Genomic DNA, 141,623 nt, shown 5'->3' on the forward strand with positions numbered 1-141,623 from the left:
CTGGGGAGTCTCAGCTCCGCAACAGCACACAACTTCCCTTTCCAGGGTTGCTGTTTTATAGCAGTTGAGTTCCAGCTTATCGGGACTTGTTGAACTGGCTGAGGCTGCGCAGTCCATTGTTGAGAGGGGGGTCGTTGTTCCTCTGCTGGTGATCACGCGTTGTGCTCATTGTGCTTGTGTTCAGGTGGGGGTAGTGAAGCGGCAAACAGGATGTCTGGTTTCACTCAAGAATGTTTACCCAATACCCCCTCCTGCTATCTGCTTGCTTAATCCTCTGCTTTACCAAGGCCATTAAATTGTACAACCTTATCTCCTCAGCAGATTCTCCAAATTCCTCAAAGACAATGAACAAACCCCCACTAATTTATCACGTGCAGCACCCCTCACCAAGGGCTCCAGCTATCCACCTGCATGAGCAGGGTGACCTCCTCACTTGTGCAATGGACACCACTGTGTTTCTCCACTGATACAAATGCTGATGTGACATGGGGTGAGGATGCCCTGCAGACTTCAGCAAGTGCCAGTATAAGAGCTCCCAGGAGTCATTTAGGTCACCTGATGAGGATAAGACAACCAAAAATATGTGTTGTACGTAAGAGGGAGACAGCTGTGACTGGAGAGACACAGCTGATGACAAGAGAGGCTGGGCAGCCATGGCCAGAAACATCAATGACATCCTATTAACTCCAGTATGCTCCAGAGCAGGATGATGCTCCCAGGACAGAAACATGCTTAGCCCTCCACAGTGCTCCTGTCTTGGCCTCCATCCCACCCAACAGCAGGGACTGGGGAGGGACACAAGCAAGGAGGGCCACAAGAAGTCCCTGCCCTCCCCTCTACCACTGCCAGCTCCCAGGGGATGCTCCACACTGTTGCAACCGGAGGCACATGGAGTCAGAAGCAGCATTTATCCATGGTGCAAGGGGGAGTGCATGGAGCAGTCATGCTGGCTGTCATGGGTAAGAGTCCTTAAATCCTGTCTTCAGAGGGATTAACCAGCCATGGTGGTTTCCTCACAAGCGAATGAAGTCAGGTGGAGCAAAGACAACTGGTTAGATATGGCAGGTACTTCATTTTAGGGGTATCGCAGAGCTTCTTCTTCTGAAGCACCACAGGACACCCTCAATACAATGACAACGCTGGAAGAGCACACTGACATGTGGAGAGGAACATACACCTGCGGTCTTCAAGAGAGTTTTGTGCAGATCTCCCCAAGCCCCAGACATGATGCCTTGAAGCCCCTCCTACTTCCATATGATGACCCTCAACAAGAAAAGCAACAGAAATCTTTTCTCTCCAGAGTGCTGCATGGCTGTCCAGGAGCCCACAGTGGAGCAGGTGGATGTGGCCTGGAGGAGGATGTGATCCATGGAGAGCCCCTGCAGAAGCAGGACCCAGGCTGGAGCTGCAGCCCGTGGAGAGGAGCCCACACAGGAGCAGGGGGTCTGAGGGGAGCTGCTGCCCATGGGGGACTCATGCTGAAGCAGTTTGCTCCTGACAGAGGGACCCATATTGGAGCAGTGTGGAGGAATCATTAAGTGAGGTAGGACATGTGGATGTTGAGCAGTTGGGAGACAATGGGCTGGTGAAGCACCTTACTCAACTCACATGAGCCTTGGCACGTATGCAGCTGGCTGAGAGCCAATCAGGCTCAAGGACACGATGCCCTTGGGCGATCGGGGAAAGTCCCTAAGGCGGGACAGGTAGCCAAAAGAAGGAGGACCAGACTGAAAAGCCCGGGAAGTGTTAACCAATCCTGAGCTTAGTTTCTGCAATATGTATGAGTTGATTATGTTCAAACTACATAAAAGGCGACTGAGCTATCCATTAAAGTTGAAGTTCACTGTTCACTCATATTGAGCGTCTGGGTCTTCCTTCCGTCGGCAACAGAGCAGTTACTGAAGAGCTGCTGACTGTGGGAAGACCACGCAGGATCAGTTTGGAAAGGACAGCATCCCATGGGAGGGATCCCATATTGGAGCAAGGGAAGAGTCACTGTGAAGGAGCAGCAAAGTTGAAGCATTAGGGACTGACCACATCCCCCATTCCCCTGTGCTGCTTAGGGAGGAGGATGTATAAGAAGGTGGATGGAGGGGAGGGTGTTTTCGTGTTGGTTTTTGTTTGGTTGGTTGGTTTGTTTTGTAATTTTGTTTTGTTTTGTTTTAGTTTCCCACTGCTCTAGCTTGTTAGAAATACGTAATAAGTTACATTAATCTCCCTATGTTGAGTCTGTTTTGCCTGTGACAATTGTTGAGTGATCTCCCTATCCTTATCTCAGCCCTTGAGCCCTTTCCATTGCATTTTCTCCTTCTTTTCCTTTAAGGAGGGGGAGTGAGAAAGTGGTTGTGGTGGAGCTCAGCTGCCCAGCTGGGTAAAACTGCCACACCTGGAAGGTTGTCAAGGATGTTCTTTTCTGTGTGCTTGCTGTCACTGAAGTAACTAAGGAAAGCTCAAAGGTTGTCACTGGAGGTGTTGAGAAGACTCTCATCTGAAGCCCAGTCTGGTACCTTAGTTGATGGTCACCAAGTGGTTCTGGGGATTTCCATGCCAGCTAGCAGTCATACTGCCTCATTGGGAACACTTCAGGTGACAGCTGCCTGTCCTCCACCCTGGAGATCTTTGCAGGTGGATGTTGAAAGATCATTTGACAGAACCACAGGTGTGACAGCCACAGCCAGGATTTGGTCCCAAAGCATCAGCCTAAAAAGGAGCCTCTGGCAGGTACAAAAAACACTAATGGAAAAGTTCCAACATATAGAAAAACCCTCTGCTGAGGACAGACAGAGGTGCCCTGGTGTGCCAGAGAATGGAGGGCCACTTTGCCCCTGAGTAAGGAAGCCCTGGGAACTCCAGCTGGGCCTGCAGCAGGGTAACAGAGGGAACGAAGGAGTTGAGATGTCTAAGCACATGCCTTTTTTGGACCCAAACTCTCCAGAGCACAGCCCCACATCACTCTGTAGGTTAGTGCCATGTAAGATATTTGTTCCCTTTATGTTCCTTGTGGGGCTTCTTCTAGAAATAAGACTTGTGAAATTATACTGCATCCGCCTGTTTGTCCTATCCCAGACAATATGGGGGCTCATTTGCCATTTCAGCCACATTTAACAGAAGGCTCAAGACCTCAGAAGTGCTTGGTTTGGTGAAAACAAGCAGCACATGGGGAAGTGAGACCATTCTTGTGCTCCCAGTGTAGGAGGTGCTGCAGCATGAATTCACCCCATCACAGACATTACAGAATCCACATCCCAGAGAAACTGCCTTGAAATCTAGCAGTAGGAAAGGCTCTGGTAGGAGCTTGCCCCTTCTCAGACACTAAAAACAGCACTGCAGAGTGCCCAACTGGAAGAAGCCCTTACAGGAAGTACCTAGCCAGCACAGTGACTGTTCACATCTGCTAAAACATCTGCTGCAGCTCCTCTTGCCAACATGGAGCAACCAGATCATTGACAGCTGAGTAGAACACCATGGAACTCTGGATTCTGCCATAAGGGGGAAGTTTATAGCTTGAGAAATTGTGTGCAGAGGCTCTTCTCATACCCCAGAGGAGGAAAACCATGGCCATGTGTCACCCTGCAGGGCACTATGGCTTACATTGGTGCTTTATGCAAGCCTGAGGTTCCCATTGAGCCCATGTCCCACAACAATGCATAAACCTCCCACAAGCACACTGCACAGCTGCATTGGGCTACACATACCTATGTGAGCAGCTGCCTCCAGGACCTTGTCCTTGAACATCCTGGAGGGCTGACAAAATCACTGCCTGTTAGCCTGAGCAGAGGTAGGCATGTTTTCCCTTGGCACAACACCCAGGCTGCATGATCTGCTGCACGCTGCACAGAGGTGGGAGAGGGCTCCAGCGGGTAGTGGCATGCACAGGGAGACCCCAACCTCTCCTCTTCTGCCTGCAAAGTGCAATGCTCACCGATTGCTCTGTGCTGTGAGCCACTCATGGCAGAAATAAAATCTCAGTCACCACAGAGTCACAACATGGCTGAGGCTGGAATGGACCTCCAGATCCATCCAATCCAATTCATACTCAATCTGAGCCACCAGAGCAGTTTGCCCATGATCACATCCAGGTGGCTTTTAAAGATCTTCAATGAGGGAGACTCCACAAGCTGTCTGGGCAACTGGATCCAGTGCTCCATCACCTGAACAGTAAAGAAGCGCTTCCCAGTGTTCAGACAGAATCTTGTTTAGATGGCACTATCACCCCACTCACTGCTGCTCACAAGCAAGTCCACATTTTTTGGCTTATGCAAATCACCCTTAGCCCCAAAAAGACTGCACCCTCCTGTGAAACACAACAGCCAAGTGGAGCCTCACTCCAGATGGGGCTTTAGGGCACTTATTGCAGGGTGAATTTGGAGCAATGGACACCTGCCAGAACAGCAGACTGCTCAGGTTAAGAAAAGACAACAGTGAAAGTACAATTTTTGGTGGACAGAGCACATCAACAGCACTTTCACCAGGCTGCACTGCACAGCAGCCAAGCTCATCTTCCAGCTTGTGCTCACTCCTGCCTGCAGTGTGGAGCTGCGGGTCCTAGCAGCAGCCCAGTCACCAAGTGCCACTAGCAGATTTGATTGACCCCAAAGCACCTGTTACAGTCTCTCCCAAGGCAGTGGTGTCCAGAGTCATGACCTGCACAAGCGTAGTACTGGTAAATGCAACAGTGACTGACAGACACAGCCTTGTGCGCCTGGACTCGGCTCCATGGGATCCAGCCCCTCAGCTCTCCTGCAGCAGTAACACCACTGTGGCAGTTCAGCCACATTGCTCCTCAGCTAGCAGCCTTGTCAAGGTCACCATGCTGCTAAACCTGACCTCCAAAGCATCTTATCAGGAGATCAGTGCAGTAACATCACTTTGCCCAATCCACACTTTCTGTTCTGGCAAGCCTGTACTTGAACTGATGTTCGCACAGTTCATGTACACGCCCTTACAGGAAGTACCTAGTCAACACAGTGACTGTTCACATCTGCCAAAACATCTGCTGCAGCTCCTCTTGCCAACATGGAACATGTTGCCTTCTTGCCAGCATGGAACATGTATTGCCTTCTGTACCCTACACTCACCAGCATATCGCACAGCTCTATTTGCTGTGCTTCCTAAGGACCTGGTTTCCTTGCATTTCCAGTCCTGCAGTGCTCAACTTTGGCTCAAAGCAGCAGCTAGCACAGCCTTGGAAGCGTACACTCAGAGCTCCGCAGGGACACAAGCAGCAAGAAACAAGATCAAACTTCTCCTCTGCCAACCACCAGGCCAAAAAAAAAAAAAAAAAAAGATCAGGTCAGCTGAAATAAAAGGGCCTGCAGAATCAGGAAAGGTATATTAGCAAAGAGCATGCTCTCTTCTAGAGCATAAGGATTCACAGGCTGCATCTGACATGCAGGTCCCTGTCCAGCTCCTAGCTGGGGCAAGCAGGATCTGCCAGAGCAGCAACCTCTGCAGCAGCATCTCTCAGCCAGACACCTCAGTCTTCTGCATCACATCATCCGCTGCATGACTGCCGCCATCACTCACCCTGAGTGGACACACACCCTGCATGCTAACAGATCTGCCTCACAGCATTTTCCAAGGCTACATCACTTCTTCAATCCAGACCCCACCAGAAAGCACAGCCATACACCCTCCACACTTCCACTGTTCCTTCCCTCTGCCTTGTGCCTTGTGCTGGCACAAACCTCTATGTAGACTGTGTTTTGAACCAGACCTGAAGATTGATCCCTCAGAAGATTAATTCAATGGGAGGAATGAGAAAATATTTTTCAGCTGGCTCAGCTCCCTAGTCCTGCTTATTACCCAGGTGCACAAACCTGTGTATGGAACCCAGCAAGCATCAGAATATGAACAGGATGCCCCTTCTCCAGATCAAACCTGAACAAACACAAGGTCAGGTAACCTCAGCCTTGCTGCAACTATGGGACCTGCTTCCCACCTCTGCTGTAAGAATATTGTATCCCCCTTTTTGAATCCTTGACCACCTCCTCCAGTATTTTTTCCACTTGCGCCACAAGCTGAAGCATAGGGACCTTTTCCAAAATAAAGACTGCACTTTTCGTTCCACAGGATGCTTCAGGATGCTGGCTGAAAGCAGGGGAAAGGATGCAGTATTCAAATACACTATATCCTCAATCTCAGCAAGACTAATCCAAGCTTGTGTTCCCTGCTCTCAGCAGCAAGCAGACACAAAATTGCAGACTGGTTGAAGCACCTCAGGTCCATGTGATCCAAGCTCCTTCTCACACAGGGCTGTTTGCCCAAGACCATGTCTAGATGGGTTTTGAATATATCCAAGGATGGAAGAAGCTCCACAACATCTCTGGGCAACCTGTGACAGTATTCTGTCACCCACACATAAGTGTCTCCTGATCTTCAGATGGAACCTTTTATGTTCCCACTGGTGTCTGCTGCCTCTTGGCACTGGGCACCACTGAAAAGAGCCTGCCTCTTGTCCTGGCTTTGGTTGGGATAGAGTTAATTTTCTTCATAGAGGCTTGTATGATGCTGTGTTTTGGATTTTCAATGAAAACAGTGCTGATAACACAATGTATTCAGTTGTTGCTGAGCAGTGCTTTCACAGTCAAAGACTCTTCTATTTCTTGTGCTGCCCTGCCGGTGAGGAGGCTAGGAATGCACAAGGGTTGGGAGGGGACACAGCCAGCACAGTTGGCCCAAACTGGCCAATGCAATATTCCATACCATATGGTTTCATGATCAGCAATAAAAGCTGAGGTAAAAGAGGATGGGGAGACGGTGTGTTCAAGGCAATGGCATTTGCCTTCCCAAGAAACCGTTAACTTGATGAGCTCTTCTTTCTAGGAATTGGCTGAACACCTGCCTGACAATGGAAAGCAGCAAATGAATTCCTTGTTTTGCTTTGCTTGCACATGTGACTTTTGCTTTACCTAGTAAACTGTCTTTATCTCAACCCATGAGTTCTCGCACTTTTACCTTGCTGATTCTCTCCCCTATCCCACGTGGGGAGAGCGAGCAAGTGGCTGTGTGGTGCTGAGCTGCCTGGTGGGACTAAACCACCGTACCTCCCTTCAGGTATTTGTACACATAAATAAGATTCCCGCTGAGACTTCTCTTCCTCAGGCTGAGCAGTCAGAGGAACATGGAGAAGGCAAGTCAGGCAGAGCTAACAAGAACCACTGCAGTTTGACAATTCAAGGAGGCTACACTAACATTTGGCCATGTTGGTGAGACATTGTCAGCTCTCCATCTCAGTCATGCCTCACTAGGGCATGCGCCGTGCACCCAACAGCTCTGCTGTTTCCCCACAAAGCCCCTGGGCTAAGCAGCAATGCAGGCATGCTGAGCATCTGAAAGTATTTGATCATAAAAGCATTCTCGTTTTTTTTTTTAATAAAGGAAGACAGACATCCTACTTCCTCCAAAGAGGGAATCTGAAGTTGTGCAATTACTATGTGTAGAAATGTTTATATCTGACTATATGCTCAGACCCTCTTCCTATTTTCAACTGGTTTGAACATCCTACTTCAGTACAGGTTTGAACATCTCACTTCAGTACTGACAGCTAGGACCAAAGGACCTTTACACCATCCATTCTTTAGCTGACAACAGAAATCAATCCACAGAAAGACAATGCAGTACCACAGATTAATGGCGAAAGACATGCTGCTCAGCTCGGACAGGACAAGTATCTAATCTCTCCACTTTCACGGAACAGGAACTTAGAAATAATTAATCTGCAGCAGACAGAGGAAGGATTTACATAATTTTAAATGAATAGACAAAATAAAAATAGAGGCTTCTAAAAATACAGAACTGCGGTGCTTGGGTCAAGAGGTCTTTTCACATCTCCCCTGCAGTTTTATCCCACTGTTTGTCTTCTGAGGACAACGACCTCACCAAGGGATACCTGAAGGGGATTCTCCAGCTGGACCTGGTAATCTGAAAGTAACACTACAGAGAGACTTTCCTTTTCATTTTATTATTTTTGACTGAGTTCAGTATTATTGACAGGAGAGAGATAAAAACAGATTATTTCTTTCTCCTTTCAGATCTTGGAAATCCTTTGGCTCTTTATACATCCACAAGCAAGTATTTTCATTTCTGAACCCATTATTCTATTAGAACAGTAGACTATACTACACAAAAGGCATTAGGGAAAAAAAAAATAAAAATACCCTAGGAGTCTTTGCCCTCATCACCTCACAATTTTCCCAAACTCTTCATAAAGCTCAGCAAAGAGAATAAATACTTTCTTCTTCCTTTCCCTGGATGACACACCTCACAGACATTTATTGTTGCCTGATGCTGCAAAGCTCTTTGGGACAGAATTTAGCTAAGCAGTAGTCTTAAAAATAAATCTTAATCCTGCTGTACAGCACAGCCTCCACCCTGAACCCACAAAGAACCTGCTCAAAGGACCATTTCCAGCCATTCCTCTCCCCTGCAAAAGCAAACAATTTCCTGCTAATGTATTTAGCTTTCTTTGTAACAGTACACATTTTAAATTAAGACAAACATGAAGAATGCCCAGTGGTCTACGAAATGAAAAAGACTCCATGTCAAATTCTTCTCCTTTCTGAAGAGGTGGGAAGAAAGTTGTTTGAACCACATCTTTTGCAGAAATCCAAATTCTCTGGACCATTGTTCCCAACAGGTTTAAAGACAATAGCCCAATGAAATCAGAGATTTCAAAATATTAAAATGAAAGTTTACTAAAAGCACAAACCCTGGAATGCAGGAAATTAATCAGAAAATAAAGTAATTGAAATATTGCTCAGAACGCCCCTCAGTATCATATTTTAATTCTATTAAATTCATAAAGCATAATACAGTTTAAGTTGCAATACACTGCAACCCACTTTTTCAATCAAATGTCCAGTCTGTCAAAGGTAAATTGAACTTGTGCAGGTTTTGGAGAAGTGGCCAGGATCTCTTCATGCTTGCTCAGGCAGGAACTCAAGTATGAACTCAGCAGTAGAAAAGCCCCTTTCTCATCTGTTCACTCACCACCTGAGGTTCTTTTAACATGCCAAGACAGGCTTCATTTAACTTGAGCTTTGTCTTGTGACCACCTGAACCAGACCAATCTTGTATATTGTGGTTGCCAATATGTGGCTGCAGATGCTAACGCTAGACATGAAAAATCTACCAGTTTTGTAGTTTCCCACCTGTGACCACATCCTTTGGATCTTCTTCTCATAACAGCTCATTTGGTCTTCAGTAAACTTCTATAAAATAAAGCTCTTTAAAATAAGCTCTTCTATAAAATAAACTTCCACAACATTCACGGACATCTTGTAAAGTGTTTGCCACTTCTTAAATAAGCTGACAAAATCCAGTAGCCTCCATCACTAGATGTTTCTTCATACACTCTTCCTATTGGTCCTTTGGGGTAAAACTAAGCCCTTATTTATTTACTGGCATGTTCATACAGCACTCAACATAATAAGATTGAGCTAGATCACAGGTACTGCTGGGTTTACTTACAGATATACTAACAGGTCCAGCCCTACCCACTTTGCAACACAACTTTATCCATTACACATATCTCCAAGGGCATGCTGGTCTGATCAAAATCCTCTTGGACCTCTATCTGGAACCAAAAACCTACAGAAATCACCCATTAAATGACTTTAATGGCTGTTTTGAGAGCTCCTCCTGAGTTGTTGTCAGAACAGGGTACACTCTCCCTCCCCTCACCACAGAGCCACCACTGTATCACCACCACAGTGACATTCTCTGATCCTGTCACACACTTACCGGCTTCTGCCAGGAGTGAGGGGTATCATTCACACCTCTTCCCATCTGCTACTCCTTCACTCACCACTCCCCATCTGACTGGTAGACGTGAGCCAAAGCCTACCATGGTTCCTGGCCCTTGCCCTGAGTGCCTCCTGCACTGTTACAACTTTTTTTTTTTCCCCTCCAAGCACTATACAGCCCAGTTGCCATGTGCTCTGTGTGAAGGCAGGGCTGAGCCCAAGGATGAGCCCTGCCCATCTCCTCCTTCTCATGCAAAGGCATCAAAGAGCAGGCATTAGGTGTTATTATTCTTCCTGCAAATGGAAGCACTGATCCAACACCACAATGTGAATGCTACAAAGGTAGGAAGAGCAGAAGACAGTGGAGAGGCTGGTTTGTGTTATAAATTGCCCCCTTAATTAATTTTCAGAGCGCATTGTATTAATCATAGAAAGGAATTTATTGAGTAAGCCAACAGCAAGCAAAACAGCTTTGGGCGGCCGGGGAGTCTCAGCTCCGCCAACCGTGCACACCCCACCCCCGCCAGGGTCCCTTTTTATATCTTGGTAATTCCGGGATTACACAGCACATCCTGGTATATTCTGTGACTGCACGCACTGTTGCTACGGGGTCGTCTCTCTCCTCTGGTGGTCGTGAAGATGAAGGCCATAGTCTTCCTTGGCGTTGTGGTTCAACTTCTTTTTTTACTTGGTCATGTTGGCCCAGCATGAGACAGGAAGGCAGGATGTTGATACACTAGTTTAGCAATTTATCAGGAGATGGTTACATGAGCTTTGCAACAGTGTCCTTGAACAAAAGAGGCAACTGAGATACAGAAGGAGAGAAGGGGAGGAGGTTCTCTTTTTTGTTACATTAAGCAAAAGAATTTTCATAGTGTCTAGCCAAGTATTATACAGCTCCTTACTTCAGCAGGGAGCTTTCGCAACTCCCGCTCCTCAAAAAGAACTCCTTGTTTTTATAATACAAAAGACAATGAACAAACATTTATGGTTGTTATATATGGAGTGGTAATTCGTGTTGAGAAAATGGTTGATATTAATAAAGAAGGGGGAGATCTGGGAATGTGACCATGGGGGTTGGAAAGCACCATGGTTGAGATAACATTAGACTCTTAACGACGAGGCCATCAGGAATATAAAAGAGTTTAGAGGGAACAAAGAAGGGTGATTCAGGAGACTCCATGCAGTCTCTGGTTTCTTGTTCCCCAGCTGGTTCTCTTGTTCTCCAGCCATTAAGCCATGGATGTTTCTGGGTGTTTGCTGTTGTTGTTACATTCAAAGTTGTTTGACCAATGAAAAGTTGTTTTGAAAAGAACTGCTGTGGAGAGAAGGGTATAAGAGGGGAGCCTGCCCTCAAGATAAAAAAGGCAACACAATGAAGTTACATCAATAAAGAAGCAGGAAAAAGAAGTGAAGAGAAACAGGCTGGCAGAATGGAGACCAGGACAGGAGCAGGCATATTGATTGCCTCATGAAGACAGGTTTGGCCAGACTCAGCAAACTGCTCAGAGAAGCTCGCACAGAAAATCGCTGGAAACAGGCACACTGGAGCTGGAGAGAAGCTCGAGCTGAGAGAAGCGGACCCGTGCACACAACTGCCTCTCGCTGGTAAGCAGTTGCACATTATGGGGACTCACATGTCCTTAGGAACAAAGAGTGTCCTGGTAACCTTACAGCTCATTCTCCTTATTAACAATTGGACAGTTTATGAGCCTGAAATATGGGACCAAACTGAGGTCAAGGTGTGGGACTCTGCAACTAAAAATGACAAGGTTGCAGTGGGATTGCTCGGCACCTGGCGAGCAGTCTCTGAGGCCTTGAAGAGCCATGTGGAGCCACAATCACAAACATGTGGTTTGCCAGGTAGTGAGGGAGCTGCAGGCTCCTGTACTGATCTGACTGCTACGCCACGGGCCCCTCTGCTGCTACAGCCATCGAAGGCTTTTGCTGTTACACCCCCTGTTGACCTGAATGTGCCTTTTGACCCAGGACCATTGGCCTTGAAAAGGAGATGGATCTGCTTTTCTTCAATCTGGGAGGAACGGGATACAGAAGGCCTGAAGACCGAGTTGCTTGACAACTTAAAGCAAGACATATTGTTCAAAGGGAATGGAAAATGGAGACTGTTAAGCCATGGAACTTAAAGGATTGTTTGTTACCTGTCCTGATTGTACATATGTATAGGCGTACTCGGGTTTAGTATGTAAAGCAATGTTCTGTATATTTAGAATGTTTGATGTTTGTGTGTGCATGTTGGTGGAGCATAGACTACCCGCACACCCAGCGCTGTTTACTTGCCTTTTATACCTTTTATAAGTATTTGTTTTATAAATATTACAAAATTCAGATTGAGTTGAGACCTCATTTATAACAGGATCTGATTTTAGTGTGGTCCTATGTGGAAGTGGGACTTGAACTAAATGATTCTTGTGGGTCCTTTCCAAAAGCAAGATACTCTGCAATTCTAGTATGTAGAAGTGGGAGACCTTCAGTGAGCAAGCCGAGTAACATTCCCTCCCTCCCTCCCTCCCTCCCTCCCTCCCTCCCTCCCTCTCTTCCCTATATATTTTTCCAAGTCTAAAGGTTTCTCGGGTCTTACCTCATTTGATGGTTGCTTTCCCATGGGATCAAATTTGCACTGTCCCCCAATGACAAAGAGGAAGTCACTGATGATGGCTACACAGTGATTGTACAACGGCACACGGAGGTCCCCAACCTTGTACCATGTGCTGCAGCTCTTGTCGGCAGCCCACATCTCTCTGCAAATGCAGTTGTCAATGGTTCTGCCACCAGCCATAAGCACCGTGGTGGAACTGGAGCGGAGGCTTGTGCATTGGGTCTGCAGGAGTGGCTGAGCATATAGCAGGGATTGGTAAGTCAGAGCCTCCTGAAGGTGTCTGTGGCAGCCTGAATCTAGCTTCATAAAAGGTATTTCCTGAACAAATTCCTGCAGATCCTGTAAAGGAATGAGAGGGAATCTTATGCGCCTTAAAATGTCTGCTGCATCTTCCAGCCGTGTGCGGTCATGCTGCAGCCAGTTCACAGCAGCTCTGAACAGTTCCAGCTCACTGCACCCCTCTGTGTTGGTCCTGTCTAAGATTTCACAAAGGGTTTGTGTGTGCATGTTGGTGGAGTGTAGACTCCCTGCACACCCAGCACTGTTTACTTGCCTTTTATACCTTTTAGAAATATTTGTTTTATAAATATTACAAAATTCAGATTGAGTTGAGACCTCATTTATAACATGGTGTATTACAGTTTGGAGACTCCGCACCCCCTGCGCAACAGCATTCCCCAGATCTGCAGGGGTGGAGTGGTGGCCTAGCACCAGCACAGAGCCGTGCTGAATTTCACCTTCCTCATCCTCATTGCACAAGCTGGGCTTCCAACACTGAAGCAGGAGGCCCAGAGAGCAGCTGGCACAGACAGCCTGCCTGCTGCCCACGATGCCCCACATGCTCCCAGCAAGGAGCTTGCTGCACAGTCAATGGCAGGCACAGCAATCCCACCAGCTGCTCTCATCACCAAGCATCACCACGAACGCCTTACCACCCCTGCCCTAGCACACTGTCACTGCGCCCTGCCGATGCTCAGCTCCATCCTGCCGCCAGCTGCACGGGGCCCAGCGGGCTCGGGGTCCGCGCTGCCTGCATAAGCCCCCAGCAGGGCCCAGCTGCGCGCAAAAGCAGCAGCTGACGCAACGCCCCCATACACGGCGGTGCCTCGGTAGATATGGCGCCCGTGTGGTCACGTGAGGGGGCGTTATCACGGGACACCGCGGGCCGCGGGGTTCTTTGCCCAGCGCCGGCGGTCGGGTCGGTGCTCGCGGAGCGGAGGCGCGAGCGGGAGGTTGCCATGGGAACGCACCCACCGCTGCTGCTGCTCTTCTGCCTCTTCCCGCTGCTGCTGCCGGCCCACAGCGCGCCCGGTGGGTGCCCGAGGCGGGCCCTTGCTCCTATTCCTTGCGCCCCGTGCTGTGCTGCGAGCCCGCCCGGCTCCGTCCCCTCCGGGCGAGAGCCCCCAGTCGGCCCGGGCCTCACCGGCTGGGCACTCTGGGCTCCCCCGCCCCAGACGGATACGGACAGGCCGGCACCCTCCCGCCAGCCGGGCTGGGCCGGGCCGGGTCTGGCCACGCCGCGCCGCGGTGGCGGCCAGGGGGTGGCGGCCGTCGTCGGTCAGCCCTGCACTGATGGTCCTTTCCTCCAGCTGCCCGGCCAGTGGGGCCTGGCCTGGAGGAGCGGTTCTTCCAGCAGGTGCGGGACCACTTCAGCTTCGAGACCTGTAGCAACGGGACCTTCCCGCAGCGGTACCTGGTCTCAGGTGGGTCCTGGGCCCCGGGGGTGCACTGCGGCCTGTGGCAGCAATCGAGCTTTCCAAAGGCTTGCCACTCGTGCACAGGGACAGAGCCTCTCAGAGAGCTGTGCTGATCTGCCAGGAGTAGGCCTGATCCGAGCACCAGCCCATAACGACCCACTTTGCTTAGCCTCTCCTCTCGTCCCCTTCAGTTCCTCATTCTGGTAATGAGATGTGTGGTGCAGATGTGGAGATTGGCCTCTTAGCAATGTGAGCAGGTAAGAAAAAATGGCAGTGGTAGGTTTGAACTGGGCTTGCCCTGTGCATGTGTATTTTCAGTTAGACACAGTATCTTCTTACAAGTGCAACTTCAGTGCATCAGGAAAAACAGTGACCCAAATGTTGCAGTCAGTACTGGTGATTCTTACACCTGAAGACAACTCCAAGAAAGATGTCTCCTGGGCCTGTGTTTCACATTATTCACAACCCAACAGCTTTAGATAGCTTAAGGCATGCTGAACAAAGAGTACAAGGAGCCTGCAGTGTCTGTCTTTCTAGCTAAATAATGAGTTATCTTCTGAGTGACAAGAAGTGCGAGAGAGGAGGCTTTTCCAAGCAATGTGCTTTCATTTTCATCATAATTTCAATAACTAGTGTCAGATGTTTTTGAGTACTGTGTGCTTGGAGTTATCAGGGAGATTTGCAGTGAGACAGCAAGTGTGGCGCTGCAATTAGCATCAGCCCAGAGTGCTACCTACCTCTGGGTAGCGCTGCCCAGTCCTAGCACTCACACACTGTCATCTGAGGCCTACAGGCCTGTGCCTGGAGCCTGTTAGACACATTATTGCCTTCTCATTATCTGTTACTCTGCAGCTTGTTCATCACTGTCATCTTGTTATATGTATTATACCAAGCATGAGCTCAGGGATCACTTTGGCACAAAGATCAGAAATTAGTGAATTTTGATGGCATACCCAGGACTGAAATTTCACAAATAAAATGACCGCTTTTCAGCAGAACTTAGGGATCACCTGGTCTAAAGCATTGCAAAAGTTGATTTTTAAGGTGTTATGTTTTATCTGCATGACTTGCCAGGGCAAAGTCTGTAAATTTAGAGCTAAATTTATCTGTGAGAAACAAAACATGTTGAGTAGTTTCTTTTCCCTCTTTCTGCTTCTTGTGCAATACAAGTCTTTGGATTATCAGTGAGAAATTCAAGGAGACTATTTCACAACCAGGCATCTGACTGTCTTGAGGTTAGCTGGCAGTTGCCCCAGGATTTAAGTCTGTAAATAGATATGTTTAAGCAACCTGTCTGTGTTTTTGGCTCTTGTGCACAGCTGTTTGCTACAGAAGCCATGAAGCATATGAGAAGAAATGCCAGAGTAAATAGAGCACTTCAGTTTCCTACCTGATACCCAAAACAGATGCAACACAAAAAGAATCAGCCTTTTTGTTAACAAAGATGAAGAATTTCACTAATGACGTATTTCAGGCCTGTTTCCAAGCCAATACTTGCTCTGGCAGGTCTGCATTGAGAATATTTGTTAACAGTAACAGCCTTGCCTGACATGCTGCAGTTGCATCCATAGCATGACCTCTGTTGGAGGTTCCCTTTAGGTGATAAATGTAATGCTTAACTGACAGTCTGAAGTCTTGTTGAAGAAAGCTATTTATTCTCCCCCCCACCCCCCTTGACTCCTGTACAATTTAAGAGTAAGCTAAAATCAAACGTTTGACAAAGTCAGCACTAAAGCAGCCATGTGTTACACAAGCAAGTATTGGCATCATCAGTCAGCTTCTCCTGGTAGTCTCAATTTGCCATCAGTTATAGACAGATCAGAAGATAAAACAAATGTTATTTACAGCTTGTCTCTGGGTTGTACATCACAATAAAAGCAGTAGAAAGAGGCAGGCAATTCCTCAATGTTCATTTTGTAGGAAAAGTGATCTGTACAAGTGTTTTGGGACAATTTGGGTTGAAATGGGTATATAAATGGGAAATCACTCTTTTGGGGGCAGCTGTTTGCAAATTCCTTGTAGATCTGAGATTTTCAGGAGTTTTAGGCAGAAGTAAAAGTTCCAGGCCATATAGTGATCTCATGGAAGCTCTTACTGAACCCTGCTCAAATGACAGATTTCTGTAGCCTGGCCTTTCTATCATCTATATTCCCCAACACAGGTCTCAGGGATCAGCCTGTTCAAATAGTTCTTCCTCATTAAGCTCCTGTCCAAAGTCACCAAAACCAGACATTTCATGCTCTGACAGTTTTGTTTGTTTTTGTTTTATGTCTTCTGTCAATTACCTCACTCAGTAAAGTTCTGGAACAAAGGATTTGGACCAGTCTTTCTCTATACTGGCAATGAAGGTGATATCTGGACTTTTGCTCAGAACTCCGACTTCATATTTGAATTAGCAGAGGAACAGGAAGCACTTGTGATATTTGCTGAGCATGTGAGTATTTTAGTCATTATGCATATTATAGAGTTGTGTTAGTATTACCAAATTCATCTTTCTCCAGGTCCAGAAAAATAATATCTCTTGCCACAAAGCAGAGGTAGACCTGCTGCAGGCTTTCTTGTCATAGTAGTAGCTCTTCATTATTTAACCACAGCCTCTGATATTTTTTTTATTATGCCTACCACCAATCCAGGATAGAGACTACTGTTTCAGTAAAACTTATCCTATGGCATATTTGATTTAGATCAGTGCTGTTGTAAATAGTTTATACTGATCTTGAACTCCACACTGGACTGGAGAGTTCTTTTGTTAAGGTAATGTTTTCCTTTCTAGCCTCTGAAGTCCCAAACCATCCTGTTCCTAGGTACACCACCCTAACAAATCTATTATTCTCCAACCTATGCATGAAGAGATTATACACTGTTCCCTTTTCTAGTTGGGGATTTCATGAGAGAGACATGTCAAGGCTCTACTTGGCACCCACTGAAGTAGCTTGTCCTGAACTTTCCCATCCTTTATGGGACATATCCTGAAGGTCTCTATTTATCTGATATAAGCAGATTCTGGAGAATCTGAGCATTTGCTCAGTTAAGAACAAGTTAAGGGGATGGTGTGTGCTCTGTTATCACTTCCCATTTGTGCACACTTGTCCCATTCCTATCATGAAGAACAGGGAAGGCCCAGGCTTTGACACCAACATTTTTGCAGCATATCTCCTTGCTTTCAGAGGTACTATGGCAAGTCTCTTCCATTTGGACATGAGTCAATACAGCTGAAGAGGACTGGTCTGCTTACTGTGGAACAAGCCCTTGCTGACTACGCAGTGCTAATTACTGAGCTTAAGCAACAGTATGGTGCTGCAGACTGCCCTGTCATTGCTTTTGGAGGCAGGTAAAGGTTGTGTGTGGTTCTTCCCTTCTCTGCATCCTTTCCTAGACACAGTTGTGGTGTTCTTATAGTTCCATTTAGCTCTCCAGCAAGCTTTAGAGGCAGAGCTCTAAGCTATTCTATAGACAGCATACGTGCCTGAGCTCCTTGAGAGCTTATCTCCAGGACCCAGGCAGCTCTCCCATTAAGAATTAGTCTTGACTTGTGGTTGCCTTTGGGAATGTTTGTTTTGGAGACTGGATGTATCTAGACATCTTTAATGTACAAGTCAGCCAGAACTGCGGAAGATAAGTTCCTCCTGCAGTATCACATGATTTTACATGAAAAATGCTGAAAATCAATAATTGGTAAAATATTCTTTCTTGAGGCCCTCCAGCTTTTTATTAAACACAGCCTCCTTATCAGTATCTAGCCATTTTCATTGTAGGATCTTTTATAATTCTGCTCTGTAATCTGCTGCTTGTTTAGTCCTGGCTTCCAACAGACATCCTTCCTCAAAATGCTTGCTCAGCTGCAGTTCAGAGCTGTGTTGATATCATGTCCCTGTCTCTTGAATGGCTTCCTACAGTCATACAGAGAGGTGCTTCTCTTTAAAAGGTTTCCAATGAGTACAGGGCTTCTCAGACATTGCAGTGAGCTAAAAAGCATTTGATCAGGTGATTATCATTACACTGCAGCTCACTGTAGTGCTGACTGGATTGTTGATCACAGTGGTGTTTGTACCATGTCTACCAGGACAGTAGCTAGTGTAAAAAGGGCCAGGACAGTCCTGGGGTGGGGAGGTGGGATTCAGTGAGACCTGCTAGCCATTAGACTACAGCTGTTTGTTTGTAAATCGGAGTTAAACATGCAGCAGCTCTAAACAGCACTAAACCTATCTGAAGAATACTGAAATATAGCAGTATTGGAGCAACATGTTTCTTGGGGGGGGGGGGGGGGGGAGGGAAGAGGGGGCAAGGGGGAGGGGGGAACAACAACCTTAAGTTGCTTACAGTTTTGCCAAGCTATCCAGTAGAACTGAATTTTCTTGTGTCAATTTCTTTTTTCTGTTTCCAAGACCAGAGTTAGAGAAAAGTATATGGCTTTACATGTGGGTGATGTGGGACCTGAATACTTCTGAGCTGTGAGTGAAGAGGCTGGAGTCAGACAAGGTGTAGTTATCTCTGTGTTAGGGTTGTCATTTATCAGCCCCAGGAATGACCTCAGAGTAACTCAAAAAAATTTGCATCTGAATAACTTTTGTGGCATTGGGTTTATCTAGCAATCCCAGATATATCTGCAGAACTGTGGCCCTGTCACTGAAGCTGTCAAGGCAGCTTTGAGTTTTGATGTGGTATTTGTTAATGTCTCCCATTCCCTAGGCCTTTGCTGATAATTCATGAAGCTGTCATTTGGGTTGCCCAAGATGACTGCGTCCCACTTCCCAGCAGTAGAGGGAGCTGAATATTCTGTAGTGTCCAGGGACACCCTTTGCTTGTTAGCTCTTTAGACAGTCTTTATAATCCTATATGCAAAATGTTGTCTCCTTCACCCATTAGGTAATGACAGCTTGACTTGAGCCCCAGTTGGTTCTGCACTGAAATCATCAAGACATGGTCAGGATGGGGCAGAGTTAGATAAAGGCAGCATTTTTATTTGTCTGCAGAATCCAATTGGGCTAGTGTATTCCCATAAGAGTTGACTTCAGGGTCTGGGGAAAAGTCAGTAGAACGTGCTGTGTACAGCTCATTAACTATAACTCGGTATTTTTACATAAGGATGACACCTAGATTTGCATAAACATTTTGTTGTTTTGAGTTCAGTGAGCTTGTGCCTGCTGGCCTGAACTTTCAAGTTAGTATGTTATAATCTGTCTGTTAAAGGAAATAACTCTTCTCTGTCCTGTGCCAGCTATGGAGGAATGCTGAGCGCTTACATGAGGATGAAGTACCCGAACATTGTAGCTGGAGCATTAGCTGCTAGTGCTCCTCTGTTGTCTGTGGCTGGGCTTGGAGACCCCACTCAGTTCTTCAGAGATGTAACAGCAGTAAGTAGTAGCTCTTTGCAAGAACATTTTTCTTCTTTCTTTAAGAAGGCAGGATTTTTTTTCTTTTCCATGTCTTTAAACAGACAGCTATTTTTGCAGCATCATTGCTAGACAGATCTGCAAGGAAAAGCAGCAGCTGCAAATAGTCTTGAGTGTTGCTGTGGCTGGGGCAGCTCAGGGCTCAAAGATGCTGCTCTTGTAAGCAACACAAAACAGTTCCATGATGTTTAGTACCACTAAGAATTCACTTTTCCATTTCTAGTGAGTTGTACAAATTACAGGCTGAAAGTTTTCTTTTATACCTGGCTGAAAAAAAATGGATAATTAATTGTTCAAATCCTCTTTCAAAATGTTTTTGCATTGATATTTATGATTCACTGTAGATCCTTAGTCTCAAAATGGTTGTATTTCAATGAAGAACTTGAATATTTCACTAAATAAAAACGTGCATGGTGTCCTGGATTCACTGAAAACCAAAATTTAAATGTGGCTTTCACATCCTAAGAACATCAGAATAAATGAAAGTATCTGTGGGAGTATTGTTGAGAACTGACTTGCATTTAGTTTACATGGAAAGAAATGTACTAGCTGGTAGTACTGAAAGCTTGTGATGGTGGCTGTTTTGCCTCTTTAGTATGATTTTTTAGATCTGGGTGACACATGTGGCTTTGTGTGAACTACCTGTGTATGATGTGGTCCTTTTGCTCTTGTTACATGTATATAAAACCTTATTTTAATGCAGAGACTTACAGCGCAGACAGTATTACTGGTAAGCATAAAGAAGACTGTTGTGAAAATAAACTCAATAGCATTTGAAACTTTAAGTATATAAGTGAACAAAAGACATCTTGTCTTAAAATTATACATTTTGAATATATGGTATCACTCAATAGTCTAACATGCTCAATAGTGGGAATTCTTCTCTGGATGAAGTGAATTCCTTCTCAGAACCCCTGTTCAGATGATAGCTCTGACTTGTTTCAGTTGTGAATGTGCTGTGAGTCATTACACACCCCTGAAAACAGGGCTTTGACCTTTTCATGTGAGGGAAAAAAAAAAAAAAAAGAAAAAAAAAAACTAACTCAGATACTAAGCAAGCACTTTGAGTTGTTTTCAAAGTAATTCCTTCCACCTTCAGCATGTCTGCATAACAGCAACCCTGTGCATCTGAAGGCTGAACTCAGCTGCCCTGCTCAGTAAACAAATGTCTCTGAGAGCTGTTAATACTAATCAAGGCACAAACCTTCTGTGAATCATTGTGGGAGCTCTCTCTTCAGCTTTCTGCTTCTGAGTCAGAGTATGTTCTCTCAAAGCAGCTTTCTCTATTACTTTTAATGAGCATTTCTGGCACATTTCATGAGCCTACAGCTCACAGGGGAAGTGAGCAAAGGTCAGAAAGTTTATTCTGTGTATGGTATTTGCATAAGACTAGGTTTATATGTACACCAACTGCCATCCCTGCAGCCAGACAGAAAGCCCTAGTGTGAAGAATACATGCACAGCAACACACATGCTTCCTGTAAGTTTACTGCTGCAGGGGCTGGCCAAGCTATCAACTTCAGATTGGTTTAGACTTCTGAATTAGGTATAATTCAAAAAAGTAAAGCTGGCAGCCTGAAAGCTTTGATTGCCAAGTTGGAACAGCTTTTCTTGGAATGTCTGTAATGCCTCCTGCCTCTGCAACAGCTCAGCTGACTTGTTTCTATGTCCATAACGGTCTACTGGGGAAAAGCGAAAGCGGCAGTGGTTCCTTATGTGTCAGGCAGCACACTGCAGCAGTTCGGCATTAGCCTCTCAGGGACCTCAGTGGTCACTGCAGCCAGAACAGACTTACTCTTCCATCCCAGACTGACTAATCTGCATGCTACAGTCTAGAGCCATTAGTTGACAATAAGCACACACAGAAGGAGATTTAAACCATGGAAAATCCCAAAGTGATTTCTTGAACTTTCAGACAAAAAGGCACAGAGAGGAGTCAAAGGAATATCCCATATCTGTTTCTAGTTGAGGCTGCGTCTTTGTAAGAAAAACGCTTAGCTAGTGGTTCTCACATGATGAAGAGACCTTAAAAGAGCCCTACTACTTACTATTACAAAGTACTGGTTGTGGGCAGATCTCAAACTGCCTTACAAGCTGACAGAAGAGAAACAGTTTAGGTTGCTAGAGCCTTCAGTGGCAGAAACAACTTGTTCCAATAGCATAACCAGCCACAGCTCTTCAAGCATACTTTACAGTGCTTTTTCAAGAGGATCAGTAGTGCTTTTCCTGAGAAAAGAAGACTTGGCCTTCTTGGTCATCTGGTAGGTCACTGGCAGGCTTAAGAAGAAAAGCAGGTCTTGGTTTCGCAATCCAGTGCACAGCCCTGTGTGGCTCCTTCTTACAGACAAAGTACAGTAGGAGGCCTCTACTATATGTTTTAAAAATAAAAAACAGCTCTTGGCCCTAATAGTCTGGTACCTGTTCCCATGTCCTGGTCAAGGCACATGTCTACTCTCATTGTTTCATGTTCAGTCTAATGGCTCCACAAAGTGCTAAGTGTTTTGTCGAAAGGCTAGTCCCAGTAGTGACCTGGTGAAACAATTACTGCTTGGTCTGAGCTGTGCAGGCTGTTAGTTTGTGGTGGCACATTCTGATTGTCTGGAGCTTAAAGCAGAAGCACAACCGTCATTGCTTCTGGAGATGCAGATGCGATTCTGGCCATAGTGGGCAAGTAACTTCTGTCATCTCCTGGTACTTCTGGCAGCTTCCCTGTGCAGCATAATTTCTTCTCGGAACCCCTGTTCAGATGATAGCTCTGAGTTTGTTTCAGTTGTGAATGTGCTGTGAGTTGTGAATGTGCTCTGCATATATCTCCTCTGTACAACTGTAATCCTGTTGTTTTCTGTCCTTTCAGGACTTCCAGAAGTCTGGACCAGACTGTGTCACAGCTGTACGCAAAGCCTTCCATCAGATTAAGAATCTGTGCCTGAGTGGAGGTAAGAACAAATGGCCCCACAGACTGTTTCCCAGGGGTAGGTAGACTCTGGGATGGGGGCAAAAAGTTGACTCTGTCAGGTTTTTGGTTAGGCCTTAACTGGGTTCCAGCTAAATCAATGCAAATGTCTGCCTGACCTTCCTGCTTGCATGATTGATTTTTGATTTCACAAACAGTTTCAATCAGTATTATAATTAGTAATGGACACTAAAATGCAAATATCTATATGGAGGATTGCACTGTGTTAATTAAACAGTCTTTTCTGCAGGAAAAAAAAAAAAGAGTGTTCAAAAACACCTTGTATTTGATGCTGGTAATATCTGTGATATCTGTGCTTGGATATCTGTTCTCCTGCACAAGAGCCTGATTGATGAGACCGTCCTGCTTGGCTCTGAAGGGCACAGCAGGTGGGAGGCAGCAGAGCCTGAGGGAGCAAGGGGGACGTTGCCACACAGGGTGCTGGGGAGGACAGCCTTGTACTTACTGCTCTTTTCACTGCATCAGCCTCAACTGTTCTGTCTCAGAGGGTGCTGCTTCCACCGATGTTCCCCAGGACGGTTTCTGTGTCTCATGAGGGGGAGATGCAGGCTTCAAGCCAGTGAAGCCACACAGGAAGGCTTTGCCTGAACATCTGTGTTTGTGTAAATTTAGATGTAACATATCCTTCCTGCTGGAAACCTCAACTATGTGTTACATATCTCATTATCCTTGAGTGAAACAAGATGCTGCAGCCTGGTATTGGTTTACTCTGTTAAAGTTCATGCCTTTCATTTGCTTTTATTCTGTAGCTTATGATGAAATCAGCAGCAAAATGGCTACATGCAATAAGATTTCTAACAAGGAGGATGTTTACCAGCTTTTTGGTTTTGCTAGAAATGCCTTCACCATGATGGCCATGATGGACTACCCTTACAAAACTGATTTCATGGGTCACCTCCCTGCTAATCCAGTGAAGGTGAGTACCAGGACACAGGTGAGAATTACACTTTCTGAAGGGAGGGACATACACCTCGATGACCTGAGTACAGGGCTGCACAGCATGGGGTGCAGTCAGGTACACATCACCGGGTGGTGGTGACAGGGAGAGGTAGTGGTGGGTTATAGCACTTCCACTGTGATGATAAATCTACATGTTTTAAGCCCCTCTGAGATGGTGGCTGTTGTGTTTGAAATGCATTGCTATTAGGAGTGTCAGGGAGGGCTTGCTGGAGCCATACCTGCCATTCTCTGTGTTTACTTTAGACAAAATGGCCTGTGCAAGCTTGTTGACTTCAGTTTTTGATTGCTAAAATATACAGCATTTCAAAAAATGTAGTTTTGTGGTAGCCTGCCTTTAAACACTTTCATAGACATATTTTTCTTGGTGGGTAGGTTGGAGTTCTAAAAATCGGGTTCCTTTTTAAAGTATCATCTGGCAAAATGCTACACCTCAGAGTACAATGAGGAGAAATGCCTGCTGCTATGGAGACTAGAAAACCCAAAAACTTTTAAGAGTAGGAGATGGCCAAGTGTGGGAAAAGAGCCTGGTTCTCAGAGGGTTACAAACACTTCTTAGACAGCAACTGGGGCCTGAAAAAGGTCCCAGATCACCTGTCGCTATTGCAGCTCTTGACTTCTGCTTTGCTGTCAGCCTTGTGCTTCTGTTCTCTGCTGCACTCCTGTACACCAGGCTTATGGAACTGTACATCCTTCTGGCCTTGTGGCTAAGACAGCAGCTGACATTTGTGGTGTAAATCCTACCTGGAGCAAAATGCACACTGTGCAAGAGGTGCTACAGGCCATGTATTACAGGGATCCAGGAGTTGCTGTCTCTGGCTCCACTGGCCATCCAGCTCCCTTCTAGGTTCTGTTTAATGATCTGTAAAATGGAAATATTATTCTAACCTCCTTTGAGAAGGGCATTAAAATATTCTGATTGCAGGAGGAAGAACTGTTCCTTGTAAGTGTCCTCCACATAGCTGTGGATGCTTACCTTGGAAAAGAAACAGGCTGTCTTAGTTCTTTCTCACTGTTTGTATGTATTTTGTTGCTAGAGAGAGGAAAAAACACCAAAAAGATGTTGCAATCAAATATGCAAGTGATACTTTAGACAAATCTTCCTGTTTATCCCTTCTGTGGCATAGACTGTTACCTGTCATGCCTGCAATTTGCCTGTAATGTGTCTCATCCAGGTTGGCTGTGAACAAATTCTTGCCCAGACAGACCCAATTCAAGGCCTGGCAGCTCTTGTTGGTGAGTTAATCTTATCAGATTGGTCTTTCATTTAAAATCCTATTTTCTAGAAGCACCTGTGTGGTGGTTTTACCCCCAGTACAACCTGTAAGTAGAGCTGTCTTATCATTATGTGGTTTATGTATTGTGGGAGCTGGTACAACTCTGATTTTCCAGTGGGATGGTTTGTGCTGTATTGGTTTCATCCATTGGAATGCATGATGGCAGGTTCATTCTCTCACCTTTTCAAACTTATCCTTGTAAAATTTTTCAGCCATTGTGGCCCTTGCTGCAAAAATATTGCATGCTGTTGACTTTCGATGAAATGTGACTTCTAAGGTACTTGGTTCTTTTCTAAATGTTTACCCATACTCTGGCTCAAGCAGTCACAGATTCAGTGCATGTTCACTGAAGGAAGTTCTCTGGTCTGCTAGTTGAGGACAAGGTTGCCATCATAATGCCCTACAATCTTAACTGAGTGGCAAGACAATTGTGAATGCATGGTATATGCTTATCTCTGTGAGTACATAAATTGTCAGCCAGCAATATAAAGTGTCAATTCTAAATCACAGCTGAAAATGTTTGGCTAGAGAACTAGAAGTGTTGCTAAAGCACTAACCTCTTGGCAAACACTGTCAGATCAGCTCGACCTATTCACATCCTACTTCTCTTCAGAGGAAGAGTGGGACTTTTTTTTCTTTGTGATGAACAAGCTGGGAGTACATTTCTCCCTCCTGCTGGTGAGGGAGCACTTTGTGCCTCTCCCTGGCTCACCAGTTGCATTCACTTGGGACAACTTAATCATGCAAGAGGCATGATCAACCAGAGCTTTAGGCAGGGAACCGGCTTTCTTCCATACCTGCCCCTCTATGTCATACATGAAAACACTGTCTTCTTTTTGCATGTCGTGTAGTGACCCACCTCCTGTGAGGTAGAGCATAGACTCACAGGCTGTGATACTGAATTGGCAGCCGCTGAATGGGGATAGTGTCAGCGTTGTCCACTGATCATTTACAGGACAATAGTACTCTGTTGCATCAACGTGAATCCATTCCTCCACCTGCAAAGAACCAGACCAACACTGATCCATCATATTACACCTCAAGCAGGTATCAATGTCACATCAGGCTTGTTTGGCTCATGGTAGAGGAAATCTTGACATGTGTTTGAATATAGCGGAGCTCAAGGTGCCACATCTTCAGTCTTAATTTAGAAATCAAAGCATTAAAAGAAGCTGAATAAAATAAAATAATGCCATTCAAGAACTGCTTTAAAATATGCTTGTTCTTGGAAAATGGGAGGAATGAGCCACAGGAACATACTGGAATTGGTTTAGCCTAAGTCCTTCCTGGTCTACGTAGACTTAACACATTATGGAGGACCTCATGGGAAGAGAGCTACAGTGCACTGAATTCTAGATGATAACTGAGTTTGTGTCATCTGGAGGAATTTGATGTCAGATCTGATGTGCAGTTTCTCTTTACAGATTTCTATCACTTCCTCAGTAAGCAATTAAGTACTCAAAGGCACATTCATTCCTTTGAAAGAAACAGCACTGGCCATGCCAAAATTGGGCATGGGATCCTGGATCTTTGCTTTCAAATAGGAATTGCTGAATGATCTTTGAATGATTTGAATGATCCATTCCAGGATATGAACTTACGTCTCCTAAAATCTAGGCTGGTGTCTTCACTGCAATTCATTCCTCTTCTATTTGCCAGTGTTTCATACCCTCTCAGCACAAACAAGGAAAATCAACATATTTGGGGCAGGTACATGAGCAATTTTACCCTTAGGTTTTCCTGCATTAGGCTGCAGCTACACTGTATGTTTTCTCTATGTAAAATAGAGCTTTAAACAGCCTTTGTACCCTGGCAAACAGGATATGACAAGGCAGCTTTTAGTGGGCATGATTTTGGGCAGGTATGCTTGCATAAGCTTACTGGCCTAACTTGCAGCTACACAAGTTCACTAAGAGAACAAAAATAATAAAGTTGTTGGTCATCTGGATAAAATAATGTAGTCAGGGCCTAGCAGTACAGAGACTCCATTTTGGAAGAGAATTGGTGTTACAAGAACAAATGAACTTACTCCTTTTAGTGTCCTTCCTCCAATGCAAAAGATTCTGTCTTTTACTGTAGCCATCCCATGATCACAGCGGGTAAAGGTCATGGCAGAGTTGCTAGTCCAACGTTGGAGGTGGGGGAGGTAGCTGTAAGTGTCTCGTAAGGTTTTACCTGCTGAGAAGCCTCCTAGAAGAAGAGCAGAAATCTTGAAAATCCATCTGTCAGTCTCAGAATCGTAGAATAGCTTGGGTTGGAAGGGACCTTAAAGATCATATAGCTTCAAACCCCTGCCATGGGCAGGGATGCATCCCACTAGATCAGGTTGGATAAGGCTCTATGCAATCTGGTCTTGAACACCTCCAGGGATGGGGCATCCACAACCTCTCTGGGCAACCTGTTACAGTGCCTCACTACCCAAACATCCAGAAAACATTCTGCAAACATCAGCAGAGCTGACATGGTATGAAATTTAAAACGTGAGCTTCTTAGATATTATTTTTAAAAAATAGTTCCAACTGTTTCTACAGATAGTTATTCACAAATGAGTTTTGTATCAGCTCTTGGGGTATTTCCGGTGCAACCAGGAAGCAAAAACGGCTTTAGTTACAGAATCTGCTTCCAGCACACAGAGTCACCAAATAGTTTTTTAAAAGAAAAACACTTGAAGTTCTTTGAACTACTGACAAAGATTCAAAGTTCAGAGCCAATCTGCCATTGCTATCATCAACTTTCTCTTTTAGGCACTCATTTGTGTATTTCAGGGCTGACATAAAAAGCTCCTTACAGGTCAAAAGTGCTGCTATTGGAAGGGTAAATACTTTTAACTTTCTGCCTGTTGAATTCCAACCTGCAGAGAGGCTTTGCAAAAAATGAAGGTGATACTTCTGGCTGGGCATATGCCCAGCTTCCTGGGGCTTTGATGCTTTCTCTGTATGCATTGTGCTGTAACCCCATTAGGCTGCTGAGCTCCACACAGCCACTTATTACTCAACAACAGTGCGCTGGGGTGAGAATCAGAAAGGTAAAAGTTAGAAAAACTTGTGGGTTGAGATAAAGATAGTATACTAGGTAAAGCAAAAGCTGTGCATGCAAGCAAAGCAAAATATGGTTTTTTTTTGCTATTTCCCATCAGCAAGCAGATGTTCAGTAATTTCCAGGAAAGCAATACCATCACATATAACGGTTTCTTGAGAAGACAAATGCCACAACTCCCCATGTCCCCCCTTCCTCCTTCCCCATCCCCCCAGTTTTATTGTTGAGCATGACATTCTATGGTATGGAATATAATATTGCTTTGGCCATTTTAGGCCAACTGTACTGGCTATGTCCCCTCCCAGCTCTCATGCAGCCTCCTCACTGGCAGGGCAGCACAAGAAATAGAAAAGTCTTGACTCTGTAAACACTGCTCAGCAACAACTGAATACATTGGTGTGCTATCACTGCTATTTTCATCAAAAACTCAAAACACAGCACCTTCTCTTTTCTATGAAGAAAATTAGCTTTGGTTAAATTAACTTTTGTCCCAGCCAAAACCAGGACAACATAGGCACTTTGTCTGCATGGAACTTATTTTTACATCTTTTATTAAAGTAACACTTAATTTCTGAGTTTGCTTGGGCAGGGTAAATCAAATTTGCAGTTACACCACTGATTTTAGAGGGAAATTAATGTTATAGACAGGTCAGGTCTTTTACATAAGGGGTACTTCTGGAATAGTGTTATCCAGCCTAGATCACTACAGCATGTTTGAAGCTCTGTGAAGCTAGGAGGCAATTTTGTCCTTGCTGTCCAGTAGGAATCAAGACAAACAGCAGTTAAATGAGCTTTCTGTGGTACCATGGGTCAACTGAGCCAAAGCAGGGACTTGTACCCGAGCCTCAGCTTTTCCTCTGGCTGAACCAGTATCCTTCCTTTTTGGTCATCTGCACAGCCAGTACAAGAAGTGTTCTGCTGTCAGTGGAGTGTGTGTTGCTTTAAGACAGCCTCTGTACTGCCTTTTCTGCTCTCCAGACCTTAGGTGTACAAATAGTTGCAGGTAAGTGCAGGTCTTTGCAAATGTACAGTTAAAAATTAATGTGGACTAGATCAGCACAGGGATCCCAGCTGGCAATAAGGGGGTTAAGAAGCATGGATCCTATAGCAATGATAGGCAGACCCCAGGACTTTTAACTGCAGATCAATAAAACAAACACCACAGTGCTTTTCCAAGGACAAACTAAAGACTATCTTTCAAGTCTGAATTAGTAGCTGTAGAACCTAAAGATCCTCCAGCAGTTCCGTGAAATGTTTAAATCCATGGTGCTTTCTTGTTAAACATACATACTGCACCATCTACCAAAGATCCTTGTAAAGACCAAGGGGTCTCTTAGAGGATAAGAGCTGTACAGGTCCTGCAGGTAAGAAGGTAAGAACCTGCACTGTACCTATTTTTATATGGACTAACAGTATAGTGCAGGGGAGTTAGTCCCACATCTTCCCTTCAGATTAATACCAGAGTATAATCCCATCCCTAGCACTAGGGCCCTCATTTACCTTTCAGACAGCAAAGCTTTGGGATTTTAGCCAGGACTGCAAGGTCAGAACCAAGTAGGAGTGTGGTTTGCAAGTAGATGATGTCATGTTTAATGTCATGGAAAAAAAATGGCTCCTGCAATTCAAGACACAGTGAGGTTGTGCTGACACAGCAGGAAAAGCTGTGGGTGTTGGTGTAGGTACAGGCTTGGACTACGATGTTCAGATGCCACTAAAAAATCAATGAAAGTATATGGGAATATGCTGATTTTGATTAGCTTTGTCACCTGAAATATAGAGGACTCCCTTGTGTACTGTGCCTGCATGATCAGCAATAGGCACGGGGAAAGGAGCTGCAAACTCCCACTTGTTGTCAGCGGGCTGGTATGATTCCACAGTGCGGGTGAGGGTCCCCAGCAGTGTCCCACCACCCACAGAAAAGATATGATCAGACAGTACATCCGCATGGAAGCGTGTCCGCTGCTCCAGCATGCTGGCAACCTGGAGCCAGGAAGTGTTGCGTGGATCAAATCGGAAAACCTAGAAATATACCAAACAGGAGATGGTTAGCAGAAAGCAGGTGCCTGGCTTTGCATCTCATGTGGCTTCAAGAACTGATAAACATTTTCTCTGGGCTGAGGCATGGTTTACATTCAGAGCTGGACACCTGAAACAGCAGTACCTTGCTGATGGAGCTGGCATCCCTGCGGAGGGCCAGGTGCTGATCTCTGCTCTCTGGAAACAGCTACAGGACCCAAGGGAACAGCATAGAGCTGCAACAGGGGAGGGTCAGGCTGGGTGTTAGGAAAAGGTTCTTCGCCAAGAGGTGTTTGGGCACTGGAACAGCCTGCCCAAGAAACTGTTTACAGCACCAAAGCTACCAAGAATTCAGGAAGCATTTGGACAATGTTTTCAGATATAGGGTCTGTTATGTATGGAGTGGTAATTCGTGTCAAGAAAATGGTTGATATTAATAAAGAAGGGGGAGATTTGGGAATGTGGCCATGGGGGTTGGAAAACCCTGTGGTTGAGATAACATTAGACTCTTAACGACGAGGCCATCAGGAATATAAAAGAGTTTAGAGGGAACAAAGAAGGGTGATTCAGGAGACTCCATGCAGTCTCTGGTTTCTTGTTCTCCAGCTGGTTCTCTTGTTCTCCAGCCATTAAGCCATGGATGTTTCTGGGTGTTTGCTGTTGTTGTTACATTCAAAGTTGTTTGACCAATGAAAAGTTGTTTTGAAAAGAACTGCTGTGGAGAGAAGGGTATAAGAGGGGAGCCTGCCCTCAAGATAAAAAAGGCAACACGATGAAGTTACATCAGTAAAGAAGCAGGAAAAAGAAGTGAAGAGGAACAGGCTGGCAGAATGGAGACCAGGACAGGAGCAGGCATATTGATTGCCTCATGAAGACAGGTTTGGCCAGACTCAGCAAACTGCTCAGAGAAGCTCGCACAGAAAGTCACTGGAAACAGGCACACTGGAGCTGGAGAGAAGCTCGAGCTGAGAGAAGCGGACCCGTGCACACAACTGCCTCTCGCTGGTAAGCAGTTGCACATTATGGGGAATCACATGACCTTAGGAACAAAGACTGTCCTGGTAACCTTACAGCTCATTCTCCTTATTAACAATTGGACAGTTTATGAGCCTGAAATATGGGACCAAACTGAGGTCAAGGTGTGGGACTCTGCAACTAAAAATGACAAGGTTGCAGTGGGATTGCTCGGCACCTGGCGAGCAGTCTCTGAGGCCTTGAAGAGCCATGTGGAGCCACAATCACAAACATGTGGTTTGCCAGGTAGTGAGGGAGCTGCAGGCTCCTGTACTGATCTGACTGCTACGCCACGGGCCCCTCTGCTGCTACAGCCATCGAAGGCTTTTGCTGTTACACCCCCTGCTGACCTGAATGTGCCTTTTGACCCAGGCCCAGTGGCCTTGAAAAGGAGATGGATCTGCTTTTCTTCAATCTGGGAGGAACGGGATACAGAAGGCCTGAAGACCGAGTTGCTTGACAACTTAAAGCAAGACATATTGTTCAAAGGGAATGGAAAATGGAGACTTGTTAGTAATCAAGAAAAGGAATGGAAAATGGGAGACTGTTAAGCCATGGAACTTAAAGGATTGTTTGTTACCTATCCTGATTGTACGTATGTATAGGCATACTCGGGTTAGTATGTAAAGCAATGTTCTGTATATTTAGAATGTTTGATGTTTGTGTGTGCATGTTGGTGGAGCATGGACTACCCGCACACCCAGCGCTGTTTACTTGCCTTTTATACCTTTTATAGCTTTTATACCTTTTATAAGTATTTGTTTTATAAATATTACAAAATTCAGATTGAGTTGAGACCTCATTTATATCAGGGTCTGATTTTAGTGTGGTCCTATGTGGAAGTGGGACTTGAACTGAATGATTCTTGTGGGTCCTTTCCAAAAGCAAGATACTCTGCAATTCTAGTATGTAGAAGTGGGAGACCTTCAGTGAGCAAGCCGAGTAACATTCCCTCCCTCCCTCCCTCCCTCTCTTCCCTATATATTTTTCCAAGTCTAAAGGTTTCTCGGGTCTTACCTCATTTGATGGTTGCTTTCCCATGGGATCAAATTTGCACTGTCCCCCAATGACAAAGAGGAAGTCACTGATGATGGCTACACAGTGATTGTACAACGGCACACGGAGGTCCCCAACCTTGTACCATGTGCTGCAGCTCTTGTCGGCAGCCCACATCTCTCTGCAAATGCAGTTGTCAATGGTTCTGCCACCAGCAATAAGCAGCGTGGTGGAACTGGAGCGGAGGCTTGTGCATTGGGTCTGCAGGAGTGGCTGAGCATATAGCAGGGATTGGTAAGTCAGAGCCTCCTGAAGGTGTCTGTGGCAGCCTGAATCTAGCTTCATAAAAGGTATTTCCTGAACAAATTCCTGCAGATCCTGTAAAGGAATGAGAGGGAATCTTATGCGCCTTAAAATGTCTGCTGCATCTTCCAGCCGTGTGCGGTCATGCTGCAGCCAGTTCACAGCAGCTCTGAACAGTTCCAGCTCACTGCACCCCTCTGTGTTGGTCCTGTCTAAGATTTCACAAAGGGTTCCTCTGTCAAGATCTTTCAAGCACTGAGGATCAGCCAGTATCTGTTTGTAATTCTGCCCCACATAGCACGTGGCTTTCTGTCTCAACTCTGCCAGACCAAGTTTTTTAGCAATGTTAAGAACATCCATGCAGTTCTCACAGTTCAAACAGCCCTCCAGAAATTTGAAGCATAGCTTGATGACTTCACGAACAAGAAGGGTTTCTGCTGCTTTGAACGTCTCCTCAATATTCTGTAACGAAAGATCTAATTTGTTGGAGTAAATGAAGTTGAGAACATTCCTCAGCCCTGCAGCACTGATGGCTTTCAGATGGATGTTATGATCCAAGCTTCCCACTCTTGTCAAGTTTCCAACAAATAGGATCTTGCAGTAATTACTTGCTGACGCTAAAATGATCTTGTGTGCTGGAAAGCAAACCCCTTCTGCCTCCAGTGTTACATCACACAGTGCTTTCTGGGCATGAAGGCTGCTGATCCCTTCTAGGAGTCTCACCAGATAAGTGTCAGACACAAGCCTCTCCATGTTGGTCTGCAAGCTGAACAACTTCGTTGTGAACAGCATAGTCCCAGGACTCGTCGTTGTATGCTCAGTACATCTCCTGTGCAGTCATCTGCAGATGAACCAGGGGTTTCATGCTTTGAGGGAGCTAAGGCTGTGCTGCTTGCTCCACCAACCCATTCAAAATGCAGACACAGCAGCAACTTCTCTCCTCATCATACTTTTTCAGGTTGCGTCTGCAGGAGCTGAGTGCTGTATTCCTCACAGAGCTAAGTGGGGTTGTTTGCCAGCAGAGCTGTTGGTGCTAGTTATCACAGAAGCAGTGTTTGTGGGTTTTGCCTGTGGGCTATGACACTGGCGTTACTGCATTCCTCCTCCTGCTATCTGGTAACTACCCATCTGCACAAAAGCAACTCATTCCTTTGTAGCTCCCCAGCTATGCTTCACTGGACCCTGTGGTCAGGTGCTTTCATCAGGGCAAGCCTGCACATGCCATCATTCCCTTTTTGAACAACAGTCAAACAAAATCTTGTGACATGCACCCCCTTGGCCTTCTTGCTTAATTAGATGCATTCACACAACAGATACTTTGTGGGAGGGGGAGGAGGATGGTGTCAGCAGATACGTCCAGTTCAGTTTGAAGCCTGTTGTGCTGGGGACTAATTTTCTCTATACAGCCTGCTCTTGGGTGCATTAGGGATTGGAGGCTGGGGCCCTCCCAAAGACTAGTGAGCTGCTCACTCAGCTTTTGGCATGAGCAGATCTAGCAGGAAACTTTTGGGAGCCTCTTCCTAACTGTGGATGCAGCAGAAGCAAGGTGTTACATATGGTGTGGTAATCCGTGTCAAGAAAATGGTTGATATTAATAAAGAAGGGGGAGATTTGGGAATGTGGCCATGGGGGTTGGAAAACCCCGTGGTTGAGATAACATTAGACTCTTAACGACGAGGCCATCAGGAATATAAAAGAGTTTAGAGGGAACAAAGAAGGGTGATTCAGGAGACTCCATGCAGTCTCTGGTTTCTTGTTCCCCAGCTGGTTCTCTTGTTCTCCAGCCATTAAGCCATGGATGTTTCTGGGTGTTTGCTGTTGTTGTTACATTCAAAGTTGTTTGACCAATGAAAAGTTGTTTTGAAAAGAACTGCTGTGGAGAGAAGGGTATAAGAGGGGAGCCTGCCCTCAAGATAAAAAAGGCAACACGATGAAGTTACATCAGTAAAGAAGCAGGAAAAAGAAGTGAAGAGGAACAGGCTGGCAGAATGGAGACCAGGACAGGAGCAGGCATATTGATTGCCTCATGAAGACAGGTTTGGCCAGACTCAGCAAACTGCTCAGAGAAGCTCGCACAGAAAGTCACTGGAAACAGGCACACTGGAGCTGGAGAGAAGCTCGAGCTGAGAGAAGCGGACCCGTGCACACAACTGCCTCTCGCTGGTAAGCAGTTGCACATTATGGGGAATCACATGTCCTTAGGAACAAAGACTGTCCTGGTAACCTTACAGCTCATTCTCCTTATTAACAATTGGACAGTTTATGAGCCTGAAATATGGGACCAAACTGAGGTCAAGGTGTGGGACTCTGCAACTAAAAATGACAAGGTTGCAGTGGGATTGCTCGGCACCTGGCGAGCAGTCTCTGAGGCCTTGAAGAGCCATGTGGAGCCACAATCACAAACATGTGGTTTGCCAGGTAGTGAGGGAGCTGCAGGCTCCTGTACTGATCTGACTGCTACGCCACGGGCCCCTCTGCTGCTACAGCCATCGAAGGCTTTTGCTGTTACACCCCCTGCTGACCTGAATGTGCCTTTTGACCCAGGCCCAGTGGCCTTGAAAAGGAGATGGATCTGCTTTTCTTCAATCTGGGAGGAACGGGATACAGAAGGCCTGAAGACCGAGTTGCTTGACAACTTAAAGCAAGACATATTGTTCAAAGGGAATGGAAAATGGAGACTTGTTAGTAATCAAGAAAAGGAATGGAAAATGGAGACTGTTAAGCCATGGAACTTAAAGGATTGTTTGTTACCTGTCCTGATTGTACATATGTATAGGCGTACTCGGGTTTAGTATGTAAAGCAATGTTCTGTATATTTAGAATGTTTGATGTTTGTGTGTGCATGTTGGTGGAGCGTAGACTCCCCGCACACCCAGCGCTGTTTACTTGCCTTTTATACCTTTTATAGCTTTTATACCTTTTATAAGTATTTGTTTTATAAATATTACAAAATTCAGATTGAGTTGAGACCTCATTTATAACAAAGGGATAGAACATAGATGGTAGCGAGACCTTATGAACACTTTGGCATAAAGTTGTGATCATAACCCAAAGCTGATACATATGCTGCTAGGGCTTTTCCTTCCTTACCTGCTCACTTACCAGGGGTATTTACCCTTTCCTTGGTCTTGGATGCACGACTTTCACAAAGGCTGTGGCTGAGAGGGCAGAGAGTTAATGGTAAGTTGGCTTTGTGTTGTGTTTCCACCTGGCAGGGGTATTTTACAACTCCTCTGGCTCAGTACAGTGTTATGACATATACCAACTGTACCGGCCCTGTGCTGATCCCACAGGCTGTGGCACTGGCATGGATGCTGAGGCCTGGGACTATCAGGTAAGGTGTTAGAGACACCAGCAAGCTTCAACAGCTGCCCCATTTATTCCTCCCCACCCTCCCCCCACCCTCCACCTCTACCTCCAATGGCAGTTCTTTTACCTCTTTCAGGTCTGTACAGAGATCAACTTAACGTTTGACAGCAACAACGTAACTGACATGTTCCCCAAGATGCCCTTCACAGAAGCCATGAGAGAACAGTACTGTCAGAGCAAATGGAGCGTGAAGCCAAGAGCACAGTGGCTGCAGACAAACTTCTGGGGAGGAGGTGTGTTGTGTTGGGTGCTCATCACGTAGCTCATATTTGCTCCCTGCATTCCTTTAGCCTGGCTGAGCCCTGCAGGGACAGGCACAGCTAACAAGTGCCTAACAAGCAGAAAAACACAGCCACCAGGCCCAGCATAAGGGCTTGAGCAGACTTTTCTCTCTCTGAAATGGAAGTGGGAAGTTCTGTTGTCCTGTGTTTTCTGTTACTGTTTTTATTTGCTGTAGAAGCCAAACGCCTGTGGGTAAATGGGCAGAAAGGAAGCCTGTCAAATGTCATCTTTGAATTTCAGACTTGAAAAGTGCAAGCAACATCATTTTTTCAAATGGAGACTTGGACCCATGGGCTGGAGGTGGGGTAAGCAGGTTAACTCCCATCTACCAAGCACAGACAGCAGCCTTCCCAGGTGATGCACTGCCCACCTCACCCTTTCAAATCAGTGCTGGCAATACAACTTTAGCCTATCTGAATTTCTGCAAGTGGCTGTTTTATGCTGAACCATTCAGGAGTCGCCGGATGTTAATGACAGACATGTTTGAGTAGTGAGTAGCCAAACAGCCAGGAACATTGCAGCAGTAGCAGTGGCTTCCTGCGTAGAGCAGCCACGTCAGAAATCCAGCACCTTGTGGGTCTACCCCACCCCTGGAAGTGTTCAAGGCCAGGTTGGATCCGTTTTTGGGCAGCCTGGGCTGGTGGGAGGTGTCCCTGGGGCATAGAACTGTATGGTCTCTTTCAACCCAAACCATTCTATGATTCTATGAACCTTAACCTGTTGCAATTCTATTTCAAGACAGTCTCAGCACTGCATGTGCCTTGAATTTTCCTTTCTCAGCATGTTTTGTTAGATCAGACAGTTGCTGTAATCATCAATCTAAACCTGGGAACATTTCAGTTTAGAGTCAACAAAAATTCAGAGTGGTGATAGAACTCTACTTTTAAAAGACTCAAAACAGGATTTTGAGTTAATTGAACTCTTGATTATACTGCAGGTGGTCCCTTGTTTTAGGCTGGCTTGGCAGTCCCAGCTACAAAAGGAACAGCGTCCTTAGGGTGGATGAGCCTTGTATTTCAAACTGCCTTCTCTAAATTAGGCTGGGTTTTCATATTATGGGAAACCTCCAATTTACCTGAGTCAGAGGGTTTGACTCAAGAGGAGTTAGTCATGCACACAGTACCAGCTATACCAACAATCTCTTCCCATGCATTTCATCACTCCTACCCACATCAGTTTTCAGAACTGATGTCCAGTTCTGCTTGGTTACTCAGTGAGAGTTTGTCTCTGTTCCTTTCATTCCAGATAAATAGCAGCCTAAGTCCTTCACTAATTGTAATAAGCATTAAAGGAGGTGCTCATCACCTGGATCTCCGGTAAGTATGAAGTAACTGACAGGTCACTTTCCTTTGGATGCCAAGATCCTACTGCCATGGGTGTTTGGTCTTAGCTAGCCACAGTCCACAGAACAAGGAGATACTTTATTTAAATAAAACTGGATACCAGACTGTTAAGGCATAATTTTGGAGTCATTTTCTAACCTAATGCAAGTGGTCTTATAGCCTTCACGGAAGACAGGTTATGCAGGACTCATCCCTAAACTCACGTACTTTCTTGGAACATGTTCTGCTTGCCATGAGTGTTTGATGGCCTGTGGCAATCAGTCATATGAAGCAGTCCAGTGTCTCCAGGCATTAACCATCAGCCTTCAGTCCTCCAGCAGAGGGCAACAGCCAATGACGCAAGGGAGAACTCTGTGCTTGTCTAGCCTCCCCTGAGCTTGTTGGGCATTATGTTTACTTGTTTTCTGGGGTTTAAATATGAAGTACAAACCATGAGACTAAAGAGATGATCTCGTGTCCATTAGTTCCCTGGCTGTGCTTTCCCTATGCAAGAGACAAAGATACGGCTTAGCCAAAATGTAGTGCTCTCCCCTAACTAGCTCATACTGCTCTGCTTTCTCTAGAGGACACAATCCAGCTGACCCTCCATCTGTCATAGAGGCACGCAAGTTAGAAGCGAGCATCATCAGTGACTGGGTGAAATCTGCAAGAATTAAAAGAGGATGGGAGAAGCGCTCTGGAGCTTCAGCAAGTGGGTAGCTGTGATAAGACACACATGGAGGTGGCAAGGCTGACACTACTTGCTACCAGGCTGCAAAAAGACCACAGCCTGCTGAGTTGTTCTTTTTGAGAAAGTATTATCTCCTCCACCATGCTGATGAAAATTCACCTTCCTGAAGTGTCCCACCTGCACCTAATAAAGGATCAAAAGAAAAACAAAAGGATAAATCACTGACTGAAGCCAAAACCATGTTAATGGAGTTTCATGTTCACCTACTAATGAGAAGTTATTGTAAATGATGGAAAGAATAAAAGCTTGCCTCAAGGCCCAGGAGTCATCACTATCCTGAACAGTATGGTGGGCAGGATGAAGGTAAATTATTAGAGAACATAAAAATTGGATGACTAGAGGAAAAGCAGAGGTACAGTCATTAAATCGAATCATAGAATGATTTAGGCTGGAAAAGACCTAAGGTTAATTTCAACCTTTAACCTAGTACTAGTCGACCGCTAAACCATGCTACTAAGCTCTACATCTACACGTTTCTTAGATACCTCCAGGGACGGTGACTCAACTAACTTTACTGGGCAGCCTGTTCCAATGCTGCACAATCCTTTCAGTGAATAATTTTTTCCTAATATCCAACATAAACCTCCCCTGGTGCAACTTGAGGCTATTTCCTCTTGTCCTATCACTTGTTGCTTTGGAGAAGAGACCAACCCCCCCACCTCCACTGAGGTAGCTGTAGAGAGTGGTAAGGTCTCCCCTGAGCCTTCTTTTCTCCATGTTAAACAACCCCAGCTCCCTCAGCTGCTTCTCATAAGACTTGTTCTTTAGGCCCTTCACCAGCTTCATTGCCCTTCTTTGGACACGCTCCAGCACCTCAATGTCCTTCTTGTAGTGAGGGGCCCAAAACTGAACACAGTACTCAAGGTGTGGCCTCACCAGAGCCAAGTACAGAGGAAAAATCACTTCCCTAGTCCTGCTGGCCACACTACTTCTGCTACAAGCCAGGATGCTGTTGGACTTCTTGGCCATATGAGTACACGGCTGGCTCATATTTAACTGGCTATTAGCCAATACCCCCAGGTCCCTCTTCCCTCAGCCTGTAGCATTGCATGGGGTTGTTGTACCCACCAGGACCTGACACTTGGCCTAGTTGACCTTCACACAGTTGGCCTTGGCCCATCAGTCCAGCCTATCCAGATCCCTCTGCAGAGCCTTCCTGCCCTCAAGTAGGTCAACACTCACAGCCCAGTTTAGTGTCAATTGCAAACTTCCTGAGGGTGAACTCAAACCCCTCATCCAGATCATTGATAAAGATATTGAAGAGAACTGACTTCAATACGGAGCCATGGGAGATACCACTTGTGACGGCCTCCAACTGGATTTAACTCCACTCATCCCAACTCCTTGGGCCCAGGCATACAGCTGATTTTTAACCCAATGAAGCATATATCTGTCCAGCAAGCTTCTCAAAGAGAAGCCCTGGTTCTCCTGTAAATGCTGTGTGATGTCACTCAGTCTGCTCCATGAAGTTCCCCAGGTCAGACTGACAGGCCTATAGGCTGGAAGGAGGATCTGGGAAACTTTCTTATAGATGGGTGTCACATATGCTAGCTGACAGTTGACTGGGATATCCTGATAAACAGGACAGCTGACACATGATGGAAAGCTGACACATGAAAGACAAATGCTCAGTTACCCTCAGGTAGACCACATCTGGCTCCATAAACTTGTGCACATCTAAGTGGTCTAACCATTTCCTTGTGGATTATAAGGGCCTAGGAGCAGAAGAAAGCTCTCATCTATAAATTCAGGCAGCTGAGTACCCAGAGAACAAAAGGTCTTGCTGCTAAAGACCAAGCGCTCCAGTCTTTTCCCCATTTATTGTCACTATGTTTCCCCACAAAACCAAGAAATGATTGAGATTCTTCTCAGTCCTCCTTTTCTTGTTTATGTATTTATAAAACTTTTTTTTTTTCCTCTTTAACAGCAATAGCCAGTTTGACCTCAAATTAGGCTTTAGCCCTTCTAATTTTTTCCCTATGCAGCCTCATGACATCTTTGTATCATACATGCACGGGTTCTTAAGAGATTCCACTAGTGATCAGCTACACAAAGACTTGGTCAGCCTCATGCAGTGCTGTGGGTGCTTTTTTGTTTGTTTGTTTTGTACTGCTGTTACTCAGGAGCTGAGTACTAGTGACCAGGAAATGCACTTACACTTGAGACATCTTCAGGTCTTTTTAAAATAAATTACAAGTTTATTAAAGTGTATGACAATTTCATGGCTTGGTAGTATAAGCAAAGAAGATAAAAAAGAATAGTTTTGATCTTTCAAGGTAAACTCATCTTTGCACATTAACAAGTAGATTTTCCACCTACTAGAATTACTATATACCAATAAATATCAGCATAATTGCAAAAATATTACATCTTAGTTATCAGTTGGATGCCTCAGTTGATGAGGTGGTAGAGAAGTCTCACAGGACACCAAAGGCTTGCATTACTTACACAAAGTCATGGCATTGCTTTAACTTACATGACATTGCTCAAACACAAGACTTTTAAGTATTTGCACTGCCAGGTCCTCCCTGCCATCACAGTACATTGGTTCCCAGAGCTACAATATCAATCACTGATGTTATTTCACAATATTCAGGTGCTGATAAAAGGATTTGGTTTTGTTTGCATATGACTAACTTACCTCTTTCCTGTTCTTAAGCTCAGAAGGCCAAAGCTTCTGCCCCCTACTAAGTAATGCAGGGAAGAACAGGAACAGATGGAAGTCCATTTATCAAATTGTTCAGATATTTACAAATGAAGAACACCATTAGGAAGACACAAACTCCAGGCCCCAAATAAAGAGGCCTTAAGACTACTAATGGAACTATATCCTCAATAATGCTTTTTTTTTTTCCCTTCCCATTTGTGCTGTAGGAAAACCTGCATCCCCCTGCTAAGAGCCGTCAGCATCCCTTTTGCCCTTTTGCTCATTACTAGTCATGCTTTTTTTTTTTTTTTCCCTGAAACTATGGGTCATACAAATCTGCCTTAGTGAGCTACAACCTCGTATTCATCTTCCATGCACAGAGACACCCTCCCGTTCCCCAACTTTTCTGAACTGAGATTTGCTGTACCCTAGCAATTATTCATTAGTAGCACCACATAAAAAAGGCATAGTGGTGGATGTCTGTGCAAAGAGAGAGGATTGCATCTTGCTTCTATTACCTAAAGCATCGTTAGCTCCCAGCAAGCAGGCACCCTAAACCAAACCATCAGTATATTAAAGCAAACAAGTTCAGTGTACACCTTTTGGAAAGTAATCTGCAATTTACCACCTTTGGACACCAGCTTTTTTGGTGCCTTTGAGCGATCAGCTGCCCACGGCATCTTATGAGCTTCAAATTCTTTAATCATAGAATCATAGAATATCCTGAGTTGGAAGGGACCCTTAAGGATCATCAAGTCCAACTCTTGACACCGCACAGGTCTACCCAAAAGTTCAGACCACGTGACTAAGTGCACAGTCCAATCTCTTCTTAAATTCAGACAGGCACGGTGCAGTGACCACTTCCCTGGGGAGCCTGTTCCAGTTTGCAACCACCCTCTCTGTGAAGAACCTCTTCCTGATGTCAAGCCTAAATTTCCCACGCCTCAGCTTAACCCCGTTCCCGCGGGTCCTGTCACTGGTGTTAATGGAGAAAAGGTCTCCTGCCTCTCGACACCCCCTTATGAGGAAGTTGTAGACTTCCTCTTACAATGAACTATGGCTGATCCTTTATTTTCCTCTTGCAGATAGTACCTGCCCCAGAGGAATCCACATAGTGTGAAGGACATACATCAAGTGTTTGATTTATATGGATGGATGAATACTAAAATCTAAAGTACTTCCGCAAAGGGATAAACTAGATACACATGGGCTTCCATGCAGACTATAGATGAGCAGTACTAAAAATAATTACTAAAATAAGCTTCAAACTGTGGTTGAAGACCAAAGGTAGTACCACAAACATATATAACATTTTGAAGCCTTGGGCAAGGAAGGATGGGATATAAGAAAAAACTGGCGATGTGGTGCTCTGTGAACTGACAGGGAAAACCCACAGCAGCAGACACCATTCATAGACATTGTGGGACGGGTGCTTGTGGCTGAATTTCTGGGAACACAAAAGGAAAATGGAGTACAAGCAGACAGTACATGACCTGAAACACTGTCAATAAATGCTGGTTTAAGACCTGTATCAGTGATGTCATTGAGAAAAGGCTTATTTTATTTTATCACCACATAACAGCATAAGGAAGGTATGACCAAGTTGGGAACATTGCACAAAGCAGTAAGAACAGTGTCTCTGGCCCCAAGCCTTTAAGTCAGAGTTCGGAAACTGATCATGCAAATGAGCAGGTTTTCTGGGAAGCTGGCAAGCACAAAACATGAATATCCAAAGGCTTCATTTTTATTGGAAGCAGAGGCCTCCAGACTTTGACATTAAGTTCCAACAATACTTGCAGACAAATAAACAAAAACACGCACACAAAAAAATCCTTTCCAATCTGAAGTTGGGGAAAAAAAAAGTCTTAGAGCAGGAGAAATGCAAAGAACTCACAAAACTGTTTACATGTTAGTTGCAAAAAAAATGTCCTATCTGCATTCCTTATCACTGCACTATCACACAGGTATAGAATAGGAAAGCGAGCTGATTCTTTGTCTAGTATTTGGAGGAGTAAATACAGCTTTATTTGAGCTTGAAATTTAATGCTGAAAATCTTAAATGTTCACCATGGAAGGGCCCCTGTAAGCTTACACCACGGACCTTGCAAAACTCTCAGTTTCCCAGTCTGGCAGCAAGAATTCAGTTATCAAAAAGGTTGAACAAAGATTAGATGCTAAACGTGCTCTGCATCCATCTATTGATTTTTCTTTGAGCAAACAGATTAAATCCCAGAGTGGGAGGTTTCCAACCGCTACATTTGTGCAGTATTCTATGGGTGTGACCATACCCATTTGTTTCTCAGTGAAAGCATAAATGAACAGTAGAGCTGGGTACAACTGTTTTTGTTTGTTTGTTTGTTTTTTTGCTTTAGTTAAATTAGACAAGGCACTCAAGCTCTTGGAGAGAAACCAAGGCAGCTCTTTGTGCAAAACGACACAATCACTGGCTTGAAGAGATTACGTTTCCACAACATTTGACTTAAGTGTCAGAAGCACACTAGGATGCTGAAACACCAAAATGAATTACAGACCCCATACTTAAGGCTGTGGTTCAAAGAACCGCAAGAGTACACCCCCACATGCCCCTAGGAAAAAAAAAAAAAAGTACACAATTTCTGTTGGTTTTGGCAGGAAGGGAAAATATATAGTAGAAGTGAGATGGACAAAGCTCATAGTCTGATCTGACACAACATATTATATTAAGTAAAAATAAATAAGCAATTAAAATGACATTTGCAAAAGAACAGGAAGAAGCAGATGAGCTTTTGTCATATTATTCAGGTTTGTGCCATTTCACATATGATAAAGGAGTCAAACAAGCATTTGCTTTCTATACTAAACAGAGCTGAGCAATCTTAACTTCAGACATGAAGGATGTGTACAGTAAAGTCACACTTCACAAAGACAATTCAGTTTCTGAGGAAGAATTAAGTAGAGAAGAAATCAGTTGTACCAACAAGCTCAGCTAGAAGAAAAAAAATGTGTTTGGGAAAGTGCATGTTTATTCTTCTCTCCTTCCTTTTGCTCATTCTGCAATGTATTAGTATTACTCTCATGTTAAACATGACACAATAGGAAATTTTAACACAGACTCCCACAGTCTCATTTGTAGAGTCAACTACATTAAGATCAGCATAAGACTTCAACAACAGATTTTTGGTGAACACCTAGATACATTCCACATCTTCAGACTTCTCTTCATTCCCTCAACAGGGCTTGTCCTATAGGTGAAACACCACAGTTTGGAATTTTTACGATCCATGGCAAAATCAGCAATTATGGGATCAATACTAGCTGCAATTGAAGGCACGAGGCCCAAGCAACATAAGTTAGAACAAGAGGTTGTGTACTCACACTGAATTAATCTTCTTTTTTATTTTGTTTTATTTTATCTCATTTTAATCCTCCATTTTTTAGCCAAAGCTGAGATCCAAAGTAACACAAACCTGCTTCACAAACTAAAAGACTGAAGGTGTTTCCTTCTCCATTTCAACAGCAGTTTCCTTCTTCTCTGTTACATCAAAGAAAATCTTAGTATCAAATAGATTGTGCAAGCTAAGGCTACTGGATTACATTGCACACATGAGAAACTTACTTCCAAGGTTACTGATGGCTTTTGAACTGGAGGGACATTATAATTCTGCACAAAATTCTCTTGTCTAGAAAAATCACAGGGTCTTTTCGATGACAGGAAAAGGTGCAATTTATAAGATTCCTTCATCTCCGTAAGTCATCATTAGTAAATGGAATGATAAATATTCTTTAAAGGGACTTCAGTAGTGGTCCGTATAGTAAGTTCAGACTCAAGTAAACAGAATTAATCAGCATAAAACAAATACCTTACTTTAAAAGTCAACGGTTACAAATGCTGTAAAATACACATATGCCTAAGCCACTGGAAAATTAACCATTACAATCAGATTTAGACTAGTTCTGTTTTGCAACCCTAGATTTATAGGATACTGTATCTCACTTCCACTACCATACACCTGCATACTTCCCACTGCTCCCATTAACTAATTAAAAAGAGGAAAAGACATTTTGGTGAGAGCAACCTCTTTAAAATTACAAACAAATTTCTGTAATCTGTGAATATGGAACTGTGCAAGTAGATACAAAGCCAAAGGCAGAAAACTAAAGAAAGCTGGTTTCCGAGTTCATGGTTTAAAACCTATTTGCACATATAAAAACAAAAGATGCCAAGGCTCCTATAAGATTCTATACAAAGCAAACCTGAGTCTGCTTTCTTTTCAAAGAACTGAAAAATCTTCAGTGATTCTATTGCAACCACGAATTCTCATAATACATCTAGACTGTCTGCTTTTAATACTTCTGATGAAAACATGTCTGCCAAGGAACCCCTAACAACAATAAAAAAATGACAACTTCTCTACAGTCTAAACAATGACAAATAACCTGAATTTTGCTGTATAGTTGTAAGCATGTTGAGTCAACAAACACCTTAAAATGCAAGATGTGGACAGGAAGAGATGGAAGGAGGTTGACTTGGAATTATATCTAATGTGCTCACAAGCTTTCCCAGTGCCCAACCTCACAAAGCAGCTTTCAGTCAGAATACCTGAGGTCTAACTGATACAATTAATATATATAATGCATGTGTAGTTTCACTTGTTTCACATTGCCTCCTGCATTCCTGCAGATAAGTTTAAAAAAACTGCAAAATGTCTACAAAATTATACACCACTTTGAGCCAAATCAGCAGCAAATTCTGTTCCATCATTCATTTCAACCACAGCTTGAACAGATTGTTCAAAGTGCTCTATAAAACTAAGACACTGTACAACAGTTGCTCTGCTGCCACTTCCTTCTCATGTGATGCAGCACAGATTGGTAGTTTGGAATGAGATCAAGAGTATCAGTAACAATACTGACAGCTTTAACTTCTACCTGGGAAATTATGGTTCATCGTTTATTCTACTTAACATCTGAAACACCATATACTCTTATGAAGGAATGGCGCCATAACCACGTGTTTCAGTACATCCAGAACAAACCTGAAGGCTTATTCCTTCTCTCCAGAGACATCCCTGTGCTTTAAGACATCTTGCTGCATTCCTGATATTTAATTAGCATTTATTAAGACTGACATAAGTGAGTTCTGGTTCACCAGAGCCCCGTGAACATCATGGTCCATACTATAATTATTCTCTAAGCCTCATAATCATCAGTACCAGGAAAAGCAGCTTAATATTGCACAGATTGTCCATCACAGAACCAAAGCACAGGGATTAGATATAAGACTGACATGACTTCTCCAAACCAGAGATGCTTTCTCAAAGGTTTTGTTCAAGCCTAAAAAAGGTGCAATACAGCATCTCTCCTCAAACCCTGAAATTTAAAGTGACTTGAAGATAAAAACAACACCACTGGAATGTCTACTGACACCCTATCTATGCCGGCACCCAGATTGGGAGTGGATGAGCTTCTGTGTTAAATACAAATTTGTCAAGGTTGATTAAGTCTACGTCATCTGAAAACAGCAGAAACATGTACTTGAGTGTTTCCCCAAGGAAGAAGCTCTCCATTTTATCTCGTGGCTCTGGATTACTGGGATTCTGAACGTTGTTAATGGAAGTATAACCACCTGTAGGAACCTGTGCAAAAAGAAAAAAAAGCAGAAACTTTGTATATTTCTATAACCTAAAATATTTTATTTTAACCTTGACATGCACCTCCTCCTGAAGAAAATTGCTAATATCTATTAGTACTTGCTTTTCATTTGCACATAAAAATTCAGTTATGAAAAAAATCTCAGTGCAATTCAAAACAAACTGCTAGAATAAAATGAAGCAAAATGTTCATTTATGCTTAATTTGAAGAAGTATCACAAAGAGCATACCAACGAAGTTTCTGGACAAATGCACAGGAACTAAATAGTGTAATGTTTGCATTACAGGTGGTCAGAGTACCATACCTATCCTGTTAAGAACAGATCATTGAAATTTAATGACCATTGGCATCTAGACCACACTTTTACAGCATATCAAAGCAGCATCTCCATGAGCACTGCTGTAAGAATAAATAAAAAAAGCCCTTTATTAAAGCATTATTGCACTTCCACAGCAATTTTTGTCTGGCCACTTTAATCAAAGTATTGTTTCAACCCATCCAGGTACTTCTCGGTTTCTGAATTCTAAAGATCACAGTATAGATCCTAATAGCTTCCAAGATAGCATACAAGTACTTTGGTAGTCTACATAGACCTTCTTCATTTTACTTTTAATCAATGTAATATAAGTAATCTTGCTGAATATACTAAGTATCTGGTGCATCTCAGACTGTAAGGCACTGCATGAACCGACAGGCACTGCATGAACCGACATTTTACTGTGTTCTAATGAGTATCCTTGCAGTTTTTTGATGGCTTCTGAGAAACAAAGTTTCAGAAGTTCTCATCAGAGGGAGAGTGAATAAAGTCCTGAAAGAACCAGGTCGTTATCAGCTGACCTTACCCGTGTGTATTTATTGAAGTTCTGCAAGATTTCCCAGCCCCAGTCTTGGTATTTCTTATCTCCGGTGAATCTGTACATATAAAAAAGGCTTTCCACAGTTTCTGGCCGCAGTAAGTTATGCCTGTCTGCAGGCTGCAAGAGAAAAATAAAAAAGCAAATAATTCAGACTAATACATATGCAGAGAGAAAAATAGCAATTCCTATTTACATCTACCCTAAAAAGGTTACTATGTATAATTCAGCTTCTATAATAAATACATTGCAGGGTTAATTATATCCAAGGACTAGGGTACACCTGGAAAACAATGCAGCGCAGAACAAGCTGCTTCACAAGAACAGAGTACATCACCAATGTCCAGACAGGAGCTTTAACAGCATACTAGAGATACAGAAGAGACATCAAAGTACTGTTGAGGCCTGCTAACTGTTCACCTTGATTTCCACATCTTTGTGGCCCTTTTGTGCATGAAGATTGAAGTGCACAATCTCTGGACTCAGGCCTGTCTCTACTTGCTCATACATTTGGTAACACGTTTCTATCAGGGCTTCGGCCAGTTTCATATGATCAGCAGTCAATCCATTGTGAGCTCCCAGTGCCAAAGTACCAGGCAAAAAACAAACCAAGTGATCCTGTAAGACAAGACAACTGTTGCTAAGAAAAAAGTTACAAAAATCAAGTGAAGCAGGATTAATATTACACACACAGACACATTTGTGTTCAAATTGTTTGTGTTTTGTTTTCTTGACATTTCAGGTACAAAGTACTTGAAGGTAAAATTTAACTATCTAGTGTAATGCAACACAAAACAGAATGCATTATTACAGTAACGTCACAAATTTGAAAAGACCACGTGTTTTTATGTCAGGTATCTGAAAGAAGGGTGGCAGGTCTGGGCAAATTAGGGGGAAGAGGGTGTTCTGTTTTACCAGAACTGTACATTTAATACCAACTGGGGGAGGGGGAATTTATCATCTGAAGGTTTCTCAATAAAGACAACTAAATAAGGGACAAACTGATCATCTGAGCTTAAAATTAAACTTCTAATAGAACACAAGCACTGCTATAAAGTTCATTAGAAAAATACTTTGAGACAGCATTTAAAAGAGATCCTAGTGGATTTTGAAAGCTTAGTACTTCACAAAAATAACAGCTAACAAACTATGACGTCCATCAAAACAGCAAGTTAAAGGAAAGTGATACTGCCTAAAAATACTATTATTTAAAATATTTACATAATGATTTAAATAATTATTAAGTAATTATGTTTTAAATTGTATTTTTACAGAATAGTATTTAAAATAAACATGTAACATATGAAATGAACTTCCCAAGTGCCAGTATTTTAAAATGAAACCTGAAGTAGGACCACAGAGAAAGATGAGTAAGCCACAGAAAACAAAGCTTAGGGGAAGGGGGATAGGGCAGCTGAAGCAGATTTTCATTACTCTGAAATAACCACCTTAGCATGCTGTAAGACAGACGACATTCACAGAGACAAAACCACTGTAGTTACATCCACTGTTACAAGTGGAAAACACTGACAATATATATTATCTATATTTCTGCCTGAAAGCTTGCCCCTTTCTTGCAACTTTATTTGGAGTAATAAAAAGCTTTTACCCCTAACTTCTACAGAGCATCAGAGATGTAAGAGTACCATTCTTCTAGAGCACAGGAAACTGCTGACTCACATTCCTACCACTACCTCTCCTAGACTTCCCCTCTTGCCTATAGCAAATTGAATGTCACAGATACTAAGCACTGCAAACAAAACATATTTGGCTCTTGTATTTCACAGAGGAGAGGCACCTGAGGATGACTTGTACGCAGAGTATTCTGTATTGGTTTTCCAACATGCAAAAGCAGCAGAGAAAGAACTACAGGGATATTTCTGTCATCTTCCAGAAGTGTCTCGCATGTCCAGAGAATACGTCTTGGCTCAGACGGCGATCACTACAGGTCAGATTTTCTCTGACAAGCTGCAGGCAACTCATGAGACGCATAACAGCTATCAAAGCGTTTTGTTTGTTTGTTTTTTATTGGTTTGTTCATTTTGTGGGGATGGGCAGAGGAGAAAGAGAACACAGCAGGCTTGCATTTGCCTGTACATATGTGGATATTTTTTGGTGGTAGTTGTTTTGCTGTTGTTTTCTTTAATTGTCATTTTAAATGCAGGTGTATTCTTACCATCTTGGCACTGAAATGGCCATGAGCAAGCTCTCCTACAAAGGTAAGCTTCTTGGGTTGTGATCTCTGAAGAAGATGCTTTTTCACACCTTCTATGGCTCTCATATAGTCTTCCAACAGTCTGTGAATTAAAACCATTCCAAGTTGGCTCACATACTCACATAAGTTTAACCACACCTGATATTGGACACTTATTAGTTACTGCTACCATGTAACCATACACGTTTGCTTTTCAAGTAACCCCTAAGTTTAAAGTATTAAGGTAAAAGATATCATGAACCCTGTTTCCAGACAACCACCACATTTCATTTCAGGAATCCTTAAGAGCACAGTAATTCATACCACAGTTAATCCAGGCTAGTACGGACATGTCTAGCTCAACCCCCTCCTCTAAATTAGATTCAATTATATCAGGTTACTTGGGGACTTTCCAATTAATTTCTGAGTATCTCTGAAGATGGAGAAACAACGAGCTTGCACAATCTGTTCTAATATTTCACTACCCTCTTTATGAAACTTTTTCACAATATTTAATTGCTTTTCTTACATGAAAGTACTCAAAACAAGGGAAATTCCATTTTGAGGCTCACAAAATGCTATCATTCATAGACCTAAAGACAATGGTTCTCAGTTTACAATGAGGTATGGCTTGGAAAAAGCCATGATGCAAACTTTCTTTGTAGATTTGCTCCAAAATGCCTCACCAGGGCATATGGTCTCTCTGTGTGCATTAAACCCTGTGGATTAAACCCTTGACATGAACAAGTCCAACATAATTAGCTTGTAAGGACAAAAACTGGTTAGATTTTTCTTTTTTGTCTTGTTTGGGAGGAATTCCTTTTCAATATTTCTAATTGTTCTACTCCTTACAAACATTCTCTTCACTTATCCAGAGCAGGTAGGAGAAACACGAGACATAAAGCAACACTTATGCAAGCTTCAGTATTTCCTTCTTTCTATGAGGTTACACCATGAAGATCAAATCTGCCACCTCAACCAACCATTTAATAGGATTTGTCTCCAGTCTCTAGTGCTCCTCTTATCTGATGTGCTAACAAAGAAAAATTTTCTGAGGAGAAGTTTTTAGTTTAGGCCTAATTCTCATGCTGCTTTTACATCAATTTACCATAGGTCCTCTTGGCTCGCTTTTAAAAACAGGTATTTTTAGCTGACTGTTGCACATACAGATTATTTTTCTTTAGGCAGTCATATACAGCAGAAATTTTTACAGCTTGTACCATTTTCACACCAATATGAGAAGTGGAAAGAACTTACTCATTTTCTTTTTTCCCACCCTGAATCCATTGCTTGAGCAAATACTCATAGTAGCTGTCAGCTCTGGCTCCCAGAGTATAGACACCCAAATGAGTGAACTGCCCGCTATTGGTGTTTATGAACATAGGCACCAGTCCATCATTTTTCCCTGAGAGCGTGTGAACATGTTTCATCACCTCATCTACAGCTTTCTGGAAGAAAGAAAATAAAAACCAAATTCCACGTACGAGACTGTAGTTAGTAGCTTCAGGCTGAAAACAAATCTTTATTCTTCTTCAAACTAGTATCAGGGACATCAAGTTCCATTCATGCAATATACTAAATACAGGATTTCAAACTTTCTGACTTTCATAACCTCATGTTATGGGCAAATATGATTACCTTGCAATAATCATAACTATCTCCTTCCCAAATACAGGGCGATAGTCAGCTATATTCCCAAGTGCTATAAGCCCATTCAAAAACCAGTACTGCAAAAAAACAATACTGGGGCATGAGACTACAATCTGACTTAGTCATATTTGCACAGTAGAAGTGCAGCTAAAATAACAACTACGTGAACCCGCTATAGCTAAAAATTCTTTAAAACAACAGAATTAGGTTACCAAATAAAAAGAAGAGTGGAAATTATTATTTTAGTTTCAATTAACTTTTTTTTTTTTTATACTGTGACTCAGAATCTAATTTAATAATTCTAATTCCTTGGAGGGCAACAACAGGGTTTTGTTCTTTGCACTTACATAATGGCACCAAGAAACGACACACAGAATTCTAAATATTAAGCAAGGCACAGCTTCACAGACCTTGTTTAGCTTAGTATATTTTTTCAAACTTAATAATGTGGTGTTAAACAAAAACATCAATACTAAGAACTGTGTGTTTTTTTTGTTTTGTTTTATAAAAAATGAAAACTGAAGATTATTCATCTCCACTACTACCTTCTGATATTTAAGAAAATAAGTCAAATGATTTATTTTTCTTATTCTTCCTTCATCTAGAGTTTCAAAACTCGTTTAATATCACCGAGAGACTACAGAGTCAGATGTGGTATCGTATATAGGCAGCAAAAAGGAACAACATCAACAGGTTCTTCCATACCTGGAATTTCTCATCTCCAGTCAGACGAGAAAGCTCCCTAAACTCCAGCTGAATACTGGTCACCTCTGCCACAGTGCTGTCAGATGTCCAGCGAGGTGGATGTGCAGTGCCCCGGCCAATGTTGACATCAGAATAGGGTATCTTGGAGGGGGTCTTGAATGCTGGCATAAGCCTATTCCCAATGTCTTTCTAAAGAAAAGCCAAGAGCACAGGACACACGCAAAATAAAAACAGGACACAAAAATATATACAGACACCCAACCCTTTATATTTTCTTTCAGCAACCAGACAGAGAACAGTACCTTAGTTTTAGATTCTGAAAGAAAGCAAAGAATTAAAAATGGTCATGGATTTACTCCTAACAACAACTACAGAGTTTCTACCTTGTTCCTAGTACTGTATGCCTCATTTGAGTCTGCAGTCCCTATACAACGTGATTTAATCCTGAAGTAAATGACTGAGATGCTGATTTAAGGAGGTGGTTGAAGCTGTTAAGATGCCTATACAGAAAAGGCAACAAAATACAACTATTACTCTTTTCCAGTCATTTACCCTTTTTTTTTTTTTTCCCCATAAACTTTCTTATTATGGTCAGCTCTTTATTAACAGAGGAACAGGCACATCTGTAAGCATACTTGACAAAACACATTAGGGCTCTGAGGTGATCCAGGGTGAAAATAGAAGTGAAGGCTCAAAAGACTAATAGTAAATCCCTCTCCCACCATTTTAAATATGAAACAGTTGCAAAATGGCAACATTCAACTTTGTGATGAATCCTCCCTCAACTTTGTCCAATATGAGGTATACAGTCCAGTTTCATTACTAAGACTCTAATCACTCACAGCTTTTTCCAGGAAGAGGCTATCTCCAGAGAGATGGTAGGTGCTCAGCAAGCCACCAAGAATACGAATTGTGCTCTCAAAGAGGTTCACATCCACATTTTTATCAAAGACTAAGTCGTTTGCTACCCATATTCTTGCTTCTTCAAACTCTGAAAGGTAAAAAGTGTAGTTCACTTATGGATTTCTGGCATGTTCCAAAAACTGTACTAGAGAAATCAGCATTCCATATACCCATGACAATTACTTATGTATCTGTCTACCAAGATCATAATTTTTGGTTGAAAACTGTAGCAAAGAGAACACAATAGGTGAAAATTGATTTTTTTTTTGGGGGGGGGATTCAGTTCTTGAATGTCTTGTATTTGGGGTAAATAGTCTTCTCAGTCTACTCAAGAAGAACCACAGAAAAATCTGCGCTGTCTGTTGTTACCATTATCTAGTAGTAAAATAATAAAAAAAAAAAAGTCAGGTACTCTTTTTCACAGAAGCATTAGCATTTATCAGCTTATAAGAAAAATCAGCAACCTCAAACATAACTTTCATTTAGACTGCACTTTATTCAAAAGAAATCCCAAGAGCTTTCTAAGGCAATCACCAAAGAATTGCTATAAAATATAAAGTAGTCTTCAACAAGAATCCATTTCAACACATCTGAACTACTAATATTTTAAAAGCTCTGTGCAGTTTACAATTTTTTTTTTTTTTAATGGAAAAAGCAGCACACTGTCAACTTGACAAAATTTCAAGACAACCTGCTCAAGTCTAGAGCTGCAGACACAAGATACGGAGTTTTTGTTTGATTTAGTATTTTATACAAACCTCAAACTTAGAAAAGAGAGAACCAAAGGTTTCACTGTTCTTTGTATCCTTTCTAGCAACTCTGTTCTTCCTATCTTGACACTAAGAATGGCATAATTTGTAAAAGTTTACAAAGGAAGCTATCTAACAGTGTTCAATTCATAAAGTTCCAGAAAAAAAAAAAAAAAAAGAAAATCTAGAGAACAACAAAAACACTCTTACACACTTAAATACTGATTAAGCAAGTTTTCTTCAACAGAACTGCAGATTTTTGACTTAGTATTTAAAATCTATTTGAATCTGTTTGAAAGTCTTCTAAAAACAAAGTCACTTTCAGAATATATGAAAAACATACAGACAGTAGAGAAGTTCACAAAGGTGGTATTGAATACTCCCCTCCTCTATCCACTGATTCCTTACATAAGCTTCTGAAATCCAGCTATGAAATATTGATATTAGGTATGATAAAACACAAACTAGATCTCCGGCCAACTACATGAGGCCGATGGATAGAAAGCCCGCCGTGGCTGTATAATGGCACAAAGATGTCACTAGTATTTTAGTACAGAAACCAAATCAAGTGGCTTATTAATCCATTCCTCAGTTTCTAGCACATATATCCAGTTATACCTAATAGTGTAATATTATTTTCTGGCTCAAAATTCTAATCCAAGAGCAATGGTCTCTTTTCAAACTTTTTTTTAATATTTATTTTTAGACGTTGTGCATGTGCACACACACCCTCACAGGAAAACTAAACTTATCAGCCACATGTAATAAATGTTCCCTTAAAGAATGCTGCCCATATTGCCTGAATAGAAAATAAGCAATTTCAAGGTAAAAAAAAAAAATGGAGAAAAAATAAATTACCTTCTTTTAAGCCTAGAATCCACATAGTATCCAAGGCATCAATTAAGGTAAGCCCAAGTCCAAACCACTCACTGTAAGACTTGGACAAAGGCTTCAGTTCATCATGGCCCCAAGCAAAATCCTTGTATCCTTTCCATGCATGGCGGAATGCTTCTATCACAGCCATCTGACGTTCATTTATGGGCACTGAAAAAGGAAGACAGCACCTTGCTCAAGACTTCTGCAGGGAACTACCAAACTCCATATACTGCATATACATGCATCCCTATACTGAACACCATTTTGCTGAATCCTACCCAGAATAAAGTTTCTTCTAAAACTACTTAAATTATGTAAGTAGAAAAAACTCAGGTTATTCTTTTCAGCACAGTCTTTCCTCTGTGGAATAACCAGTCAGTGTCTCTGGTCAGCAATTTACTCATGGAAACAAAGATCACTCCCTCACAATGTCATTTCACCAAATACGTTAAAATGTTCACACACAGAGCTGTGAGATGAGTATCACTAAAGCTCACACACACAGAGCTGTGAGATGAGTATCACTAAAGCTCAAAGACCTGAAAGTCAGGAAATACCAGAATTAAGACTTTAAATCAACTGTAATTCAGCTGCTGTGTATGTATGCTTACTAGGTACAGACCTCAGCTTTTTACCACATAACATTTTTCTTTATCTTCCCTATCTTATTTGTTCCCTTTAGCTAAATTTAAAGTTAGTTCTACAAAATAGTTTTTCTAGAACTTTTCATTCTAGAACTCTTCTGTTTTAGAAGGAAGAAAATTGTCATTTCTGACTTACGCAAATCCATGTCCTTTTCTATGGTTCAACTGAAGGTTTTGCTTACAATTTGCCACAAAAAAAATGAACTCATGGTACATATCCAACAAGAAAATTTTAAAGCCCATTAATTAATATTTTGGAGACCTATACACAAACAGAATTCTACAGGGGGAATATCAAGCAGTAAAACTAACCCCGTTTATACTTAGCTAGCACAAGCCAAGTACATCACATTGTATTATGCCACATTTATCATATTGGAACTTCCTTACATGAAACCACAAAGCATAACAACAGGTTCTTTACTCCACAAGGAGTCCAACAACTACAAAAACAAATTTCTACTGCTTCCTGATGAGCCTTAAAAAAGAGTCCAACTTAAATTAGGGAGGAAGTCACTTTCCTTGGATTTGCAGAACAAAAGAAAACACTGCCGAAAAAGGAAACTCACTTTGAAGCCCTCTCTCTTCAAACGTCCGTTTTCTGGAGAACAGACAGGAATGTCTGGCTCTTCCCATAGAATAGATTACAAAAAATTGACACTAAAATTTATTTTCAATACCATTTTAACGGATTAAGGAAAGCAAGGCTGGGCAAGAAGATCTGAATGGAATGTGTGCCCTCTTTAAACAAAGGGAAAAAATATATCGTGCAAATATTTCAGTACATTCTTCTGATTTTTCTTGTATGGCCGAGACAAAATCAATGTGGGAGAGCAGCACCCGAGATTCAAAAGATAAGGGGTGAAACTGAGGACATCCTCACAGTGTCACAATGTGACAAGATTATCTCCTGGTAAAGGAACAGAGAAGTCCATAATCAGAAGCCTCTCTAGCTTAGAAAGAACTTGCTTCAGGCTTTCAGAGGATATAATGCTATTGCAAAAATATAGAGTCTGAAGGAATAGGCACATAAGATTGCTTATAAGTAAATGAGCCCTTGGTAGTTATGGTTCCAATAACGTACAGAAGAAAACATGCCTCTTAGGTGCTACATAGAACACATTTTAGAATACATTTTCCAGAAGGACACGTGCATTTTATAACAGGACAGAGGTAGCACTGAGCTACCAGGAATAGTATGTATAACACACATTCTGCAACCTACTCACATTGAATCTGACCATTAAAGATAGTCACAGCAAACTGTTTCCTACCATGGCACTGGACACATTAATTAAGTTATACACATGCATCAGAGTATTGTTTATTCAATACTGAAAACTGAGGCTGCAGATCAAACAAAATTTTGAAGACTAACAAGCATGTACATTGTCATGGTGAAATAAGCAAACTGAAAGGTTTGGATGTCCTAGGTAAATCATCTTTCCTACGCATTTTTTGTTCTTATTCCTTTCTCCTGTCAGAATTTTGTTTCCTTCATTTAAAGGAAATAAACATGTGCTGGGAGTGAACAGAAATTAGTTGTGCTATTTACCTGGTTCCTTCTGGCCTTCGGCTTCCAAAGATGAAGGTTTTTCTGATTCCTTTATTTTACTAGATGGAGGCTCAGTGCTTTGGTCGGGTTCTATCACTGCTCCTCTCCAGCTGCAAACACAGAGGATTGAAATTAATACTTAATTTGATCACAGTAAGTTCTGCAACTGAATGAGACTTATTTCCGATTTTTCACTATATTTTGATAAAATGATTGATTTTGTATCAAGGGTCAAAATAACCATGTTGTCCACTAGATAATTGTTTTGTTCAAAGGAAAGGTATTTGTGCCAGAGAATTTTTTCTCAATTAAGATATGCATCTTAGAACAGGCTCCTGGAATTTCATTAAGTATCTTGACAACAGAATTTAATAAAGAACTTTTTAAAAAGTACTAAGATATCTGAGATTGCTACATTGAAGCATTTTGTTACTTACTGGTTCTGAAATAGTCACAGAAGTCACTAACACTAAATCAGTACCACACAAATGATGATCAGTAAGAACTCATGAATAAACACAGTGGACTAGCTATTTAAAATTGCTTTAATTCCAAGAGATTTCCCAAGCATCCACAACCAACACAGAAGCATAAATCAATCAAAAGAGGTTTTCATTATCGTTACAAATTTCCTGAAGGTAAAGTCTTTCAGAATGAGCTTCACATCAAGCCAGGTTCATATCAACATCAATTGATCTATCTCAACCATGCTGTTTACTGTGTAGATATGTTAACTTTGAGGTCTCTGTGTATCTTGAGTTCATGATATTACATGGGCAGACAGCGATAGGGCAAGGATAAACGAGGGGAGATTTAGATTAGATGTGAGGAGGAAATTCTTTACTTGGAGGGTGGTAAGGCACTGGAACAGGTGGCCCAGAGAAGTTGTGAATGCCCTGCCCCTGGAAGCATTCAAGGCCAGGTTGGAGGGACTTTAGAAAAGCTGGCCAACTGGCTGTACCTGGCAAGGGCTTGGTAGTAGGGGGGCTGCTGGGGCGGCCTCTGTGAGGAGAGGCCAGCAGCTGCCCCATGTCAGATCAGAGCCAGCTCCAGAAGGAATCTGCTGCTGGCTAGTGCTGAGACAATGTGAGACACTGGTTGCACCTCTAGGAGAGCAGATATAAGAAATGGGGAGGAAAAAAAACAAAAACACAACACTGTGCAAGAGCAGCCGGCAGAGAGGAGTGAGAGAAAGCCCTGCAGACACCATGGGCAGTGCAGAAGGAGGGCAGGAGATGCTCCAGGCAACAGAGCAAAAGTTCCCCGGTGGCCCATGGAGAGGCCCCTGAATCCACCTGCCATGGATGGCAGTTGGATCTGGGGAGAGCTGCTGCCAGGTGACCCACATTGGAGCAGTTGGCTCCTGACAGATGGACTCTGTGGTACAGACCCACATTGCTGTGGGAAGCCCACACAGGATCAGTTTGGGAAGGAAGGCATCCCATGGGAGGGACCCCACATTGGAGCAGGGGCAAAGAATGATCATGAAGGCGCAGCAGAGAAGAGGCATTAGGGACTGACTGCAGCCCCTGTTCCCCTGTGCCACTCGGGGGGGAAGAACATAGAAGAGGGTGGATGAGGGAAAGGTGGTTATAGTTTGGTTTTAGTTTCTCACTGTTCTAGTCTGCTAGAGATAAATTACATTAATCTCCCTATACTTAGTACGTTTGACCCGTGCCAATAATTGCTGAGTGATCTCCCTGTCCTTATGTCAACTCTTGAGCCCTTTCCATTGCATTTTCTCCCGTTTTCCTTTGAGAAGGGCAATTGAAAATGCATCCGTGGTGCAGTTCAGCTGTCCACCTGGTCTGGTGAGAGGTGTCCCTGCCCATGGAGGGGACTTGGAATTAGTGATCTCTAGGGTCCTTTCCAACACAAACCATTCTATGATGACTCTCCTTACAGAACTGAGCTTATTACGACCTTTAAAAAGTTTATTGTTTACAGTCACTGTACTTTCTGACTCTTCAATCATTTCATTTCTTACTTTCATTCTTTAAATTTCTCTCAAGTCTGAGTGATTTCATCACTCACATTTTCCTGTTACTACTGGTTTAATCCTACAATGGCATTAGTGGAAACACAGGAATAAAACAGTTTAAGTCATTCTGAGAGATTTTGGATAATATCAACAGCCGAAATACTGATGCTATGATCAGCTGAGTTGTGCCAGTGTTGAAAAGGACACAAACACGGGAGGAGGGGGGTGGCGTGCAGAGGGGAGGGAATGTAGTGTTCCCATATCTTAAGCACCTCTGCTGAACTTCTAGTAGTCTTTTCATTTTCAAAGTTATATTTCTTCAACTATTCCCAAACCAAAAGATTTTAGTCAGTGCTATCTAGGATAATAACCTAATAAATTATATTTACAGGAGCATAAATCCTCTAGTAAAGACATTTTTGCATCTGCATAAGGGTTCTTTGAACTGTATGATTGATGTTTTATAAGAAAGGATTAAACATATTTTACATAGTTATATGCTATATACATGTCTACAGCTTCTGCCAGTTCAACTTGGGCTTAACTTTGTTTACTGGCATTATATCCCTAATCAACACCATGACACTGGTACAATTTTCCTTATCTAGCCCAGAACAAAGATGCTTGTGACTGTATTATTATATTGATACCGTCACACTAACATTTACTACAAAACAAATGGAAGAAATTCACAGATACTGATAATTCTCCAGTGCATTAACTGTCTAAATACATTAGAAATGCACTACAGTCTAGCAGGGCACCAAACCTTCTGCAATTCTTAGAAGCAAATAGTAAAAACAAAAGCTGGACATTCACCCAAATTAAACAAATCAATCCAACAATATCTATCGCTGTCAGACCAAACTTAAGAACAAACATAGGTAAAGATAGAAATCAACCTCAGACATAGACAACAAAAAGCCCTTGCAATTTTCACTCCAACATCCAATGGATCCTTAGAGAAGGGGCAGGGGGGAGGTGTGAGAGAAGAAAAAAAAAAAGGAGTTATAATTTGCTGGAAACACTTCTACCTGATAACAGATTTCTCTGTTTTCTCTTCTTTATCAGCCTGGACCAGCTCTTCTACAATCTTGCTGGTTGCATGTCGCGTCTTCAGCCTCACATCCCTCCGCGGTGGTTTGATCTGAAGATTGGAAGGACTACGCCGAATGTGAGGCAATTTCGGCTGCTTCTGAAGAAATAAAGAATGCTCAGTACATTGTACAGATGGTAAAATTTAAACCATAAATCAAAATTATTAATTTTGATATAATGCCAACAGGCAAATTCTGATTTGACTGGAAGGTATGCTGAAGACACCATCTTTTTATTGGTGCTGGATTATTATTATTATTGTTATTATTATTATTATTATTATTATTATTATTATTATTATTATTATTATTATTATTATTATTATTTATTATTAATTTGTTAATTTAAAAGTTTTGGTTAAATTATCCAAATTTTAAGTTGTAGGGTTTTGTTCTGTTTTTTTTTGTTTGTTTGTTTGTTTTTTAGCTGATGAAGAAAAAGTACACTGAACACTTAAAGTTAAAGCCAGGTAATATCTTACCATGTCCAAAGCCCTTCCTGAGATGACAGCATTCCACCCACAGCAGGTTTTTGTTGTAAGTTATAACACCTTTTTCCACAAAATTTATTGGAACTAATCATTATTTGCATCTTCCACAAACTCTTTGGCACATTTACAAAACTCATTTCTTCTCATAATACCTGAGGTGAAAGTTCTGGGTAGTCCCCAGCGTTGGCATCTGCTTTCTGTGGCGCTGGCAGAACAGCTGGATTCACCAGCTTTAATCCAGGTATTTCTGGTTCTGTTCTCTGCTCATCCAATGATTTGTTTGTTAAACCTAAACATACAAAGCTGTTGCTCAGCACAGAGAATGAACATGTCCAGCTAGAAATTTGTAAGTCTGCTGCATTCACACACTAGATGCACCCCCAAAAAGCGTTTCCATTCATCACTGATAAACCTGCACTAATTGTTGGATACCAAGTGTTATTTGGTATTAACCAACTCCTTAATATCAAAGGAGGCTGATGAAAGGCACATACTTTTTTAATTGCTATTATTTTAGCTTCACAACACAGGCAGCAGGATCAAATCAATGGTAAACATGTAAATGGTAAATGTATTGTAGAAAACCTTAGAACTTCAAATCTTATGGACAATCAAAACCAAAAGAGTATCACCTTATCCTACTGCTTAGGTTTGTGTTACTAACAGCCTCTATGTTTTTTCATAACAGATATGTAGATATCTCTAAACCTTGACAAACTAAACCAAAACATTGCTCCAGTCAAGATAACAAAGAGATACAAAAAGTACTTCAGACTAAACATATCCATTGAAACATGTCGCATAAAATCGTTTAACAATTGTGCTTTAAGAGATGCAGTAAGTCAGTCAATAAAAAATGAGTTATAAAAACTACAACAATCTCTTAAAGATAACACCACATGCAGGTAATTTAGAGCCATACAATACACATACTTTTCCATGGTTCCCCCATGCTGGTAAATGAAATGACTCCACAGACTGCCAAGAAGGCAAACAGGAAGAGAATTATACTCCGCTGCAGTCGAGACAGCTGCTTCCATTTCTTTGAGAGAGAAAGGAAGAATATTTAGCACAACATTAAGAGCCCATTCCACTAAAAAAAAAAAAAAAAAAAAAAAAAAAAAAAAAAAAAAATCAGCTCATTCAGAGCAAGTAATGCAAAACTGACTGTTTAATTTTACCCTGTTTCCAACTGCAAAAATGATGACAGAGAAAAAAAGAAATATAACATGCTAGCATATGGCACAGCAGGCTCAGAGAAATATTAGAGCCACTTGCTGCAAGAACCCTGAAGAATGCCATATGTTGAGAATCCCAGAGAGCATCATCTGCAGCACAGTGACTTTCATCACAGCCTTGGCTGGCTGACCTGTGCATCTGCCCAGATGTCACTTTGGAAACAAGCCAAAAGTCTCTTCCCTTCTTGCTGGAGAGCTACTACAAAACAGATAGCCAAAATAAGAAACAGGGAAAAAAAAGTGGCAGGAAAACTAAAACACTACTGCAGCAAAGAAGAAAGGCTTAAAATAAGCTAAGGACCAGTCGCTGACAGGAAAGTGAGGCATACTGCCCCTAGAAAAATCATCTGTAGAACTGTCATGTAGAACGGGGTCTGTCACCAGGAAAAAAAGTAACCAAACTATAGCAACATATAAAAAAGTAAACAACAGTTTAATAAGCAAAACAAAAACACATTTTCAAGATTAGTTTTAGGCAAAAACGTGTTTATAAAATTGAAGTACTTACAACAAAATTACTAAATCAGACCTGAAATGACATGTTAGTCTAACAGAGAAGTTTTCCCCATTTAGAGAGAGCAGTTAAACATCAATTGTTAAATTACCATTCTGTTGCTTTTAAAACAGTCATAGCAAAATGCACTAAAGCAGGAATTTGCTTCTAATTACTGGCTTTGGCACACAGAGAGGGAGCTTCATTGCTGATGCCATGCTTGGGAACACCCTACAGCTTCCTACGAACTTCTCTACACCCCACAGTACTTCCTGGAGTTCTCATCCTCTTAGTAAGCCAGAGGCTGCAAATATTTCAAGGAAGAAAATGTCAAAGCATTCACATTGCCAAGCTCCAAGATAGACGTTTCCTGTTTCTCTACTGTTGACAGTACAGTAACCCTGTGCATCCTTCTATAAGCATGCTGCAACATGCTGGTCCTGCTCCTTCACCTTCATCTCTACCTGCACTGTCAACCACATCACAGTCATCCAATTGCAAAAGGATTCTTGAAATCCAGCAGCCCTTTATGTCCTCAGGACAGGATGAGAAAAGAGGCACTGACTGTGTGTTCTTGGGGTGGACAGGAGTGAGGCACAAGAATACATGAGGGCATTCAGCATTTTCCTTTTTCTTGCTGGCAAAGAAAATAGATAAAAGGAAAGATGAAATATCTTGTGCTCTGTCCCTGCATTTCCTTAACCGTAAATAAGAGAAGACCTGTAGTCCTGTGTCCCTAAACAAGTTCTTCATAAGCTTCCTCCAACAATCTGTAGAGTCTTCTAAATTTGGCTTAACTTCACTCCCTATCTGCAACCACAGTCACCTCATCCCACTGCCTCACATTTTCCCAGGTTACCTCTCCAGCAGAAGACGCTCACCCCTACTAAATCTGCCTGCCCACTCCCTGTCCCAGTCAGACAATAAGGTCACTTCCACACAGCTCTGCCAGGAATGTCTCTTCTCACACTCAGCCTTCCCACAAAAGCGGAACCGTTCAACTGAGAAGCTGCAACAGCGAACAGCGCTGACCCTTCGAGCCGTAAAACAGGGTGCAAAGGCACCCAAACCAAATCTCATCTCCCTCTTCCAATCCTGATTAGAGTCTGGGGGGAGGCGTCTCTGCCCGTGCCAGGGGTTGGAACTGGGTGGGCTCGGAGATCCCTCCCAACGCGAACCATCCTGCGACTCCGTGGTGCAGCCCAGCGCTCCCGATCCCGTCAGGGCACCCTCGCTGCCCGGACTTTCCGCGCAGGCAGAGGCCCGAGCCCCCCCAGCCGGGGGCACCCCGCGGGCAGAGCCCGCGTCCCGCCCGGCCGCCCTCACCCGCCAGCAGGAGCGCCGCCTCCAGGCCTTGCTGTTGTTGTAGCCTCCGACCCCCACCGCCTCCTCCGGGCTGAGGGTGACAGAGATGAAGTCCCGCCTGGGCGGCGAGGCGGCGACAGCCGAGTACATGGCCGCAGCCGCCTCAGGGGCCGCAGCCGCCTCAGGGGCCGCAGCCCAGCCGCCCGCCGCCCCGCGCGCGGCCCGCCATTACCCTGCAGCCTCCTCGCACCGAGAGGGGACAGAGCGGCCGCTTCCGGATGCCGCTCTAGGCCCACAGCACTTCCGGAGCTCTATGGCGGCCCTAGCAACAGCGCCGCCGTGCCCTAGCAACCGCGGCCCGGGCCGCCGGGCCCCGTCAGCGCCCCTGGGCGGGGCCAGGCCCTGCCGCCGCTGAGCGCCCCGCGGAGGGCGTCAGGAGCCGGCGCGGGCGGCTGGGCGCTGGGAGGCCGGGGCAGCTGCCCGTGGCTCTTCGCAAGAGTCAGGTCGGCCCCCGCAGCGCTCCCCTCGCACCGCGCCGGCCCCTCAGGGGGAGACACGCACTGGGTGCCAGGCCGCACGGAGCGGGCTTGTTCTGAAGTAGAAAAAACTGGAGCAGGAGCAGCAGTGACACAGAATCCAGCGAGCACGCCAAGGGGGGGAAGGTTATATTCTGCTGTCCACTGTCACAGTGACATCTGTTTTGTGCAATGTCCCCAGCCATCCTGACATGGCCAGTTCTTGGACACGGCCAGTTCTTGGACATGGCAAGTTCTTTTGGGCAGAGTCAGTGGAGTTTTAGGGCTGCAAGAATTTCTTTCCTTCCTTTCCCTTGTTAGCCCTCATTTTCTAGGTGCACACCACATAGTCAGACTGCATCTTCAGCTGTCTGGTCAGGGAGTGAGATGCAGAGATGCTGAGAGCCCCCACGTTTCCTCCACAGTGTGGGATTAGCACAAAGATAAGTCACATGATACCATGATTGGCATGAAAGAAACATAAATGGAAATGTATATGTGGGAGGTAATCAGGAAAAAAAAAAAATAATTGAAAGAATGTATTCCCACTAGTCAAGTTCAGGAAGGTGCATCTCCCATCCAGCCTGGAAAACTGTGCTCTGTTAAGGGTGCAGCACAAACCACACAGGACTGTATCCTGGCTGGAGGACATCAGCAAGGCAGCAAAGCTGCACACCACCCTTGCTCCTCCAGCCAGCCCACCAGGCAAAGCAAACTCCAAGCCCCTGTTGACTCACAGAAGATAGAGAAGAGCTGTCTAAAGCATCCCTCATCCTCTGCATCACACCCGGTGCTGGGTGGATAATCATCATAATGCTGGCCTGACAGCACACAGGTGTGAACATGCATGAACAAAATTGTGAGAGAATGAGTGTGAGTAAGGAAAAGTAAATGTAAGTTTTGTAAATAAATCCTTTCAGAAGATTTGGCACTGAATTTTGGTACACAGCAGGATTCACACAATTCCCTTACCTGCTTCTCCACAGACCCACTGCGATCTGTCCCACTCTGCACAAATAGTTGTCAGCATCTTCATTAGAGAGGATGGTCATTATCAATGGGTGTAGAGGAGTAGGGAAGAATACCATATATTATACAAATTTAGAGCCGTAATGACTGCATTTTTATATTATCCATTGCTATCTCCTACATCTGAGAACCAGATTACTTCTATATCAGGTTCACAGTCAAACAGAAAAAAATTATTGAAGCAGCCATGGATACTACTTTAACTGCTGGCCCTGAGCATCTGTGCCTAACTATTCAATTAACATGCATCATATGAGCCTTTAAATTTGGAATCTGCCTCTGGTTTATCCTCCAGATAAAGATGAGAAGTGGGTGGACTTTTCACAATAAAAAAATATAATAATAAATAAAGCAACTAAGCAAATTGTTCTTGGAGATTTGAACACTCTGCACAAACAAGCAGAGAAACAATTTAACAGAAGCCTGAAGCATGCACTCATTTTTTACTAATCATTTTCTTATCACAGGAAACGACAAATTCATGTAGCTTAAAAGTGCATTAAAAATTACAGCAACCCTTGTATGGGTGCCAAGAGAGAAATATGGGATGAAATAGGTAAGGAAAGAAAATCTGATTTTGACCCTTACTGGGTTTAGCACTAAACCCCCGAAAGAGAGGACAATCTGTCATTTGTGGAAAAATTAATATCTTCCCCTACTGTTCTACAAATAGACCCGTTTAAAATGTGCCAGTTAATTGGAAGCCAAGCAGAAATACCACCACAGTCGGTGCTTAGCACACCTCATTACCTACACAATAGATGTGAAAGCCTGCCTCAGAACCAGAGCGCTCTAGTCGACTTTAAATAAAAGAAAAATGCACACCATCCACAATTAAGGAGGACAAATTGAGTTGCTGAACTTGAAGAAAAAACAAAACAAAAAAAAAAAAAAAAACAAAATAAACACACGCAACACAGAATTGCAGGGGAGTGTTCTGCTTACTTTCTGATGGAAAAACATATCCCACAATGTCAAATCCCTTCAGGTATTACATGTTGCTGGGTTCTATGTCATCCTGTAAATATATTATGGGCACTGCAGCCTCCAGTCACATTACCAGTGGCACAGTATAAGTGTCCAGCAGCTGTGGTGACAACACCCATGATGTGTAGGGACAAAGACAACAAGTGTATTCTCCTTACAAACAAGGATGACAGACACAGAAATCACAGTAACATCTTTATTATAGAAAAGCTTAGGTCTCCAAAAGTTTCTGGACCACTATGGGATCCACCTCTATTTCAGATATATATTTTTTCATTTCACAATGAATATGAGATATATTTTTTTTAAAGTTCCCGCAAGAATCTTTTAATGTTCCAGTTTAAAACATGAAGAGTCATAGAAAAAACAAACAAACAAACAAAAAGGTATTCATCACACTAATTCAGTTTCACCTTGAAAACCATCTCTAAAAATCATGTCAGCAGTTCAGTGTTCACATGATTTAAGCACACAGAAAATGGGCTATAATTGAGTTTCAAAAGAGAACGCATTTTATAAAGAGAAAGCATTTTATAAATGAAAAAATATATGTATTATTTCTTTATAGTACTGTGAAACTTAAAGCAACCTGTGCCTGAATTGGTAAGCAATATTTGCAAGAATATCATGTAATTACTTCTCAGATGTAAAAATTGATAGACAGGAATGAAAATGACCCATAGAAAATTGTGCAATAAAAATTACAGAATTGAGCAAAGACGAATGCTTAATTTATACTAAAAATCAGTTATTGGTTGTACATGCAAAATGAGGTAATCAGAACTGCAATAAGCTGGTTTGCACATGCAAAAGACTAATTACTTATGCATATGTAGATACACTTTATATCTTTAAATTCTGCCATTGACATTTAAACGGTTTCTTTAGAAAACATGAGGCTACTTATATAAATTGTACTTAGTCTCAAAGCTATTTTAATACTTCTCCAACATTCTGAATACAGCTTCATATGAGGAATTTCAGAAAATCACTTATGTAAAAGATTAATGCTTAATATCAGCATCAGCCATTGCTTAGTAGAAGCAGATCCTGAGACCTGGTATTTCAGATGATGCCTCATCTGAAATGTTTTATCTTCCTCATCACCTTCCTTATACCCGATTTGGGTGAAAAGTATAGCATGCTCCTCAATCCAATTCCAACTCAGCAGAGCACACAAAGAGTCCTCGTGAAGTGTGAAATGACTTTGGTGTGTTCAGTGAAGGTTCTGTTGTAGGCAGCTGCCCACATGGCACAGGTCTGCTGGAGCTAAACAGGAGCTGTGTATCATGGTCACCCTGGAAGCCCTCAGCCAAGGCTGAGTTCATGTGCTACATGTGTTCTGACAATTATTGTCCTTAATTAGCTGACAATTATCTTCACATTATAGTTAATAATATTATTTTTAAAGAAAGGCATTTTTCTGCTTTTGGTTACACCTCAAATTCTAACATCACAGCATGTTCCTCCTATTACTTTCAGCCACTTTAAAAGAGTTCCCCTTTGAGGGTTAGGATATACATTAAACAAAAAAATGGAAAGCAAAATAAATGTTTGCCATAAAACAGGAAGAGTAGAAGGTTATTATGAAAACAGTTCTCAGCCTTTGCCCCACCTCCAACCCCTCAAAAATAGTAATAATAAAAACACTGTTCACTACAGCCATAAAGAGTAAAGAGTATGCAGCCTGAGCTGCATATTTAGTTATGTTTTCTTGGAATACCACTACTGAGCCTACATATGCAAAATAGCCTGTTCTGCTGCTGAGGCCAAATCTCAAGCAAAACTTACACATAAAAGGATCCCTACCTACAGCAGACTCCTCTGCATAACCCAATTAGAGGATGTACTGAACTTGGTCTACTAACCAGCACAATATTAGAGACGGAGGACCCAGTACACAAAGTCATACCATACTTTTCAGGGTGGGACATCATACTGATTTTTCTTCAGCTGTGCACACAGTAGAAAAGAAAAAAATAAGGAACGATAACAAAAAAATGGAACAAAGATACAAATAAGATATATAGCAAGGCACTGCAGAGATTTAATCTTCTTGAATGCAAAGCTGATTGATTTGTTTCTGATTTACTCTGTTACATATCTGTATGCATGACAAATAAGAAATATAAAATCAATTTGGTACCTGGAAGGTATTAATCTCCATTCACATCAGTCTATGATACAGACCAAAGTAAAAGGCATAGCCTTCAGTTACCAAACAGAACTGGTACATATGCATATCTGTGTAAACACAACTGCTGCAAGCATTTGCCAACTATCTGATACTATAGAGCAATTTTTCATAATACACTTCACAACTGACATTTTAGCAGTGTCATTTCTTTCAATGGCTCTAACAGACATGATTTGAGAAGTCCTCCCTCCTTTTCAAGAATTTCCTAGCATTTCTGCTTTGTTTTCATCGAGTATAAAGGGAGAACAGAAGTCTTTGTTCTTCATGCACGCCTCCAGACCCTGAGAATGTGTGAAAACAGTAAAGTTAGGTTATAAATGGATCACACTTGTTATCTGTACTATTTTTAAGTCTCCATAATGTTCTCGAAGAATGACTGACTACTCAAGGTTAAAAGGCCACTGGAAGGACAGACAACAGCAACCGTCTCCCCAGTGACAGAGATGGCAAGTACTTTAGCCACATGACCACAGTTCATGAAGGAGAAGCATGGATGAACTATAAAACAATGGATCTCTGGAACAAACCTTCCTAGAGAGGGTGAAGCATGGAGCAGAGTGTTCTTACCTCCTATTAGAACAATCCTAGCAAAGAAAAGTCAACTTAAATTGTCTTAGGTTTTGAAAGTCTCCAGAGACGGAGACTCCAGAGCCCCCTGGGCAGCCTGTTCCAGTGCTCTGTCACCCTTACCATAAAAAAGTTTTGTTTCATATTTAAGTGGAATCTCCTGTGTTCCAGCTTGCACCCATTGCCCCTTATCCTAACACTGGATGTCACCGAGAAGAGCCTGGCTCCATCCTCCTGACACTCACCCTTTACGTATTTATAAACATTAATAAGGTCACCCCTCAGTCTTCTCCAAGCTAAAGAGATCCAGCTCCCTCAGCCTTTCCTCATAAGGGAGATGTTCCCCTCCCTTAATCATCCTTGTGGCACTGTGCTGGACTCTCTCAAGCAGTTCCCTGTCCTTCTTGAACTGAGGGGTCCAGAACTGGACACAATATTCTAGATGTGGTCTCACCAGGGCAGAGGAGAGGGGGAGGAGAATCTCTCTTGACCTAATAACCACAGCCCTTCTGATACACCCCAGGATGTCACTGGCCTTCTTGGCCACAAGGGCACAGTGCTGGCTCATGGTCATCTGGCTGTCCACCAGGACCCCCAGGTCCCTCTCCCCTTCACTGCTCTCCAGCAGGGCAGTCCCCAACTTACCCTGGTGTCTGGGGTTGTTCTTGCCCAGATGCAGGACTATACATTTGCCCTCGTTATATTTCATTAAGTTTCTCCCCGCCTAATTCTCCAACCAGTCAAGGTCCCTCTGGATGGCAGCACAGGTTTCTGGCATGTCAGCCACTCCTCCCAGTTTAGTGTTACCAGCAAATTTGCTGATGGCACACTCCATTCCCTCATCCAAGTCATTGATGAATATATTAAACCACACTGCTCCCAGTACCAACCCTTGAGGGACTCCATTAGATACAGGATTAGATACTCCAACTTGACTCCATACCATTAACCACAACCCTCTGGCTTCTTCCCTAGTGGAGATGTAAACCTCTGTGTATACTCTTCCCCAGAGCACACATAACCTTCTGCAATCTACTCGTTCTCACCCTGTTTCTCCAACATATAAAGGCTCCTTCCCTCATTACTAAATGGAATTAGCTTTCTCAGAACCAATCGTTTACTGAGGGATGAACCTCATAAATGTGTTCTAAGATGCATTTCCTCTAAAGACAATGCAAATATACTCTCAGTGTTCACTCACTGTGGAAGTGATTAGTATGCACAAGATTAGTATGCACAGATTAGTATGCAACTGTATACAGTGACCCCATGGATTTGGTAATTTGAATATTCTGCACTTTTCATTCAGAGGATCTCAAAGTACTCGTGAGTCCTCATGAAATTGCACAGACTCATTACAAATCTCATTATACAGATAGCTAAACTTGTGATAAATGAAGACTGAACAACCTGCTGAAGAATAAGCCACAGAGGGAACCACAAATATAACACAGAGTCTAAGTCCTAGCTCCCTCAATCTTATCATTTCTCAGCAAGCACAGGCTAAAGAAATCCAATTTCTGTATAGAAATCAGATGCATTCCTGCACAGTCTTAAAAATACCTCCATAGATAATTATTCTCACCTCTCCAAAGTAAGACACTAATGGAGAAATCTCACACACAGCTGGAGGATCTTCAGTTCCTGAGAGACTGAAGAAGAGAACACAGGATTAACTTCTTGCTATGCTTACAAAGCAGTGTGTCATCTTTGAAAGTCTGTCAGGAATAAGACATCCAGAAGGGTAAGACATTTGTTATATTCACATACATCAGACATCACTTGAACACAATCACTGAAAATAAAAGGGAGTCAGCAGGTCCCAACTATTTCTCATTAAAACAATTACATGACTTTTAAAGAGGTGCTTTTCAAATACAATGAACAGCTTGTGGGTTTATTTAACTTTGAGTTGATGAATTAAGAGTCCCAAGAATGGAAAGCTGCTTTTACTTCAGTGTGATGCAGGAAGTATTTAAACTGGTAGTTGCTATAATAGCCAATACTCATGTCCACCCGAGATTCTAGATGGGCTTTAAATACTAGGATCATATTCAGAAAAGCTGGGGAGGACTACAAATTACAATTCCTTGGGCTGGCTAAATCCTGAATGATATAAAAGGTTGCCTCTACCTAAGGCAATTGTCTCACTCTGTGTTGCTATACGAGGAGTCAACTATCTCCAAGGCAGGAAATTCAGCCAGACTTAAAGCAAAGCTTACTGGCCATTACTGACTAGAGTACTTACAATCACTAATGGAGTAGTAGCTGTTACAGATAATACTTGGCATGTTCAGAAAAGGCCAGCTGAACAGAACTCATGCCAAGTCATCATGTGATCCGGCAAACACCCAATTTTAGAATGAAGTGTACATGCCATTACTGAGCTTTCAAGTTTGGGCAGTCACATGCAAAGAAGTTGCAGAGAAGGTCACAAAGATGCACACCTGAGTTTCTCTGGTATTCTGCAACCATTTTCATCCAGAAATCTGGCCCCAGCCTTCAAAGCCCAGCGGTAATGCTGGGCCAGGAGGGATTGCCGAGCAGTAGTAGGAGTGTCTTTGTCAGCTGTGTCTGCATTTTTTAATGGTGAGAATTCCTCTTCTCTCAAAACTTCAAATGCCACAAAATTCCTGCAAGCAAAGGGGAGAAAACAATGAAAAACAAAGTTAGCCATCAACCCTGTTAGCAGAAAAGATGCAAAAACAACTTTCAAGGCAAAGAGTTCATACATATTTTAGGGAGCATTGATGTATGCAGCCTGGGGCAAAGTCAAACTAAGGAAAGCCCACCTCCCATCTGAAGAACAAAGAATACCAGGACTTTATGACAGAAAAACAGAATAGAATTATAGAATCACAGAATCATTTAGGTTGGAAAAGACCACTAAGATCATCAAGTCCAACCATTAACCTAGCACTGCCATGTCTACCACTAAACCATGTCTTTAAACACCACATACACACATCTTTTGAATACCTCCAAGGATGGTGACTTAACTAACTTCTCTGGGCAGCCTGTTGCAATGCTGCACAATCCTTTCAGTGAATAATTTTTTCCTAATATCCGACATAAACCTCCCCTGGTGCAACTTGAGGCTATTTCCTCTCGTCCTATCACTTGTTGCTTTGGAGAAGAGACCAACCCCCCCACCTCCACTGAGGTAGCTGTAGAGAGTGGTAAGGTCTCCCCTGAGCCTTCTTTTCTCCATGTTAAACAACCCCAGCTCCCTCAGCTGCTTCTCATAAGACTTGTTCTTTAGGCCCTTCACCAGCTTCATTGCCCTTCTTTGGACACGCTCCAGCACCTCAATGTCCTTCTTGTAGTGAGGGGCCCAAAACTGAACACAGTACTCAAGGTGTGGCCTCACCAGAGCCAAGTACAGAGGAACAATCACTTCCCTAGTCCTGCTGGCCACACTACTTCTGCTACAAGCCAAGATGCTGTTGGACTTCTTGGCCATATGAGCACATGGCTGGCTCATATTTAACTGGCTATTAGCCAATACCCCCAGGTCCCTCTTCCCTCAGCCTGTAGCATTGCATGGGGTTGTTGTACCCACCAGGACCTGACACTTGGCCTAGTTGACCTTCACACAGTTGGCCTTGGCCCATCAGTCCAGCCTATCCAGATCCCTCTGCAGAGCCTTCCTGCCCTCAAGTAGGTCAACACTCACAGCCCAGTTTAGTGTCAATTGCAAACTTCCTGAGGGTGAACTCAAACCCCTCATCCAGATCATTGATAAAGATATTGAAGAGAACTGACTTCAATACGGAGCCATGGGAGATACCACTTGTGACCAGCCTCCAACTGGATTTAACACCATTCACTCTTTGGGCCTAGCCATACAGCCAATTTTTTTATCCAGGAAAGCGTACATTCATTCAAGCCATGAGCAGCCAGCTTCTCCAGGAGAATGTTTTGAGAAACGCTGTTGAAAGCTTTGCTAAAGTCTAGGTTGACCACATACAGAGCCTTTCCCTCATCCACTAAGCAGGTCACCTTGTACCAGAAGGAGATCAGGTTCGTTAAGCTTTTCATAAACTGAGGTGCCCAATCTCTTTCCTCATGACCCTCAAGGACTGTGCAGATGTAGGAGGAAAAACAAAACTTCTCCACAGATCCCTCAGAAACTTCTCCAGGCACTAGAGACATGTGGACAAAAAGTCTCAGCTAAGAGCACAGCAGGATGGAAACAACAGCAACACCTGAAGCTCTGATACATGGCAGAGCTGTGCTGCTCACTACAGAGCACATCACCCCTGCTTAAAGAAATGGTCACTGAACTTGAGTCTGTGGGCAAGGATAAACTGAGGACACCAGTTTCCAGGTATGAATAAGCAATAAGGGAAGACTTACGGTCAATGTTAAGTACAGTTGTTTATCAGAAAAAGGAACTCAAATAAGATACCATCCTCTGCACATTTCTGCACTTCACACGTGAAGAGCATCTGCCAAGCAATTTTTGCATTATTTTTACAAAGTACAGGAAATCACTGCTTGCATATGAGCTCTTTTGAAACCCAGAACTCTGCACTATTTCCAATACGCTGTCTTTGCCTTTCATATATTTCATTACTATGTCAGGAAATGGAGACCATGGTTCAAAACTTCAGTTCTTTTTCCTAAAGTAAATCCTCTAAAAACAAAAATGCAATCCCCAAACAAGATATTTCAGTTTGCTTGAGATCTCTTTTTGCCATCCATTTAAGCCTAGAAGAAAATCTTTACAGATGAATTCTAGGCCTTCAAAAATAGTATTTATAAATTTCTGGTGGATTTCTAAATTATTAAAATCCCACATTCCATGAACTCAAAGCTCCTGTGTTAATGCTGTAGCACAGCTATCTCTACTATGTTTCAGAGTTTGGCAAGCCAACATCTACAGTTCCTACAGCAACAGTAACTTAGCCCCAAGGTGCTTAAGCAACCTGTTTTCTGAACGGAAAGGGCACAAACTAAGCTCTTGTTTAATATGCACCTAAATGTAACAAGAGTTGCAGTTGTCATGGAAGTCACAATTGCATAGAGCCTGATTTCTTAGATTCTGAATACTTTAACTTGCATTTATATTAAATGCTGGTTTTGCACAAGATTTCCTTTTCTTTCTTCCTTCCTTCCTTTCTTTCTTTCTCCTTCTCTCTCTCTCTCTTCCTTTCATATGGCTATTAGAGGCTGGGCCAATCAAACCATCCTCCACAGAACAAAAGGTTCCCAGACTGGTCAGAGAAAGCCCAGCTGCTGCCAAGGACTCTGTGAATGCACCCTTCAGAGCCTGCGAAGTTACTGTCATGGTAGATCCAATCGTCTTTTTAACAAGTCACCCACAAACCACACACTATGTCAAAGTCTTTTACAACTTGCAGTCATCCAAACAAACAGTGAGAGGGGAAAAAATATTCATGTCTGCCACTAACTTAGAGAACTGGAACACATCAAACACAAACTTCTCCAGCTTTATCCCATTTGGTTTTATCGGTTTTACCAGATTTCCCTCCTCGTCAATGTAAGGCACCTTCTTTATGGCTATGTGATGCTTCAGCTGGGGCTCATATTTTCTGCAAAAAAGGAGGACAAACAAGATCATTTACTTCTCGCCCACTTTGAGAAAAGAAGTACACTTCTGGGAAGCACGCTGCTTATTATATGTATAATAATAATAATATATATTACATGATTCTAGGTCATATCTCAACTGTTGTGGGTTGTGGCATAAAATCACATCCAGGAAACACTTCACTGAGCAAAGCAGCCCAGACACCTGCATGGCAGGGAGCAGCAGCACTCCTGCACAATGTGACATAATAGGGTAAAGGAAAAAGTGAGGGAGGACCTAGCATCCAGCTGCAATCAGAAGCAGAGGAGAAAAAAGAAAAAAAAAAGAGAAAAAAAAAAGTAACCTAAACTGTTAGATCACACAGAATCACACAGAATTATCTAGGTTGGAAGAGACCTCAAGATCATCGAGTCCAACTTTTGACCTAACACTAACAAGTCCTCCACTAAACCATATCACTAAGCTCTACATCTAAACGTCTCTTAAAGACTCCACCACTTCCCTGGGCAGCCCATTCCAATGCCTCACAACCCTCTCGGTAAAGAAGTTCTTCCTAACATCCAACCTAAAACACCCCTGGCGCAGCTTTAGCCTGTTCCCCCTTGTCCTCTCACCAGGCGCGTGGGAGAACAGACCAACCCCCACCTCACTATAGCCTCCTTTAATGTATCGTAAAGAGTGATAAGGTCGCCCCTGAGCCTCCTCTTCTCCAGGCTGAACAAATCCAGCTCCCTCAGACGCTCCTCGTAGGACTTGTTCTCCAGACCAGCTTCATCGCCCTTCTCTGGACTCGCTCGAGCACCTCCATGTCCTTCTTGTAGCGAGGGGCCCAAAACTGAACACAGTACTCGAGGTGCGGCCTCACCAGAGCCAAGTACAGGGGGACAATCACCTCCCTAGCCCTGCTGGTCACACTGTTTCTTATGCAAGCCAGGATGCTGTTGGCCTTCTTGGCCACCTGAGCACACTGCTGGCTCATATTCAGCCGACTATCAACCAATACTCCCAGGTTCTTCTCTGCCTGGCAGCTCTCCAACCACTCATCTCCCAGCCTGTAGCTCTGCTTGGGGTTGTTGTGCACTTGGCCTTGTTGAACTTCATGCAGTTGACCTCAGCCCATCGGTGCAGCCCATCCAGATCCTCCTGCAGAGCCTTCCTACCCTCGAGCAGATCGACACACGCACCTAACTTGGTGTCATCTGCAAACTTACTGAGGGTGCACTCGATCCCCTCATCCAGATCATCGATAAAGATATTAAAGAGGACCGGCCCCAGCACCGAGCCCTGGGGAACGCCACTAGTGACCGGCCTCCAGCTGGATTTGACTCCATTCACCACGACTCTTTGGGCCCGGCTATCCAGCCAGTTTTTAACCCAATGAAGTATGCACCAGTCCAAGCCAAGAGCAGCCAGTTTCTTGAGGAGAATGCTGTGGGAAATGGTGTCAAAAGCCTTACTGGAGTCAAGGTAGACCACATCCACAGCCTTTCCCTCATCCACCAAGCACGTCACTTTGTCATAGAAGGAGATCAGGTTTGTAAAGCATGACCTGCCTTTCATAAACCCATGCTGACTGGGCCTGATTGCCTGCTTGCCCTATAAGTGCCGCGTGATGACTCTCAAGATAATCTGCACCATGAGCTTCCCTGGCACTGAGGTCAAACTGACAGGCCTATAGTTCCCCGGGTCTGCCCTCCGGCCCTTCTTGTAGACGGGCGTCACTTTTGCTAGCCACTTTACTAGTCGACTGGGACCTCCCCCAATAGCCAGGACTGTTGATATATGATGGTAAGAGGCTTGGCCAGCTACTCCGTCAGTTCTCTGTCCTTGGGTGGATCCCATCCAGCCCCATTGACTTGCGTATATCCAAGTGTCGTAGCAGGTCGCCAACCATTTCTTCATGGATAGTGAGGGCCACATTCTGCTCCCAATCCCCTTCCACCAGTTCAGGGTACTGGGTATCCAGAGAGCAACTGTTTTTGCCGCTAAAGACTGAGGCAAAGAAGACATTAAGCACTTCCACCTTTTCCTCATCTTTAGTAACTCATTTCCCCCCGCATCCTGTAAATTCTCCTTAGTCCTCTGTTTTGCATTAATGTATTTGTAAAACCATTTTTTGTTGTCTTTGACGGCACTAGCCAGATTGAGCTCCAGATGAGCTTTGGCCTTTCTAATTATGTCCCTACACTGCCTCGCAACATCTTTATAGTCCTCCCGAGTGGCCGCCCTCTTTTCTAAAGATTGTAAACCCTCTTTTTCCTGCTAAGCTTAAGCCACAATTCTCTGTTCAGCCAGGCCAGTCTTCTTCCACTCCGGCTCGTCTTTGGGCACGTGGCGACAGACCGCTCCTGTGCCATTAAGATTTCCTTCTTGAAGAACGCCCAGCCTTCCTGGACTCCTCTGCCCTTCAGACCCACCTCCCAAGGGATTCTACCAATCAGTGTCCTGAACAGTTCAAAGTCAGCCCTCCGAAAGTCCAATACAGCAGTTTTACTGGTCCCCTTCCTGGTTTCTCCAAGAATGGAGAACTCTACCATTTCATGGGTAAGTGATGGCCAAGTTGAAAATGGAGCAGAGCAGATCTCTCACACAAAGTTAGATCAAGCTCTTCAGGAATAATATCTGGCTCAGGACTAGACAAAAAATTAAGCTAGATCCCCCATAGCTATCTCCACGCCTTTAGACTTCATCAGTATCATATCCTCCCACAGAGACAGTATCCCCAGCCTTTCCTGGGTCAGTATCATATCTAAGGGAAGAGAGCTGCATGCTGAACACTCAGTATCATGCCTCCCTCTCCCGACTCCAAGCAGAATCTTCCTCCATTTACACTAACTCCCCCAACCTGTTGTCCCAAGGGACAGCATTGGTAACATTCCTATTGAAAACCCTCAACACTGGTTGACCACACCACAGCTCACATGCCTGCTCATCTCAGCAGGCCCAGAAAGGCCTTGCACTGGTTTATCTCCATAGATTTAGTTACAGCAAAGTATGCAGCCTCTCCATTACGTAAAGCCTAAAGAGCATGTTGGAGTGGTCAAAAGTGGACATGGTTGTTTTAAACTCTTTTGAGAAGAAAGCAGGTACCCATAACTATAATTACAAAGTGGGAAATGGGAACATCCATTCTTGGAAGCATTTCTGGGATGCACAGCTGCCTGGTAGTTCTGCTGGAACTTACTGGGCCACCATCTGCAGAAATTCAACAGTGAAGAAATGGTTGCAGATATTGCCAGTGCTGTACACCAGCCCCCCATTAGGGCTTTGCAGCTGCGCAGTCTCTGGACTGATCTCACTGTACTCCACCACCTGATAGACCCCATCCACACGACACACCACCCCAACAGGCTCTGTGGGGTAGGCCTTCTCCACCACCTGCAGACACAGGACAGAGGACTATGACAAGAAGAAAGAAAAAAATTGCAATATTTCAACTCCCCCTGGCACATTATCAAATTATCTTACTATACGCTACTGCACGCTGATTCTTTAATGCTACAAGAACACAGGCAAGACAGTGCTGAGTATACAAAGAAGCCTGGAGGCATATTTTTTTCCAACAATCTGGCATAAAAAACAGTACATGACAACTTAAATTGCAGTTACTCAGAAGACAAACCACAGTTAGAAGAAATCAGAATACTGTGGGGACACTTTTCTTATCAACTTTTAACTGGGACCTGGCATTAAATGAAGAATGTTTACAGCTATTAACCTTCAGCTCCCTGCCTGCATTAACAGTGTTCACGATTAAAGCAATACTAATCTGTCCTCATAAACATCAAGCACCTGCTCTTTTGGAGTCACAAAACCAGGCTCTTTCAACTTTACCTGTCCTCCGCAATGGGATGTAAGGAATGCCTTGACTAGACTTAAAGGTGTACATGTATTTATAAAGCACATCACAGTCTAATAAAGCTTCTTGATATCTCAGGTGCCTTTATAGAAAGGGCACACATACAAGGGAATTGATTCCAGTTTGTAGTTTCCTGTGCAATTACAGTCTCTGCTTTAATCTAAGTTTATTTTCCACTGTATTCTGGGAAGAGGTCCTAGAAGTACACCCCCAGGAAGTATACTCTGAATACAAAATGGGCAGCAAGCAGCTCCCCCTTGCATTTTCAGAATGCCACATCTAAATCTGCTTCAAGTGACCTGTCATTGGACAGAGATCTGAACACTCCAGTACCTCCAAGCTTACCCTAACCAGTACCTTCCAGGGTAATCAGATCTTAACTCCCTGTGGGGAAATGGCCCAGCATTAGCACCACCTCACCTTGGCACCGCAATCTGCCCCTTTGGTAACACAGAAGCCTATGAAGACTGGATCTGCCATCTTGACGAGGATGTTGTCTACACAGTATACGTGAACATACTGTATACCACGCTGCTTCATGTCATCCAAGATCTTATTATCCACCAAAGCACGATATAAGCCACCATTGCCATCTATAATGCAAGAGAAAAGAAGAGGCCCTGGTTAATTAGTGACTCTGCAGGGTTCTTATTGCAATTAACAAAACAAAAGGTACAAGTCCTGAACAAATTTTGTTTAACAGCAGAGCAGGGAATGTTTTCTAGCCAAGAATCCAGTGCCACTGGATTTTATTTCCAGCTCTGCCACCAACTCAGTTCAGGCAAGGCCTGAACTTTCACACCCTAGTGTGAAACCTTGCAAAGTAGGACTGGGTACCAACCTCACAGAGAAGTATTATAAGACTTTGAAGTGTTGTAAGATCCTCAGAGGAAAAACACTAATGGGGAAAACAGTGTGGCAAAAGAGGGTGGTAAAAGACTGTTATATTTCTTCTCTTCTAGTGCAGAGCAAAAGCACATTTAAAACCCAGTCTGTAGAAAAACACTAAGGACAGTCTTATCCTCTGCATATTCCTGTCCCTAAAAGTATCCAATGACTTTCTAAAGGCTTAAACTCCATCTGCACATTTATTTGTTCACCACAGATCACCATTTCATGGTTACTCCTTTGACACTCCAGTTAGCTCAGGAGAACCATTCTGCAGCCACAAAAAAACAAATTACTGCAACATAGCCTTGAATGGGCTGCCTTGACTGAGTCTCTTGCTATGTTCAGGTTAAGAGAAGTGAAGATGTGAGACATTTCAATCTTTTTGGAAAGAGTTAATCTTCCTGCTCCTTGTTGCTTTTTTCCCCATTTCCAGCTATCAGCCTTGAAAGGGGGAGCCTTCAGCTAGGTGAGCTTTCTCCCCAGCCTGAGAGAATCACTGCTGATTCCTGAGCAAACACTAACTCAGAGCTGGCACAGTGCATGGCAATGAGCACACAAAGCTCTCCTGACAGCTTCACCCTGGGAGGCAGCAGTCCAGGGGCTGTGATCCTGGAGACTCATCCCTAGCTTATACACAGCCCTACCCATGCACATGCGCACTATTCCAAACCTGCAGCTACCCCACCCCTTCTAATCCTGCAAAAATTCCCAGGCTTTGATTAAAAAAAAAAAAAAAAAAAAAAAGGCCTGATTGGAACCAGAGTCTGTTCTCCAGCAATAACTAAACAGAGGTTGCTGAACCCTCCCATGTTAATTAGAAGCATTGACATTGACTTCCAAATACTGCTCTTGTGTGCCAAGGCCATTTGACAGTAATTTTCAACACATTACTGTACCAAATAAGGGCAAACAGCAGGGTACCTGGAGCCATAGCAATTTTCCCCTTGTCTTCCAAGATGGCCTTCCCATCAAAGGTAACAGCTGGCAGCATCCTCTGTTCAAACATGATCACATTGGATTTATCCAGGTTGAAGAAGCCATGGTCTACAAAGAACTCTTCTGTCGGCCCCAGTGTGAACTCACTAGTCATGATATACCTGGGTAGGAACAAGTGTAGAGCAAGGAAGAAGAAAAAGAAAAAAAAACTACAGATGGGACAGAGAAGGAAAGAAACCTTAGAGTATTAAATGAATGACAATACAGTAACTTATGGTATGTAGCTGATTAGTAGAGATCTCCTTGAAAGCTCACCCTGCAGTAAGGCTGTACAAAGTCTCATGAGCAATCCTTACCCACAGGTTTAGCTCCAGGTAAGACAGAAAAGCCTTTCCCTAAATACGAATAACATCTGGATATCCGAGTCAGCTCCAAAACAGAGTAAAGAGCAGTACAAGAGATTCATTCACCCCAAATTTCAAACTGAAAATAACCACTTAAAGAAGTATTGACCAGCAAAAGGTGTTGAGAATGAACCATGAATCTCCAGGAGCTCAAAGTATGCTAGTGCCTCTTTTGTGCCAACATGAAGAGCATCACAACTTGCTTTTAAGTTTCACTGTTTCCTCCTCTCCTTCTAGCTCCACATTGCTTCTGTCTTTCCTTCCATTTCCTTCTGTCTCCAGCACTGGCTAGAATCATAACAAGTCTTACAAGGAGCGGCTGAGGGAGCTGGGTTTGTTCAGCCTGAAGAAGAGGAAGCTCAGGGGCGACCTTATTGCTCTTTATAAGTACATTAAAGGAGGCTGTAGAGAGGTGGGGGTTGGTCTGTTCTCCCACATGCCTGGTGACAGGATGAGGAGGAATGGGCTAAAGTTGCACCAGGGGTGTTTTAGGTTGGATATTAGGAAGAACTTCTTTACTGAGAGGGTTGTGAGGCATTGGAATGGGCTGCCCAGGGAAGCGGTGGAGTCACCATCCCTGGAGGTCTTTAAGAGACGTTTAGATGTAGAGCTTAGGGATATGGTTTAGTGGGGACTGTTAGTGTTAGGTCAGAGGTTGGACTCAATGATCCCTTCCAATCTAGACAATTCTGTGATTCTGTGATAAAATCATAAAATATCCTAAACTGAAAGGTATTCAGAAGGATCATCAAATCCAAATTCTGGCTCTACACAGGACCACCCAAAAATGAAGCCATATGTCTGAGAGCACTGTCCAAGTGTTTCTGGAACTCTGTCAGGCTCAGGTCCATCTCCTTCTTGTGCTGGGGGCCTCAGGGCTGAACACGGTGCTCCAGGTGGAGTCTCACGAGAGCAGAGTGGAGGGTGAGAATCCCCTCCCGCACCCTGCTGGCCATGCTTCTTTTGATGCAGCCCAGGATGCAGTTGGCTTTCTGGGTCGCAACCACACATTACCAGCTTACATGTATGTTGAGCTTCTCATCCACCAGGACCTCTAGGTCCTTCTCCACAGTACTGCTTTGAATCCATTCTCCACCCAGCCTGTATTAGTGCTTGGGATTGCCCCAGCCCAGGTGCAGGACCTTGCAGGTCTTGTTGAACTTCCTGAGGTTCACACACTCCCACCTCTCAAGTCTGTCCAGGTAGGTCCCTCTGGATGGCATCCCTTCCCTCCAGCGCTGACCACACCACACAGCTTGGTGTCATCAGCAAACTTGCTGACGGTGCACTCAATTTCACTGTCCATGTCGCCAACAAAGATGTTAAACAGCACCAATCCCTGTACTGATCCCTAAGGAACATTGCTTATAACTGTTTTCCGCTTGGATATCAAACCATTGACCTCAACTCTTGAAGTGCAACCATCTAGCCAATTCCTTACCCAACAAGTGATCCACCCATCAAATCCACATCTCTTCAGTTTGGAGATGAGGATGTCATGTCAGACAGTGTCAGATACTTTGCACAAGTCCACATAGACAACACCAGTTGCTCTTTCCAACTCTGCAACCCCATCATATAAGGCCAGCAGATTTGTCAGGCATGACACATGTGGCACAGTGTCAAATACTTTGCACAAGTCCATGTAGATGATATCAACGTCTGCCCCTCTGCTCCTGTCATGAGGAAGCTGTAGGCTGCTATCAGGCCTCCCCTCAGTCTTCTCTTCTCTAGGCTGAACAAACCACATAACTTCAGCCGCTCCTCATATGTCTTGCCCTCTAAACCCTTCACCATCTTGGTAGCCCTCTTTTGGACATGCTGTTATGGCTTTATGTCCTTCTATTGTGGTGCCTAAAACCACAAATAGTACTCAGGGTGAGGCTGCACCAGCACAGAGTGGGACAAGCACTTCCCTCAAAAAGCTAAGAGCCATCTTCACCATGGACCTGTGCAGCACTTCCTCAACACATGTAATAGGTATATAGGGTCTTCTGGTCTTCTGTAAGCACACTAGGGTATCCATAGTTTGCACATGACAGCTTAGACCTCATATACACGCTGATTTACATCTTTGCAGCACAGCAGAGCCTGGCCTCTGGGGTACAGTTGCAGCCAGCTCTCTCCTGAGCCCAAGGAAAATAAACTGTAAACATTATCAGCAGATGTTGAATCCTTCTTTCCAACAGCACCTGGGATGAATGCATTTGCAATTCAGGCTATGTATACATGGCTTCAGAAAGAAGTACACAATCCAGACTTCAATTACTTTCAATCTCTGATTTGTAAAACAATGTGCCATCCTGAAGACCTGAGATATACATGCTCTTTTGTTCTTCCCAAACCCTGCCTCACACCAAACAGTGATTTCATAAAGGTATTTCTTTATATTCTAAGGATGAACACATAGCAAAAAATATTCCCAGAACCATGCTGCAGTGCCTTCCTCTCTCTCTTAACCACCACATCCCATAGAGAATTGATAATCTGCACCTTGCACAGAGCTTGGAGACTTTTGAAAGCTGGTAGCAACCAGCAGATAAGGTAGACAGCTATAAACAATGACAGCACGAGGTAGCCTAAAAATGGAGCATGGCAAGCATTTACTATTGTGGAAGGGAAGAGTTTTATGCTGTGGCTGAAGATACACATAGAAGGTCTTGGAATGTGAGCACAGTGTGATCTCTCTCTCCACACAGGAATCTGAGAAAGTATGGCACAAACATGACATCTCTCACAAACATTCTGAAACAGGCACTGAAAAGTGCTATTTATTATGTTGTCAGGGACTGCACTTGAAAAGACACTTCAAGGGTAGTGCTCAATTCCTCAGATCTGCAGACACAGGCCTGTCATTTCCCATCCCTGTACATCCCTCTGGATGGGATCACACACCCTGCAGAAAAAGATTCTCCCCTGACACGTCACTGCAAGGCACCTAGAACAGCACTTCCAGAAGACAATATAGGCAAGACTAGCATGCAAAGACCTCTGTACAGTAGGTCTGTGGCTCCAGGTCACCTACCAGGGGATGGCACACTTGCAGTGGTACCTCTGGCCAGCAAGCTGCTCCACTTTGCGGATTCTTTCTGCTTGGATCTGATATAATGTCTTGCCACTGGGCAATCCCACATTGTACATGCCCTTGGGATAGCTCACTCCCAGGCGTGTTCCCTGTCCTCCAGCCAGGAGCAGCACTGCCACTTTGTTCTGTGAGATCTGATGCAAACCTGAACAGGAGAAAGAAGCCAAAGGAAACATAATAATCACAAAGACAGTCAACATTCTGTGCCCTTCTTCTGAGCCTTTCTACAGAGCTCAGGCAACAGCCAGAAGCTGACAGTTCAATGACCACTGCTGGCAGTTCAGAGAGAAATACAATGCTGCATGCAACATTAAAAAAAAAAAATCATTTCACCTCTCGCTGATAGATCCATTTCCTCATTTAAAGCAGCAGATGGTTTAACAATAAGAAACAACTGTGAATTGCAGCTTAGGATGTTCATATTGGCCATTAGAATATAAATTAATTACTTGAAAGTGGTGCAGCACTGGAAAAGATATCCAAAGAGGTGGGGGACATCCATCCCTTGAGGTTCTCAAGAGTTAAAGATAGCTAACCTCACCTAGGGCTGGGTGTGGTTCTGTTCAAAGTAAGGGGGTCCTTCAACACCAACATTTCTACATCCCAAAGAAACAGTTTCATCATCTTCAGTAAAGCATGAAGATTTCTGGAAGCTACCTCAATCGACTACCTGTACTTGTGTTCCAGCTTCTGTTTGCCTGCAGTGACTAATAGTAACACAGCAAATTTTGCAGAAGCCACAACTCCCACAATCTAATTAAAAACCATATCATTTCTCCTGACAAGCCAGAAATGTCCAGACTTTGGGGCACAATCATACAGCTCATTCACAGACTTTGTTCCCTGCTTTTTCTCAAACCATCATCACAGTAACCACTAGGCTCAAATCCAACAAAGTATTTTCCTTAGGGGACACTTCACATTCCTCTGGCATACAGTGAGCTCTTGGACTGCCCAGGTCAAAAGCTACAGCTCTTCTGCTGTACAGTAGCAATCACAGCCTTTTGCAACCTAACTCAAGAAGTATCCTGCACGTTGCTGAGCCTGCCAATGCCCCCCACAGTACAGGAGCCCATGCTTCACCACAACCTCCAAGAAGAAGACAAACACTCACATTTTAACTTCAGCAGGAACTAAAAGATTCCTGATTTGGACTGATAGACACAGGGACTAAAAATACCAAATTAGAAGGAAACTAGGGTTGTTTTTATGCTCACCTTTAAATAATTGTAATAATACTGTTGATTTCCCCATGCTTACAGGTTTCAGTCAGACTACATCAGGAACACCATGTTTCTGCCTAAATACATGTATACTGTTTCCCAAAATGCTCATAATGCCTAGTTAGGCACAATGAAGGGAGCCAGTTACACAGCACTGCCATTGCTTTGCTGAAGGACAGGGCTTTGAATTCACAGGATCACAAAACGTTGGTTGGAAGGGACCTCTAAAGGCAGCCCAACCTCATGTTCCAGGTAAGATTAGAAAAGCTTTCTCGAAGGAAACCAGCACTGAGGGTCTTGGACTTGGAATTTCAAACTTTCAGGAGGTTCCCGAGTAGATGAGAAAGCTCAAATGGGTTTAAACTTAAAATTAAAAAGGCACAGATGACTGCACTGGATGAGCTGTATGGTGAGACACTTAGCTCTACTAGCTCTACTACAGCAAAGCTCCAAAGTTTCAGTTTTGTAACTCTGATGAAATTAAAATAAACTTAACTTTATGCAACAAACCACAAACAACGGTTCTATTACAGAACTTCCTACTGCAAAAGGCTTAACAAAGCACTGGTGTGGGGGTCTAAAGTATAAGTTATGCCACTACTATTTGCTAGAGTCCTTGGCACACCAGTTGCTGCTGAGTCCTTGGTTGCAGGTTCCAACCTGCAACACCGATTCTCGTTGCAGCCAGGACACAGGGCTAATGTCTGGTTCATTTACAGACACAGGTCTCCATGTGGGCCCAGCGAGGCCCTCTCCAGCACACAGCACCATGGAGTGCCATGGGAAGGACCTGAGAGAAGGGGCTGCAAGACAATGCTTCCAGGGTGGTGGCTGCCTCTCCACTGGCGCCCTGTGCTAACGGTGTCCTTCAAGGAGAAGAGAAGCAGCAAATTCAAGTACAAGACAAGCTGCAGAAGGGAAGCATCAGCAAGAGGATTGAGAAGTTTTGTACACAATCCTTGGTTGGTGCAGTGCTACAGCCCTGGGAAACAAAAACCTCCGGAAAAGCTTCTTTCCTCCTAGTCCCCTCTCTCACTTCCCTTCTCCCTCTGCTCACCTCCCCATATAGACATGCACCCAAACCGACAGCCACTTCAGCACTTGGCTAACTGTTGGTATTCAACTCCCAGCCAGCCTTTGTGTTCACAAGTCTGCCAGAATCCGGCCCACCATCATCTTTACTTGTTCGTGTGCCTTGGAGGAAAAGCCCCAGCATGAGAGATTCCTCACACAGCCGCTGTTGTATGACGCAAACCTACAAAACAACTCGCAGGGATGGAATGGTGAGCAATTAAATGCCTGTTAAAGGGTCAGCAGCAATGACTAAGTTACCAATGGGGGAGAGAAAGGAAAAGCAACTGTGTTTAGAAACCAAAGTTAAACTCTTCAGTATGAGTCACTGTTGTGGCAGCCACCCCCTTTTCTGATGCAGGGAACAGAGAGGAAAGTCACAGCTGTAAATGAAGCAGTGAGTGTTACCAATTGCACACATTCTGCTTATTGCCCTCCCCTGCTTTATCTCACGAAAAGGAAAAACAACCTTTACAGTCTTGCCAAGTTCAGGCAGCACAGTATCTGATTCACTATGCAAGGAAAAGCCTCTCCCCTGGTCAATTTATCCCTAAACAGATTTAATCTTGGCTTCTCCACACTAACAATAAGCCTCTCATGAAACAAGACAAATAGCAGCATCTGAACAAAGGAAATCACACAGCCATTAGCACTGGCAAAAGCAGACTTGCTATCACTCCCACAATCAAGAGCCACTGTGAATGAGTCGTTCTCCAATGATTCCCAGACACATTAAAAATCCACAGCAGATGGTCATGGGCCCAGACATCTAGCAATGCAAAGGGCATCACTATGCCACAGTCACCCATGACCACAAAGTGCCACTGAAAAACAGAACAAGACCTTTATAGGGGCCTGTACACCCAGCGAGCACATCCTACTGAACCTAGCAGAGGGAGAAGGTGAAATATATACATCACCACCCAGTTGGCTCCAGCTACTTGCTTCTCTGGATGCAACCAAGTACCTGACTTGTTCATAGCAGCCCCAGTTGTGACACATCAGTGCCCCACTGTACTTGTTTGGAAGGTCAGTTATGAGTCACTGGACAGGTGCAGGTTCATACCAGACCAACCTTGAAACCTCTTCCCTATGCTCCAAATCCAAGTATTCATTAGTGTTCATCCTTACAGAAGCTGAAAGCAAGGACAGGTAGCCTGGGAGGAATACTGAAAAACAGTCCAAGTAGGCAAGGATCAGGTTAGGAAAGCTAAAGCCCCGATAGAATTAGATCTGGCCAGGATGCCAAGGGCAACCAGAAAGGCTTCAACAGGTACATCGTTGATAAAAGGAAGACTAGGGAAATGTGGGCCTTCTCCTGAAGGAAATGGGAGAACTGGTTACCTAGGATATGGAGAAGAATGAGGTACTCCACAACTCTTTTGTCTCAGTCTTCACTGACAAGTGCTCTAGCCACACCACTCAAGTTGCAGAAGACAAAGGCAGGGGCTGAGAAAATTAAGAACTGCCCAATGTAGGAGATGATCAGGTTCAAGACCAGCTAAGGAACCTAAAGGTGCACAAGTCCATGGAATCTGATGAGATGTACCTAAGAGTCCTGAGGGAACTGGCAGATGAACCTGGTAAGGCACTATCCATCATATTTGAGAAGTTGAGGCAGTCCAGTGTTCCCATGGTCTGGAAAAGAGGAAACACAACCCCCACTTTTATAAACTGAAAAAAGGAAGACCTGGGGAACTACAGGCCAGTCATTCTTACCACTATGCCAGGCAGGATCATGGAGCAGATCCTTCTGGAAATTATGATTAGGAACATGGAAAATAAGGTGATTGGTGACAGCCAACATGGCTTCACTAAGGGCAAATCACGCCTGACAAATCTGTTGGCATTCTACGATGGGGTTACAGAGCTGGAGGAAAAGGAAAGAGCAACTGGTGTTGTCTATGTGGACTTGTGCAAACTATCTGACACTGTCCAACATGATATCCTCATTTCCGAACGGAATGTGTGGTTGCGACCCAGAAAGCCAACTGCATCCTGGGCTGCATCAAAAGAAGCATGGCCAGCAGGGTGCGGGAGGGGATTCTCGCCCTCCACTCTGCTCTCGTGAGACTCCACCTGGAGCACCGTGTTCAGCCCTGGGGTCCCCAGCACAAGAAGGAGATGGACCTGTTGGAATCCAGAGGAGGGCCACAAGGATGATCAAGGGGCTGGAGCACCTCTCCTGTGAAGACGGGCTGAGGGAGTTGGGGGTTCAGCCTGGAGAAGAGAAGGCTCCAGGGAGACCTTATAGAGGCCTTCCAGTATCTAAAGGGGGCTACAGAAAAGCTGTGGAGGGACTCTTCTTTCAGGGAGTGTAGAGGTAGAACAAGGAATAGCTTTAAACTAAAAGAGGGTAGGTTTAGGTTAGATGTTAGGAACAAATTCTTTGCCATGAGGGTGGTGAGGCACTGGAACAGGCTGCCCAGAGAAATTGTGGGTGCCCCATCCCTGGAAGCGCTCAAGGACAGGTTGGATGGGGCTTTGAACAACCTGCTCTAGTGGGAGGTCTTCCTGCTCATGGCAGGAGGGGTGGAACTAGATGGTCTTTAAGTTCCCTTCCAAGGTGAACCATTCTGTGATTCTATGATTATCTAAGCCTTGTGTTACTGCAGGGCTAGTGCAGATGGAACTTCCCCATTTGGCCTCATATACGTGAGCAGGACAGCCCTGAAGTGCCTGGTATCTGGCTCCTTCCACTGAACTTCACAGAAGTTTCCAGTGGAGGAAAAAAAAAATACATGAGGGAAAAACTTACAGGGGAAAGTATAATCTAAAAAAGTTCCCATGAGACACTTCTGAACCAGTTTTGTTTCAAAAGGATAATAAAATAATTTTAAAATCCCTAAATAATTCAGAACTGAAGTTGGCTGAGCTGAAGTATTTCACACTGATTTAAAACAAAGCTGCCTGAAGACTGAAATCAGCACTTGATGGTCTGAGTTGAACTCCAAAGCAACACATCCAATTCATCCACTAATCAACATCCATCACTTACCCAGCTTCCTTGCAGCATTACCTGCTCCTGTAACAGCATCTATCAAGCTCATGCATACACATGCACACTCTGGTCCTGACACAAAAAGGCCACATCACCTCCTCCTAAGTGCCACTTGTCTCAAATGATAGGTTTAAGCATAGTAACAGACTGCAAACAGCGGGCATCTTTCATACGAAGCCTAGCATTAACACTGTTAATGGGCCCCCATGAGGGCCCATTTTGTCAAGCAACATCCATCAGCAGTAGCTGCAATCCCTGGCCATGACTCAAAGGTAACAGTGCACCACTTCACTTAAATCAAGATGCCTCAGATAAGATGCATTTCATAGTTTTCCACACAGTGACTAGAGGACGGAAACTGCCTAATGGTTATTGAGCCTCTCGCACTGACCTCCCCAGTGTGGCCTCGCTGCATGGAATGCAGGCAAAACTCTGAAACTCAGACCTAAACAGGATGAACCCCATTCCAAAGCAATACCACTAATAAAATCAACAGTTCCATTTTCTTTTTAACTTCCCAGAGTCCAGTAGACTGACTAGGCAGATAACCCAGGACTCCTAGCAGGTAGGCACACTGTAGGACTTGCTGAAACCATCACTGCTCCTACCACTGCCATGAGAAATTCTGCCCTCCTTTCCAGCAGAAGCAGGGTCACTGTACTCCTAGAAGAGGTCCAACAGCTTCTAGGGCTGTATGAACAGCCCTCCCTGATGGCAAGCATGTCAGGATGGGACAGATCTTCCCATCATTTATGGCATTCACAGTATTTATAGTGCAACCCTATAACTACTGGAGAGTTTTTCAAGTTCCCGATTTTAGGTTGCCACAAAAATAAATATCCCCCAAAAGTTTAGTAAGTACTTCTGCTCTCACTACCTAGCTGCAAAAATACTAGCATTCATAACAATAACAACAACAAAAACGTAGTAACTGACATATCTTGCTGCATATTCCTGCAGGAAAGGGAAATATTTATCACACTTAAAAAAAATAAATAGTAAGTCCAGCTTATCTTCTGCAGCACATGAAATACCAGAACCTGAACCAAACAAAAAAAAAAAGGAAGATGCGCTGGCTGACAGATATCTGCAGTAAGTCATAGTTTGCATATAAAGCAAAAACAAAAATAGATTTTGCAGGAAGAACAGATTGATCTTGCAAGAACAGATTGAATTCTCCTGCTGAACAGATGCATCAGCCTGATTATAACAACAGTCAGCAAGAAAAGAATAAATCAGGAAAAAAAAAATCTACAGAGTAGTCAGAAAACCAGAGCAGCTCATCAGAGCCTCATGAAATGGCAGCTATACTGTGGCCCATGCCCTAGACCAGAATTTTATTAATAAAACATTTACTGAATCTAAAAGTGTCTGTACTTGACTTGTATCATCATCCATAAGGCTGCCTAGAACAAACTTCATGTTTGTGTTTAAGATCCAGGAAGCAAGTCTGTCTGAGCTAAGTTTTATCATCTCAGAGATAGTAACAGATCCTTTTTTCTTTTTTTTTTTTTTTTTTTAAACAGTTTAAAAATATCTTGTATGTTCCCAAGAATAACTTCTGAGTTGCTTGGCTCTTTTAACAAACTTTTTAATCACAGAAGTGGGAAGGGGAAAGGACAAGAAATTAATTTCAGCTGTTCAGTCTTTATTTGAAGATGACAAGCTTGCTGCACATGGGAGCTTCTGGGGATTCAGATGCCCGTTCACAAAGCACAGATGAGCTCAGTTTAGGGGTGATAGCAATCCCCTGAAGCAAATGGTAACATCACAGACACGCAACCTCTGGGAGATCCAGCAACAAGCTGAGATGTCTAGAAAGGCATGCAAGAGGGCCTGATCAGAACCAGAGTATGTTCTGCTCATGTCCCAGCTCAACACCAGGAGCAGTTCACTTTAAAGAAAAAACCCTTTGGAGTCTGAGTCCTCCCAGGGATGCACAAACCCAGGAAATCCTGTGCCATACCACTAGCTCCCCCAGGGAACACTGAATTGGGGGTCATCAGTGCTCCCTGGGGAGAGGTAACTTCTGCACACCAGTCTCAGTTGCAATGCTGCTGGGGTTCAGCACTACAAAGTCTCACTCCCAGAGAATAAAACTGAGGGCTGATTCTCACCTGTAGCATTAAACTGGATCATAAAAACAAAGTAAAGTGAAATTTAAGAACTGCATCCCCCTCTCCTGGTAGAAATCAGAAGTGGTCTCTACACAAAATGGGGATCAGGGCAATCTGGATTTCAGGGTCAAGTGACGTTTGCATTGTCCCCGTCACAGAGGGCCTTCTGAATTCTTGCTCTGGCAAGAACTGCTTACAGGAAGCAAGGTCAATCTCACAGAGTTTGCCTTGTTGTGGTTCCGCTCGATTGGGCAGCCGAGCTCCACCACAGCCGCTCTCTCACTACCCCTCCTCAAAGAGGAATGGGGAGAAAATATGTGAAAAGGGCTCAAGGATTGAGATAAGGACGAGAAAATAATGCAATAATTATTGTAACGGGCAGAACAGACTCAGCATAAGAAGATAGATAGTAAGATTTATTGCTCATTACTAACAAGCTAGAGAAGTGAGAAACAAAGGAAAGAAACCAAAAGCACCTCCCCCCCCATCCACCCTCTTCCACCTCCTCCCCCCAAGCGGCGCAGGGGAACGGGGGAATGGGGGTTATGGTCAGTCTACAGCGCTTCTTCTCTGCCGCTCCTTCTTGGTCACTCTCGTCCCCTGTGCTGTGGGGTCCCACCCACAGGATGCAGTCCTTCCTGAACTGATCCGGCGTGGGCTTCCCACAGGCAGCAGCTCTTCCAGAACTGCTCCAGATATGGGTCCATACCACGGGGTCCATCCCTCAGGAGAAAACTGCTCCAACCTGGCTCCCCCACGGGCAGCAGCTCCTGCCAGGTCACCTACTCCTGCGTGGGCTCCTCTCCACGGGCTACAGGTCCGGCCTGGAATCTGCTCCGGCAGGGGTCTTCCACAGGCGGCAGCCTCCGTCGGTGCAGGTCCACCTGCTCCACTGTGGTCTCCTCCATGGGCTGCAGCGTGGAACCCTGCTCCACCGTGGTGCTCCATGGGCTGCAGGGGGACATCCTGCTTCACCATGGTCCTTACCACAGGCCGCAGGGGACTTCTGCTCCGGCGCCTGGAGCACCTCTCCCCCTCCTTCTACACTGACCTTGGTGCCTGCAAGGCTGTTCCTCACTGCTTTCACTCTCCCAGCTGCTGTGTGGTGCAGCGTTTTTTTTTTCCCTGTCTTAAATACGCTCTCACAGAGGCGCAAAACAACATCGCTTATTGGCTCAGATCTGGAAAACAATGGGGCCCTTCCCAAACATGCGGCGGCTTCTAGATCTTTCTCACAGAAACCACCCCTATGGCTCCCTGCTACCAAAACCTTGCCAAGTAAACCCACTACACTTGTTTACTGCTGACCGTGGCACGAGTCAGACATACCAGCACCTCTCTGACTTGCAGCTGAAGACAAAGGACCTAGCTGTCCAGTTTACTAAAGTTGTTTAACTGTACAGCCCTAACCTAGATCATCTGACCCTAAAATTCATGCATTTCCTCCTCAAAGCAACATCCTCAAGCCTGAGGCAGCAAGCACCACCCTAGCAGCTCCACTCCCAACTCCAACCAGGCATTCCTGGGTGGCTGTTCCCACTCTGCTCAGCTCATTGAAGCTCTACGCAGTATCACAGAATCACAGAATTTCTAGGTTGGAAGAGACCTCCAAGATCACCCAGTCCAAATTCTGACCTAACACTAACAAGTCCTCCACTAAACCATGTAACTAAGCTCTACATCTAAACATCTCTTAAAGACCTCCAGGGATGGTGACTCCACCACTTCCCTGGGCAGCCCATTCCAATGCCTCACAACCCTCTCGGTAAAGAAGTTCTTCCTAACATCCAACCTAAAGCTCCCCTGGTGCAACTTTAGCCTGTTCCCCCTTGTCCTCTCACCAGGCGCGTGGGAGAACAGACCAACCCCCACCTCACTATAGCCTCCTTTAATGTATCGTAAAGAGTGATAAGGTCACCCCTGAGCCTCCTCTTCTCCAGGCTGAACAAATCCAGCTCCCTCAGATGCTCCTCGTAGGACTTGTTCTCCAGACCAGCTTCATCGCCCTTCTCTGGACTCGCTCGAGCACTTCCATGTCCTTCTTGTAGCGAGGGGCCCAAAACTGAACACAGTACTCGAGGTGCGGCCTCACCAGAGCCAAGTACAGGGGGACAATCACCTCCCTAGCCCTGCTGGTCACACTGCTTCTTATGCAAGCCAGGATGCCGTTGGCCTTCTTGGCCACCTGAGCACACTGCTGGCTCATATTCAGCCGACTATCCACCATCACTCCCAGGTCCTTCTCTGCCTGGCAGCTCTCCAACCACTCATCTCCCAGCCTGCTTGGGGTTATTGCGCCCCAGGTGCAGGACCCGGCACTTGGCCTTGTTGAACTTCATGCAGTTGACCTCAGCCCATCGGTGCAGCCCATCCAGATCCTCCTGCAGAGCCTTCCTACCCTCAAGCAGATCGACACACGCACCTAACTTGGTGTCATCTGCAAACTTACTGAGGGTGCACTCGATCCCCTCATCCAGATCATCGATAAAGATATTAAAGAGGACCGGCCCCAGCACCGAGCCCTGGGGAACGCCACTAGTGACCGGCCTCCAGCTGGATTTGACTCCATTCACCACGACTCTTTGGGCCCGGCTATCCAGCCAGTTTTTAACCCAACGAAGCGTACACCAGTCCAAGCCACAAGCAGCCAGTTTCTTGAGAACGTTGTGGGAAACGGTGTCAAAAGCCTTACTGGAGTCAGTAGAAAGGCTTGGTGGGAGATGTGAGCAACGTTGCTGGAAAGCCTGATTGGACACAAATACTTGCCTCCACTGTCATGAGAACCTACCTCTTCACTAACCAGAAACTAGCCCTAGACAATGGGCTGTGGTTAGGCCTAGCCCCAGTTTGCTGTACAAGTTTGCTGAAAGCCATTGTGGAAGGTGATGAACCCAGACCAGCCAAGACTCCAGCAGTGCAGGGATGATGCTCACATTGCATTAAACCAGACACCCAGCTGCTCAGGCCAGCAGGCCACCACAGCCTCACCACCACGAGACAGGACCAGGCACACATGTCCCATGTCACCAATGTTAATCTGTTCAAGGACCAGAGCAAGTGGCAGGCTGGCCATGATCCTCTACCTACAAGCGGAGAAGCCACCCTGAACATCTTCAGCAAAAATGCCCTGACAGACATTTCTTCATGCTCCCTCCTTCACCACTCAGCCCCATCTGTGAAGTCTGACACATCTGAAAAGCTCTTCTGTTCTATAATTGTGTCACTTCTATGCTTGCTGTTTTGATTTTGTTTGGAAATTTTTACTCCTCTGCCCACACATCCTCAACTCTTTACTGGCAGGTCTAGGTCAAGACTGTGGAGACATTTGCCACACTTTAGGATTTTACTCTGGCCACAGTTGTTTTTTCTTTTGCTTTCTTTCAATTTTGTATATATTTACTTATTTAACAGTGTTGTTTTATTTTATAAAGAAGCAGAGAGAGGCCACTGTACCTTTGAAAAGAAACAGAATAGAGCGCACACTTTGATAGAAAGCACAGTGTATCTGTGTAATACACATATGATGGGAACTGGGGAGCACAGCACCCCACTCCACACAGCCTAGGTCTAGATACCACCTCTCCCATCAACCCCACCTTTCAAACACTCACAAGGTGACCAAGGAAAGCTGCCAGTATCTACCAGGCTCCAAAAAATGAGGAAGGTGGTTTGACACCATATGCAGTCCCCAACAGCTCACTGGGTATGCACACGGGCCAGCTGGATCAGCCTAGCCATCCATGTGAAGTCTGCTGTGCGGGTGAAGACCTGCCTCAGGCTCATCAGCCATGGAGGGATGATGCAGGAACTGCCACGCGCGTGAAGTCAGGGGATGCTTTGATAGCAGAGCTGTCCCCCCGAGAGCACTTTTCCAACATGTTTCCCCATCCACCTGCCTTGTCTGACCAGATATTTTCCTTTCCTGGGCTTCCCCTACTGCTACCCACTTCTCTGCTCAGATCTCATCTCCTTCCTGTACTACAGTGATGCAGTTTAAAGATCACTCTGCCCCAGCCTCTGCTGTAACACAAGACCAACTTCATGCCAGCAAGATGACCATGAGACCACACGCATGCCTGGGTGCAACTTCCCAATTAAGCAGCAACACAGACTCTGCTCCCACCTATCTCCAGGGACTTCACGTCTTCCTACGAGACGCAGTGCTATTCCATGTCTTGCCCACCACATGGCTCTCCAGCCACTGCTGCTGTGTTGAACAGCTAGAAATTAAAGTTAAACATGCAGGCCCCAGATGCCTCAACAGCTTTTGCCAGGGATCTGACTGCCTGTGTTCAGGGCTGGGTCCAACAAGGTATAGTCTCAACTCCAAACCAGAGTCCCCACACTGTCATGGAGGTCATTGTCCTACCTGCCCCGACATCATGCTTGGCTGCCACTCTTCTTCCCCCTGCTGCTGACACCACACACCATGGCAACAACCGGCTGGTACAAAATGCAGTGCCATCATCCAGGCTGCCAGATGTCACCCCAACCACGATGCTGCAGGACACTGCTCTCTGCCCTGGGGATCCCACTGGCAACAGTCCTAAGCTCTCCATCAGCCATTTCCAGGGTGCTACAGGGAGGCAGCTGCCCTCCCAAACATGCCATGTTATGCAGCCCTTCCTGACATTACCAGGAAGACAAGCCAGCCTCACACAAGGAGTGTGACAGCCCACGGCTAGATCCAGTCAGTTTGGGAGATTTTCACAGGCACCACACCACATTCTGGTTTTAAGATAAAACCCTCTCTATTTTTGGCCTTCAGTTGTGCAAGTGGTGTGCTCATGAATCTGATGACACCCCAAACAGCCGACCTCAAACACCTTTGCTTCCTGCCAGCCTCAGCAGCATCTGTGGACTCCACAGACTAATGAAAAAGTAGAGGTTTCAGAGAGAACGTTTTTCCACGGGGACGAGCAAGCAGCTCACTGCAGTCACTCCAGGCTCTGCAGCCGCAGAACGCTCTGCCGGCCTCCCCCGTGCTGCGCCCCAGCCTCCCGCCAGCATCGCGGCGGCCGCAGCGCTGCCCCGAGGGCCGCACTGCCCGGCCCGCGGCAGCGGGAGGCGCCTCCGGGCCGAGTCCCCTCAGCAAAGGGCGGGGGCCTGCGGGGCCGGGCTGGCGGCAGGGGTCCCGCCGGGGCGAGGGCCCAGCCCCGCGCTCGGGGTGAGGCGAGGGGGCAGCGACCCCGCCCCGCGCCGCTCACCTTCCGCCTCCCAGCGCTCCAGCGCGGCGGGGCCGCTGCGGCGGGCGCCGCCCAGCAGCTCGGCGGGCAGCGGCTCCATCCGGCCGTCCAGGACTTCCAGCGGCCCCGGCTGGCGGGCGGAGGCCGCCGCGAGCCGACAGTGCTCGCCCAAGCCGGGCGGAAGCGCCGCCAGCAGCGCCCCGCGCTGCGCCGGGCCCAGCTGGGCCCAGAAGCGCAGCAGGTGGCCCTGCCCGGCCCGCGCCAGCTGCGCCCGCACCTCCTCGGGCGGCCCCATCCCGCCGCAGCCGCCCAGCCTCTGCCGGCCGGCGGCGGGGCGGAGCGGGGCCGGGCCTGCCCCTGTCCCGCCGCCGCTCCGCCCCGGGCGACTCTCGTTCCCGCCGCCCCGTCCTGCGCCCCGGCGGGGCTTACTCTCCGTTTTTTTTTTCCCGTTTCCTCTGCCCTGCGAGGCTGGCTGCGTTCGGCCAGCAGCCCTTCCCAGCCCTCCTCAGGCCAGCGTTGCCCGGGCTCTGCAGGCGCCTGCCGGGCTAGAATACATTTCTGCAGTGCTTTGTGCGTACTGAAGTGCTTTGGCTGCTCAGATATATCTGATGGGGATACCAGAGGTGCTCGTGCTGGGAACTTCATATTTAAGAAACTCAGAAGGATTACATCCACTCGCGTCAGAAAACTCGTGGAGTTAATTTCAGCACAGCATGCAGCTGGGTGGGTCCTGTGCCATCCAGATGTGATGCTTGTCAGGGATCAGATTCCCCCTGCTCCCAAGTGCAGTGTCTGATCAGAGACTGAACCAGCAGTGAGGAAGTGCTGAGACAGAGAAACACAAAGAAAGCTGAGCCGGTCATGAGGTGTCAGATGACACACAGTGAGGTGTAGATATGGATGCTTAGGGACATGGTTTAGTGGTAGACTTGGCACTGACAGGTTAACGGTTGGATTTGATGATCTCAGAGGTCTTTTCCAACCTAAATGATTCTGTGATTTTATGAGGTGGCTTCTTCTGCCATGCACAGTTGGGCCACGGGCTGCCAACAAAGAGGGCAACAGAATGCCCTAAACTCCTGTCCTCAAAACCCCACTGCTCTCGCAGTTGGGCAACCTGGTCACAAACATCCTCTTGCAGCCATCAGCCTGTCTCTGTAGCTGGGCAGAACAAGACCAGAAGACATACAGACAGCTGTTTGGATGGACATGGCTACCTCCTTCTGTGTGGCTGGAGCTGGGGAGCTGGACCCCATCTGGATGAGACAACTAGGTTAGGAAGAAGCCCTGCTAGTTGTCATACCTTCTGCTTCACAGTCTGTTTTCCTACAATGTCTCAGTGGAGGACTCAACAGAACTACTATGTGGACATGGGCCTAGGGTTTTAAAAACTCCTAGCTCTGATCCCTGCTGTGATCCCTGCATTTACACAAATCTCTTCCTGCTGTGGTTGTATTCACGGTCTGTCTGGTATGTGAATGGGTGTAGTCTCTAGGTCCTTCCACACACGTGGTACGTGTGTAACCACTGACCCTTACAAACACATAGTTATCAGAAAAGGCTTTCTCAGATACAACTTTCGAATTCCACCCTGTGTTTTTTTCCTGTAGAACTTGGTGCAGCCCTTGCTGCAAAGGCTTGGAGAAACCCCAGCACACAGCCATGACGTACCAGTGTGGTGGTTTTACCGTACTGGGCAGCTAAACCCCACAACCGCTCTCTCACTCCCCCTCCTTTAGATGAGGAGGGGGAGAAGTAAAGCAAAGAACAACTCACGGGTTGAGATAAGGATAATTTAATTAAAGGGAAATAATTATGATAATTAAATAAAGACTACCATGAACTAAACAATTTAACTAAGGGGAAATAAAAAGGGAAAGGGGAAAGGGAGGGGAAAAAAGGAAAATAAAAAGAAGGGAGGAAAACAAACAAACAAAATAAATGAAGGCTATATGGAAGTGCAGAGGAAAGAAATTACTCTCTACTTCCCACAAATGAGCGATGATTGACCGCGTCCTTGAAGCAAGGCCTCAACGCACACAGCCGGTGTTCAAGAGGAGGACCGACGTCTTCCAAACGAGAGCCCACCCCTCCCCTCTTCTTCCTGTTTCCACCTTTTATTGCTGAGTGTGACATCACATGGTATGGAATATCCCTTTGATTGGTTTAGGCCAGCTGCCCTAGTGATGTTTCTCTCCTCACCTTTTGCCCACCCCCTAGGAGGGTTAGAGAAAGGCCTAATACTGTGCCACTGCTGCTCAGCAGCAGACACAACACTGGTGTGATAACACTGCTGTTCCAGCTACAAGTACAGAGTACAGCACTGTATGGGCTGCTGCCGGGAAAGTTAACATTCCAGCCAGACCCAGTACAACCAGACAGGACAACCTGAGAAAGCAGGATGTAGGTAAGACTGGGCCAAACAAAATGCAAACATGCACAAGGAACAGGAAATTCATCGTCAAAAAAAGCTCCAGCAACCCTAAAGAAGAGAGAAGTCTTCTGCTTCACAATACTTCATGTGATAGCAGCAGTGGGTTAGGATAGGGTATCTTACTGGAAAGCTTCTTACAGAATTCTAATTTTTAGGACTTTGTTTCAATAGGTAAGCATCCACAAATGTGTCCTCCAAAAAAAAAAAAATGTGACAGACCATGCAGGAACATCTTAGCTGCCAGCCCAGGCCCTGGTTCCCAAACTAGCCATAGTAGGAGCCAGTGGAAATACAAATTCTTGCTCTGCTGACCTAGGCATGTTACAGACTAAGAAGATACACTCCTCTGCCCCCCAGCTGCTTGTTTTAGCTCCCCACCCACTGTCTCTCAGCCGTTGTGACAGCCTGAGAGCTGCCAGCCAGCGGCCAGACTTCCTGCTCACAGGGCCTCCAAGGGAAAAAACAGTCTGATGGAAAGAAAAGCAACTTAATGGGAAGTACCTGCCCCCCTCCAAAGCAAACAAACCATGTCCTCAAAGAGGTCCAGTAAGCAGGAAGATTGAAATGATGGCATCTCAGCACTGGTAAGAGCAAAGAAGCCAACCCTCCCCTCAAGGAAAGCTTGCTGCTGCCCTGAGACTGCACACCTCCTGCCACCTCACACTCCTGCCCAGAGGTTTGCAAGGGATGGATGAGCTGCTGGCTTGATATCTTGGTACCATACTGGGAGCAATTCCCTGCAACCTCTTAGCTTTGGGTCTAAGAGAAGGGATAAGCACAAATAGTGCTTAATTAATTAACAACAGAGAGAACCAGAACTTGACATCTAGACTGCTGTTAGCACAATTCCTGGTGTGGCTTTAACTGAGGGCCAGCTAACAGTTCCAGGGTATTGTTCTGGAAATCCACTCTGGATGTGGCACTATTTCTTGATAGACGCTGTAAGACAACGCAATGAGACCTTCTTGCTCCAGCTACAAGAAGCATCATGCTCACATGCTCTCATCCTCTTGGGGGATTTCAGCCATCCGGATGTTTGCTGGGAAAGCTACACAGCAGGTAGTAAGCAATCTAGGAGATTCCTGGAATGCGTTGAGGACAATTTCCTCGTCCTGGTTTTAGACAAACCAACCAGAGAAGTGTTACTGGACCTGGTGCTCACCAATGCAGAAGAGCTCATTAAAGAGGTTAAGACTGGAGAAAGCCTGAGTTGCAGTGACCATGCTCTGTTTGAGTTTGTGATCTCGAGGGGTATGGGCCTGGCTAAGAGCAAATTCAGGACCCTGAACTTCAGAGGAGCCAACTTCCAGCTGTTCAAACAATTAGTGGATGAGATCCCACGGGACACTGTCCTTAGGGACAGAGGATCCCATCAGAGCTGGCAACTCTATGAATATTTATCTTACAGTGCAAGAGCTCTCTATCCCCATATGTAATAAATCAACCAGGGAAGGTAGAAAACCAGCATGGCTGAACAAGGATCAGCTGATAAAACTTAGGCAAAAGAAGGAAATGCACAGACAGTGGAAACAGGGCCATGTGCCCTGGGAAGAGTACAGAGACACTGTCCAGATATGCAGGGATGGGATCAAGAAAGCCAAGGCACTGACAGAACGAAATTTGGTGAGGGATGCAAAGAATAACAAGAAGGGGTTCCACAGATACATTGGCCTCAAAAGAAAGACTAAGGAGAGTGTACCACCTCTGACAAATGAAGACAGATGTGGAGAAGGCTGAGGTACTGAACAACTTCTTTGTTTCAGTCTTCACTGGTGGTCAGGCTTCCCACATTTCTTGTGTCCCTCAACCCTCTAGGCAGGGACTGGGGGAGCAGAGTCCCTCCCACTGTAAGTAAAGAACAAGTTCAGAACTGCCTGATGCAACTTAACAACTGCAGGTGTATGGGGCCTGATGACATGCATCCCAGGGTCTTGAAGAAATTAGCTGATGTAGTCACCAAGCCACTCTCCATCATATTTGAAACATCATGGCAGTCAGGTGAAGTCCCTGGTGACTGGAAAAAGGGAAACATCACCCACATTTTTAAAAAGGGTAGAAAGGTGGAACCAGGTATCTACAGACTCACCTCTGCGTCTGGGAAGACCATGGAATGGATCCTCCTGGAGACAAAGTTAAGGCACATGCAAGACAAGGAGGTGAACTGAGACAGCCAGCGTGGCTTCACCAACGGTAAATCATGCCTGAGCAATCTGGTGGCCTTCTGTGATGGAGTAACTGCATTAGTCGACAAGTGAAGTCTGACCAATGTCACCTACTTGGCCTTCTGTAAGGCTTTTGGCATGGTCCCACATGACATCCTAATCTCTAAATTGGAAAGGTATGGATTTGAAGGGCAGACCATTCAGTGGATAAGGAATTGGCTCAATGATTGCACCTAGAGAATGGTGGTCAATGGCTCAATGTCCAAGTGGAGGCCGGTGAGGAGCAATGACCCTCAGGGATCTGTCCTGGGACTGATGCTTTTCGATATTTTCAAAAATTACATAGACGATGGAACTGAGATCACCCTCACCAAGTTTGCAGATGACACCAAGCTGAGTGGTGCAGCTGATACCAAAGAAGGAAGAGATGCCATCCAAAGGGACCTGGACAAGCTAGAGAATTGGGCCCATGTGAACCTAATGAAGTTCAACAAGTCCAAGTGCAAGCTGCTGCACCTTGGACAGGGCAATCCCAGACATGAGTACAGACTGGGAGAAGAACTCGTTGAGAGCAGCACTGTGGAGAGAGACTTGGGGGTTCTAGTGGATGAAAGGCTTAACACAATGCATCAGTGCATGCTTGCAGCCCAGAAGGCCAACCGTGTCCTGGGCTGCATCAAAAGCAGCTTGACCAGCAGGTCGAGGGAGGTGATTGTCCCCCTCTGCTCTGCCCTCATGAGGTCTCACCTGGAGTACTACATCTTGTGCTGGGGGAAAACACAGGAAAGCTGTGGACCAGTTAGAGTGAGTCCAGAGGTGAGCCACAAAGATGATCAGAAGGCTGGAGCACCTCTCCAATAAAGGAAAGGCTCAGGGAGCTGGGGATGTTCAGCCTGAAGAAGAGAAGACACAAGGGAGGCCTCATTGTGGTCACTTTCAGTACTTAAGGGGTCTTATAAAAAGGACGGAGAGAGACTCTTTACTCAGGTAGATAATGATAGGACAAGGGGGAATTGTCTTAAACTAGAAGATGATACATTTAGATTAGATATTAGGAAGAAATTCTTCCCTGTGTGGGTAGTGAGGCACTGGAACTGGTTGCCCAGAGAAGTTGTGGATGCCCCATCCCTGGAGGTGTTCAAGTCCAGGATAGGGCCTTGGGTAACCTGGTCTAGTGGGTGGCATCTCTGCCTATGGCTGGGGGGTTGGAACCAGATGATCTTATGACCTTTTCACCCAGGGGAGGCAGTGTTGATTTGTGGGACATGCTGGTCTGCTACCTGCCTCCGGGGGGATATCAGATGCCCTGTGCCCTTCCCAGAGAGGAGCAGTGGTGCATTTGGATGCCACCACACGAGAGCCAGTGCAAGTGTCACTGCATTCCCAGCTGCCAGCACCTGAGGGACAGCACAAAGGAAGGGTTGGGACTGTTTTGAATGGCAGGTGGTGCTTTCCAGAAGCTTGGAGGAAGGAGAACTGAATAACTAATTTATGTTAAATACAAATAAATAAATAAAAAACAAACAAACAAACAAAAAACTCTACTAGTGAAAAGAACTTGCCTGGCCCTAAAATAAAGTATTCAGTTTTCAAAATCTCCTATTCACCCTACCACTCTAAGGAGGTCTGTTTGATGACAATCCCTTCAGATCACTTTGATACAGAAAACATAGTAAAAGTGGAACTGCAATGGCCCCAGCTTCTTGTTGCCAGAATAGAAATTTCCACATGGAGGAGTGAGAGTATTTCACTTGAATCAGTATATACAGTTAACACCAATAATTGTTTTTGGTATCTGCAGATTGCTTTCCTAGTAACATAGACCTGCCTGGCAGGGAAATTGGACAAGAGACATTAAGGTAATTTTAAATTCCCACTATTATTCCTTGCTGTTCCAGCAAACCCAGAGATGTGGGAGGAATCTAGGGAAAATTATTTTCCTACAGAGCAGCCTTTGTTGAACATAACAGCCCCCATGCTGATGCCACAGTTTGGACCATTTTGAAACGTCCTATCTTTGTGGCACAGTATGAGTCTTTAAGCTCTACAGGGGCATGCAGCCTCCTTACCTCCTGCTGTTACCAGAGCTGAGCAGTATAACATTCACTGCTCTGCCTCTGAAGCAGAAAGGATAGGAATAATGTACTAGTTACTTCTTCCTGTATCCTACGAAGGTGTGACTGTGTTCAGTCAAATGTGGCCAAGCCAGGCAGAGATCTCAAAACAGGTAGGGAGGCCAAAAAAAAAGTTATGAAAATAAATGGTTTAAAGAAGAGCAGGCTGTGAAAAGCCTGGCCATAGCCCAGAGACCAGTCACATTTAAACTCCATTTAGAAGAGGAAAGGCAAGAATGGGCTGAGAAGCCAGGCATGGAACAAAGCTGTTGAAGGCACTGGGGGACTTGACAGAGAAGCTGACAGTCGGGAGAGCAGCAAAGGCCACATCAATAGGAGAAAATGAGGGCCAAGCCTCTACCCCCTTCTCCCTTTCAAGCCAAGTCAGAGCTAAAGGAAATTACCCCAACAGACGGCACAGGGAGATGTCCACAGACAACCTCACAGGGAATTAGCAACTGGACAGTGTCTAATTCTCTTCTCTGTGTGCTGAGGCAATTCTGGCTGAAGGGACGTGATGAGGATGAATATGTGCTGTCTAGGTTCTCGCAGGTACTGGTGTCCCACTTACACCTAGCAGTGCTGTCTGTGCTGCCAACAAAACAGAGCAGCCACTTGCTTGAGCACCCACATGTGCTTTTGTGCCTGCACAAGCCCAGCCATCACCCTTCTCCAGCACACTAACTGCCTGACTCCCTTAGTTCAGTGCCATGAGCATCATATCAGGACAAATTCCTTTCAGGTGCCTCCCCAGGGCTGAGCCACTTGCGGTTCCTGGGACATGGGAATAGTGACACCAGAATGACACCTGTGCTTTGTAGTCTGCCTTGTTGCAATGAACCCGACAGAAGGAGCTTGCAGAGAAAGGCAGTATCTTTTACTAGGCAGTATCTTTTGCACTGTTAAATCTAATAGACAGTTCAAATTTCAAGCTAAATTATAGAAACACTTTATCTTAAAATTGCTGGTTCATAAAAATTCTGTAAGAAAGATAGAAGTAAAATCCAGCTGGCGATCAGCCACCAGTGGTGTTCCCTGGAGGTCAGTGTTGGGGTGCATCCTCTGTAATATCTTTATTGATAATTTGGATGAGGGAATTGAGTGCACCCTCATTAAGTTTGCAGATGACACCAAGTTGGGGGGAAGTGTTGATCTGCTGGAGGGTAGGAAGGCCCTGCACAAGGACCTGGACAGAATGGGTCGGCGGGATGAGGTTGAACATGGCTAAGTGCCGGGTCCTGCACTTTGGCCACAACAACCCCATGCAGCACTACAGGCTTGGGGGAAAGTGACTGGAAAGCTGTGCAGAGAAAAAGGATCTGGGGGTGATGATTGATGCTCGCCTGACCATGAGCCGGCAGCATGCCCAGGTGGCCAAGAAGACCACAAGAGCATCCTGGCTTATATCAGGAACAGCGCAGCCAGCAGGACCAAGGAGGTGATCGTCCCCTTGCATTCTGCTCTGGTGAGGCTGCACCTCAAGTACTGTGTTCAGTTTTGGGCCCCTCATGACAAGAAGGCCATCGAGGCCCTGGAGTGTGTCCAGAGAAGGGTTACAAAGCTGGTGAAGGGCCTGCAACACAAGTCCAGGACACAAGGAGCAGCTGAGGGAACTGGGGCTGTTTAGTCTGGAGAAGAGGAGGCTCAAGGGAGACCTTATTGCTCTCTACAACTACCTGAAAGGGAGGTGTGGGGAGCTGGGGGTTCGCCTCTTCTCACAGGTAACCAGTGATAGGACTAGAGGGAATGGCCTCAAGTTGCACCAAAGGAGGTTCAGGTTGGAATTTAGGGGACATTTCTCTGCAATAGTGAGAGTCATGTCACAGTTGGGACTTTTTGATCCTGTTCACTAACCAGATTTGCTCTAGAGATGCTAGAAATGCTAGGTCTTCAGGTATCTCTGCTTCAAAAAGTACATGCTTCCCTTTACAAGGTTATGGTGCCTTTGGTGCAGAAGAGGCAGGGCTTTCAGGGGGGTGAAGAAGACTCCCAGAAAAAAATGTTCCCCCACCTACCTTACTAAGGCTCTTACATCCCAGGCTCTGTACCTGTTGAAAAACGTGTGCAACAAAATTTGGGAAAGGTGCAAAGTCCAGCTCAGTGATATGGCCATCCATCCTGTCCAGCATCTGAAGTTTGTGAAGCGGAAAAAGCTGTTGAGTTCGAGCACAGGTAGCAGACTCCTAGTTCTGCTGGCAAGTAAGCAGATTTACGACCGGAGAAACAGCAGGTGAGGCAGTGCTGTGAGCAAACAGGATTTGCGCCTGATGAAGCACCAGCACCAGCCTGGCTTTCCGCGGGCCTCCCCCTGCTGGGAAACAGCTGCGGGCAAAGGCCACCAGGTTACAGGCGGCACCCCGCGCCCTGCGGCTGCCGGCGGGAGGCGCCTTCCCGTCCCCGCGACCGGAGCCGGCGGGATCCCGAGCGGCCGGGATGAGCCCTGCGGGCTCGGGGCCGAGCGAGGCCGCTCGCTGCGCGGAGGGGCCCGGCGGGGGCCGCTCCCCAAGCCGGGGGGGAACGGGGCGGGGGGGGGGGGGCGGGGGCGGCGGAGCCCCCCGGGACGCGGGCGAGCGGGGAGGGGGCGGCTCGCGCCGCGCCGCAACTCAAACCAGCGGCCACGCCCGCAGCCAATGGGCCCGCGGGGCTGCCCGCCGCCAGCCAATGGGAGCTCGGGGCTGCCCGCCGCCAGCCAATGGGAGCGCGGGGCCGGGGCGGGGCCGGTAGCCCAGCGCGGCGAGGTGCCCTCGGGGCGGCGGCCGCGGCGATGGCTCCGGAGCGCGGGGCCCGGCCGCTCCCCGCCGGGCCGCCCCCCGCCGGCACCGAGGGGCTGCCCAGGGCCTTCCTGCAGAGCCTGCGCACCCTGTTCGACATCCTGGACGACCGGCGGCGGGGGTACGTGCACCTCCGGGAGATCGAGTCCCGCTGGCAGGGGGCGGAGGCTCGCGAGCTGCCCGCCGGTGTGCTGGAGGGGCTGCGGCGGGCGGCGCCGGCCAGCGGCTACCTCACCTTCGAGCGCTTCGTCCTGGGGCTGCGCGCCGCGCTGCCCGGCGCCGACGGTGGGCCCCCGGTGAAGGGACGAGCCCCGGGGCGCGGCGGCGGCGAGCCGCGGGCGGCGGAGAAGGAGAAGGAGAGGGAGAGGGAGAGGGGCCGCGGCACCGCCGTCAGCGCCTCGCGGAGCCTGGAGAAGCTGCCGAGCCCCTGCGGCGCCGAGGAGCGGCGGGGGCAGAACGCGGGACACCGGGAGCCGGAGCCGAGCCAGCCCCGGGCGCGAGGTGAGAGGCGCCCCGGCATCCCCGGGCCGGCTGCGGCTCGAGGGGAGACTGCGGGTGCGGGTCCCTTCACCAGGCCGGAACGGGCCCGCTCTGCGTGCTGAAGGTGTCTGGCCGTGTGCGGGCATCGCAGCAGAGCTGGCAGCGTTGCGAGTGATCCAGCGGCACCGTTGCCGGAGAGTCGAGTTAGGCAGGGCAGGCTGGGATCCACACCCATGGCTAGGTCTGGTTCTCAGGCAGCACAGACCTGTTCTTTCTTTTTCATTTAAAGCAACAGTAAATTCTTCCCCCAGGCCAGATGCAGAACTCTGAGAAGTCGCTGATATTTTTTATTTTGTCTTCAGTGGGCTTTGATTCAAGTTCTAGATAAACCGGAATGGAGAGCGCACAGTTTGCAAATCCTGCTCTGTCTCGGGCTTGTTCTTCCCTTTACATTTCTCCTCGTGTGGGCGCTTGTCTGTTTATAGTGGTGACAAGAAGAATTAAGGGCTTTACAGTAACATGTCCGTAGTTGTCCTCTGGCACAAAGTCTGTAGGTGACCTTCCTTGTGGGGTGGATCATGAAGCTGATCATCTCTGAGAGTTGCTGGGCATTGGGATGGGGAAGCAAACTCCTGAGAGCCAAGCAGCTTTGCTTGAGTACCAGCCGCAGCTGTGTAGTCAGAGTTAATGCTGTGAGTGTGCATTATCAGAAGGGGTTGCTCCATGATTTCAGGAACATTTTGAATAGTGAAAAAGAGTGAAATCTGATTCAACTGTTTTGTTAATTACGTGGCACAATTTACAGTAATAAATGAATGGGAAAGCAGCAGTAGGGAGATGTGCTTCAGTGTCCCCAAGCACTGTCCAGGCAGTCGGGACAGGGAATGCCCCGTAGCCACTGGCAGAGCTTTGGCTGCAGAGCCCAGCAGCAGGTCGCTGCTGGCTGTGTCCCTTCCTCAGGACCTGGGGTCCCTGTGCTGGATCTGCCAGGGTTCTCCTGATCCTGGGCCAGTGAGCTGTTAGAGGGCTTTGTGCTGTCTCACATGGCTTTGTCCTAGGGTTGCAGTCTGGCATTGCACCTAAAGTGGGGCATCCACCTACTGCTGCAGGAAACATGGCTCTGACCCCCATCCCAGCGTTCTCCATCCTTTGCTTGTCTTAGATGCAGTGACTGGGAAATTCATGGAGTGAGGTGATTCAGCCAACTGAATGGGTGTAAAATACATTATTTTTATACTTTTGTGTGCTTATATGTGTTCTTTGGCATGATCATTCAGTTTGATGGGCTGGTGAGAATTTTGGGCTGACAAAGGCAGGAGAGGGAGAGCACCACTTCTGGCACCCATCTGCACATTTACCAGTCACGGTGCAGCATGCTGAGTTTGGCAAGGGGGAGACTTGTTCACTAATGTCTAGATTTGCTGCTAATAAATAGGAAGTGTTATAAGGAATACAGGACTTGTTACCTATTCCAGTGAAGTGTGTTGAGATCTACTGAAACAGAGCTCTGTGTGAGAACTTGGTGTTTGTTATTGCAACACTTGAGCAGGACGACTTCCTTTACCTTGGGAAAGTTGTCTGAGCTAGTTTGCCTTCTGTTCCCCACCCTTTCCTTTTAAACATTGCAGAGATTGTCTGCTTCTCATTTTGCCTCCAGACTAATCACTAGAACTTACTTGGTGGAATGTTATTAAAGTGGCTGGTTGTTTTATCGTCAAGAATGTAAATCCAGAAAAAATTGAAAAAAAATTCTTTTCTCACTGAGGAGAAATGTGGGTCCAGTAAGGCCTGTCTCAATTAGATTACATCATTTGGGCTTAAGGTTATTCTTAGCCTCCAGTCACATGATGTACCTTTTGTAAGAACTCTAGCTGAGAGTGGGGAGATGGTGTATCAGTACTTGTAATCATCAAAGTGTTTGAGGGCACTCTCCCTGTCTTGTGTTCCTGAGGAAAGGAGGTACTGACAGGATGATACCCAAGCTCTACTTCCTGGCCCAGGGTGGATCCGCGTGTGACAGAGGTAATTTAAGTATGAATTATGGCAAGATGGCAGAGGCTGAGGGCTAGGATCTTCCTGGCACTTTCAGGTGGTGCAGTGAGCCAGTGGGACAGAATTCAAGTCCCTGTTCCACCTTCATCACTGACTTCTGTTAGCATGGGCAGAGACATGATAGCATGGGCTTCTGAAGACATTCCTGCTCAAAGTCATCTTCAAGGTTCTCAGAAGTTCGTGTCAGCCAGGCAATGCTGGAGCAGCCTGCACATCATAAGCAGTTGCTTCGTTGCCAGCCACAGTGTCCAGGAGCCCACTGATATGCCTGGCACGAGGATCACAGAATCGCAGAATTGTAGGGGTTGGAAAGGACCTCAGAAGATCATCGGGTCCAACCCCCCTGCCAAAGCAGGTTCCTTAGAGCAGGTTGCCCAGGTAGGCATCCAGACGGGCCTTGAATATCTCCAGGGAAGGAGACTCCACAACCTCCCTGGGCAGCCTGTTCCAGTGCTCCGTCACCCTCACCGTGAAGAAGTTCTTTCGCATGTTGGTGCGGAACTTCCTGTGCTGTATCTTGTGGCCATTACCCCTTGTCCTGTCCCCACAAACTGCTGAAAAGAGGTTGGCCAAATCCCTCTGTCTCCCACGCCTCAGGTATTTATACACACTGATGAGATCCCCTCTCAGTCTTCTTTTCTCAAGGCTGAACAGACCCAGGTCTCTCAGCCTTTCCTCATAAGGAAGATGTTCCAGCCCCCCTATTATCTTTGTGGCCCTCTGCTGGACTCTTTCCAGGAGGTCCCTGTATTTTTTCTGTCTTTTTTGTACCGGGGAGCCCAGAACTGGACACAGTACTCCAGGTGAGACCTGACCAGGGCAGAGTAGAGGGGGAGGATTTTCTCCCTTGACCTGCTGGCCACGCTCCCTTTAATGCATGCCAGGATCCCCTTGGCCTTCTTGGCCATAAGGGCACACTGCTGGCTCACGGTCAACCTGTTGTCCACCAGGATCCCCAGGTCCTTCTCTGCAGAGCTCCTCTCCAGCAGGTCATCTCCCCGGCCCCTACTGATCCATGCGGTTGTTCCTTCCCAGGTGCAGGACTCTACACTTGCTCTTGGTAAACTTCATTTGGTTTCTTCCTGCCCAGCTCTCCAGGCTGTCCAGGTCTTTCTGAATGGCAGCACAGCCTTCTGGTGTGTCAGCTACTCCTCCCGGCTTCGTATCGTTGGCGTACTTGCTGAGGGTGGACATTATTCTCTCATCAAGGTCGTCAATGAAGATGTTGAACAAGACTGGACCCAGCACTGACTCCTGGGGAACACCGCTTCACACAGGCCTCCAGCTGGACTCTGCGCCACCAATCATCACCCTCTGAGTTTGGCCAGTCAGCCAGTTCTCAACCCACCTTACTGTCCACTCCTCTATCCCACACTTTTGCAGCTTTGCTAGCAGGATGTCATGGGAGACAGTATCAAAAGCCGTGCTAAAGTCAGGGTAGATGACATCCACTGCTCTCCCCCCACCTACTCAGCTGGTGATGCCATCATAGAAGGCAACGAGGTTGGTCGAGGACAACTTCCCCTTGGTGAATCCATGCTGACTACTCGTCATAACCTTCCTTCTCTTACAGTTGCTTGAAGATGGCATCCAGACCACGCTGTTCCAACACCTTTCCAGGGACAGAGGTGAGACTGACTGGCCTGTAGTTTCCCGGATCCTCCTTGCCCTTCTTGAAGACCGGAGTGACGTTGGCTATCCTCCAATCTTCAGGCACCTCTCCTGTTCTCCAGGACCTTTCAAAGGTGATAGAGAGCGGTTCAGCAATCACCTCTGCCAACTCCCTTAGCATACGTGGATGCATTCTATCAGGACCCATGGATTTGTGTGCTCTGTCACTTCTAGCTCCCCTCCCTTCCCTCGTCAAACCTAGTTTAAAGGCCTGGTAATCAGCTCTGAGAGCTTGCTCCCCAACACACTTGAGCCCCACTTGTCGAGTTGAATTCGGTCAGCAGCCCACATACCTGGCTTCTCAAAGGGCTGCCCGAGATCGAAATACCCAAATCCTTAGTCCAGACACCACCCCCTCAGCCGTCCCGTTCTCCTTCTTTCTGGGTCCTGGTCACCCAAAGGGAGGACAGAGAAGAACACTACCTGCACCTCTGATCCCTTCAACAATCTTCCCAGGGTTGCAAAATCCTTTTTAATATTTTTATAGTTGCAGCTTCCTGGGATCCTACCTGAATGACAACAAGAGGATAGTAATCCTTCGGTTTAATGAGCTGTGGCAGGACCTTCCTAATGTCTCTGACACGTACCCCAGGAAGACAGCACACCTCTCTGGATAGGTTATCTGGGTGGCAAATAGCAGCCTCAGTGCCTCTCAGCAAGGAGTTTCCAATCACTAAGACTCTACATGCTATTTTTGTGGCATGGGTTGTGATGCAGTTCTCTGCCTGGCCCCAATCCCTATGCTCAGTACTTCCCCCAATCTTGACACACTTTGCAGGGTTGCTTCCCAGGTTCGTACTACTGTCCAGACCCTCAACCTCATCATGTTCCTGCCTGAGAAGGGAGTCGCCAACAACAACTACCCTTCTGTCTTTCTTGGTGGAGGCAGTTTTGAGGCGTGGAGTCAATTTCCTCGCCCTAGGCATCCTCCTGGGTACACTTTCTACCTCATCCTCACCCACCGGTCTCTCAAGCTCCAGGGCCTCAAACCTGTTGCGTAAGGGCACCTGGGAAGGTGGGGCCAGTAGGACGGGGGTGTTGCACGTGAGGTTGAGCAGGGACATGTTTCCATTCCTCTTCAACTCCCAGATCCCCTCCCTCTGCCTGACTGCGACAGGGCAGGGGGTCCACCCCCATTTGGGGTGTCCCACCCCAGTACCTTTCCTTCAGGCCCTGCAGGGAGTTGCCCCACCAGTCTGTCTCCCTCTCACACTCCCTGGTGGCCCTCAACCTCTCCATCTCTTCCTTGAGCTCTGCCATCAGGCAGACCAGGTCATCCACCTGCTCACACCTTACATGCACAGTATCTCTGCCTCCCTCAGAGGGCAGCAACAGGCTCAGGCACTCCCTGCATCCAGAGATCTGAACTGCTGCATTTTTGAGCAGGCAGTCAGTAAGAGTGGTTGCAGACTTTCTAGAGAGAGCTCTCTGCCTAGTGTAGACCATTGCGGCCTAGCTAGTGGTAAACAGCCATTAGATGAGTTGTTCTTATGGGCGGGGGGGAATGCTCTGCCCTGCCTGAGCACGCCCTGCCCACACGCACTGCTGTGCAAACTGCCACCGAGGATGGTGAGGCTGATGTTGGAGATGTCACTGTGCACAGAAGGCACCATGACAGCTCCTTGCTGCTGGTTCTTAGGTTGCCTGCTGCAGCAGGTGTCTCAGCATTAGGGGTCTTTACCCTTGTGGTTCCCTATGGAAAAGCTTTCATCCCTGCTGAGAGCCAAAGAATTATGATATGGGGTGGTAAGTGCCTTGCCCAAGGGGTCTGCAGTGTCTATGGGCACTGCCTCGTACCAGCGCAGCCTTTGTGGCTAGGGTGGCCTGGCTCGGGTGGCCTGGGAGGGAGGAGGCAGGACCTCTCCTGCACCCTAGAAAGGCTGATCCTTACTCATAACCAGAGGTTCTGTTTTAGTCACCATGTTGTTAGCTCAGGTGCACAGAGCTCATTTGTTTGACTGGTGAACACATTCTTGTCAAAGTTTCAGCTCAGATCAGCCTGTGGGCTCCACTTTTATCATGCAACACAGACCCAATACTAGCACTTCTGGGTAACAGCAGCAAAAACTGTTTTAACATGTTGTTTCTACCCTGCAGCTCTTCCCAGAGGTGCTTCTGGTTTTGCTTTGGGATTCTGCTTATCAAAGCTACTCTCAGTTTTGGGACTATTCTTCTGCTTCCCCATCAGGATGTGTTATAGGTCTGCTAGGAGAACATGTGCATAGCTGTGCCAGTCTTGCTGTTTTAGCTGTCCCTCACAGGGTGTATGATATGGGTGTATGAAACTAAAGACAGTTGGCAAAACAGATAAATGAGCAATATCAAGACTTTGTGCTTAGTGAGATGCCAGAGACCTGTCTCTGCTGGAGCACTTGCTGATAAGACAAGTGGGACACTGTGATAAACCAGCAGGTGGATTTTTCCCATACCATCATGGCCCCTCTCCTCAGTGAAACAAAGTGACAGGCTGAGCGAGGTTACTTCATAGCATGCCACTGTTGGGGCACTGCCTGCTATGAGTGCAAGTCTAACTCCTGTTGCTGAACTAGTAGATATGTGGCACCACAGACACCCGCAGTGTGGTGCGATTCTCCCCAACCTCACTGCCTTCCAGCTCCCTCCTGTGAATCGAGCTTGTCTTTGAGATGCATGGTGACTTCTGTCTCCACTCACTTCTCCTGCCCTATATTCCTCTTCCTTCCCATCTGTGTGCTCTGCTGAGGAGGCTTGTGCAGCAGCTAGGTGGTGTGCCTGGATGTGCAGCACCACGCATCCTGCCTCAGCGCTCCCAGTCCTTCATGCCCATCTGCACTGGAGAGCATGCTAGACCTGTGGAAGTTTGCTCAGGTGCCTGGGAGCCAGCATGTGCCCAGCTGCCTCGCTGCCTGCTTTCATTTGCCTACTTCCCTGCTGCTATTTTCTGGTTCTTTTTTGGTAAAGCAGGGAAAGCAAAAAGCTGTGATCAGAGAGCATGGTGAGCAGCAAGAATGAGGGGGGTGAGCACACGGTAGGGTCTGCTGGGGACTCGGCAGGGGACTGGAGCAAGGAGGGAGTGCAGCAGGCTTGCTGCCTGGGCATGTCTGGAAGGGGTGGTGACAGCAACCTTGGTGCCCTGGTACCACAGTTCACAGCAGCAGGGCAGTGCTCTAAGCTCATCCAGAAACATGGAGCTGAGCTGCCTGGGACATGGCTGCAGGGCTGTCTTTCTGGCAAGTTAGCCAGGGCATGCAGTACAGGGCTTGTGCTGATTTCAGAAGGTGCTTAGCCAGTACCTGCTTTAGTGTACAAGCATATAGCATGGGCAGGAGACATCTGATCCAGCCTGAAATCTGCCAGTGTGAATTTAATCTGCAAAAATAGGTTATGTGTGGATTTGGACCAGCATAATTTGTATGTAGTACATCAGCCTTTTGCTAAATAGGATGTTAGGATTTTGATAAAAATTTGGTAACCCTATAGCCAGATTGTTGTATGTTTAGACCAAAGGCATGCAGCTTCTGGTATGCATCACCCCCTTTAGCACCAAGCACATATCTGGGTGGGGAAGGAAAGTGTATTTGTTCTGAAATGTATTGGTCTGATCTCCATGACCATCTCCAGAGCTGCTCTAAGTGGCTGCCCCTCCAAAGAAAGCCCCTTGTGAGAGCTGCCACAAGTGACTGGAGAAGGAGCTGATCCCTGACTCTCTCTGATGCTGCTGGGTTGCCACTGTTTGTACAAATGGGAGCAACTGTGTGAGCCCGTCACCAAACGGGAGCTGCCTTCAGGAGGAGGTGAGTGCATGGCAGGGCCTGTGCTTCCTGAGCAGAAGTCAGGGATCCCGTGAAGACTGGACTGAAAACTGGAGTTGGCAGTAATGGTTTAATTGTGCTGGAACTGAAGCAGCATTGCCTAGAAGTTGCCTGCTTTTTACAGAAGATGATTACCAAAGTCTGTTGCCGGCCTGGCATAACAAAGTAAGCTGTTGCTGAGGTCTGGCTTGCCTGCACAAAGATGTGAGCAGGTGCTATGTGCAGTGCTTCCTCAGCTGCTGCCTGCCCTGCCTGCTTGCAGGGCTACCCCACGCACTGCCCCACAGAGGGGCCATGGGGAGGTTTTGTTGCAAGCAGCTGATGCTCTCATGCTTTCATCTGTTACAGGTATTGATGTTAAGTCTGCTGGGCAGTCCCAGGGAGATGGTGGCCATGGAGGCACTGGGGACGTTCGGAGACATCAGAGGGGACATGCAGAACACCGGAGACACACTATCGCCAACGGTGTGGATTTTAGCATGGTAAGAAAACAGCCTTGTCCTGGGCTGCAGTCAAGGGGCCTGCCCCTGCAGGATTTCTGTTATAAAGCTGTATTGATGTACATTGTGGTCTTGCAGTTACTTCCAAGGTGTTTTCTGTCCTGAAATGTGCAAGAGAAAGAGAAGTTATGGTTTCCCCTGTGTCCCATGGAGCAATGTCAGCCTATGGAGTTGGCACCTGTGCAGTCAAACACTGTCTTCATGGGCAAAAACTTGGGTAGAGAAAGGCAACAATTTACCTTATGGTACAGGAGAAGGCCCCAGTGCTGCAGTCATCTGAGAAGATTGGTCTCTGGGCTTTTCAAGCATGCCTTGGGCAGAGCCTCAGTGCTGTGTCCTCTGCTAGCTGTTCTTTGTAGGTCAGGTCTCAAGCATGCTGATCCTTGTGGCTCCCAAGAGATTTTTGCTATTAATGCAGAGAAATCTAAACTGAATTTGCCTGGGAAGCCCAGTATCAAGGGATCTGCTCCCCTCTCTGTCCCTGAATGGAGAGGTTTGGATCAGCTTGCCCAAACCAAGGGATCCGCACTGCTCCCAAGTGGAATAGCGAAACTGCCTGGGCATGTTGCCCACAAGCTCAAGCCAAGACCTTGCCTGCAGGATGAGTGATCATCTGGTCTTTCTTGCTTTGTCTCGTGGCATGAGGGCTGCAGGCAAGGCCGTGACTCTCACATCTGCAATTCCACTTTTGGCACCCTGGTGTCACCAGCTCCCTGATCTGAGCAGGGCCAGCAGGCTGCATGTGTGTCCTTGTGCAGCATTGATTACAGCATTGCACTGGCCTTGGGCAACATAACATGCTCCGATTCCCGGCCTGGCCAGTCTGGGGAGGGTGCAGTTTATGTACGCATGGGAAAAGATTTGTTGGGCTTACAGCAATGCAAGGGGCTGGGTCTTTCTCTCTCAGACCGAGGGGGTCTCTGCTGAGAGGTGCTGACATGGAGCAATAAATGTGGATGTGTTTGCCTGGGATTAGGGGTCCCTCTGGTCCTTGGGTTTCAGGTGGTTGGACATTGCTGCTTTGACAGGGTATGCCCCCTTCCTCCCTTAGCAGGGCTCTCACATGTGCACATGGCTCCACGGTGGAGTGCAGCAGAGGTGTCATCACTGCCGTGAGTGTGAAGTCCTGCCTGGTGCTGATGAGGAAGGGGATGGTGGCCAGGGTGTCTTGCTGAAGGCTGGTGTTTGTTCCCAGCACTGCCACAAGTGCTGTTGCTTTTAGCATTGCCATTGCCTTTGTTTCCCCATGGTGCATAGTTGTGTGGGAGGTGGGATGCAGGTGCTCTACCTTTCTTCCATCCATCCATCTCTAGTGTATCTGAGTGCTGCTCTGCCTTTACATGTTCCTCCTCCCAGAGATAGGATGCCTCCACTTGTCCTGTGGGGTTGAGAAGTCTTCCCAAGCACCAGGGCAGAAGTATTTGGTACCAATTCCACTTCTGAGTATGCAGAGACAGTTGGAACAGGTTTGAATCCAGCAAGGATTGAATCTGCATGCAGGGTGGAGATCTTGCCTGGCTACCCTTCCTCCCTGATGAAGGGAGGATATCTGGCAAGACAAGGCACACAGCTGTGATTAGGCTAATCTGCCTAAAACCGGGGGGGGGGGGGGGGGACGCACTGTTGTCCATCGTGTGTCCTATAGGCGCACTAGGACCTGTTCATCCTCCTCAGCAAAGCAGACAAGTGGGGCCTGTGCTGCAGCCCCAGGACCCTTTATGATAGACAGCTGGTGACTCCTGAGATGTTCGGTGGGTTTTGTTGTTGTTTTATTTTCAATGTGTCCATTGATTGATCCAATTTCCCCATGTCCTTGGCATAGCTGGAATGAGACCTGTGAGAGGCCAAGCACTTTTGTTTGCAGGCAGCCCAGAGAAGAAGCACTCTCCCCTCCCCTTCTACCACAGGCAGTGACCAACCAAGATGTGCTGTGCCCATTCACAGAATTTCTAGGTTGGAAGAGACCTCAAGATCATCGAGTCCAACCTCTGACCTAACACTAACAGTCCCCACTAAACCATATCCCTAAGCTCTACATCTAAACGTCTTTTAAAGACTTCCAGGGATGGTGACTCCACCACCTCCCTGGGCAGCCTGTTCCAGTGTCTAACAACCCTTTCGGTAAAGAAGTTCTTCCTAACATCGAACCTAAAACTCCCCTGGTGCAACTTAAGCCCATTCCCCCTTGTCCTGTCACCAGGCATGTGGGAGAACAGACCAACCCCCACCTTGCTACAGCCTCCTTTAAGGTATCTGTAAAGAGCAATAAGGTCACCCCTGAGCCTCCTCTTCTCCAGGCTGAACAAGCCCAGCTCCCTCAGCCGCTCCTCGTAGGACTTGTTCTCCAGACCCCTCACCAGCTTCGTTGCCCTTCTCTGGACCCGCTCGAGCACCTCGATGTCCTTCTTGTAGCGAGGGGCCCAAAACTGAACACAGTACTCGAGGTGCGGCCTCACCAGAGCCGAGTACAGGGGGACAATCACCTCCCTAGCCCTGCTGGTCACACTGTTTCTTATGCAAGCCAGGATGCCATTGGCCTTCTTGGCCACCTGAGCACACTGCTGGCTCATATTCAGCCGACTATCCACCATCACTCCCAGGTCCTTCTCTGCCTGGCAGCTCTCCAACCACTCATCTCCCAGCCTGCTTGGGGTTATTGCGCCCCAGGTGCAGGACCCGGCACTTGGCCTTGTTGAACTTCATGCAGTTGACCTCAGCCCATCGGTGCAGCCTATCCAGATCCTCCTGCAGAGCCTTCCTACCCTCGAGCAGATCGACACACGCGCATAGCTTGGTGTCATCTGCAAACTTACTGAGGGTGCACTCAATGCCCTCATCCAGATCATCGATGAAGATATTAAAGAGGACCGGCCCCAGCACCGAGCCCTGGGGAACACCACTAGTGACTGGCCTCCAACTGGACTTGGCTCCATTTACCACGACTCTTTGGGCCTGGCTATCCAGCCAGTTTCTAACCCAACGAAGCATGTGCCAGTCCAAGTCAAGAGCAGCCAGTTTCTTGAGGAGAATGCTGTGGGAAATGGTGTCAAAAGCCTTGCTGAAGTCAAGGTAGACCACATCCACAGCCTTTCCCTTGTCCACCCAGCGCGTCACTTTGTCATAGGAGATCAGGTTCGTCAAGCAGGACCTGCCTTTCATAAACCCATGTTGACTGGGCCTGATTGCCTGCTTGCCCTGCAAGTGCTGCATGATGACTCCCAAGAGGATCTGCTCCATGAGCTTCCCTGGCACTGAGGTCAAACTGACAGGCCTGTAGTTTCCCGGGTCTGCCCTCCGGCCCTTCTTGTAGATGGGCGTCACGTTTGCTAGCCACCAGTCAACTTCCACCTCTCCATTCTCCTGCCCGAGAAGCTGCTCTGCCCCTAGCTGTATCCTGTCCTCTGCCCCTAGATTGATTCCATCTGTCCCTACACCTGACAGAACTGCTGGTGTCCCACTGCTCTGTGGGATGCTGCCTCTTCCTCCAGTTCCCATGCTGACCAGCAAGCCCAGTGGGACCAGGTTGGGATAGGCAGTCACAAGCTGCAGCCAGAACTGGATGGGGGTCCTTGCCACATACAGAACCTTCTTCATGCCCCTCAGCAATACTCTGTGTAGTACCAGGGCTCTGTGGTTCTTCGTGTGGGTACGTCCCCTTCTCTCTGTTTGTCCATATGAGCATGTGTGTGTGAGTGGCTGCTGTATTGTAAACAGCACGTCCAGAAGCAGAGGGAGCAAGAACAGCCCTGGCATAAGGGGTAGCTGGCACGTGACAATTGTGAGACTTAGGGAGTGGAGGTGGGGACAGAGCAGTGCTGGCAGCCTGAAGAAGCTGTTGGTACAGTCTCACCTGTTTGCTGGAGGCAGTCAATGTTTAGGGTCACTTCTGAGCTGAATTGTTCCCGTCCAGATGTTCTCCAAAACAGCCGAAGAGGTTCCTGAGTGTCCAGCAGTTTCTAGGCTTGCCTGCTTGTGTGATCAGAGTGCTTATGGTGGATAGAGAGCTGTCTGCCCTCCACAGTGAAGACTCTCCTGGTGCTCAGGCTGTGCCACAGGCTGTGGAGGTCAGGCAACATCACGGCAGAGAAGGCAGGCAGCCATTTGCTTTGGGGAGTGCTGGGAAATCCAGCCCAGTGCTCTCGACGTGGAGGAAGGCCTTTCTGCCTTGGAGCAGCCACAAGGGTGGCTCAGGAGGGCTGTGAACTGGGGGAGCAGGCTCATGCCTGCTTGGAGAAGGGGACAGGAGTTGGACTCAATGATCCTTATGGGTCCCTTCCAACTCGGGATATTCTATGATTCTATGACAGGGAAGAGTGAAGGCTGATGAATTGTGCTGTGGTCATTCTGTTCTTCTGGGAACAGACCCTCCTCTTCTTGACACCTCCGTGATTTCCTCGTGGCAGTGCAGAGCCAAGGGGCCTTGGGAGAAGGGTGGCAGCAGAGCAGGGAGGCCCCTTGTCAGCTGGGCACAGGCAGCTAGGTGCTGCTGCTGTCTGCTGTTGATGGAGGGCCCAAGCTGCCTGTGCTGCAGCAGGTTGTGGCTGGCAGGGCCCTGTTCTGCTTGTCCCAAAGGGGTGGGGGCAAAAGCCCTGGGTGCTCTGTTAGCAGCCCTCCAGACATGTGAATATATCATGTCCCTCTCCATATGACTTGAGCTTGAGCCTGAAAGACTAAGCAGACACAGTCAGCAAAGGAGAAAGCAGAGAGCTGGGTAAACAGGACTGTAGATTTTTCCTGGGGTTCTGGTCTCTAGATAGCTTGGCTGCTCTCTGAAAGCCAGGTGAACTTGTGCTACTGATTGAAGCTTGCAGCCTCAAGAGGATTTAGACAGTGGGTGCTGGCCCTGTTCTTAGCTCATCCTTGGATAAATGACAAAGCAGAGAAACATGCTTCTTCACTAAGAGCTGGTGGGGAGCAGGCCGGGTTCCCTAGACAGGAGGATGGAGGCAACCTGACTGCCCTTCAGCTGCTGCAATTGTTCTCCCAAACTGGAGAATTCTTACTCCAAATCAGGATCAGCCAGTGGCTATCATCCAAATTCTCTGCAGCTTTTCATGGGGAAAAGAATTGACACAGCTGCTGGTAACCAAATTCCTCTGTGTCTCATGAAGAAACCAGCTCCTTGGGCTTGACAAGACTAGGCTAGAGGAAATTGCTTGAACTTTGGATTAAGTTGATCTGTAGATGCCTTCACTTGGGATCTAATGGGGCAGTGGTTCTCTGAACATTTGACTTGGACCTGAATGAGGAGAGGATAACACATCTGTGCACTGTCCTGCAGCTGAAGTATATGAAGGAGCTGGAGCAGGAGAAAGATTTCTTGCTTCAGGGTCTGGAGATGGTTGAACGTGCCCGTGAATGGTACCACCAGCACATCCACTTCATGCAAGAACGCCAGAGACTCCTGGGAAAAAACAAAACCAGTACTGTGAGTCTAGGGCTTGTTCTGGGGATTCCCATCTGCTTGGGAGGGCCCGTGGGATGTAAGAACTGGGCTGGGATGTTTTGGTGCACCCAGTAGTGGCCTGACTCTGCTGCCTCTGCTTGTTGTGTGTGCCCTCACTGTTTGACTGAGGATCCCAGAGGGGCTGGGGACACTGTACCAACCCTCGCTTGGCAGAAGAGAAGAAGCATGGCAGCAAGTAAGGAGGGTATGAGCAAGCCCCTCCACGTGCCTGGTGTGGAGCTGTGGGGTTGCTGCCTGAATGGGATCAGGCCTGGCCTCTCACCATGGTGGATTTCCCAGGTAAAATTGCCCAATGCAGAGAGGCCGACCCTTCCTCACCAACTGGGACATTCTGCTGCCCACCTGCCAGCCACAGGGCTCTTCCTTGGGCCAGCCCACCTGGAGGAGCCCTAGGGCAGCACAGGAAGGGTCTTCCCTTGTGTGGACACGCATGCCCTTGGCACAGCTTGCACACCCCCCTCACCTCCTGCCAGGCTGCATGCAGGTTCAGGATCAGAGCATGACAGAGCAGCCACAACCTCAGCCCTTGTGCTGTCTGTGCCATAATGCCAGGCTTGAGGCTGGTGTCTTGCGTTGTTAACATGGGTATGTCCCATGGCCTGTGCAAGCTCCATGCTACAAAGGTGCAGGGCCAGCTGAGACATGGAAGCAGGTGGGTGCCCCAGCTCTGGGAGGTGTTTGGAGGGGGCTGAAGGCCAGCCAGCCACCAAGCCCTCTCTGCAGGGCAGAATGACTCCCTAGAAGCTGGCCACAAAATAATGCCTGGACTCTTCTGTCCCATCCCCCAGGACTTCTTCCCTGATGGCAACCAGAGCCACCTGGGCCACCTGCTTCCCAAGCTGCAGGAGGTGAACCGCTGCCTGGGTGACCTCCTCTCTGCCATGGGCAAGGTGAGAGAGCAGGATATTAGCAGCTTGCCATCACTTGTGTGAGCTAGGTGCCTGCCCTTTCTGCCCTCACACTGACAGCTGGGCTGTCATTGGAGCTGTCAGTTTCCCCAGGCTCTAGGGGCCAACTTGACTCTGTTGGCAAGACAAGGATGGCAGACAACCAAGAAGATAGTGCAGCTAGTCCTGGGCTAGGATGGAGGATTCTCAAGGTATTTGAAGGAATAAATGAGGTCCCCAGAAAGGTGTAGACCTTGTCATGTGAACAAGGAAAGCATCCTGCTGAGGTGCTCAACCAGTCCTCTTAGAACTGGCTGTCCTGGATGCCAGGTCACATGGCTCCTGGCAGGAGCAGGACATACTGGCACGAATGATTCCACTTTAGTCTAGAAAAGCCTTGGTGGAGACCCTGTGATGGCCTGTGCTGACTGTACTGGTGGGGTCTTAATCCTGTGTAGGACTTTGCTCAGCTCCCAGTCTATTAGTTCCCCATGGGTCACAGAAACAGCTTTTATCTTGGGACACAGGCTGGGGAGGGCCACCAGGAAGAGAGTTCAATGTCTCAGCCCTTCCCTTCATCTTCTCCACAGCCAGGGAACCCTTCCTCGACTCTGAGCAGGCTGGCCCCCACGGCCCCCGTGGTGTCCCCAGCCTCAGCGGGTTCCCAGCAAGCCATCAATATGCTGAAAGAGCAAAACCGACTTCTCACCAAGGTGAGTGGGGATGATGGAGAGGAGATACATTTACAGAGAAGGCTGGGAGGGAGCCATTGGGGAAAAAGTATGTGACAGTTAGAAAGTGTTCCTTCAACCTGGCCAACCTTGATCATCCTGGAGAAGGGCTATGGGCTACACCTGGAGCCCTTCCATGTCCTGCAACTGGGTACCCCTCCTGTTGAGGGGCATGTATCCAGCTATTTACTAGGTGAGGGACCATGGACATGGACCTCATTTTCCCTGCCAAAGGGAAAAGACCATGACAAAAAAAGGCCACAAGAGGGTGCAGATGCTGCATCTTGGGTCTGCAAACAGTGCTTCTGGGAAGCAGACACCAAAGATACCCTGCTAGGGCCACGCTCAACACAGGAATTCGCATCCTGGCACATGCAAATGGTGTTTTTGGGCTGTGGGGGGGCTTAGAACAGCTGAGCCTAGCCCGGCTCACAGATGCCTCAGGCACAGCAGAGCTCTGATCAGCATTTTCCTCCTCTGTCCTGTGCAGGAGGTGACCGACAAGTGTGAACGCATCACCCAGCTGCAGCAGGAGAAATCTGCTCTGATCAAGCAGCTCTTTGAGGCTCGTGCCCGCAGCAACCATGAAACAAGCCAGCTGGACTCCACCTTCATCTAGTGCCTGTCCCCCAGTACTCTTCCTGGCCCCGCACTTGAGCTTCCCCAGAGGGGTTTGTGGGGCTGGGACTCTTGCCCTAAAACCATTACATTCATTGCTCCAGGTGTGGAGCTCTCAAGAGTTGTGGAGGCCTAGAACTGCCCGTGGCCTCCCTGTGGGAGTAAGCTGGGGACAGCACTTCCCCAACCCTGCTTGGGCAGGCCTGGGGAGTCTACCCTCCCTGCTGTGCTTGGCCAGCAGCACTGCTTGCAAGCCACTCCTTTTCTAAAACTGACTGCAGTGACTACTCCCCCATCCCGTGATCCCCAGTGTGTTGGGGGAAACAAACGCTACCTGTGCTGTGTGCACGGGGAGAGGTGGGGGGAGAGCTGCTGTACTCTTGGCCTGACTTAGGCTGAATTCTGGCTGCTCTTAGAAAAAGATGATGCATCTTGAACACTCCATCTTGAACATTTCCAGGCAAGCCTGGTCATTGAAAGGTACCCTGTCTGTTGCTTGTTCCTCTGTCAGGGGACAAGATTAAAAATCAGTAATGGGGCATACCTAGCTCCTCCCTGCTGTCTGCTGGTGGAACCAGACTGGGCTAGAGCAGTGCCTGAGCTGGTGCTCCTCCTAGGGCAATCTCTTTCTTCAGTTTGATGTAGTGATGCCATAGTTGCTGTTTATATGTCTGCAGGCTCCTATAGTTAATGAGCCATAGACCCAAATGAGGTAACCGTGTACCTCTGAGCTGCTGTTTCAGGCTGTTTGCAGATTGAGGCAGATACCTCTATGTCACTTTATTTTGTTTGACCTGGTAAGCATTTGCTTATAAGCCTGTCAGTCATATTTTTTCATGATGACTTTAGAAGGACAATAACAGAAGCCTGATTTCACATTGGGGCTTTAGGACTTGGTTTCTTGAAACTGAATGTGGGTGATGAAGAGGAAGCTGCTAGGCTCTTTCTTTGTACATCTCCAAGTGGAGAAATGGGAGCTTTGGGTGACCTGGTAGTATATGCAAGCTACCTGGGGTGACGTCCTGGGTGTGAACTGAATCCCTCTCCAGCTCTATTGGGGTGGTGGTCATGTTAGACTGGTGTGTCTCAGGACACCTCCTCCTTCCCACCCAGCTCAATGATGAGGCTTGAGCTGTGGCTTGGTACTTGGTACTTATGGTACATTCATAGGAGATCCATGGGAATTCCCATGTATCACAGTCCTAGTCCTTTGTAGCTCCAGGACCTTTCTCTTCAGCATTGTTTGTGCTTGGACTCTACTGGCACAATGCACTGAGCTGGGCAAAAGGTTCTGGACCTGCCCTGCTTTAACAGGTTTAGCTCTGTTGGGCTGGGAACTGTAAAAACCAGTTCCTCTCCCACTCCTCGGAAGATGTTTCTACCAGTCCAGTGCTGTCTGTCCTACCCAGCTCCTCTCTGAGCTTCATCTCGACCTGAAGCTCACTGCAGGGCATTTGGTCATAGTTCTTCCTTTGTGCCTACTGCCCCCTGCCAGAGTGGGGATCAGCAGAGTGTCGGGGAAAGGAAGAAGGAGCAAGGCCATGGCAAGTCATGTCCTGTATCTGTAGGAGTATGGTGTTAGTTATCCCCTGGGCATCGGTGCCTGCCATCTCTTTGATGTCTCCTCTGGTGCCCAGTCCCTGTTTTGCCTGAGGCTGAAGGAAAAGTGTCTCTCTTCATAATCTGTCTTTAGGAATAATAAAGTGGGGTGAACTGCTTAGTTTATCCTTCTGTTTCTCTGACTAAATCAGTCCATTTGTTGCTGCAAGCCTTGCAGTTCCTGACTGTCCTGTCCTAAGGGATTGTGGGTGAGCTGAGGTTGCACAACCGCAACCTGACCATGAGGAGTACAGTGGGTCTCTGCTCCAGGTTGGGTTCCCATGCTCTTTCCCTTCCCCTCTGGGCATCCCTATGCTCTTGGGCTGGGGACGCTGCCAGTCTTCCCTTGCTACTGTTGGATGGGATCATGAAATCCCCATGCACCCCCCTCAGACTTTAATGTTATTATTTCTTCTCAAGCAATGCTCCAATATAACCACCTCCAATGACTGTGGACAGCTATGGCTGCAATGACTGATGCCAGCTCTGCAGTTGTCTTCCTGCACAGAGAGCCTGAGAGGAACTCTCTGGCAGGGTACATCATGGTGCACATCCCTCTGCCTTGCACCAAAGATGGCTGCACCTGTGCCAGGTGAAGCTCAGGGCCCTGCACTGGCAGGAGGCACCTTCCTTTGACATTATGCAGAGCCATGACCTGGGGAGAACTGGAACCCTTGCTGCACGCTACAGAAACCAACCTGCAGCACTGTGCTCTGCAGGCGAGCTGCCCAAGCCTCTGCGTTCCCAGTATGGGAGCAGAGCCATGGAAGGAAGACCTGTGCCAAGCCTCCTATGCCTGGGAGAAGAATCATTGCAGCAGCCTCTTTCAAGTGGTGATTAGGGTAGCCACAGTTCCCAGACAGGGCAAGGAGGGGGTGATAATTACCCTCAGTTCCCCTGTTTAATATCTTTCCTAGGATGTGAAGTCCCAGGCATCTTTCAAAGAAAAGAGAGGATCATTGTCCCTGCTCAATGCCACTCTGTGTGGAGCCAGGGCAGCTCTGCCACTGCTCTTGTTCTGGGGCCTGCCCAGCTGGAGGGGAACAGCCTCTCCGCAGCCTGGGCAGTGCTGGCTCTGGACCCGTTCCATGCAGGGAAGCTCTGGGATCTGGGAGCCCCCTGCCAAGACTCCCTGAGGGCTGGGAGTCACAGTCCCTGGCCTGGAGCTGCAAGACCTGGCCTGGCTACACTGCTTCTGGGTCCATGGGGGGGGCGATCTGGCCTGTGCCTGACCCTCACCTGTGTGCCTAGGCTATGTCACCTTCCATCCCCTTAGCCATGAGCAGCTCAGTGGTGGTCCAGTGGCTGAGACCTGGGTTTGTGCCTAGGGCTGTTAGCAGGGTGCTGGTGAAGTGGGTGAACGTCTTCCCTTCTCTTTGGGCTCTGATCTCGCTGGGTATGCACAAATCTGTGAAAGCACATCCAGGTGTGATGATCACATCTGGAAACTTGTGCACAGTTGCAGCACAGCAGGAACCATCACAGCAGGTCTGGTCTGTGCCCAGCCAAACCACCTAAACTCAACCCCCTGACACGTGAGGTTGTCAAAAGCAAGGTGCAACACCATATAGTCACCACTCAAGTCTTCATTTATTATCACAGGCTCAGGAGCTGCTGGCCCCAGGGTGAAACTGAACAGGGGCAGCTGGCGCTGGGAAAGGACTGTCCACAGGTGTGTGGGCAGGGTGTGCTTGGCACTGGCCAACCAAGAAGTCTTGTCTGGTCCCCAACCTGCCCCAGGGGATCCGTTGATCTCATCTACTGTGTCCTCAGCCATGCTCTTTGGGAAGGGTTCAATTGCCCAGGTCTATTTGTAGGTTCTTTCTCTTCTGCCTAGTTCCATGCCCTTCTCACGCCCTTTAGGGCTGGGCTGCGTGCCCAGCTACCCCCCTTAAAGAAGGGCTGCTCTCCCAGCAGAGCAATTATTCCGAATGCCAGCAGGAACAGCCACATCTTGGGCCCCCAGCCGGTACGTATTGTGCTTTTGCTTTTCTTTCCTGCTACACAGGAACTGTTCTTTGTCCAACAGGATTCCTTGCTGCCCTGGGCAGTTTTCAGCAGCTCCAGCACTGACAGGTGCACTGTCAGACTGACCCTGTTTTGCACCCACTGTCCTGCTCTTTCCATTGCAAATCACCGGGAGATGAACCAACAGCCTAAGGACCTGGGGAGCACCCTGGGTCCTGGGGCAGTCAGTCGTCTCCAGGAAGGGGAGCTGGGCTGCAAAGGGCATATGCAGCTACCACTGCCTGTGTTTGTTCCCTCAGTTCAGGGGCTGGTTGGTGCCTGGCACTTCTCAGCCCTGTGACCTGGCACCCAGTACCTCTTGTTCACCTCCTTGATCTCTCATTACAAGGTACTTTCTCCTGTCCCAAATCACCTCTGTGCCTTATTACCATGCAGCCCGGCCTGAATCCCAGCCTCCAGCTTGCCAGCACTTTTCTTCTTTTGGCAGACGTACAACTGCTTCCTGCATTAGCAGCATTGACACATGTATGCTTAGTGCTCCCCTTTCCTCCTCCCTGGCTGAGACCATAGTCACAGTGTGGGCTCTCAGTTGATACGGACCAGCTCTGCCCTCACCTCTGCTTGTGTAAATCATTGTAATAGAGAGCAGGAGTAATGGTGGGTGAGCTGGGACCTCTGCTGCCACATCCTAGCTCATTCCTGGGGGAACGCTGGTGCCTTGGCTGTGCCGGCTGCCCATCACCAGGGGATCAAGCACAGCAGTTCCAGCTCCATTCCAGCATCCTGCCAGATCCGATGTCTCCCTGCAGTATGACTCCAGCCTGGCACGTGTGATCACTGCTGTTTGTGCAACTGAACCTCTTCCAAGGTACAGATTATTAAAGCCAGATGCTCTCTCCCTAGGGAATCCTGGCACAATGGGGAGGGGGTGGAGGTGGGGCTCCCAAAATTCCTGCTTTGCTCTGCAGCTGTATGCCGTGGGGACTGTGACTTTGCTCTCCCCATTACATAAAGCACAGCTGCCGTGGCGGATAGCCACCCTGCTTGCTCGCTCTTGGAGCAGCAAACTGTTGGGGAGCAGTCTGGAGCTGGCTGCTGCCGTGAGGTGCAGGCAGACCAGAAGCTGGGTTCCCGAGCAGCACCCCAGGGCACTCATTGTGTGAGTGCCCCTAGACCCTATAAGCATCTTCTTGCAGCCCCCTCCCCCAAGTATGGCAGTTCAGTGCCTGTGGCATTCAGAGGTGACTATGGGTTCTCCTCCACCCCCTGCCATTGGGACAGTTCTGGTCACCCTTTGCAAGAGATGGTGCCATGCCAAGCAGGGCTGTGCTTTGGGAAGGGGTAGGCAGCTGAACTGGAAGAGGTGGGAGTTCTGGCAGTGAGCCCGTGCTAGGCTACAGCCATGTTCCAGGTAGAGATCAGCACTCACACACTTGGTTACATCATTTGACTGCCCTGCCTCAGTTTCCCCAGCTGTAAAAGACTAGGCATGTGGACCAGCTGTGTCAGCACAGCAGGAAGCCTGGGCTGCTTTGTGCCTGCACAATTTCAACAGCTGAGCATTTTTTCTTCTATCTTTTACTGTGCACTCTCCATACCTCAAGACATCAGAGGGGTATGTTGGGGCCAAACTGCCTTGCAATAACTGAGGCCTGGAAGTGATGCAGCTTGCCCTGGAGCTTTCCCATCCTGCCAAAGCCTGGTCCCATGCTCCCAGAGAGGGAAGGATGGGCCAGTGAGGACATGAGGATTCCTGTGTGCCCAGGGGCCAGAGCTGGGAGCAGCGAGCCCTGCTGCCCCAGATCCTCCTTGGGCATGTGTTTCTGTGTGCCCTCCAGTGCACCCCTGCAAAGGGCTGAGACAAACCATCTGTCCCCTGCGATGGGCAGCCAGCAACACCCCATCCTCAGCCAGGTCCATGCAGGCAGGTACTTCTGGTTTCTTTTGGCTGCTGAAGATGGTCTCCTGCCCATGGAGGAGGACTGTGGGGTGTCCACAAGCCTGAGAAACATCCACAGGCATGGCATTGGCCAGCTCCTTGCCAGTGAGGACAGAGCTGCAATGGAGAGGCTGGTGCCTGCCAGGCCCTACCTAGGTAAGGGAGGTGCTGCTCAGCCATGGCCTGAGGGTGGAGTTCACAACAGGCACAGATCTGCTCCATCTTAGCCTGGGCCCTTCCGCACCACCAGACTGCAGCTCTGCCATCCTGGCAGACAGCTGGCATCAGGGCTAAAGTCATGGCTTAGAAATGCAAGCAATTCTGCCATGGAGGAGACCAAGGGAAACAAGAACCCAGCCACCCTGTACCAAGGCCACACAGTAGCTGCATGGGCTGATTTTCACCCTCATGCCACTACACATCCACATGGCAAAAAGCTTTTTTTTTTTTTTTTTTTTTTACTTACTGCTCTGTCCCCAGGAGTACTGCAGATGTGGGATGGCTGAGGAGCTGGGGGTGAGTTGTGTTACAAGCAGGGCTTTAGGCTTGTGCTGTGCTTTCTACAATGGCACAGAGCAGGTCCCAGATTGCAACTGCTTTTTCCATTCCCACTGACTGAGGCTGAATTTGGGCTGTGGCTGGCAATGAATGTGGTGCTGGTCAAACTGGAAAAGAAATATGCTTTTTACTATTACTGACTAAACAAACCAACCCCAAAGACATTGCCTCATTCACCAAAATTTCATTTAGTTCTAAGTCAAAATACTTTGTATTGTTTCGAGTTCTCTTGGGGCTTTTTAAACATGCTCTCATTTTTCCTTCTGTATTTAGGACCAGTTCAAATGGAAAGACCATTTCTAAGTTACCTATGCAGAAATGACCCATCCTGGTACTTCTGGCATGATCTCTTCTATGCAGAAATCATCAACTTCTTTGGGATGCTTCCAAAACCTTAAATAGATCTTAATATCTTCCAAAACCTCCATCAGTCCTTAGGCTAAGACACTCTGCAGGGCAGACCAGGTCCCAGAGGCAGTCTGGACATCCCTCCACACCTGGCTGGGGAGCTGCACCACGGCTGGGGCTCAGCAATGAGCACATCCCTAGCTTCCCAGCACCAGCAAGAGATGTACCCAGACCAGCTTAGAGAGAGCTCAGCTGGACTGGCCATGAGGATAATAACTGAATAATCTAATGATTTCATCGTTAAATATTTAATGTTGATGGCTTAGCAAGAACATTGTTTGGGCTTATGAGAGACATCTTGGTGCTGTGCTCCTGCACAGATGCAGATGCTTCCTCATCCATGGCTGTGGGGCTTGTTGGGGAAGAGGAGGGCAGCCCCTGCTCCACATCAGGCTGTGGGCTCCTCCTGCAGAGGCCGATGAGCCCAACATCTTGATGGCACCAACCACACACGGGGGAAGGAGTGGCTGTGCCACCTAGCAGCATGAGGCTACCACTGCCTGCAGAGTGCCATGGCCCTGTGGCCAGGTGGCTGGAGGCACTTGGCTGTTTTTGACCAGAGCTGAGGGCAGGGCAGCCCTGCCCAGAACACTTGGAAATGCCTGCCCTCGCTTTGCTTCTCTGTCCTAAATCTTAAGGGGGTGTTTCTGGCCCAGGCATTTTTCACATTTCCCTCTGATGAGTAGGCTGTTACACCATTGCCAACTCACAGAAAGTCATAAATCTCCTTTAAGAAAGGACCTGCTAAAATAATGAAATTAGCCATAAACAAATAAATATATAAAGCCTTTGTAAATAATACTTTTAGGTTAGGAATTTTATTCCTCTGCAGCCTTCAACACTACCATCCTCAAACTTTCCTCTGCAGCCAGTGGGGCTGGAAATGCAACACTCTGCTTTGGTGGGAGCAGACACCTGTGTAACCAGAAGAGCTCTGAAAACTCACAATATTGCAAAACTTCATTTGGTTAAGAAGATGTGCAAAGCCATTGGGCTGTTAGGGCGCAAGGGCAGGAGCGGCACTGACAGAAATAACCCAAAGAGTTTGTGTGCCCACTGCAGTGTAGCTACTACCACTCTGTCACCAGTATCTGCATGGGGTGCGTCTCCCCAAATGCTGTGGCCGGGTGCTCATCTTGGGCACATGGGCTCTCTTCCTTGCATGTCTCTGAGCCCCCCTGCCCATGCCACCCTTGGCGCTGATCTGCCCTAGGTCTTGTCTCTGCTCCTGGTAGAACCCTGTTTGCAGGGTAATAAATAACTGCAGGCCAAGGCAGCTTTTCCATCCTACCAGCTCAGCTCCAGGGCTGGGACGTGTGTTTCCCTGTTTCCACCATGTGCTGGTGCCAGCCTGCCCTGTCCCAAACATGTGAATAGCACTCCATACCACAGCTGCAGCTCAACAGCCACTCAAGCACAGCCCATGAGCAGCCCACCCCCGAACGAGCCAGCCACTCACAGACAGGCAGATGAGAGGCTTCCTGGGGAAGATAGCAGCACAGACACCAGTGTGCCTGCATTCACAACACTGGTCTAAGCTCAGGAGTTCAGGCACCAGTAGAGAAATCCATGCCACAACCACAAGCACAGCTGCAGGCATGTGCACAGCAGTGCATATGTGGCTGTACAGGCTCACACAGTACCAGGCTGTCCCACCCATGCTGTGTCATACCATGCCCATGCCATGCCCTTGCTCACATTGTGCCCATGTTCCCACCAACCTGTGCTCTCCGTCCCGCACATCGTGCCCATGTTCCCCACTCAGTTTTTGACTCCCCAGTAAAGTGAAGAAGGATCCCCTCTGTTATAAATGAGGTATGAATATTTATAAAACAAATATTTCTAAAAGGTATAAAAGCTATAAAAAGCATAAAAGGCAAGTAAACAGCGCTGGGTGTACGGGGAGTCTATGCTCCACCAACATGCACACACGAACATCAAACATTCTAAATACATGTATACAGAACATTGCTTTACATACTAACCCGAGTATGCCTATATATATGTACAATCAGGAAAGGTAACAAACAATCCTTTAAGTTCCATTCCTTTCGAACAATATGTCTCGCTTTAAGTTGTCAAGCAACTCGGTCTTCAGGCCTTCTGTATCCCGTTCCTCCCAGATTGAAGAAAAGCAGATCCATCTCCTTTTCAAGGCCACTGGGCCTGGGTCAAAAGGCACATTCAGGTCAGCAGGGGGTGTAACAGCAAAAGCCTTCGATGGCTGTAGCAGCAGAGGGGCCCGTGGCGTAGCAGTCAGATCAGTACAGGAGCCTGCAGCTCCCTCACTACCTGGCAAACCACATGTTTGTGATTGTGGCTCCACATGGCTCTTCAAGGCCTCAGAGACTGCTCGCCAGGTGCCGAACAATCCCACTGCAACCTTGTCATTTTTAGTTGCAGAGTCCCACACCTTGACCTCAGTTTGGTCCCATATTTCAGGCTCATAAACTGTCCAATTGTTAATAAGGAGAATGAGCTGTAAGGTTACCAGGACAGTCTTTGTTCCTAAGGACATGTGAGTCCCCATAATGTGCAACTGCTTACCAGCGAGAGGCAGTTGTGTGCACAGGTCCGCTTCTCTCAGCTCTAGCTTCTCTCCAGCTCCAGTGCCACTTATTTCCAGCGCCTTTCTGTACAAGCTTCTTTGAGCGGTTTGCTGAGTTTGTCCAAACCTATCTTCATGAGGCAATCAAAGTGCCTGTTCCTGTCCTGGTCTCCATTCTCCCAGCTTGTTCCTCTTCACTTCTTTTTCCTGCTTCTTTATTGATGTAACTTCATCGTGCTGCCTTTTTTTTTTTTTTTTCTTCTACTTTCTTGAGGGCAGGCTCCCCTCTTATACCCTTCTCTCCACAGCAGATCTTTTCAAAACAACTTTTCATTGGTCAAACAACTTTGAATGTAACAACAACAGCAAACACCCAGAAACATCCATGGCTTAATGGCTGGAGAACAAGAAACCCCAGACTGCATGGAGTCTCCTGAATCACCCTTCTTTGTTCCCTCTAAACTCTTTTATATTCCTGATGGCCTCATCGTTAAGAGTCTAATGTTATCTCAACCATGGTGCTTTCCAACCCCCATGGCCACATTCCCAAATCTCCCCTGTATTTATTAATATCAACCATTTTCTTGACACTAATTACTACTCCATATATAACACCTCCATGTGCAATAAATTCTTCTGGGATTTAATGTCCTCCCCAGCCCACACACACTCCATGTCCACACACACGCCCCCACATCCACACATAGCATCACCCTGGTCATGTTTGCGTGTCTGTGCGCCCAGGGTGAATTAGTGCAGTGAGGCTGGAGGAGGCATGCCAGCCTGCAGGAGCTTGGGGGAAAAAAAAAGGAAAAGAAAAAACGAAAAAAAAAAAAAAGAGCAAAAAGAGCATAAAATTAGCTGGAACTTTTGTTGCTGGATTTTGTTTTTAATACAGTAGAAAACACATTGCTGGAGGGAAAATCAAAGAGTTCTGGGCCTGCAAGAACAGCCTGTGGGATCACGTGGGGGCTTCTCAGAGGTGCTCCCTAAGTCCCCAAGTCCAAGGGCTCTCTCAAAGCAAAATTGATGGCTCTTTATTTGATAAGGGATGCATATTGTCATGGTTTCAGCTGGGATAGAGTTAATTTTCTTCCTAATAAGCATTCTGAGGGTCTCACCAGGCCAAGTGAACATCAAAACAAACATCAGGTGGATTAGGCTTCTAAGACTGAAGTGGCTCAGGTAGATCTGGACTGGCTTCAGCATACAACAATCCAACACCAGCTTCTGATGTGGATACTGAACCAGGACATGGGGCAAGAGACAGGTGCAGGGCAGCAAACCCACCATCACAGCATGGCCCTGGGCAGACCATCAGCATGGCCCCACAGAGCCACAGCCAGTGATATTCCAAAAACCAGCCTGGCTGAGCAGTCTTGGGCATCTGGGGAACAAGGGGTGCCCAGGGGCTGGGTGTTCATCTCCACCTTCTTTGTGGTGGGGACTCTTGGGGACCAGCAGGACCAGGCAGGTGATTGTCCCCTTGTATTCTGCTCTGGTGCGGCTGCACCTCGAGTACTGCGTTCAGCTTTGGACCCATCACTGCACGAAGGACATCGAGGCCCTGGAGTGTGTCCAGAGAAGGGCAACAAGGCTGATGAAGGGCCTGGAACACAAGTCCTGTGAGGAGCAGCTGAAGGAACTGGGGATGTTTGGTCTGGAGAAGACGAGGCTTGGGGAGACCTTATTGCTCTCTGCAACTACCTGAAAGGAAGGTGTGGAAAGATGGGGGGTTGGCTTTTTTTCATAGATAACTAGCAATAGGACTAGAGGGAATGGCCTCAACTTTCACCAGAGGAGGTCTAGGTTGGAGATTAGGAGACATTTCTTCTCAGAAAGAGCAGTCAGGCATTGGAATGGGTTGCCCAGGGAGGTGGTGGAGTCACCATCCCTGGAGGTGTTTAAGGAAAGGTTGGACCTGGTGCTGAGGGACATGGCTTAGTGGGTGACATTGGTCATAGGGGGATGGTTGGACCAGATGATCTTGGAGGGCTCTTCCAACCCTAATGATTCTATGATTCTATGCTTGGCAGGCGTATCTGTGTGCCAGTGCCAGGGCACATAGGATCATAGACATACCTGCCAAGCATAAAATCATAGAATCATTTCTTTCAGGTAGTTGTAGAGAGCAATAAGGTCTCCCTTGAGCCTCCTCCAGACTAAACAGCCCCAGTTCCCTCAGCTGCTCCTTGTGTCCTGGACTTGTGTTGCAGGCCCTTCACCAGCTTTGTAACCCTTCTCTGGACACACTCCAGGGCCTCGATGGCCTTCTTGTCATGAGGGGCCCAAAACTGAACACAGTACTTGAGGTGCAGCCTCACCAGAGCAGAATGCAAGGGGACGATCACCTCCTTGGTCCTGCTGGCTGCGCTGTTCCTGATACAAGCCAGGATGCTCTTGTGGCCTTCTTGGCCACCTGGGCATGCTGCCGGCTCATGGTCAGGCGAGCATCAATCATCACCCCCAGATCCTTTTTCTCTGCACAGCTTTCCAGTCACTTTCCCCCAAGCCTGTAGTGCTGCATGGGGTTGTTGTGGCCAAAGTGCAGGACCCGGCACTTAGCCATGTTCAACCTCATCCCACTGACCCATTCTGTCCAGGTCCTTGTGCAGGGCCTTCCTACCCTCCAGCAGATCAACACTTCCCCCCAACTTGGTGTCATCTGCAAACTTACTGAGGGTGCACTCAATTCCCTCATCCAAATTATCAATAAAGATATTAAAGAGGATGCGCCCCAACACCAGCCCCCAGGTAACTCCACTGGTGACCATTCACCAGTTGCATTTTACTCCGTTCACCATTACTCTCTGGGCCCAGCCATCCAGCCAGCTTTTAACCCAGCAAAGAGTGTACCTGTCCAAGACATGGGCTTCCAGCTTCTCCAGAAGAATACCCTGGGAGACCATGTGAAAGACCTTGCTGAAGTCTAGGTAGACTATGTCAACAGGCTTTCCCTCATCCACCAGGCAGGTTATCTGGTCAGGGCCTGATCCCCTGGTTGACACGCATACATTGCATGATTGCAGTCACAATGACCTGTTTCATCACCTTTCCTGGCACCGAGTTCAGGCTGACAGGTCTGCAGTTCCCAGGGTCCTCTTTACAACCCTTCTTATACATGGATATCACATTAGCAAGTCTCCAGTCATCCAGAATCTCTCTGGATGACCATGACCGCTGATAGATGATGGAAAGCCACACAGTAATCACATCTGCCAACTCCCTCAGCACCCTTGGGTGGATCCCATCTGGCCTTATAGACTTGTGACAGTCCAGGTGAAGCAGCAGGTCTCTAACTGTTTCTATTTGAACTGGGGGGGGGGGGGGTTGGGGTTCTTCTGTTCCTCATCCCAGAGTTCCAGGTCGGGAGGCTGAGTACCCCAAGAATAAGTGGTCTGGCTAATAAAGACAGATACAAAGAAGGCATTAGGAACCTCAGCCTTTTCCTTATCCTCAGTAGTCATGTTCCCCTTTGTGTCCAGTAAAGAATGGAAATTCTCTGTGGCCCTCCTCTTGCCATTAATATATTTATAAAAACATTTTCTGTCATCCTTAGCCATAGTGGCCAGATAGAGCTCATGCTGGGCTTTGGCCTTCCTGGTTTTTGCTCAGCGTATGCTGGCAACTTGTACTCTCCCCAAGTAGCTTGCCCCTTCTTTCACTGGACATAAAATCTCTTTTTCTCCCAGCCACTCCACAAAAGTTCCCTGTTCAGCCATGCCAGTCTTCTTCCCTGCCAGCTCATCTTACAGCACACAGGGACAGCCTGCTCCTGCACCTTGAAGACTTCCTTCTTAAGGACGATCCAGCCTTCCTGGACCTCTCTGCCTTTCAGAGCTGATTCCCAAAGGACCCTCCCTACCAGTGTCCTCAACAATTCAAATCTGCCCTCTGGAAGTCCAAGGTAGCAGTTTTACTGACACCCCCACTCCTGACTTCATCAAGAATAGAGAACTCTACCATTTCCTGGTCACTCTGCCCAAGGCAGCTCCCTACCACCACATCTCCCACCAATCTCTCCATTTGTGAACAGCAGGTCTGGCAGGGTACCCCCCAGTAGTCTCACTAACCAGATGAATCTGTCTTACACACACTCCAGGAACCTCCTACACTGCTTCCTCTGGGCTGTATTGTATTTCCAGCGTATGTATGGGAAGTTAAAGTGCCTCATGAGAAAAGCACCAGTGGTTGAGAGACTTCTGCCAGCTGCTTACAGAATGCCTCATCTGTCTCTTCATTCTGATTTGGCAGCCTATAACAGATCTCCACCAGGATGTCTGCCTTGTTGGCCAACCCCCTGCCCCTTATCCACAGGTGTTCTACCTTATCATTACCAACCCCGAGGTCAAAACACTCTCTAATAGAGAGCCACACCACCTCCCCTCCTTAGTTGCCAGTCCATTCTGAAGAGCTTGTAGCCATATATTGTAGCAGTCCAGTCATGGGACTGGTCCCACCACATTTCAGTGATGGTGACTAGGTCATAGTTTGCCTGCCACACAATGGCTCCCTCTGTTTTTTGCTCATGCTGCATGCATTGGTGTAGATGCACTTGAGTTGCACCATTGCCTTCACCCTCAACCTTGAGACTGCTCCTCCTGGGACTGTCCCCCATCTCCATCAGGTCTCATTTCCACCCCATCCCTCTTCATACCTAGTTTAAAGCCCTCTTGATGAGCCCTACCAGCGCCTGGGCTAGAGTCCGTTTCCCTCTTTAAGACAGGTGGGACCCATCCATCAGCACCCATCAGACCAGGTGCCAAGTAAACCTCCCCATGATCAAAAAAAAAACACAACAAAATTCTGCAACAGCACCAGCCTCTCAGCCATGTATTGATCAGCCAGGTCTTCCAGGTCCACTCAGTATCCCTCCCCACCACTGAAGGGATAGAGGAAAATACCACCTGTGCACTCACTCCATCCAGTAACTGGCCCAATCCCCTGAAGTCCCTTTTGATAGCCTTCAGGCTTCTCTCAGCAATTTCATCACTGCCAGCCTGAATTATCACTAAAGGGTTGTAATTGGAGTGGTGAACAATGTCAGGAAGTTTTTTTGTAATGTCCCTGATCCAGGCCCCAGGTAGGCAGTAGACTTCCTTGCATGTAGGGTCCAGCTGACATAGGGGGCCCTCTGTTCACCTCAGAAGGGAGTCACCTATGACCATTACCCTTCTTTCCTTCTTGGTGGAGGAAGTCTTGAGGTGTGCAGTTGACTTCCTTGCCCTAGGCAGCCTCCTGTGTGGACTTTCCCCTACACTGAACATGCTGCCTGGAGGCACTTTGCAGCCCACTGCTTCCAGGGTGTCAGTACTGCAGCAAGGGCAGTGAGGGGATGATCCTGCCTCCCAGGGTCCCATTGGTGCTTACCCAGGGCTATGAAAGCATGAGAAGCAGAAGTCACAGATGAGCCATGATGGCTGGCATTGCCATGGACATAGGGTCACTGAAAAGTTGGATGGGAAGCAACCTTGGCTGCCCAAGCAAGCTGGCAAGTCCTGCCAGAGAGGACAGGGTCTGGAAATGCAGAACTGTCCTTGAAAGTCTTTAGAGGGACAAAACCACTATCTCTTCCAGTGAAAGAATGAGATGAAGTGCATGGAAGCCAGATGCAACACAACTTAGAGTGGTGGTTCTTTATGCTAGGGTAGCAGGAGTTCCATGCCAGTGGTTTGCATGAGCTTAAACAGTATTTTTTGACAAGTCCATAAAAGAGGAATCTAGAGAAGGGCATACAGAGAAATCAGGAAATCCCCTGAGCTGAAAATAGCCAGAGACTGGAATAATGCTCAAAGAAAGTATTTAAGTACGCTTGCTGTGGTCTTACTCATCTCTGGACATCTGGCCCTTGATACTGGGCTGTGTAAGGCCTGGCACCACTGCATGTCTGGAGGGGACAGTGGAGACCCCGTGGCCACGTTACTGGTGGCTGATCCCTGGCTTATGTGGTCAGCGTGCTGCATGCTGGCTGTGAATGCAGCCTGCACAGGCTCTGGCTGGCCCTAACATTGTTATTTTTTAAACCAATGAAACTTGTACCCATTAAGATTTTGCTTGAAAGTTTAAATTTACTTCCAAGGGTGCAAAACACTGGAACACCTCATTTCTAAGTGAGCATCCCAGTGAATCCCAGGGACTCCTGTTATTCCAGACACTGAAAGTGTGGCTGCTTGCACAGATGGTGGTGGTTGAAATGGTCTTGGTGTCTTGCATCTGTGCCCCAACGACCTACAGTCTGGCTGATGCGCCAGCCCTCACAGTGCTGTGATGAGAGGCCAAGGCACTCTGGAGGCCTGGACGAGGCTCGGTGTCTCTGTCTCATGCCCACGTGGCTGTGGCTGGTCCAGGCCAGAACGTAGCAGCCACTTGGCAGATGACTGTGGAAGTCCCTCTGTGGTCAGCCACCCACATAACCATAGCAGAACTGAAAGTGATGATCCCAGGGCTTGCTTCTGAAAGTGACACTTGCAGGATGTCAGAAAAGGAAGATGAATCATTTAGCAAGGCACTTGGCAGGGGCTTGAGGAGACAATCCGAGGCAGCCTGCTGGCATTGGTGCAGCTTCTGAACCTGCCCCTGAAGCTGGGCCTTGTTGGGGGCCACCACCTGTATGCTCGCCAGCTCAAACACCAGCTGCCTACCCGGAGCCACTGGGGCTGTGTGGCAAGGGGGCTGGCATTGAGGCAGGGTGTCTGACATCCCCCAGCAGGACTGGGAATGTACCAGCAGCGGGCTGCAGCTGTTCCTTCACACCCTGCCAACGTGCCCAGGACAGGGACTGTTTCTGACCTGAAGGCAGCTCTCCACACAGCTGGGTGCTTGCAGCTCTCCCAAGGACCACCCCATATGGGGGGGAACCTTTCAGAATCTGCACCTTGACAGTTGCTCCTCGACAAGGAGACAAGACACTGCTGGCTGCTGAACAAGCCTCTGGTGAGCCACATCACCCCCAGCCTCTGCCAGATTTCACATTCAGGCACAAGGCTGTTTTCTGATCTAAGGTTTTAACTTCAGTGCTGCTTAGGGCCATTAGCTGAAAAAGTCAATCCATCAAAGATTTTCCCGCTTCAGGGCTGGTGTGCAGTGTCTCCCTGCAGCCCCCAACAGAAGCATGTGAAGTGATGATTGCCCTTCCACCTCACAAAAAAGCAAAATCTAATTGAGGCTGGGAACAGCTAGACTTGATAGTTCAAGCCATATGCTGAAACCTGAGGGCAACAGTGTGCCTAAAGGAGGGACTAGCATCCTCTCCATGCACTCTTCTGGTACAGCCCCATCCCCGCAATCATGAAGGAGCACCTGGACATTGCACTGCCAGCTGCCTGCAGATGAACCTGGGTGGGTTTTTCTTTTCCTTTTGTCCTGGTTACAAGGCATATATTATACAAATATAAAATACAAAACATATATTAAATGGGCAAAGTGTCTCACGTGGTGGCACTGAAGGAAATGTTGGCAGCTATGAAGGCCTCAAGGTCATGCAAGGACACAGCCTTTCCGCTGCTGGTGACCCCATCATCTCTGCAACCTGCTTTAACCTAAGGGACATATTTTTAATTGGTGTAATCCTAAATATGGGTCCTATTTGCTCTTCTGTCCTGCAGCATAATATCCTAGAATCTCACAGCACATGATTTCCTCAAACTGCAGCTGCTAGCATCCTTTGATCAGCTTAGAAGCTCCAGATCTCACTGAAACACAAATAAAAGTCCAGTTTTGCAGTTATTTTCAGAAGCTGAAAACTGTAACAGTCTGAAGCTCATGAACTTTCTCCTGTTTTTGTTTGTTTGTTTGTTTAATTTTCATGATTTTGAGGTATCTGACTCGATTTTTGAGTTTTGAGTCATTTGAGAAAAAAGCCCAAGAGAGACAGGGCAGAGTGGAGCAGCCAGGGAGCTAGAGCTGCAACAGGAACTCAGCATGAGGATTCCTATGGAGGGACCCAGGGTGGGCAAACAGGGTGAGGTTGGAAGATGGAATATGGAAACAAGCAGCTTTAATCAATTCATTAAAGTTGATTTGTTCCCTGGAAATGGATCAGTTCAATGACCTGACATCAGTAATAGCATATTTTGCAGCAGTCTCACAGTTTGTTCCTGCTCTCCTGGGTAGCCCTGAAGAAGTGCTAGGTTTGCCGGAAGACACTGAGCCCAGATGCTACTGAGGAGGAGAAGGCTGCACAGAAGTGGATGTCAAGGGAGTGACTCTAGGAGAGCAAATTTCTAACCATATTTGCCCAAAGCAGGAGCCACCAGCAGCTGGGTACATTTCCTACCTAGTGCCAAGATGCCCGCCATTTTCAGCTGAAATCTTCTGTCTGGGCAGCAAGAGGCAGGCAGGCCAGCTGGCCATGAGACAGCCCAGGGTGGCCACAAAGGTCTGGGAGGTGAGATGGGAAAGGAAGGGATCACTTGAGCCTTGGCCCAACGGCTTTGCTCTCCTGTCCTTGTGCTGTGTAGGGTCTCTTTGCTTCCACCCCTGCCAGCAGTCCTGCCAACATTCCAGGCTGCTCTGCGAGGCTCATGATGCCCTCCATGAAGTTTGTCCTGCAGGTGCCTTTATCTGTCTTGCTTGTGCCATCACACCAGCATTACTCTACTGGGCACATGGGTCCCAATGCCAGGAGTGATGACAGCTCAAGGCAGGATAATCACAACTCGTATCTTTCCCATGTTCCCTTTCAGAAGATGTCAGTGCCCCTGCCTTCCCCACTGAGGTCCCAGCGCCCTGGGAGGCAGTGAGAAATGACTCACTGAGGTCACTTGGAGCTGAGATCTGGTGCTGATGGGCAGTGCAGTGGGGTTTTAGTTAAGTCAGCAGTGTGGTGGTGGGAAGTTCTTGTCCCAGGACTGGGACCAGTACAGCTGGCTTTGAGTCTGCCTTCTGCTCCCCTAGCCAGCAGCCTGGGGTTGCATGTAGGGAGCCTAACAGTGATCTGGCTGCTCACGCACCAGGCTGGTGGAGAGAGTGTGGGAAAATGCCATTTGGACTAAAGCTGGGTAGACAAAGTTACACACTAAGCCGGGGCTGAGGCAGGTCCTGGTGCTACAGCTTCAAAAGGAAACAGCTCTCAGGGGATTCTTTTCTTGGGATGTGGGAAGGACTGGAAACATGCCTGCTGGCTGGAGGACAATTCTCTGGGGCTGTGCCTTTACATAGAGAAAATAACCATATATCAAAAGAAAACTCTGTTGAGAGGGTGAGAAAAAAATGATGCCAGTGCACTTGCATTTAGCGATTGCTAAGACTGGGCGTGAGGAGCTGCATGATGGGCTGCATCTGCCCAAGGACACCTTGCAGGGTGGACACATGGCTCTGAGTTGCCATGCCTTGCTGAGGCAGCTGTTATAAATGAAGATACAACTCAGTCTGAATTTAGTAATATTTATAAAAGGCAAGTAACAGCGCTGGGTGCATGGGGAGCCTATGCTCTACCAACACGCACACACTAACATCAAACTTTCTAAATATACAGAACATTGCTTTTACATATTAAACCAGAGTATGCCTATACATATGTACAATCAGAAAAGGTATCAATTGAAACATAAACATGGCAAAGTTTTAAAAGGCAAACAATCCTTTAAGTCTATTACTATTAATGTCCATGACGGGACGAGCATAGTTGGAGTTGGTAATCCTGGTTGAAGTGCTCCTATAGCTTCTATGACTTCATTAATTTCTCTCAGGCCATATAACAGTCTCCATTTTCCATTCCTTTTCTTGATTAGAAACACCGGAGAATTCCAGGGCTAGTCGTTGGAACAATATGTCTCGCTTTAAGTTGTTAAGCAACTCGGTCTTCAGGCCTTATGTATCCTATTCTTCCTGGATCGAAGGGAAACATTTCCATCTCCTTTTCAAGGCCAATGGGCCTGGGTCAAAAGGCACGTCCAGGTCACCAGGGGGCGGAACAGCAAAGGCCTGCGATGGCTGTAGCGGCGGGGGGGGGGGGGGGGGGCGGAGGGGGCGATGCTGCAGAAGGATCAGTACAGGAGCCCGCAGCTCCCTCACTACCTGGCAAACCACACGTGTCTGACTGTGGTCCCACATAACTCTTTAAGGCCTCAGAGACTGCTCGCCAGGTGCCGAGCAATCCCACTGAAACCTTGTCGTTTTTAGTAGCACAGTCCCACACCTTGACCTCAATTGGGACCCATATTTCAGGATCATAAACTGTCCAATTGTTAATAAAGGGCATAGGTTACCAGGACAGTCTTTGTTCCTAAGGACATGTGATTCCCCATAATGTGCAACTGCTTACCAGCGAGAGGCAGTTGTGTGCACAGCTCCACTTCTCTCAGCTCGAGCTTCTTCGCAGCTCCAGTGCCACTTATTTCCAGCGCCTTTCTGTACAAGCTTCTTTGAGCGGTTTGCTGAGTTTGGCCGTACCTATCTTCATGAGCCGATCAATGTGCCTGTTCCCATCCTGGTCTCTGTTCTGCTAGCCTGTCCCTATTCCTTCATTTTTTCTACTGATACAAATGTATCTAAAAATGTATTTTTTCTTTATTGATGATATAACTTCATTATATTGTGTTGCCTTTTCATTTCGAGAACAGGCTCCCTTTTTATACTCTTCGCCCCACAGCAGTCCTTTTCAAAACAACTTTCATTGGTCAAACAACTTTGCCCAGCAACAGCAAACAACCAGCAACTTCCATGCCTTAAGGGCTGGAGAACAAGCAACCCCAGATCGCATGGAATCTCCTGAATCACCCTTCTTTTTTCCCTCTAAACATTCTTACATTCCTGATGGCCTCATCATTAAGAGTCTGATGTTATCACCAACCATGGGGCTTGTCAACCCCCATGGCCACACTCCCACATCTCTCCCTTCTTTATTAACATCAACCATCTTCTTGACACAAATTATTACTCCATATATCACACAGGGCTGCACCCCCTGTTCCTATTTGAAAAGTGTGTGAAAAGAGACCGGTGCAGCCAGGAATCCGGACAAGATGCTTCACGGGTATAGGGCTTTTCCCATCAGGACAGGCAGTATGTGGCATGGAGAGAGGATGGGATATAGTGGGATATCTCTGCTGGCTGTCACAACCTCACTGGGAATACTCTGATACTGCAGGTATCAGACAGAAGCAAAATGATTTTTCCAGTGGTGTTCCATAATGGGACTGGGCTGGGCTGGCACCTTCTGGCTTCTCCACGGAAACAGAAAAGGGGGGCTGGAGCAGCACCACACCTGGAGCATGATGCCAGACAGCTTCAGGGCCTTTACAGGAAAGTGGTTGACATGCCTACAGCAGGCTCCTACCTCCTGACCTGGCTGCTATGAAACTGCAGGAGGGTGGTGGGTGTGCAGGGTCCTCCTGGTGCTCACCATCCTTCAATAAAATGTTAGTTTTGTCCCTGACACCTGTAGGAAATCAAAAGAATCTCAGAGCAGAGGGTGTGTCTGTGTTGTGGGCAACAGCAATGGTAGATTTTTTTCCTGGAAGTGGGTTAGATGTAGATAATTGTGGAGCAAGAGACCCCTTTAGGTCAGAAAGTGTTTGGGGAGAAAGTGGTTAGCA

General features: G+C 46.6%; 5 protein-coding genes and 1 long non-coding RNA gene across 12 annotated transcripts; 2 read left to right on the plus strand and 4 right to left on the minus strand.

Moving 5' to 3' along the window:
* Positions 1 to 10,167: 10,167 nt before the first annotated feature.
* On the minus strand, positions 10,168 to 35,242 carry LOC137842616 (uncharacterized). The gene is made up of 3 exons (XR_011089123.1): positions 34,997 to 35,242; positions 12,346 to 12,978; positions 10,168 to 10,482 (listed from the first exon to the last, which is right to left on the minus strand). It is a non-coding gene; the product is annotated as an uncharacterized lncRNA (long non-coding RNA).
* On the plus strand, positions 13,464 to 38,006 carry DPP7 (dipeptidyl peptidase 7). The gene is made up of 13 exons (XM_068656896.1): positions 13,464 to 13,674; positions 13,953 to 14,066; positions 16,355 to 16,494; positions 17,228 to 17,391; positions 19,279 to 19,414; positions 22,308 to 22,389; positions 23,177 to 23,343; positions 24,560 to 24,620; positions 35,242 to 35,360; positions 35,472 to 35,628; positions 35,918 to 35,982; positions 36,923 to 36,993; positions 37,584 to 38,006. Exons 1-13 carry the CDS (start codon positions 13,479 to 13,481, stop codon positions 37,717 to 37,719), a joined length of 1,608 nt encoding a protein of 535 aa, XP_068512997.1. The 5' UTR covers positions 13,464 to 13,478; the 3' UTR covers positions 37,720 to 38,006.
* LOC137842614 (kelch-like protein 9) lies at positions 24,398 to 33,426 on the minus strand. Its single transcript, XM_068656899.1, has 4 exons — positions 31,745 to 33,426; positions 29,464 to 29,716; positions 26,691 to 26,851; positions 24,398 to 25,659 (listed from the first exon to the last, which is right to left on the minus strand). Exons 1-4 carry the CDS (start codon positions 32,816 to 32,818, stop codon positions 25,261 to 25,263), a joined length of 1,887 nt encoding a protein of 628 aa, XP_068513000.1. The 5' UTR covers positions 32,819 to 33,426; the 3' UTR covers positions 24,398 to 25,260.
* A 1,919-nt stretch (positions 38,007 to 39,925) lies between the features above and the next one.
* MAN1B1 (mannosidase alpha class 1B member 1) lies at positions 39,926 to 63,048 on the minus strand. Of its 2 annotated transcripts, none has more exons than XM_068656895.1 (13): positions 62,785 to 63,048; positions 60,661 to 60,769; positions 59,880 to 60,016; positions 59,174 to 59,331; positions 56,159 to 56,268; positions 53,942 to 54,127; positions 52,274 to 52,422; positions 51,432 to 51,620; positions 50,334 to 50,524; positions 49,059 to 49,179; positions 47,303 to 47,500; positions 46,871 to 47,002; positions 39,926 to 46,012 (listed from the first exon to the last, which is right to left on the minus strand). In XM_068656895.1, exons 1-13 carry the CDS (start codon positions 62,911 to 62,913, stop codon positions 45,809 to 45,811), a joined length of 2,013 nt encoding a protein of 670 aa, XP_068512996.1. In that variant the 5' UTR covers positions 62,914 to 63,048; the 3' UTR covers positions 39,926 to 45,808. The 2 variants fall into 2 exon arrangements, with proteins under 2 accessions (XP_068512996.1, XP_068512995.1); XM_068656894.1 differs by having other exon boundaries at positions 59,174 to 59,334.
* A 2,428-nt stretch (positions 63,049 to 65,476) lies between these two features.
* Positions 65,477 to 95,734, minus strand: UAP1L1 (UDP-N-acetylglucosamine pyrophosphorylase 1 like 1). 4 transcript variants are annotated; one of them, XM_068657114.1, is made up of 9 exons: positions 95,410 to 95,730; positions 82,731 to 82,935; positions 79,287 to 79,462; positions 77,895 to 78,067; positions 76,800 to 77,014; positions 73,476 to 73,616; positions 70,506 to 70,691; positions 69,644 to 69,710; positions 65,477 to 67,772 (listed from the first exon to the last, which is right to left on the minus strand). In XM_068657114.1, exons 1-9 carry the CDS (start codon positions 95,681 to 95,683, stop codon positions 67,686 to 67,688), a joined length of 1,524 nt encoding a protein of 507 aa, XP_068513215.1. In that variant the 5' UTR covers positions 95,684 to 95,730; the 3' UTR covers positions 65,477 to 67,685. The 4 variants fall into 4 exon arrangements, with proteins under 4 accessions (XP_068513215.1, XP_068513216.1, XP_068513217.1 ...); XM_068657115.1 differs by having other exon boundaries at positions 76,800 to 76,993; positions 95,410 to 95,728; XM_068657116.1 differs by lacking the exon at positions 95,410 to 95,730 and adding an exon at positions 90,985 to 95,311.
* A 9,074-nt stretch (positions 95,735 to 104,808) lies between these two features.
* On the plus strand, positions 104,809 to 122,786 carry SAPCD2 (suppressor APC domain containing 2). 3 transcript variants are annotated; one of them, XM_068657421.1, is made up of 6 exons: positions 104,811 to 105,370; positions 113,212 to 113,345; positions 118,645 to 118,791; positions 119,619 to 119,720; positions 120,308 to 120,430; positions 120,939 to 122,786. In XM_068657421.1, exons 1-6 carry the CDS (start codon positions 104,863 to 104,865, stop codon positions 121,065 to 121,067), a joined length of 1,143 nt encoding a protein of 380 aa, XP_068513522.1. In that variant the 5' UTR covers positions 104,811 to 104,862; the 3' UTR covers positions 121,068 to 122,786. The 3 variants fall into 3 exon arrangements, with proteins under 3 accessions (XP_068513523.1, XP_068513525.1, XP_068513522.1); XM_068657422.1 differs by lacking the exon at positions 119,619 to 119,720 and having other exon boundaries at positions 104,809 to 105,370; XM_068657424.1 differs by lacking the exon at positions 118,645 to 118,791 and having other exon boundaries at positions 104,809 to 105,370.
* The last annotated feature ends 18,837 nt before the right edge of the window (positions 122,787 to 141,623 follow it).

This window comes from Anas acuta, chromosome 20 (assembly GCF_963932015.1).
Source record: "Anas acuta chromosome 20, bAnaAcu1.1, whole genome shotgun sequence".
In the NCBI taxonomy this organism is placed as follows: Eukaryota; Metazoa; Chordata; class Aves; order Anseriformes; family Anatidae; genus Anas; species Anas acuta.

What these genes read in the sequence shown, in the direction of transcription:
- DPP7 (XM_068656896.1), top strand. Translation starts at nt 13,479, where the DNA reads ATGGCGCCCGTGTGGTCACGTGAGGGGGCGTTATCACGGGACACCGCG. An exon ending in GCAGCGGTACCTGGTCTCAG is followed by an intron (nt 14,067 to 16,354) that starts GTGGGTCCTGGG and finishes TACCTCACTCAG; the next exon opens with TAAAGTTCTGGAACAAAGGA. An exon ending in CTGAGGCCTGGGACTATCAG is followed by an intron (nt 35,361 to 35,471) that starts GTAAGGTGTTAG and finishes TACCTCTTTCAG; the next exon opens with GTCTGTACAGAGATCAACTT.
- SAPCD2 (XM_068657421.1), top strand. Translation starts at nt 104,863, where the DNA reads ATGGCTCCGGAGCGCGGGGCCCGGCCGCTCCCCGCCGGGCCGCCCCCC. An exon ending in GAGCCAGCCCCGGGCGCGAG is followed by an intron (nt 105,371 to 113,211) that starts GTGAGAGGCGCC and finishes CATCTGTTACAG; the next exon opens with GTATTGATGTTAAGTCTGCT. An exon ending in AAAACCGACTTCTCACCAAG is followed by an intron (nt 120,431 to 120,938) that starts GTGAGTGGGGAT and finishes TGTCCTGTGCAG; the next exon opens with GAGGTGACCGACAAGTGTGA.
- MAN1B1 (XM_068656894.1), bottom strand. Translation starts at nt 62,913, where the DNA reads ATGTACTCGGCTGTCGCCGCCTCGCCGCCCAGGCGGGACTTCATCTCT. An exon ending in CATGGGGGAACCATGGAAAA is followed by an intron (nt 60,017 to 60,660) that starts GTATGTGTATTG and finishes TTGTATGTTTAG; the next exon opens with GTTTAACAAACAAATCATTG. An exon ending in ACCCAGAACTTTCACCTCAG is followed by an intron (nt 59,335 to 59,879) that starts GTATTATGAGAA and finishes TTATTTCTTCAG; the next exon opens with AAGCAGCCGAAATTGCCTCA.
- LOC137842614 (XM_068656899.1), bottom strand. Translation starts at nt 32,818, where the DNA reads ATGCTGTTCACAACGAAGTTGTTCAGCTTGCAGACCAACATGGAGAGG. An exon ending in GAAAGCAACCATCAAATGAG is followed by an intron (nt 29,717 to 31,744) that starts GTAAGACCCGAG and finishes GTATATTTCTAG; the next exon opens with GTTTTCCGATTTGATCCACG. An exon ending in GGGAGTCCTCTATATTTCAG is followed by an intron (nt 26,852 to 29,463) that starts GTGACAAAGCTA and finishes CTCTTCTTCTAG; the next exon opens with GAGGCTTCTCAGCAGGTAAA.
- UAP1L1 (XM_068657114.1), bottom strand. Translation starts at nt 95,683, where the DNA reads ATGGGGCCGCCCGAGGAGGTGCGGGCGCAGCTGGCGCGGGCCGGGCAG. An exon ending in TGCAAGTGTGCCATCCCCTG is followed by an intron (nt 79,463 to 82,730) that starts GTAGGTGACCTG and finishes GTTCCTACCCAG; the next exon opens with GTATATCATGACTAGTGAGT. An exon ending in GATGTGTTCCAGTTCTCTAA is followed by an intron (nt 70,692 to 73,475) that starts GTTAGTGGCAGA and finishes CTTTGCTTGCAG; the next exon opens with GAATTTTGTGGCATTTGAAG.